The sequence below is a fragment of the Equus przewalskii genome, chromosome 24 (assembly GCF_037783145.1).
Source record: "Equus przewalskii isolate Varuska chromosome 24, EquPr2, whole genome shotgun sequence".
Lineage (NCBI taxonomy): Eukaryota > Metazoa > Chordata > Mammalia > Perissodactyla > Equidae > Equus > Equus przewalskii.
Genome location: NC_091854.1, coordinates 34,847,334 through 34,950,000, shown reverse-complemented (window position 1 = coordinate 34,950,000; position 102,667 = coordinate 34,847,334). Strand labels below are relative to the sequence as shown.

At 42.3% G+C, this 102,667-nt stretch overlaps 1 protein-coding gene across 1 annotated transcript; it reads right to left on the bottom strand.

Annotated features, from left to right (window-relative positions):
• Positions 1–3,565: 3,565 nt before the first annotated feature.
• C24H1orf87 (chromosome 24 C1orf87 homolog) lies at positions 3,566–73,549 on the bottom strand. Its single transcript, XM_070592454.1, has 11 exons — positions 73,482–73,549; positions 56,898–57,132; positions 46,800–46,940; positions 45,903–46,166; positions 44,048–44,169; positions 40,420–40,609; positions 33,290–33,387; positions 20,012–20,076; positions 13,610–13,689; positions 10,256–10,352; positions 3,566–3,696 (listed from the first exon to the last, which is right to left on the bottom strand). Exons 1-10 carry the CDS (start codon positions 73,547–73,549, stop codon positions 10,281–10,283), a joined length of 1,335 nt encoding a protein of 444 aa, XP_070448555.1. The 3' UTR covers positions 3,566–3,696; positions 10,256–10,280.
• Between the last annotated feature and the right edge of the window lie 29,118 nt (positions 73,550–102,667).

Here is a 102,667-nt window from a genome sequence, read left to right as displayed (position 1 = left end):
TTCCAGCCCCCAGAAGGCATGATGAAGTTGGCAGAAGTACAAGTGGGCAAAAACCTGCTGGGTTTCTAAATGTTGACGTGGGGGCTCCATTCAACAGAGGTTTTCCAGGTGCCCGATGGGTGCTGAATCTGGGCTCTGTGCTGAGGATGGAGATGAGGAAGCCCTTGGCCCTGGCTTGGAGTGGCCTACAGACCTGCTGGGGAGGCAGACCACACATACTGAAGAGAATTGTGTGGGTCATTTTCTCTGGCTGTGACCTGCAGGGTACTGTTGGACTTGACATTGAGAACTAGATTCTAATGCTGGCTCAGTCACTTGCTAGCTATAAGGCCTCAGGCAAGTACCTTTACCACCCTGAGCCTCAGTTTCTCATCTGTACAACATGTGTAGTAATATCAACTTAGTAGGGTTACTGTGAGGAGAAAGAGCAGGTGAGAGAATGAAGAACAGAAATGTGGGGCACATGGCTTCTGCCCTCCAGCACCACACCACTGGTGAGCCAGCTGTTGGCTTGGAAGGTGTCTGTTCCTGGAATAGGCACTTAGCGATTTGGCCCATTGAATGGGGCAAGCCAAAACACATATAAGAATAAAGCAGTAAGCCAGTTTCCCCTTATGTAACATGTCTATGTGCCAGGTGTAGTGCTGGACAATTTGTAAGCATTATCTCCTTTAACATGAATGACTTTATGGGAAAGTAGTGAATTGCTCAGGGTCACACATCTGGGAAACTGTCTGCCTAGCTGGGGATCCAACCTGTGTCATGTCTTCAGTGTTTTTTCCATCTTTAGAGGCTGAGGCGTTTGGAGAGTTGGGGCCGACACAACTGACCGAGTCTCTCCAGGGCACACTGGAGGTTAACCAGTCACTGCACGCAGGGCCCCCTTCAGAAAGTTTCTACTAGAGAAAGCTAGTCAAGACGGCAGACAGCAAACTCTCTGCTCAGCGTTTATTACAAATTTGCAATGACACAGCCACCAGGAGTGTGCAGAACACCACTGATCTGAGAAAACAGAGAGAAAGGAAACAGATTTTCCACAAGCAAAGCATGGAGAAGTCCCAGCTTAGAGATCATAACAATATTTTGAAGCATAATGACCTCATAGCGTTTCCCTGTTTGTGTTCAGCAGTTTTCCTCACAGCCAGACATCATTTAACCCCTACTGTCACATTGTCACCTTGATATCTAAGCTTTCCTCTATGACTTAAGTTGAATTTTTCTTCTTTTAATATTCACTCAGAGAAAAACTAATGAGTATTTACTTCTGCAATGTGCAAGTCTTGCAAATGAACACACACACACATGCACACACGCACATACACAACTTGGGGTAAAGCAGTAGAAAATTCCAGACAGGACACGATCCAGGATCAATGGTCATTTGGCTCCAGAAGGCAGAGGTATTTAAAAATTATTCTTTGCTGTAGTGGTTGCCTTGCCTCCCTATGCCGTTTCACACAGACCGCATTCAAGCTTCCCGACACCCAGTGACAAAGAACGAGATGTGAGAAAGGTGCATCTCTGCTATGTGCAAGGAAGTGTCCACAAGGTATGGCTTTCAGTGTTTGTAGCGCTCATCTGAAGACGTGTGATTACTCTTGATTCACAGGTGAAGTAACTGAAGCTCAGGGGGATGACACAATTTTCCAAGGCTACTACCTACTAAGGGCCGGAGCTGAATAAGCTGGTTTCAATGCCTATTCTTTTTCTAGTCTCTGTTGAAGTGTGGGTGTGGTGGGTATGGTGGATCTGGCCAAGGCTGCCCCGCGTGTGGAAGCGTTCATTCCGCCCACACTACAGGAGGGAGGGTGTGCACAGCCTGTAGTCATGGAGCTCTGGGGCCTCCTTTCAGGCTGTGTTCCACATCAGTGGGGTCCCCTCCAGTGCGTGACCGGCGGATGCTGAGGCTATTGTCTATCAGGAGCTGTCCTAGATGTCGGACATAAAGAATTGGGAAGGTGAAGTCACTGCCCTGGGGACCTTACGAGAGGTAGTCTGATAGCCCCAGCTTCATGTTTAGAGTTTCCTTTCACCCCACTCCCTCCATTTCACCTCCCCACAGAGATGTGAGGTAGACCAGGGCGTTCTCAGCATCCTGTGACCAGTGGTTTCCAGAAGGCCCTACCACTCTGGCATTTATCAACAGGCACAGTCCAACAGTCTTCCTACCCGTCGCTTCTCTGAGCCTCTTTCCTCAGCTGTGAAATGAATCTTTGAAGCTGTGAAGCCTGCCTTATTGAACCGTCAGTGTTGGATGAAACAAGATACGTCGTTCCCAGCACACAGTAATTGCCAACACATATTGAATTATTTGATCTAATATTGTAATTTTCCTCATTCTGTGTTGTGACGACACGAAAAAGCCATGTTTGCTTACTTCTCTGACAAGGGTTCCAGAACATTAGGGAGGCGGTGAGTCCACCTCAACAGGCATTGCTCTCAGCAACTCAAGAATTACAAAAACTAAAGCATGTCAGACTAGAAGGCCCTTAGAGATCATTTATTTTAGTGCATCCAAAATACTTTGTTCTTAGTTTTGTCCATAAGATGTTACGAGATCCCCCACTATATAAAATGCTAAGAGGGGTACGCAGAGACCTTTCCATTGGATATTTTCCTTGACCTAACTCCTTCATCCCGTCTCCCACACAGATGTGAAAATCAGGATCCGGGACAGTCCTGGGAACACATCAGTCTCGAAGCCTGGGCCAGTGTTCCTTCAATGCACTCACGCTCCCTGTGTGGTGTGATGTGCGTGCAAGCGTGCACTGTGTGGGAGGTGCCAAGTCAGGGGATGTTCAGGACACAAGAGCCATGGAGACTGGTGGGAAGATTTCTTGAATTTCCTGCCGGGGGAGCAAAGAAGATGTGACCTACTTCCAGAATCCTTTGTCCCAGGAGCCCCTCCTCCTAACTTCTACCCAATACTCTGGGAAAATATCCCTGGAGACAGTGCAACCTCATCTGGTTTTGTGCTAGAGAAAATGCTGTACTTGGTCAGAAAACCTCACTTGGAATTCTGCTTATACTGCTTAGTAAAGATAATATATTGTTACTGCTTTTTGTTTTCTAACAATGTGCAAATCCTTCCCGGAACAGCGACTGGAGGAAGGGCGTACTTATCCAAAAATGGTGTATTTAGGTCTACTGTGTGACAGGCGTTGGTAGGAGTTGACAACATCTGACTTCTTTTTTTAACTATATGCAATTGCAAGGTTTACAAAATCACAGTTTCATCAGCAAGATAGGAAAAAATTATGTAATATTAACAAGGTGCTTTACTTAAACAGAAGGGATTTTAAGTAATTTGGTTCTTACCACATTAGCAGAGGAAACCTGGCTTTCTCCAATCACTTTCAGCAGCTTATGAGTGAGCATCATAGCCAGAAACCACATTCAAGTCCCAAGGTCTACACCAGCTTCACTGGCCTCCACTCTGACAGTGCCTATACCACTACACCCAACCAGGGAGAAACAGGAGTCTGGGTGCAAAGGGAGAAAAGGGCACACCTGTTTTCACAACGTGGGCCTATTGTCACAGCTCCTTTAAGTACCGAAGTGCTGGCTCCAAGAGCATATTTCCTGCAGAACAGAATCTCCGCGAGGCCTGGTCAATCTTCCGAGGGCTCAGGGCCAGGTCGTAAATGAGGTTGTAGTTGGGAATGAGGCGTCTGGCTCGTTCGTTCTCCAGGACCCCTGTCATTGGTGGACGGTGGAGGGAGGTTTTCAAAAGCGGACAGAGGCAACAAAAAAGAGAAAAAATGTATTAGAGCTTGAATGACTTTGGAGTGAACATAAAAGCTAACATTTTGAAACTTTAAGTTTTTAAAAATCAAGTGACACCTCAAAGAGATGATTAAAGTCCTGCACACGTGTTATAGACATCAGGAGGAAGTTGAGTGTGATTTGAGGGAAAGGAGATGAGGTCCAGCAAAATCGAGGGACAGACTCTACAGCAATTTAAACTTGTTCTTTGTAGCCATAAAGCTTTTAAGGCCAATTTTAGAAACAGGTGAGGTGCCTGCTAAAAACAATTCCTAATTGTTCTGGTTTATTTGTATCTTATTGAAGTGTTTAACTGACGTTTCTAAACATGCAGGGTTTAAACAGCTCCTTTTTATGCATTTCTGCAGATGTGTCTACTGTGACTCCCTCCAGCTTGCTGTGGTAAACTTGTGGCTCAGAGAGTAAGTCTGCGCAACAGAGGTGGCGGTCCTCATCGTCACAGGATGCACTCCAGTACCCACACCTCATCCACACCAACGCCAGCACCCCTGTGCTGTCCACGTTAAGGTCAGCTCCATTTGATAGCTGCAGAGAAGGGTTTAAGTGTAGAACACAGCATCAGCAAAGATCAGTGATTCATTCATAAGCCCCTGGTTGTGAGCTTATGGATGTCAGAACTGTGATTGCGCACATGGAGGATTTAGAGAAGGGGTCTGTTTTACCTCAGGAAGCTCTTGAACCAGTTGGGGCAATAAGATATGCAGAAAATTAACTAGAGCGCAACAACAACAATAATGATAGATACTTTAATGTAGACGTTGCCATGTTTCAGGCACCCTTGCAAGGACTTTACCAACATCAACTCATTGAATCCTACACGACAGAGGGAGAAACTGAGGCAGAGAGGTGGTAAGTCAGTCGCCCAGGGTTGCTTGAGTCCATGCATCAAATCACCACACTAACTTTCAGAATGTGGGGAAGAGATTATTGCAGGCTCACATTATTTCCTAGCTATGTTTCTTGAATTGAGAAGAGCTACCCTACAGGCACCAATGAAAGGCTTTAGGTATCTTTCATGGGGATAAAAGATACATGCTCTTCTACTGCCTTGTACTTGTGCAGCCGGCAATAATTATTCTAAAATCTTTCTCAGAGGATGATGTGGAAAGGCCCTGCCAGGCCATTAAGCCAGGATCTAGTGAACACCCATGGGCCCTGCTTCAGCTCCCAGTTCCGGGCGTATTTAAACGTGCAAGGACTGTTGAGCATGATGCCGCCCTCCGAAGAACTCAGCATGGGTGTTCGTAACAGCGCAGTCCTGGGATGATTTATTCCTTTTGGTTCTGTTCTGTTCCGTCTATCCCATCCCTCCCAACCCTCTCTTCCCATTCCAGTTTGCTTACTGCCTATTCTATTCAGGTTTGTTTATTGTCTCTCGCTCCTGTTAGAATGTCGGTCCTTTCCCCCACAGACATCTTCCTTTGAGGTGGCCAACTGCATCTGTGAAGTTCTCCGAATTGTGTGGCTGCTCTTGATCTGGCCTAGGTTGCAATCCTTACATTGGATTTGCTCAGACCCTGCCTCTGAAAATAGAAGTCACGGGCTTTGGAGTAAGCGTTTGACTGGGAAAAGGACTTTAACTTTTTAAGCCTCAGTTTCCTTAACTTTAAAATAGGGATAATTAAACTGCATGAAAACCAATAAAATAATAAGTTCTTAGAACAGTGTCCAGAATTAGTAAGCATTCATTAATACAGATATTATTTTAAGATAAATATAACAGTTATCAAGATTATTTAATGTATACATAAGGCATTTTAATAAGAATAAAGTATTAAAATATATATCATTTACTTTATATTGTAATTAAAAGTTAACAGTGATGTTAAAAAATACATGTAGGAATCATCACTGGTGCATTTGTGTATTTTCTACTGTCTCCTGAGCTTTACCACTGGGAGGAGAGTCCTCGTGTCAAACCTAAGTCATTCACTGAAATTTGTATCTGCCTAACTCACCGTCACTACGGGAGGCCCAGGACAGCTGCATAAAGTAGCCCTTACAATCCATCTCAGTGTTGGAAAGCCTGTCCTTGTCCCATCAGAGCCAAAAGAAAAGAAATAAGAAGAAGAACCTCTTTAACATCCATTTCATTTTACAGTTTACAAAGAATCTGCAAACCTCATTTGACCCTTTCGCAGATCCGGGAGGTATGTTTTAATATTATCAGTTCTATTTTATAGATGAGGAAACAGACTCAGAGAATATGAATGACTGGCTCTCAGGACTCAGCAATTGGTGAAGTCTGGACTTGAATCTAAGTCTTTTGGTAAAAACAAACAAAGAAATAAACCAACAAATCAACAAGCAAACCCTCATGCTCTTCCTGGTATGCTGTGGGAGTTTAGGACAGCAGGAAGTCTAATAGAACTGGGCTTGAATTATGGCTCAACTTCCCACTGGCTGCTATTTTATCACTTTGAGCTTAGCTTTCTCCTCTGTAAATAAAGACACTAATCCCTTCAGCATGTGGTCCATGTGAGGAGTTAGTGATGCAGTGTATGTAAAGTCCAGACCCATGCAGAGAATGTCTTTGAGAGCTCTCATTGCACTCTGCCTGTTTGAATTCTAAAATATTTTCTATCTAGCCTTTAGTTCACTGGGAAAATTGCAAAACTGCTATTCCCCCAAACATTTATCCCAACCACTCTTATTTTAGAAAACATGATCAGTTATTCATAGCCATTCCTTATTCCTTCCCCTCAAGGATATTTTCTTGACAATCTCCATTAGAGAATAAGCACAGAGTAGTTTCCAAGAAACACTAATTTGATGATGGATGGTCTGCCTTCAGCCTGGATGGTGAACGCCCTGGCCTACATATTTCCTCTCACATCATAAAGACAGTGATTCATCAGTGGGCACAGCAGGTATCATCTGCTCAGTGCCTAGAATGGGGCCATGGTGGTCTGCTAAATACTGTGGTTAATAAACCAACAAATTGACCTCAGTTATTCTCTTTCCTCATTAAAGATAGTTGTAGATGTTCCCAGATCTCACTGACACATTCCTTGGTGGTTGAGGAACTAACAAATTTCATAGAAACAGAGGAAACAGTCATAAATAGTGAAGAGGCCATGAGAAAGGCATTTAGAGTCTGCTAGAATCTGCCTCCAAAGTCAACAAAACTCTGTTTTTCCTTAGAACAGTTCAGAAGTATGAGAAAGGTCCTAGTCTTTGGGGAGTCTCTTAGCAACAAAGTTTATGATCCGTCATCCATCATCGCAACTCAGCATTTGTTTCTTTGGAAGTGTCTTTTCTCTCCACTCAACTTTTTGTTTTATTTCATTTTTGTTTGTAACACTATCGTCAACCTCATAGTCATGCTATTAATACCTAGAATCATGGTTATTTCAATAACCTTTTGATCTCCTTTTTTCTAGTATCTTCCCTGTATTATCCATCTCAGCTTTCATTGTGTCCTCTGGTTGAGCCTTTGGTGGACCCTGGGTAGAGAATTCATGCCCATCCTACCCCTCAGGATTCACAGAAGGGTCTCAACTTCACTGTCCGATCCAACATGAAGTCCAGTCCTGTCTTGCTCACTCTCTTCCCCCTCACACTCATTCGCGTCCTCTAACCTTTGCAGAAGATGGCTTCGAACTTGGAATGCCAAACCAGGTATCCAAAGTCTACCTCTCCTCAAGGCTCAGCTCCAGCTTTCTCTTCCATGGAGCCCTCTCTAAGCACCTAGCTCACACTAGATGATGAGCTTCTTTTCATCTATTCTCTCTTTCTTTTGGACTCTTTAACTCTCATTTGTGTCTTCAATTATAATACCTTACTACCTGCTGTTTTCAGTTTTTGTTTTTTTTTTTAACTGGTGTTGAATTATTGCCAGTCTTTGTATCTTATCTAAAATCTCCCTGGGGTCAAAGATCATGTTCCATCCTTCCTGGTTTCCCTCCTGGTCCAGCCTCTAGCACAGTCTGGGCTCATAGCAGATGCTTAATAAATAATTTTCTAATTCAGCTACATGAATTGTTCATTTGAAATTTTTATTTTTCTCCTCTCTTTGGTATAACTATTAGAAGTCCTTGGGTATTGTAATGTAGTTATACTTCATGTGCTCTAGAATTAAGCTGCTTTGGAAATTCAAAACAAACTGAAACAAAAACAAAAACATATGGAGAGAATGAAAAGACAAGCATTGTTACTGTTATATGATTACTTCTAGAGTGTACCGATATGCACATTAACTCCTTTTTAAATGAGATGTAATCAATATCTAACATCGCATAAGTTTAATGTGTACAATGTGATTTGGTACATGTATATGTTGTAAAATTTCCACCATAATAAGGTTAGTTAACATATCCTTTACCTCACATAATTACCATTTTGTTGTTGTCATTGTTATGGTGAGAACATTAAAGCTCTATTCTCATAGCAACTTTTGAGTACACAATACAGTATTGTTAACTAGAGTCACTGTGCTGTACATTAGATCCTCAGAACTTATTCATCTGATAACTGAAAGTTTGTCCCCTTTAAACAACATCTCCCCGTGTCCCCTGAAAACCACCACTCTAATCTCTGTTTCTACAAGTTTCATGTTTTCAGATCCACATACGGTACACTAAGTCTTCATGAACCACAGCGTGTGATTAAGTACAACAATTCCAGCCTATGTGCTTTTGTATGTGCTCCTCCCTTCTGCAGGCCTCTGACCTGGTTCTGGATTACATCCTCTCTCAGTTGGACACTCCGATAGCCTCCTTCCTCCTTTTCCTGCTTTCAATTTCTCCTTCATTCTGCACAGAAACACCAACTTTCTGGAGTACAACTTGGTCAACCACTCCGCTGCTTAGAAACCCTCACTACTACTCACTATCTGTGAATGAAATCTTGATTTCCTGGTCTATCATCTAAGATCTTCCTGGATCTGGTCCCATCCTTTATCATCTGATATTCTTCTTAATAGTCCTTACATTTTAGACAAAGCAAACTCCTTGCATTGGGCTTCATAAACAACACTTTGCTTGGATAACCTGCACCTTTGCCAGAAAGGGCGCTCTATTTCATTCCTTTGTATACAAACTGCCCTTGATCACTAATGATCAGTCCCACATTACCAGAGACTTCCTGATCACCTCATGGGAAGGAATCTCCTTTCTCTGAATGCCCACGTAGCACACCCTAATGGCATTTATCACCTCCTATCTTGGATTTAGTTATTTATGTACATTTATTTGTTTACTTATTGCCTCAAAAAAGGGTTGAACAGAATTGCTCAAGATGTCGGGGATAAAGAGGGAACATAGTCTACTGGTGAGATAGTAACAAGCTCTCAAATGAAAAATATACAATATATTAAATATGATACTGGATGTTAATCAACTCTAGGAAATCAGATAAAGGTGGGCCTAGGTCTGTCTGTGGAGTCTCAGAGGAGTGGAGCTTCAGTCCCAACATAAAATATGTTTAGGCATTAATTAGCCAGTTAGACAAGATGGGGAGTTGGCAGGGGGTGAGGTAGGTAGAGGAGAGGCAGACAGCTAAGATGGAGGACATGGCCACAGGAGAAATCACGTTTGAGGAAGGCACATTGTTCACTCTGATAGTCTAGGGTATGCTGAAAGAATAACAAGCGAAGGAGCAGAGACTGGTCAGGTATACAAGGACCAGGTTTTGCTTTGCTGTGAAATTTGGAGTTCCATCTGTTAGCAAGCATGCTGGAAATGTCAATCAGGAGAATTGCAAGATTGGACTGTGGGTTAGAACCAGGTGGTGGAGTGGATTCCTCCAGAGACACAGAGAAACTTTAAGCAACCTGGTGGAGGTTACACATCTGATCCATCTTTGTATTCCCTGATTGTGCTCAGCACAGTGCCAGGCACATGGTTTATATACAAATTGTATTTGTTAACAAGTGAAAGAAAATGAGATCTCCACTTTCAGACTAAAACACAAACAGAAGTATATTCGCTTTAAGCTTCACGCTTCACCTGTATTACTCAGATCACACAGGTAGAGGGCCTTTTCTAGCTTCCTGAACCTGTCGATCTATGTCTCCTCCTCTTCAGACCCGTTCTTCATCACTGGGCTCATGAAAGGCTGTGAGACTGGCCTGATCTTCAAAGAGCTCGGGGGATCTTTGGGGCTGAAGTCTCAGCAGGAGGGTTTTCTGGCTGCAGATCCTCTTCTGGAGTTTTCTACCAAAATAACACAACTATCTCACTGGCAACACGTTCACCACCTAGATCTTCTCCAGTCTCTTGGCCAAAGATGAGGCCGTACAACTAGCAATATTTATTGCAACGTCTGGCTTTGCAAAGCTGGGAGGATGGGTTTCAAGTCCTCAGTGCTGTAGGACTACATCTGTGAAGCCTTCTTGGATGTAAATTACTATGTTGAATGGTTTCTATCTTTTTAAGGGTGAAATCATGACTTTAATCAGTTTGCATTTCTGATTTGCACAAAGAAAAGGCTTTTGTAACCGGCTGAGGCTTTTCGTGATGTTACATACTCATGGGATCCTTGGAGGAGGGGCTTCAGGAAATGCTTCTAACTTCTCCGTGGGAAAACCTCTGGACAATGAGCCTGAGGTTCTTCACAAAGGGTGACTGAAAGAATAGTGACATTGTCTTAGGTTTGTGGGCTTATTATAATGGACCCTAAAGCACTTCTAGTTCTGTCTGTCCTGTTAATTTAACTAAGGAAACTGAGGCCCAGAGAGTGGAAGTGACTTACTGAGATCATGCAGTGAATGGAAGATGCAGAACTATAAGGAGGTGTAGAGGTTATGTCTAGCTCAGTTTGGTATCCTAATCTCATGTCTAGTGCAAAATAGAGATGCTTTTAGAATAACGAACAACTTAGTCCCGGCAGCCATGGCAGGCATTCTGTCACCTACCATGTACAGAGTGGCATCCATTGTTTTATCTTCACAACCTCACTTTTCCAGGAATTATGTCTCCTGCTGAGCCACATGGTTATTGAGAGAACAGCCATGCCTAAGTGTACAGTGCAGGACTGGGTGTCTAATGCAAACGGACTGGTACACCCATTGTCCAGTGATTTGGGAATGATTTGTGAGGGATGAAAACAGAGAGATATACAAACAGAGATCATTCTGTGTGAGAGGTAGGAATGCTCACAGGTTGTCTTCACTGTGTACTGGAAACAAGAAAAAGCTGGTCTGTCCAGAAAAATAGACAGAGACAGAGAGAGAAAGTATGAAGCTAACAGCAGAGAGAAGAGAAAATATATAGGAAATCATGATGAAGTTCAAGTCCCTGATTTTACTTCATTGTCACATGTTACATTTCCATGCTCAGGTAGCATAATATGCTTCCCTATACTTCCAATAAATTTAGCAGAGTTTGTTCTCTTAATTGCAATCCAAATAATCTTAACTAATTCACCATAGAATTATGCCTCTAACTTTTGAAAACCATCTGTGTTCCCCCAACTTTCAAATACCTGAATTTCTCCAATATAGGAGCTTTGTCTCAAACTTCTCACATAGAAAGTGTGAAAATCCCATAGCTCTAAAGAATAGTAATTGCAATTAGAAGCCAAGTTTTCAGTTGGTTAACAAACTTGGATTAACCTGCTGCTGGGGACTGTGGAGAATTGTTTTGTTTGAAATAATAGAATGGTATATGAAATGGTACCCACGTGGATGACCAGCAACCAGTAAATTTTAAGAGATTAATATAAAAGAATTCTACTTGGATAAAATCAACTTTGGGAAGGGCTGAAAGCTTTCATAAAGCAAATAGAGCAGTGATTCTTATACTTTTTAGAGTTTTGGATCATTTTAGAAATCCAATGAAACTTTAGATAGTCTACCCAGGCAAATGCACATTTGCATACAGGATGATTTTAGAGAGTTCAAAGAGATCCTTGGATCTGAGAAAGTGATTTTAATAATTTTCTATTTCTTCAGATAGATCAACATTCTCTTTGACCACTAAAGACAGGGAAAGGGGGAATTTGTATGAACCTGAATTAGGCTGAACTAAGTAAGTGAGTGAGTAACTAGCTAACTAACTAACACACTCTATACTTTTTTGGTCCCACTGTGTCAGGAGCAAGTCCACATTCCTTGATTGGCACGTAAGACCATTCAAGTTCTTGTTCTTGCCTGTCTTCTTACTCCTACATGTACATCTTTCTCTCCAGCCACATAAAACCAGAAAACACAAAGCTGTTTTGTGCCTTGTGCATGCTGCTCCCTCTGCTGTAAAAGCCCTTCTTGCCACTTATGCCTTGGATGGTTGGGGTCCTACTCATCCTTCAAGATTCAACTCATATTTCGCTTCTTGTGGGAAGCCTTCTCTTACAGACAAGCTGGCTGAGGGGTAATTCTTTGAGGCCCCTTTATCCACCTCAGCACTTATTGTGGATTGTTGTAATCATTTATTAGAATAACTCTCTCTTCTACCAGAGATCTGGAGGTGGGCCGGTGAGATAGTCATTCATGTATCCTCAAGGTCTGGTTAGTGACCAGGGCATAGCTGGTTCTCAAGACATGTTTACTGAATGAACAAGTGAATGCATGAATGATTTTCCCTGGGACAATAGGAAAGTTTCTTTACCACACTTCTGCTTCAATTCCCCTTTCTAAAAAGTGCGACAATGAATCCTACTTATGCAGGAATGTGACACAGATCAATTACTGCAGAGATGCCATAAAATCTTCAAAAAAGAGGCAAAATAAAAGAGCAAGGTGTATTTTCTATAATCTTATTCACATTCAATGAGAACAGACAACACTCAATGACAAAAGCATTTGCTGTTGTCTCTTGCATGGCAAGAGGCTTGCCAAAATGGATGCTATTTTCTAAAATATTTCAAAGTGTAAAGTGCATGAAGAGGTGTCCCGTCATTTTAAGATGAATTATGTTAAAATCCAGGCATTTAAAAAACGACAACGACAGAAAAACTCAGGCTGCTTTTCAATTCTGTCTGTATCTTTTCCTGGCTAAGTGCATGGAATATTAAAACAGAATTCAACTGCTTGCCAGATATTTTTTTAAGTCAAAGAGCACATTACATTTTAAAATGTGATGTCTGGGAAAAAGGTTGCCCTCAGTTTCTGGAAGCTGAATTTAAGATGTTGAAATAGGTCTCAGAACCACACTTTATTGTGATGGCAGTGGGAGGATTGGTCACAGGCTTCAGAACTAGTGCACATGCTACAGGTCCAACTTCTTGGGGCAGGTGCCAAGCCCATCACCAGGTGGTAGACAGACGTTTCTGCAGGCATATCAGCTCAGACAGGAACCAGCCCACACCTGAGGAGTTTTCTACCTCCCTTCTCTGCCAGAGGAGACTCTCAAAGTCAAAGACAGTGTGATGTCAAGGCAGTGGGTGGAAATAAAAAACCAAGAAGGGGAGTTAGCCCCATGGCTGAGTGGTTAGGTTCGTGCGCTAAACTTCAGCAGTCCAGGGTTTCGCTGGTTCAGATCCTGGGCACAGACCTAGCACCACTCATCAAGACATGCTGAGGCTGTGGCCCACATAGCAGAATTAGAAGGACCTACAACTAAAATACACAACTATGTACAACTACGTACTGGGGGGCTTTGGGGAGAAGGAGAAAAAAAAGACTGGCAACAGATATTAGCTCAGGGCCAATTTTGAAAAAGAAAGAAGGAAGGACAGAAAGAGAGAGAGAGGGAGGGAGGGAGAGGGAGGGAGGGAGAGAGAGGGAGGGAGGGAGAGGGAGGGAGGGAGGAAGGAAGGAAGGAAGGAAGGAACGTAGGAAGGAGGGAAGGACGGACCCAGAAGGAAGGACCCTACCCAGCATCAGAGAATAGAAGGCAAAGACAGGTGAAGCTCTTCCCCAAGCTCCACACACCCGGGTGCATACCATATGTTCAGTTGTGCCTTGAGGCATCTCAGGAATGTCAGGCTGCACTGGAGTGGCAGAGGTTTCCTTTCCTTTCTTTCCTGGGAAAGAAAGAAAAAATGGAAGGGTTAAGTTTGGTCTCTTCATTGTAACACTTACACCCAGGCAAATAAAATGTTGAGGCCCTTCTATGTGGTTGGCACTGTGTTAGGCGATGGAGATATGGAGGTGGATCAGAAAGATCTGGTTCCTGCCCTGATGGAGCTGACAAAGGGGAGGTAGGTGCTAAACAATTACTCAAAATTATTATTTAATTACACGCTACCATAAACACAACAAAAGAAGACGTGAAAATATTTTGTTTTAGGCTAGGGGTGGCAGCGGTGGAGAACCAGAGAAGGCTTCTTGGAGGAAGTGACACTTAAACTGTGGATCCAAAGGATGAATAGAAATTTCCAGGCAAAGGCGATGGTGGGTGTTCACAAGGAGCAGAGAGTTCCTGATCAGCCGAGACAAGAGCCTGTAGAACTGCCCTGAATCAGGAGGACTTGCACAGTTTGGGGAGTGGGCAGCGGCTTCTTCCCATGGCCCCACCTCTTAACAGAAAACCAGGCATTTCTTCCCCATCTCTCCACACAGGTGTATGCCTCAAAGATCAGGCAAAACCTCTCTCTTCTACCTTCCCTCTCCTTTCAATTGTCAGAGGTTCTGAATGGGATGACGTCTGAACAGCACCCCTCACCCAGGGATTCTAGTGCCCAGATCCTTCTTGCTCAGGCTGCTGTCTTCACAAACAGAAGAATTTCCTTAGGATGTGGGAAAAAGACTTGAAGACTTTCTGCTGAAATCCTGTAAGGCTTATTGTGGGCATCATTCATTCACCACTCAGGATCTTCATCAGACTTGGCAACTGTATTTTACAAATCCGTGTGACAACCACACAGCACAGATTTCTGTGAGCATCAATATTTAGTGCATAATTCAAATATGCCACTAACAAATACATACTGTTTCTGAGTAGGGACAATGTGATTTCATAATCTTCTCTGAAGCCCCAGTCCCAGCATTAGAATAAGTGCTCAATGTATGCTTGTTGACTGAGTGAATGACCATGTGCCCTAATTTGGAGTTTAGAAAATAAAAACACTGAACATATAGTTCTGTTTCTCCAATTCCTTTTTAGGCCCTTGGAGAGGAGAGATTTTCCTCTGCATTTCTTTATCTTCCCACACCTAACCCACATGCTATATAGAGTAAAACTTAATAGATGCTTAAGGAGGATCATGATGGCAGCCAGGTAGGGCAGCCCTTCTGAGGCAGATCTGATTTAGTCCACTGAAAATTTAAGTTGTCTTGGGGATGGATCATCACCGAGTAGCACTGGTCTCTGCTTTTTCATTCAGTATGTGAAGGAAAAGCTTCCTGTTTACTGCAGGTGAGAAAGGTTCAAGCTATTCTGAGTCATAGAGTTCGAGAGTTAAGGGGATTCTAGAAACAGTATATAGTATACAGGCAGGAAGATGAACTTTGGTGTCAGCCCTGAATGCTAATCTTGAGTCTTCCCTTTCCCAGCTGCAAGCTTTCAGCTCCTAATTTTGCCAGTTGTGAAAGGGGAGAAAACCAGTGATTTACAGTAATGTTGTGGAGATAAAAAAAATTGCGTACCTGAAATACTTAACACAGGGAGGATGCTCAAAAAAGGATTCATTGTTTGTTGTTGTGTCATTATTATAACACCTTAGGCAAGTCTAGTTTGCTTAATTGAACACTAATTACGATGGGCCAGGAATTGTTCTGGGCACTGTTCACATGCATCATCCCTGTTAGTATAAGATCTAGATCCTAGACGTTGTCCCAGGCCAGTTTCTCTGCACTTTTAAAAGTTTCTTTAGAAGAAAATACACACTAGTCTCCCTGGTCTCCTTTTGGCTTCCCTTTCTCCCCCTAACATCTACAAGCATGGAAACAGGTCATGGTTTGCACACGTAAAAATCGTTTGAAAAATCTGAGGCAGAGCTGATTTTTTTTTTTCTTTCTAGCACAGCAGGAAGGATAAATAATAACCATCTGTGTAGTCTGCCAGTTGAAGGTTTGTACTGGAGGAAATAAGCCAAGCTGGCTTCTAGAGATTTCCAGGTGTTGGAAGGGCCAGGTTTTACAATGCTTCCATGAGTCTGATGGTTACACAGCCAGCCCTACCATAAGCCCACTAATGACTGGAAATTAGTGGTCTTGAGTGCTGGCTGCATATCAGACCCACCTGGGGAGCTTTAAAAATTGCCAATGCTTGGGTGTCACACCAGGACAATTAAATCAGAAACTCTGGAGGTGAGAACTGAGCTCAGTGAGTGTGAATAATTCCCTAGGTAATCCTAAGGTAAAGCCAGGGTCCACAACAACTGATTCAAATAAAGGCTTCTGGCCTCATTGGGCCCACTGAATGAAGCTTCATGAGGAAACTAATATATATCAAATATCTATACATGCCAGACATTTCCCACAAGTTTTCTTACTTGAAGAATAATGCTCTATGGTAGAAAGCATTTCCATTTGACAGATGAGGTAACAGAGGCAATAAAGGCTTCAGTTTCCTGCTTAAGACTAGAATGGTGGGGTTAGGTCTCGGATTCTAACTCATTCATTCATTCAACAAACATTTGTTACGTGCTTACTACATGCTGGGCACTGTTTTAGGCACCATGATACAACAATGAGCAAGAGAGAAACTTCTCATGGAGAGTACATTCCAGTGGTGAGAGCAAACAGAGACATAAAATGATGTCAAATAGGGACAAATGCTATAAACACAACCAAAGCCAATTATGGGGGTAGATAGAAATGCAGTTGCTATTTTTGATAGGGAATTCACCAAAGGCCTCTCTGAAGTGACATTTAAATAGAGTCATGAATAGAGAAACAAGGGAGAAAGCCATGCAAATGTCTGGGGAAAGAGCATTCCAGGATAAAGCTCTGGGGAGAGCAAAGGCCTCAAAGAAGGGGTGTTTGGTGCATTCAAGCAACAGCTGAGAAGAGAGTTGAGCTGACCCAGGATGAAAAGGGAAGAGAAGCGGGTCAATTGCCATGCCATGTGATCTCAGTTGGTTTTTTTTTTCTGGCTTCTAGCATTTGTTCCTCCTCTGGTGATTACCCACTTCTACTGTTAGCAACTATATTTTGCTTTGTGGGGACCACTCCTCCCCCATCCCAGTGCTGTGGTTTGGTAAATCTCTTCATTGTCTGTACCAGCTGAGTTGGGTTTTCTGTCCCTTTGTATATGTATTTCTAAGTAGGAATTACTATAGGTATTAAAAGGGAAGCCAAATTCTTAGCCATTTTTCTGTGACATCTTGAGGTATAGATCTTCAAGAAATGTTTGAGGGGATCAGTGAACCTCTGAGGCTACCTTCATTCCCTCCTAATTATCCCCCATCAGCAGCCATGCTATAGCCCTGCTCCATGATTGCTGCTTCTTCCTCTCCCTCACTCACAGGCCCCACAGTGAAGAGATGCAAAGTTGGGCCCACACTTCATTATTGTGAAATAACACTTTAGAACTTAGACCATACCACGTTTGGTGGGCTCTAAGCTGTTTTTTATTTGTCTTAATGGGAATTCATAGCATTTCTCAGATCTGTGGCTTGAACTCTTTCACCACTTTCAGAAATTTCTCAGCTGTAATTGTTTAAGATAGTGCTTCAGCTCCATTCTCTTCCTCCTGTCCTTCTGCGACTTCAGTTACATGTGTGCTGGGTATTGTCAGCATTTCCTACATGTCTCTTGTACACATTTTTTGTATATTTCATCCTCTTTTCTCATTCATGCTTCAATCAGATATTTTCTACTGAACTATATTCCAGTTCATTAATCCTCTCTTCAGCTATGCCCAATCTTCTGTTATACCCATCTATTGAGTTTTAAAAATTTAGTTTATATTTTTTAGTTCTAGATATTCCATTTGATTCCTTTTATAGATCCAAATAATCTTCTGAAAAGTCTCCATCTTGTCATCCATTTTCTTGAATGTATTAATTATAGTTATTTGAAAATCCATGTCCTGTTTTGCATTATTCATGGCCATTTCTAATTGAATGCTGGGAATTTTCTATAAAAAAATTCTAGAGATTTTGTATGATGTTATCTTCTTCTACAGAGGATTTTCCCCTCCCTCCTGTCTGATAGTTTGATTTGAATTCCAAATAACAGGCCTCAAAGAAATGTTATTCTGCATTTTATCTATTCTTCTAGTTGTTCTTGTCAGGAAGTTTTGCCTGCTGTAAACAAGTCCATTCTAGTCATTAGTCTAAGTCACAGACATTAAGTGTTTATGTGATAATCAAACGTGCATTAACAAAGAAGTTCATAGGATTTTCCTGATTCCAAATGAGATAAAGTTTACAATATAAGGCAGTACAAATGAAAATGAGTCATTTTAATCAAGTCATCATAGAATCTTTGAGCGAGAATGGACCCCAGGGATGAGAAAATTCACAATTCTACCCACACATAATGAGTGGTTTTCTTTAGTTTCTCTATGATGCACCTTCTTTCGTTTTATAACATTTACCTGTTGGGCTTGAGAACAGGCAAATTAAATGGCTCACTCATTGCCTAAGAGCAGGCAATCATCATAGCTCCAGCAACAGGAGACACTTGTAAGGAGATAGAACTACACTCTTATGGTTTTCGGAGTTTGTCAGTGTCTGTCCAGCAGTAGGGAAGAGCTACTACTATAAGGCTTTTCAATATTGTCAGCACTAGCCATGCATGAAAACTCAGAAGTCAAATGAACAGCCACAGGACACTCCTTCAGCTGTGGCAGCATTGACCACATGGTGCTCTGTCAGAGATGCAAGTACCAGCCACCTTTGTGACTGAAGGACTGAGCCTCAAACTGTGTGGTGTTCCCAAAAGCAGTCACATGGCCTCCAACACCATATCTCCAGCTGCTTGTCATGTTCCTGGAGATCCTAGAACTAGCTGTGTGGTAGCACTAGCTCCTCGATTCTGCTAATACTATGCCTTTCTTTATGTCCTCTTAGCCCTAAAGACAATGGATGCTTCCTACAGCTACTGATCTCTGAGTTACCTCTCTGTTGGGGGTTGAACTGTGACCCCCCCCCCCCGCCACCACAGGTACCAATAGTACCTGTCGATGTGACCTTATTTGGAAACAAGGTCTTTTTATTTGTTATCAAGTTAAGATGATGCCATTCTGGATTAGGGTGGCCTTAAGTCCAATGAAGGGTAGTGTCTTTATAACCAAAAGGAGAGGGAGATTTGGATGCAGAGACACGAAGGAGGCTCAGAGGAAGGAAGACCATGTGAACAGAGGCAGGGTTTGGAGTTACAGGGACACAGGCCAAAGAATGCTGGGGGCACCCAAAGCTGGAAGAGGAAGGAAGGACTTTTTCTAGAGCCTTCAGAGGGATTGTGGCCCTGCTGATCTGACTGATTTCAGACTTCGAGTCTCCAGAACTATCAGAGAATAAATACCTATTACTTTAAGCCACCAAGTTTGTGCTAATTTGCTGCAGCAGCCTTAGGGAAATGAACACCCTCACTATCAGTCGTCCAATCCGGCATAACCAACCGTCAACCCCCTGTTGTAAAGTCCCTGTGTTTGAAATACCTTGTAAGGTTTCTCTTTTTCTGCTGGAATACAAACTAATATACCAACCCCCAACCCCAAACTCTCAGAACCTTGTATTTTGATCCCAATGGGAATCAGTGAACAGTTGATGAGTGTAGTAAATAAACTGCAACAGCAGATTAAGACCAATGCATATTTTTTCACCTGTCACATTTACAACTTGCTAATTGCTAAATATTTTGCCCAATTTATCCTTATAATTTCACTTAATAATATGTCTTGGAAATATTCCTGTATCAGGCCAACCATATTATTTTACAGCTGCATAGTTTTATCAATTGAATAGACTGTAATTTAATTAAATGGCCCCTGAAGGATCTTTTTACTATTTTCATTTTTTAAAACATTTAGCAAAAAGAAATTCCTGCACTAAACGTGTATATAAATCTGGGAGAATTTTTTTGTGAGATATCAGTAAGATAAGTACCTAGCTGTGGGATTCCTAGACCTAAGGGACTATGTGACTGAAATTCTAATAAATAATACCAACTTCTTCTATAAGTGTATATATCAAAGGGCTATCACCAGAGAATGCTTCATGATATAATAATATTTGGAGAATTATGCCTTTTATGATCCAACTTGCCTAAAAGAACAGCCATTAAGGCAATCATCACTTGTAGTTTTTCTTCGCTGGTGAGGTATTTACATTTCTGGGAGTGACGAGACGAAACCCAACAAGGAAACCGCTGAAGCAAAGCGGCGTAGTCAACAACAGTTCTGGATAACAGGGGTTCTCTCAGGGAACAAAATGACAAATTAACTGAACTCACCTGTAGGCAAATCAGAGGACAAGTCAGAGGAAGCTCTGCTCAGCAACTCAACAAAACTCTGCCATCTGTGCAAGGAAAGGAGACATAAGAGTGTCAATCAACATCATTGTGCTGAAAGAATGTGCAATAAAGCTTGAAGTTAAATTGATAGCAATATTGAAGGAGTTTTTAATGCCTGTATCATTCAGGGTGCATGCAGGAAACAGAAACTGCTTTAAGTATCTCCACTAGAAAGGACTTTAATATAGGAAATTAGACGTCCACAGAATTATTGCAAGGGCTAGTAGAATGGAGGTTGGTGTTGGCTGCTAGGCTCAGGGTCAGCCCTCAGCAGATGTAGTCCAGAGATGAGGGAACTGCAGGAAATTCTGGCTGATGTCTCAGTGCCCCTGACTATGAGGTTGGTGACTAGGCAGTGCAAAGTGCATTCTGGCCACTGGAAAGATTAATGCCTGCCAGGGCCTGCCGTTGCTACTAATGCAGGAAAAATAAATAACTATATGAAATGTCCCTGCCGCCCTTCACCACCCCTTCTGCCTTTCAAATCTCATGAAACTGCATCTCACTGATGGAACTTAAATCAGTTCTAGAACCATAGTGTCAAGGGAGTTTTGGAAATGTTCTTTTTAGCCCTCACAAGTATGGGGAGTACTGCAACACAGGAAAGAATGTAGAAGGTGATAGAAATGGGTGTTGAGTGCAAATAGATGACATTTAGTGAAGTCCCCAAGCAGGAATTGCATTGAGCACTACTTGTGCATGTGACAATCAGGGAGTCATTTACTGCTTATGAGTACTTTAGGAATGCTTTGTTAGTGAAAATCACTTATCCTTGTTTGTCCAGTAACCGTTTTCCATTTATATATAAATACATTCTTCTCTGGGATCATGGACTACTGTCAATCTCCCATCCCCTCCCTTAGCCTATGCTGTGGCCACCTTGTCTAATTAACTCTATCACTTTCTCCACCCATCCTTCCCTCCCTTCTTCCCTTCCTCCCACTCTCTGTCTCTGTAACTCTCATTAATTTTTGGTTCTGGTTCTTCCTGAAGTTCTATTTTACCTCAATTTTATATGTCATTCCATATCCTTTCAAAAATATTTCTTTTGCTTATGTTAACAAAAGGAAGTTTCTGTTTCTAGCAACCAAACTGCTACTGGTAAGAATTTCTATCTCCTTTTTACCTATCAAAAGTCAAGCAAGTTGTGAGATATATGTCTTGGGTTTTCCAGAGGCGTTCTAATGTCATGTGATCTTATTCTCTTCAAATAAAAATGATTCATTAGATTTTTAACTAGTTTGCTTTGTTTATACCTCATAAAACTTTTCCTAAAGATGATATCACAAATCAGAAAATATGGCCTCCTGAGCTTCATGTCACTTTGGACACATGAATAGGTAAGGCATAGGTATGCAGGGCCACAAGCTGGGTAGCGGATGACCATATCAGCTGCTGAAGGCCTAGGCAGGGAAGAGAAACTGATGAAGTAGCACTCTCAAGAAACATTAATAATCATATGAAGATCTGATATTAGCTCGGATCTGGAAATGAGCTAAAGTAGAAGTAGCTCCTGCCTTCTACACTTTCTGTAATTTCTTTCCAGGCCCTCTTAGGAGAGACAGGCTTATAACACTTTCTGACCCTCTGAGAAATGACAACAATGCAGTAACAAAATCCCAGATCCATTGATATTTCCACATTCATAACATTTATTTTTCAGAGCTGCTAGGAGTTACCAAATATGACATAAAGCCTCTGAACAAAATGGCACTAGAAACCCTCTTTCCCCTTCTTGACTGTATGCTGATAGTAGGGGAAGGAGACGGTGGGAAAATTTTCTGAGTGTTGAACTTGGACATTGACCAATTTAAATGGTAAATGGTGTATATAACCAATGAAATCCTTCAGATCCTCTGAAAAAGATATTTTCTTTCTTCCATATTCTTTACATTAGCCTAGGGCCTTCAAAAAGCCATTAACAGCTTCAATGTGAGAATGGGTTCCGGTAGTGGTAACAGGCCCTGTGATTATAATCACAGAAGCAGGTGCCAAACTCCCAGCATTGAGTCAGAGAGGTCAGGACTGGAGGACGGGGTGTGCAAGCCTGATTCCAGATTCAGGCAGATCTGAGTTCAAATTCCAACTTCAACTGAATTTATCAAATCAAAACAGCCTCTAGCGAGTGTTCAGAGCACTTTGTGTGCATTCTCTCATTTAATTGAGACAACCCTCCTATGACGACACAGTGATCAATGGGGTAGCCAGGATTTAAATCCTGGCTGGCTGACTCCAAGATCCTGGGCCCTTAACCTTTGTACTGTAGGCCTTACACCAGAATGTAATCAACTTGGCTCTGGCTATATTTTTCCCTTTGAAATTCCATGAACAGAGCTCCATTGTCTGACATTTATTAATGCAGAAGTTTGAATTCAGTCTGATTTTGTTCATTTATAATTAATTTTTCCCCTTTATTTCCTTTCATTTAGTTTTGTTATTGGCCTGGATCCTTAAATAAATTTCTTTGTCTTTGTAATACAAAAGTTTTGTCAGAATACACATGGATCTGTTTTTTCTTTTTTCTTTTTTGGAGGAAGATCAGCCCTGAGCTAACATCTGCTGCCAATCCTCCTCTTTTTGCTGAGGAAGACTGGCCCTGAGCTAACAACTGTGCCCATCTTCCTCTACTTTATATGTGGGACGCCTGTCACAGCATGGCTTGCCAAGCGATGCCATGTCCGCACCCAGGATCCCAACCAGTGGACCCCGGTCCACAGAAGTGGAACGTGCGAACCCAACTGCTGCGCCACCAGGCCAGCCCTGAATCCTTTTTTTCGTATTTTTTTTTAAAGATTTTATGTTTCCTTTTTCTCCCCAAAGGCCTCCGGTACATAGTTCTGCATTAGTAGTGGGTCCTTCTAGTTGTGGCATGTGGGATGCCACCTCAGCATGGCCTGGTGAGTGGTGCCATGTCTTCACCCAGGACTCGAACTGGCGAAATCCTGGGCCACGGAAGCGGAGAGTGCGAACTTAACCACTTGGCCACTGGGCCGGCCCCTCATTTTTTCTTAATTTAGCTTTGACCGCAGTGAATTCTCTCAATCTCTACACGGAGGATATTTTCTTTTTTCCCATCTCCACAAAGTGTCTTCAGCTGTGATTTTTGTTTTTCCATCTTGTCCAATTTTTCTAGTTTCTTATTCCACAATGCTAAGTTCTTATAGTTTCAATCTCTATTTTCCTTCTTCTGTATCTCCCATCCTCTATCCTTTTCTTCTCTTTTTCTCTAGATTTTGTAGAAGCCTGTCAAGGTTCACATTTTCTCTAGTGTTAATTTTGCTTTTTATTGATTCCTGGTTATTTCTTTTTCTGTAAATAATATTTTATTGGAACCAAGCCACTTGTTATATGTTGTTTTGGCTACTTTCAGGTTACAATGACATAGTTGAATAGCTGCAACAGACTCTAGACTCACGAAGCCTAAAACGTTTACCGTCTGGCCCCTTATAGGAAAGGTCTGCTGACCTAAACATTTAACATGAATGTCTTAATATCACCAAACATCTAGCAATATTCATCTTTCCTTGATATTCTCATTTTTTATTGAGATATAATTGACATATAACATTCTATTAGTTTCAAGTTGTACGACATAAAGGTTTGATATACATATAAACTGCAAAATGATCCCCACCACAGGTCTGGTTAACACCCATCGTCACATACACTTACAGTCCTGGTCACCTCTTAATTCTGGGGTAGAAATTTCAGTTTCCTTGAACTATCCATATTTCACCAAGTTATTTCTAATTTATTCCATTCACTTTTTGTGCTTTTAAAATTTTATTTCTTACAGCCTTTAGTCTCATTATGCTTATTACTTTCCAAATAATTTCAATAGAGGCTTCTTATATCCTATGGAGAACAATGGCAGTTTTCTAAAGGTTTTCTACTTTCTAGAGTAAATTATTTTCAAAAGCTTGTTGGTATTTGGAGTCTGAAAGATTGTGATTCCCTCTCAATGTTCTGAGGTATTTTTAAACATCAGGGCTCGCACGCTGAGGTTTTCTTTCTGTTCAGCATCAAATGAAGAACTGATCCCGTTCAGCACAACCCAACAGACGACTGGCACAGATTTCCCTCAGCCCTGCTCCCTGCTCAGTAGGGTGAGTGATAATGGACGCTGATGTCTGGTACCCCTCGGTTGGCACTCCGCTTTCAGGAATCACACTTCACCAGATGCACCACCACAGCCAGGTTGTCCCCTTCCTGACTTCCTGCTCTGTCATTCTTGGGAGTCGTGCTCTCTGCACAGGCACAGGAAAGCAGTGTGTAGGTAAGTGTACGTGTGTGTATCCTTGGGCATGGAGGGGAAGAAGGGAAACCACATTCAGGAGCCCACGGAAGGCAGCACCTATGTCATTTTCTAATCCGTTAAGATGCGAGGCCTCCAAATCAAGGAGAAGGCTGTGGTAACGGGACAAAATGTCTTTTGTCTTCTGTACTTCTCACAGGCAGCAGGGCAATGCTCAGGGCCAACAAATCATGGATTTTCCCAGATTCCATTTATTCATAGCTAGTGCAGATTCCTTCTAGATTCTGACACTAGAGTAACTATTAGTTTTTGCTACTGGTGTGTTTTTTGCCTCTTTATTTGTTCATAGAAATGCTAACCATTGGTTGTTAAGCAGATGACATTTTATACAAAATGTCTTACGTATAAACACGAAACAAAACAAAAGCCTGAACACACTAAACACAAAATGTGGGCAATTTTATAGAAGCACCCTTGTGATCTTGATGAAGTTCTTACAGGGAACGTGTTTTGCAGTGCTTTGTACAAGCTTGAATCAGGGGTGTGCTGGTGTTTATTTTCCAAACCCATCACCCTTCTCCACCTCATGAGACACTTGCTCCAGCCATAAAGAACGGTTTGTACTTCTCCGAACTCATTATGCTTTTGCTTGCTCTTCTGCCTTAGTATACACTGCCTCTTCTGTCTCTGACATGCCCCTCCCATCTCTCATCTGGTTGGTTCCTCCAAGTCCCCCTCGCTCAGCTGAGACGCAGTATACAAAGTGCTGAAGAGCAGACTGTTCCGACTGCTAGAACTGTAAATTATGTCCCAAGATTGGAAGATGTTAACTGCTGGAGCCATTCCCTTGAGATTCCTGCAAGCTTCTGCTCCAGCTGAGAGGGCGTAAACATACTAGAGGGAGGAGACGATGGAGGGGACCATGAGCCTTTAGGGACTGTATTAGTTTGCTTGAGCTGCCATGACAAAATAGCACACTGGGTGGCTTAAACAACAGAAATCTATTTTCTCACAGTTCTGGAAGCTAGAATTCCGAGATCAAGGTGTTGCCAGGTTTGGCTTCTTCTGAAGCCTCTGTCCTTGACTTGTAGATGGCCACCTTCTCACTGTCCTCACATGTTCTTCCCTCTGTGTGTGCACATCCCTGGTGTCTCCCTGTGATTCCAAATTTCCTCCTCTTATAAGAACCCCAGTCAGACTGGATTAGGGCTCCACCCTAATGGCCTCATTTTAACTTAATCACCTCTTTAAAGTCCTTGTCTCCAAATATGATCACCTTCTGAGGTGCTAAGGGTTAGGGCTTCAACATATGAATTTTGGGGGGATGAAAGTAAACCCATAACAGGAACAAGGATTCAAAGAAGCCCGACTTTTGGGACAGTTTACTTAAGGTCTCTGAACCTCAGTTTATTCACCTGTGAAGTGAGTATAGAACAACACAACTCCTGGGGCTACTGGGAGAATGAAATGGGATGAGCCATGTAGAACGTCTAGCCTGTGCCTGGGACATGTGAGGTGTGTTTGAATCAAAACCTTATGCCCCTGAGTCAGGCAGTCATTTTGGTTACTGTTTAAGTCAGCTGCTGAGATGCTCATTCAACAGCACCACCTTCCTCTGATTTTACCTTCTTGATCATGAAGCCTAAGTTGTTTCTTCTCCCCTTCCAGGGAACTGTGAGAAGTACAGTTCTTCCTTGACATATAGGCAGTAAACTCTCAAATCCAGACAAAAGAATTCTTTTTCTATTTCACAGATGGAAAATTAATGTTAAGAGAAATTATTTACTTGTTCAAGTTCACAAAGTCAATGCATTTCAGAGCCAGGATTTCCATCTATGCCTGTGTGATTCCAGGCTCCTGCTGCCTTTCTGCATGGATGGGGGCTAAAGGGGTAGTGCAGGTGCTAAACTGGTGAGGAGAGGTTTCCTGCAGGCCCTGAGATTCTTTGGATACAACCTGCCCCTAGAACTTAAAAGCCTCCCCATATTTGCATCTGTATCCCACACCTATACTGGGTCCTAGAGGAGAGGGCAGGAGATATTGAGCTTCTCAAATCCAGGACTGTGTTCAGTACCAAGCCAAGGGTGGAGCTAGCCATGGAACTCAGCAGTTTGCCTAAAGCCCCTGTGCCTCACCACCATCGTACAAGCTTCTGAGTTTCATAGGACTTGTAGGAGCATTGGGATAGTGTATCAAGAGCCAAGACTCCGAAGGCAGAGAGCCTGCATTTTACTCAGCCTTACTGATGAATTCATTTATCAGTTACATATTGGTTTTAGCCTCTCTCTGGTGCCTCAGTTTCCTCATTTGAAAGAAATAATACCTACCTCACAGGGCACTTGCAAGGATTAAAAGAGTTAATATTTACAAAGCACTTAGAAGATTGCCTGGAATATAGTAAGCACTATATAATTGTTAGCTATTAATAATAAAAATAACTTTATTAGCAATATTATTATTCTCACTCCATATGAATTCTCACCCAATGTGAATTATGGGCTTCTGGAGGAGAAAGTTAGAATTAATAAAATCTTAAAAACCAGGTCTGGTTTCCAAGACCTAAGCAATGGGCAGATCCACACCATGGCTCCAATAGGTCACTGCCTAACAATTTTCCTATTCCCATTAAAAAGCAATTGCTGAATCAGAGACCTCATGTTTCCTTTATCTCCTAAAATCCTCTGGTTGTTCCTGGGATTATCAACCAGCCCTTTTCAATCTAATTGCACTCTCATTAATGTGCCAGATGTGTCTGAGAAGTCCTACTTGTGGCTGTGTCAACTGTTCCACTCTGTTCAGGAAGCCTCTCTAGCAGCTCCATTATTTATCCCCTCCCCCAACACAACTTGGCTTGTGTGCCTGTGTTTTAAACTGAGTGTGAAGCATTTAATTTTGCCAATACAATTTTAGAGTATTAGTGTGCCTCCTGTTCTCTCTCTGCCCTCGTTAATTACTATTTATTGCAAAGTCACAGAGAAACATTAAATGCTAGTTCTGACTTACTTGTTCCTAGTAAAGAACAGGATAATAATTTCCATCCAACACAACCTGAACTCATTTTACATGAGAGTGATTCAGGATGGAGATTTTAAACCGTAATCAAGTCTTTGTCAAAATCGTCTTACCCTGGCAGTCATTCCCCAATATCTCTGTTAATTGGTAGGCAAACAGCAAAAAAAAAAATCTCACTATTAAAAAAAGCGTACCAAAAAAACAACTTTGCAACAGCAACTGAGAAATTGCTTCTCTCATCAGCTCTTGCAACGTGACAGTTTAAGAAGGGAACACACTCATTTATTTGGTTCGATGGGGCTAATCCCACATCACCATAATCTCTCCTAACGTTTTACTGATTCTAAAGGACATTTAATCAGGAAACAGCTCAGCACCAGAATCCTGCTAATTAGCATGCAGCCAAATTCCAAACAGTTTCCCAAATGAACAGTAGATTAATGGACAATATGTACTAAAATAATGATTCGTGCATTCAGCTCCTAAAATGTGTGTCTAAATTGCATCTTTAATCTCTTAAAGATATAGATTTGCATAGAAAGCCCTTAATGGAATGGATTTAATTCCACAGAAGAAATTTTAGCCTATGGCTGTTTAAAGAGGAAACAAGTTTATCACTTATAAATGCAGTTCTTCATTGGTTCTCATGGTTTTGATGTCTCTGAATATCCAAAGGCCAAAGACAGGTAAATAAAGAAATTGATGTGCTTCTCTGAGGTCACATAAAGCACTGGGAAATTGAGAATATTGATATAATTATAAGTGGCCTAAGCTCTTTTGCTCCCCATTCACTCTGATCCTCACATCTCCGATTCCTGGAATCCTGGTTCTGGATGCCAACTTCTTTTAATCAAGTACATCATGTACCAAGTCCAATGTGAGCTTTCATCCTTGCATTTTCTCCCTTTATATCAGTGCATTTTGGGACTCCCAACTGGCTTGTTTTCTACTCAACTCTTAGCCCACCTTTCTGCTTTTGCCGCTTAACCACCTCTCTCACCCTCACCCAACCACCCCCAAAGCTTTAGAGAAAGGACATCTCTTGTCCAAAGCGGGTCTAGTGGAAATCTGTTGGCTAGACTCAACTTCCTAACACAATTTATTTATCAATTGATGTTCCCTCTAACCTTTATGCTTCTTTGTTTTTCTTCTCACCACGTGATATGTCACTTATTCTAGCTTATTTGTTGTTTCTCTTCCCCATTGGAATACAAGCTCTGTGAGGGAAGGGGCTTTGTTATATTCGTATCTATATTCCCAGTGATTTGACCACTGCTCGGTATACAATAGGTACTCAATATGTTTGATGAATGAATAAATGAGTTCATCAAATATTTGCTGCATACCTATGATGTGCAGAGTATTGGATCACAAGATGCTGGGAATATAATGTGAGGGAATCAGTCGTGTCCCTTGCCAGCATGGAGGTCATTATTTAGACATTAACTAACAAATCACACAAATAAATATATAACTACAAATAGTGATAAGTGCTAGGAAAGAAACTGACTGCGTAATAAGAGAGAGTGTAGCACAAGGAACCTGATTTTGATGAGGTGGTCATGGAAGGTCTTCTTCAGTTTGATCATGAGCTAAGACTAGGTAGAATGTATGTGTCTGCATCCCTGAGAGTTTGAGACTCTATTCCTTCCAGTTCAGTTAAATTCCATAAATGTATATTGAATACCTACTATGTGCCTGGCAATGCTCTAGACACTTGGGATACCTTATTGATTAAAACAAAGATCCTGCCTGTCCTATGGCACTACAGTCTATAGTCTATCAGAGATTGACAGATGACAACAATAAACATTATACATCAGCAAAACCCAATACTTTAGAAGTTGATAATTATATAGAAGAAAGAAAGAGGAAAGCAAGTCAAGGGGAAGAAGGGGTGCGGGCTACAACTTTAAATAGGATGGTTGGTGTGGGCCTCATTGACAAAGTAACATCTGAGAAAAACATGCTGAGAAACCTCAGCATGATGCTATCTGGGAAAGCATTCTAGATGGAAGGAGCGTGCGGAGGACAGGGGTTACAGTGTTTGTGTGCCTGGAGTGTTTGAGGAAGACGAGGAGCACAGCATGACTGGAGCAGAATGAGCAAAGGAAGTTGTAGATGAAGCTCAAGAAGCAATGGGGAAGAAGATCATACAGAACAGTTTATGAGGACTTTGGGTTTTTTACTGAGTGAAATAAGGTGCTCTTGCAGGGTTAGGAACAGAGTGATGACATGATTTGTTTTAGGTTTTCATAGATCACTGTAGCTGCTGCATTGAAGATAATCTAGGGACAAGGGAGAAACAGAGTTCAGTTATGTGGCTATTATAATAATCCAGGAGAAAGATAATGATGGCTTGGATGGGGTGTAGTTAAGTAAAAATAGACATGGTGAGAAGTGACTGGATTCTGGACATATTCTGAAAACAGAGTTGATTTACTAAGAGATTACTGATGGACTGGATATGAAATGTGAGAAAAAGAGTAAAGCTAAGGATTATTGGTATGTTGTGTTTTCATTTTAATTAAGTTCAAAATATTTTCTAAGTTCCCTGTGATTTATTCTCTGACCATAAATTCTTCAGAAATGTATTATTTAGTTACATAATGTTTGGAAATTTCCAGGATTTTTTTTATTTCTAATTTAATTCTGTTGTCATCAGAGAATATATTTTATATGATTTCATCCTTTCAAATTTACTGAGACTTGTGTTATGGCTCAGAATGTAGCCTATCCTTTAAATATTTCATGTACACTTGGATTTGTATTCTGCTGTCATGTGGAATGTTCTATAATTGCCACTTACATCGTTAGCTGATAATATACACCAATTCTTCTATATTCTTACTGATTTTCGGTCTACTTGTTCTATCAATTATTGACAGACAGGTGTTGAGTTCTCCAACTCTAATTGTGAATTTGCCTATTTCTTCTTTCAGTTCCATGTTTTCACTTCATGTAACTTGCAGCTGTGTTATTAAGGGCATGAACATTTTGATTTGCTATGGCCTCTTGTTGACTTGATTTTCTGGCAATATCCCTTGCTTTGGAATGTACTTTGACATTAATGTAACCACTCCAGCTTTGTATTCATTAGAGTTATTACAGTACATGATTTTCCATCCTTTTACTTTTAGTGTTTCTATGTCTTTATATCTTAAACGAGTACATTATAGACAGCATTCAGTTGGGTCTTGCTTTTTAAATAAAATCTCATAATCACTGCCTTTTAATTGGTTCATTTGGATCACTAATACTTACCATAATTATTGATATGGTTGGTATCTTGGTATTTAATTTCTATTTGTCTTATCTGTTTCTTGTTTCCTTTTCCTTCTTTTTTTGGTCTTTTCTTAGAATTTAAATGTGCTTATGCTTCCATTTTATCTTCTTTATTAGCATTTTTAACTCATTACATTCTTTCTTCAAACAAAATTATACTACTTAACTTGTACTATAAGAACCTTATCATCATACACTTTCATTACCCCATCTCAGCCTTGTAGTTATTGTCAAATGTTGCACTTTTTTATGTTATAAACCCCACATGCGCTGTTCTTATTTTTGCTTTAAATAATCAATTATCTTTTAAAAAGCTTTTTAAAATCAGGAAAATATATTTTTATTCATCCACATATTTACTATTTCTAATACTTTCACTCCTTTGTGTAGATCCAAAGTGATCGTTTTCCTTCTGCCTGAGGGCTTCTTTTAAAATTTCTTGTAGTACTATTCTGCTGGTTATGAATTCTCTCATCTCTTGTGTGTGTGAAAAAAAGTCTTTGTTTCTCACTAGTTTTTGAAAGATAGTTTTGCTGGACGTAGAATTCTAGATTGACAGTTTTCTTCTTCCAATATCTTAAAGATGTTGTCCCACTGTTTTACGGCTCACATTGTTTCTAATGAGAAGTCTGTTGTGGTTCTTATCTTTGTTGCTCTGCATGTAAGTCATCTTTTTTTATTGTGTTTTTAAGGGTTTTTCTTTACCACCAGTTTAAGCAGTTTGATTATAATGAGCCTTGATACGTTTTACTTCAAATTTATTATACTTAAGGTTCATTAAGCTTCTTGGGTCCATGCCTTTATAGTTTTCTCGAAATTTGGCAAAAAGGCAGCCACTATTTTTTAACTATTCTTTTCTTTCCCCTTTTTTCTCTCTTCCCCTTCTAAGACTCCAATTTCCCAAGCATTAGGTTGCTGATGTGATCACAAAGCAAATGTGATACTCTGTTAATTTTTCTTTCATTTTTTTTTTTTTGCACTGAATTTTATTTTGGATAGTGTTTATTTCTATGTCTTCTGGTTCACTTATTTTTAATTCTGCAATGTCTAATATGCTGTTACTCTCATCAATGGTATTTTTCTTTTAGACATTTTATTTTTAACATAAGCCTTAATTTTAGAATAGTTTTAGATCTACAGAAAAAATTTAAAGATAATATTAAGAATTCTCATATACCCTACACCTAATTTCCCCTTTTATCAGTATCTTATATTAGTGTGGTACCTTTATTACAAGTAATGAACCAATGTTGATACATTATTATTAACTAAAGTCTCATAGCCTTACCCTTATTCCAATATCTTTAGATTTTACCTAACATCCATTTTTGTTCCAGATTCCATCCAGGCTACCACATTACAGTTAGTCTTTATCTCCTTAGGTTCTTCTTGACTGCTTCTCAGAGTTTCCTTATTTTTAATAGTTTTCACAGTTTTGAGCAGTACTGGTCAGGTATTTTGTAGAACATCTGTCTATTGTGATTTGTCTAAACTTTTCCTCATTATTAGACAGGGGTTATTGGTTTTGGGGGAAGATAGTGTATTTTTCACTTCTAGAAATTTTATTTGGGTCTTTTCTTATGTCTTCCATATCTCTCATCATGTTCATGACTTCCTATACCATCTTGAACATGTGAAATGATTTATAATTGCTCTTTTAATGTGCTTATTTTCTACTTCTATCATCTGTATTGTTTATGAATCTCCTTCTATTTATTGGTTTTTCTCCTAATAGTAGATTATATTTTTCCTGCTTCTTTTCATGTCTGGTAATTTTCGTATGTATACCAGAAATTGTGAATTTTATGTTTTTGATTGTTGAGATTTTTTATTCCTTTTGAAATTTGGGGGCTTTGTTTTTGGATGTAGTTAAATGACTTGTAAACAGTTTGATAACTTTTAAGCTTTATTAGGGCTTTTAAGGTTTGTCTAGTTTTTCTAGGGTAATTTGGCCCCACTACAGCACAATACCCTTCTGAGGACTCTACTCATTGCCACGTTTGTTCCTTTCTGATATTGGTGAAATTATAAACTATTCCCAGTTCTATGTGAGATGCAAGAATTTTTCCACCTTTCTTTTGGTATTTCTTTCTCTGACCTTGAGTACTTTCCACAAACATGCACATTAGCCAGTACTCTCATGAAGACTTGAGGGCAACTCTTTGGAAATCTCCAGAAAGAACTCTGAGAATCTCTCCTCTCTGCTACTCTGTACTGTGCATTCTAGTTTCCTTGGCCTTGCTGAACTTCAAACTCTATCTCTTTAGCTCAAGGAGAATGCTGGGCTCAGTTTGTATACCCCCTTCTTGTTCAGTAACCTGAGCTTACCTCACATATTTTCCTTCTCTCAAGAATCATTTTTCTTTGCTGCCTGATATCCAAAGTCTGAAAACCATTGCTTCATATCTTTTGTCCTATTTTTAGTTGTTTAAGGTGGAATGGTAAATCAGATTCTTGATAGTATATAATGGCTGGAAGTGGAAGTTTACTGCTTTTGTGTTTCTATGGCCAAGAAGACCCTTTGGTCTTAATATAAGCAAACATTCCTTAATTCTGTCTTTAAGTGATGAAAGTGATTGTTTCATGCATAAAACTTCTAGTCTAAAGACACGTCTCTGTGTTTGGTATCCCAGTTGGAGGGCTCCATGAATAAAAAATCAACTTACTTTATTTCATCTTTGTAACCCAAATCTTGGTGGTTAAGCAATGTTTCCAGGAGGCTCAAAGTCAGATATAATCCATGTTTCCGGCATATAGCCCTGACCTGAAAATAAGAAAGGATTTGAAGTTTCACTATAATGAAATTAAGATTTGAATTTCCCTCCCATAATTAGAACCTATATGATTTTGACAGTTAATACTCAGGAGTGCATTGTAGCATTAAGATATCATTCAGAACAAGAATATTCAACTGAATGCTTATCAACAGCAAATTTTTATTTAGTTAACACAGAGGTATAGTTCATTACTCTGAAGCCATTGAACTTTGAAATGCTGATCTTACATTTTTGTCAGCCATGCAATAGATGGTCAAGGACTAGAAAGTATATTCACTTTATTACATAGATAAGTTGCAAAATATTTTTATACATCCACTTTGATTTACAAAATAAGCTTGTTTTTTAGCAGGGTTAATATTAGTATCTATATTTTATATATGATGAAACCAAGACTTAGAGAGATTAAGTGACTTCCTGAATGTCATCTAGTTAATAAATGATGGAACTTAGTTGAGAAACCAGATGCATAATAAATATTTGTTGGAGGAATGGATGAAGTGTCATTGAAGTTTACCAAGTACTTAATATTTTCTGAGTCCAGCTGACAAACCAGTCCAGTTCTCAGGTTGGTGATTAAGTGATATATAGAGTCAAACATGTAAAATTTTTAGTGGAGTGACAGTGTGTCTTGTGTGTTTAGCATAATGGTTAAATGCATAGACCAGAATGAAACAAGACTTATTTTGAACACCAGATATGCTGCCTATGATCTGTGTGGCCTCAGGAAGTTACTTAACCTTTCTATACTCAATTACTTCATCTACTAAATAAGACTAGTATTTTCTACCTCCTACAATTCTGTGAAGATTATGTGAGAAAATAAGCAGTTAGAACAGTGCCTGGCTCTTAGTAGGCATTTGATGAATACTTAGTAGGCATTTGTTGAAATGAAGAATAGAAGGAAGAGAGGGGAGAGGAAACAGAAGGGAGAAAGGGGAAAGACAGAAGAGAGTAAAGGAGAGGAAAAGAGAGAAGGGGGAGAGAAGGGAGTGAGGAAGGGAGGAGGAAAGAAGGAAACAAGACTAAGGAAGGAAGGAAAGAAAGAAAGAAAGAAGGGAAAAAGAAAGAAAGGAAAAAAGAAAGAAGGAAGGAAGGAAGGGGAAGGAAGGGGCAAAGAAAGAAGAAAAGAAATGTCTAATTTCATGTTTGGACTAAATAGTAGCTACTATGATTATTTTGTGAGAAAGTTCAGGATAGTGACTGTATTAAGCATAGCTTTTTATTCTGATGCTTTGACCTAATGGAGAGACTGCCCCTCCTAGGGCTATGGATTCCTAAAGTCAGTGAAGAACTGGCTTGAAGATGTGCCTTTCATATGCAAACCAACCCCCCCTGTTATTGGGGTTCTCACCCTTGGTCTACTATTTCCCTGCCCTAATCACCCCATGGCCAAGTACCAGGCAACAAAGGACAATCCCTATACATCAGAGCCCAATGAAATCATTCAAACTAGCCAATCCTAGGCCTGCTCACCTGCCTCGGCAGCACCACAGCTCCTGCTCACACCTCCCCTAATCCCATCTTCCCCCTGGCCTACCTGGTGCTCCCCACATGGCCTATCGGGTGTCCCATGCCCCTTCTCTTGGGAACTGTGAGTAAAAAACTCTTTTTTCAGTGGAAATCATCTCCTGACCTGTATATCTGACTATACCTAAACAATAATAAAATCCACATTTTAAAACACTGATAAAAAGCTCATCTTCATTTGTCTTCATGGAAGGAAACAAATCTGGGTTCGAAACTTGCATATGTTACTTACTAGATATAGAGGAGTAACATCAGGAAAGCTTAAAAGAGGAAAAAATGTTGATTTGAAAAATGAAAAAATGATAAGAGTTTGCCAGAGAATAAGGGTTGGGGAAAATTCCACACAGAAGAAAATCATGTACAAATAACGAGTGAGAAAGAACCTGTGCCTGTACTTTGAGATTATCAGCTCCACCACAGCTTTATATCTCTTCCAGGCTGAGCAGTAATTATCGGCACCTTAGAGGTTCTCTACAAGACAGTGGCTCCCTGAGGGCTGGGATTAGGTTTCATCCATTCTCCTGAAACCGTTGCCTAGCACAGTGTTAAAAATAAAGAATCAATAATTACTGAATAAATGAATACATGGATGAACAAGAAAGTAAATGAACGAGTTGAAGACACTGAAAAGTGGAGTGTGTTTGGGCAGAGGTTGAAATAAATAAAAAAATAAATTTAGAAAGCTAGAAATTAGTCACATTATGCCATTTTACTCCATTAATAAGAAGTGAATTATCCTCATGATTAGAGCATATTAATGTATTTTTAACATTGATATTGTGTTTATTCTAAAAACAGTTCATTTACTTCCGGCAACACTGCGTTTTTCTCTAGGCTAAAATGAACAGCAGACTAGAAATATTAACATCAGGGTTCCTAGAAGCAGACTGATTGATAGCTGCTGAGAACTGACTGCTAACCGCTGTAGAGGAGCAACAGAAACGTCTACCAGAAAATCCTGGCCATTTAGTGGGACTCAGGATTACTATTGAAATCCTTTAAAATATGAATATTCATAATTGTGACCATTGTTAATAAAAAAGTTTTGATTATGTGTAGTTTCTTCTGTTTAATAAGGAATTTTTAAGTTAAATGTAAATAAAATATCTATGTTATTTAGAAAATGACATATGAAATAAATATTCATTTCCCCAAAATTCTCCTTGAAAGAGGGGTGCGCAGATGCTGTCTCAACTTCCTCTCTCCCCATTTATGGCTCTATTTGCATCTTACTCCATCACTCTACCTAAACTGTGTTTTCCGAGTAGCTAGTAACCTCCACGGTTTCAAACAATGGACGCATTTCAGTCCTAATTATGGAGGGTCTCTTTGCAGCACACGAGGTGGTTGATCACCATCCTTCTATAAAGCTCTCCTATTGGCTTTCTTGACCACTCCCCTGCCACCTTTGATTATTTTGAGTCTCCTTTGTTGGCTTCTCTTTGTCTACCTGCTCCTTAACAATGAGCACCCTCTTCAACTTTCCCTCTCACTTTCCATCATGTCTTTGGGTAATCCTAAATACTCCCATGGCTTCAGCTCCATACTGAAGACTCTTAAATGATCATTTAGCTTTAGTCTCTCAACCCAGAGCAACATGTTCAAAACTGAACTCATCATCCCTTCCTCTTCCCCTCCAACTTGTCATCCACCAAGTTGGCGAAGCCAGAACCTTGGGAGTCGTTTTTCATTCTTCCTAAGTCAAGGCCCACATCCAGTTAGTCACCAAGACCTACTTTTCTACCTCCTTAACATCTCTGTCTCTTCTGTTATTGCCCTAGTGTCAACTCTCACAATGCCTCGCTTGAATTATTGTAACAGCCTGCTGAAGGGCCTCCTGCTCTAATTCTCCACATTCTATTAGAATGCTCTTTTCAAATTTCAGATTGGATCATATCATTCACTTATTTAATATCCTTCAATGATTCCTTTGGGCCTTCATAGTCCTTAGAAAGACCCTTCATAGATTAGCTCCTACTTTCCATTCTAACATCAGCTCGAGCAGTGTCTCCCACCATCCCCAGCCACCGTATGTTCACTATGTTCTGCCTGTATGAATGACTTGCAGTTCCTTGAATTAGCCATACTCTCTCTCATTTCAGCGCCATTCCACACTGTTCCTTTTACCTAGAACACTTTTCTCATCCCTTCCTCTGCCCCTCTCCCTAACTCTTTGTCAAATTCACCTGTCCTCTAAGATTCAGTATTTGCATCATCTCCTCTGGAGACTTTTCAGACTTTTTGAGCTAGGCTAGTTTGGTTTCCTTCTCTGTGTTCAAAGTTACTGCTATCGATGTATTTGTCACAGAATTGTGACAACATGTTTATAATGTTGCCCTTTTCCTGAGCTCCTGGAGAGCTCAGGAATTGAAATCACAACAGTATCTTGTCCTCAGTGCCTTATCACAGACCTCAGAACACATCGAGTGGTTAATATGTTGAATGGAAGAATAGATTAAACATACCAAATCGTATTGGAAGAAGGGATTGATTTAAAGTTAGTAGAAATAATTTTATAGTTTTAGGGCAGAGTATACTGATATAGAAACAACCAAACACCAAAAAGGAGCCTTTCAAACTGCAGTCCTTGTCACTAGTCCAGAGCCATAGCTGGAGACTTGCCACAAGAAGGAACTTCATATTCACAAACCCTGGTCCCTCATTAATGGGACTCGCCCTGGATGATAAGGAGGAAGTTACATGGAAATGAAGCAAAGAGTAATTAGAAGCAGAGCAACCTGTGTTCTAGCTAGTCCATCCTGGGAGGAAGGTCTGGGGGGTTTGGAAGGGGCTGGTGACGTAGAGGAGAAAGAGGACGAGTTCAAGACATGAAGAATACAGATCATGTCGAAAAATGTTAAACTGAGCCTACAGACTTGGGAATTTCTTAGGTTCTACAAACCTACTGAATCGATGCCGACTTGGGTAATGGTCAGGGTGGTTAATAAATAAATGTATATGGATCCACGTTGCCTCAGGAGTTCTGCCTGAGGCTGTCATTGCATCAAAGATGTGCTAGAAGAAGAGGATGAGTGAGTCCACAGAATGGGGATGATAGATAATTGAAATGTCTTTATACTGTCCCTTGAGAGTGGTAAAAATTCCATCGATTTGAGTGACAACACGTGTAGATTATCCTTCAGGACTGCATTTATGTATCTGAGAACTTACGATGATCTGTGAACCTCTGAAATGCTGGCAATGAGGACATGCTTTGCCCTCGGGCACAGAATGTGTGGATTTCATGAGAAACTTAAAGAAGCCTGTGATTCTCTCCCTATACCCCCAAGGAGATTAAGAACTACTGATCAAAAAGAAAACCCTCCCAACTCAGACAGCCTTTCCCAGCCACCCTGAAGGCCTGCATCCAGGAGCAAGGATGCTGGGGTGCAACTGCGGTGGCTTTCCGTATCCAGTGTCCCTTGGGCCTCAATGTGCCTCATGTTCCAGGGAAACAGAATTCTATTTTGCATGCCTCCCAGAACTGCAATATACTTTGAGTGAGTTCCAGATGTCTTAAGAGATGCCAGATGGCTCACAAGAGGCAGACCAGCTTCAAGGAAAATGTGCCCCGTTTCCTTGGCTATGAACCACAGACTTAAGCTTTTATGGCCAGCTGTGAGGGGAAGAAGGCTCAAGGTCTGCTCTCGTAGCCAGTGCTTGATGTGGCCATCACTCGACCCTGGGAGAGAGCTCCTTCCTCAGGCTGTTTTGAAGTGCTAATTTCACCAAACCCTAATTCTTTCATAGACGGTAGGGAAACTAGTATTTACGGAGTGACTCATATATCAAACAGCGTGCTAAGTGCCTTCACGTAATTATTCTGTTTAATCCTCACCATAGACACAGGAGGCAGATATTTGGAACCCAGTTTTTCCAGACAAAAAACCTGAGACTCAAGAGTTTAACAAATTTATTTTGATTTCCAAGTCATTTATGTTCCAATCTACGAGTATCTCCTGACAACTTCTGACTAAGCTTCACTGATGCTGTTATGTAGTTTCCAATCTAACAAAGAATCACTGCTTCTTAGTCTATTTCTACTGATCTTCTTGTGAACATAATGGAGGTCATTTCTGATGTGTGTGATCTCCTCCAGTGTTCCTCTCTTTCTAGTGAAACATGTGCAAATGTAATATTCACAGATACACACGCACACATGTACCCACTATCACAAGCTGTGCCTCTGCATGTTTAGTTGACTGTATAAATGAAAGAATAGGGAGAGCTGTCAGGGTATTGTGTCCTTCTTCCTCAGCAAACATTGCTTGTTCTTTCAAATTCTCTGACTCTCTCAATTCTAACTCCTGCTTCCCCAGATAAAAGGCATGTTCTAATCTTTCCTACAGGACTTTTTTTTTTTTTGAGGACGATTAGCCCTGAGCTAACATACATGCCAACCTTTACCTATTTTATAGTGGGAAGCCTGCCACAGCATGATTTGATAAGCAGTGCATAGGTCTGCACCCAGGATCCAAGCTGGCGAACCCGGGCTGCCCAAGTGGAAAGCACGAACTTAACCGCTATGCCACCGGGCCAGCCCGCTCTTTTTTTTTTTTTTTTTTTCCTACCTATAATTTCCAATCCCTTATACTCCTTTGAAATTCTAACTCTTGTATCCTGGTATCAACGGAAACTTCCAGATATCTTCTGCTTAATGGAGTTCCAATACTGGCTCTCAATTTCCAGTACTCTCCTGTACTTTGAATCCTGGCTCTGCCACTTGCTAGCTGTGGCCCTTGGGTGATTCAACTGGCCTCTCTGAGAATCAGTTTTTTTCATTTATTAAATGTGTATTATAAGATCTACCTGGATTTTATTGTTATTTGTAGGTGTTAAGTGGGAGAACATAAGTAAAGTATCTAGGGCAGTGCTTGGTGCTTAGTAAGAATCAATAAAGCTTGGTGGTGACAAGTTGTTGTTAATGGAATTGTGGTAATGGGGGCAATTACTATTTCACCTGCATCCAAGGTAGCCCCGCGGCTGGGGTTTGTTTGGCTAAAGACAACATGTGAGTTAACATGGTTCCGGACCCTCTTCCATGAAACACATCTGCACGGTTAATTAATGCTCCAAAACAGCCTCCCAATCTCTATTAGGAGTAAGTCGCAACAGTCCCTAAAATTTGGTGTTCTAAGGAACGGGATATCACAAGCTGACCACCCTGGAATCTGATATCGGGTGTGAGAAATGAACATTTTGCCTTGGAACAATATTTCTTTTCCATTGTCAAATATTATTTGAGTATTGTCATATTCTCTGTTCTTAACATAAAACATAGGCCAGTGTAAGTAATTCCTGGACCAATTCCTCACATTTCACAATTCCTTTTCTATTTGGTTTTTCTCTTCTCGGTCACAGAAAACAAACAATTGTGTAATGTAATTCACAGGCAGATCACAGATCGTAACTGTGACTTCTTACTATAGACCCAGTGCCCCAAGGTGGCTTTTTAGAGATGAACAAGTCTGAAATCTAACTGTGATTACCTTGTGGGGGGGCAGGTAGCCAGAGAATGAGTGATCTTCTTTTCGAAAACTCAGGTTGAGGTTCTCTATGTTGAGTTTGCCATTGGTTGTCCTTCGTGCCATCTCCAAGACATCCAACAGGCTCCTGTTCCCTTCTGACTGCGAGCTGGGTTCTCGAGGGGCAGTACTGCTCGGCAGGGCAGGGGACAGGCTGTGAAAAGAAGATCCACTCAAAGCCGCTGTGTGTTTTCATACCACGTCTCTCATCCCTGATATACACTGTGGAACCAGAGTACCCACCCAGCGAGGCTTCCAAACCTCAGTAACCTGGTCATGGAACTGCATGTGGAGATTTCATAGATTAACTCAAATCCATTCCATTCTAGTGAGCACTACTGTCCCTTCTCCACGAGGCATCAACCAATTCAATCAGAACATAGACCAAGATTGGTAACCCACTCTCTAACTCTTTTTTCCTGGTTGAGAGAAAAAATTACAAGTGACCATAGTAGTTTACTTTACCTGCTTGATCTTATTTTTCCTAAGCCCAGATACTTATCGATGGTAAATCAAATTCCCAAACTCTCCATTGCCATAAGCAAAGCAAAGCAGATCCTGTCAGATCCTATAACCAGGGAACCTATACAGGAGGAAATCCTGAACCAGGTGAACTTCCTGCATTACCCTTGACTCTGCTCTTTGTACCTGGAAAACCCAGAAAAGGTGTGGGTGTAAGTATTCATTTACCATCTGGCATGCAGACGTATGTAATTATGAAGATGGTTTATCTGACTATTCTAACTTTAAATAATAGGTGAAAAACAACAGGGTGACAAAGTGTCACGGTCATTTATTTTACCAACTAGTCTGAGATGTTTATTCATTCCACATTCAGATGTGTGTGTCCTTCCAGGTCCAGATGAACTATCTTCACCTCATTTCCACTGTCTCAACTTAAGGGCCACTTTCCTAGAGGGACATTCTGCGACATCCCCCAAAATCCACTCGTGTGAATCAGTTTCCTGTCAGGGGTGTGCTGGTAAATTTTTAACAACTGAGGTGCCAAAATAAGCCCCCTTTTGTAGCATTACTGATCCTCACGGTGTAGACACGCCCACCATGGCCGATTTCAGGCTATGGGCATGATGTCGCTGAATGAGGAGGAGTTGGGAACTGATGCTCACAGCCGGCCCTTGTGGTGCCCGCACCTCCCTCCTTGATAAACTCACAATGTCTTGTTCTTTTCCTTAACAAGTCTCCCCCAAGGTGCAGTTGCATCTTCATTTCCCGAGTTACTGATTCGTGTCTGCCTTCCCTAGTAGACTGCTCCTAAGATGTAGATGGAGTCTGTTTTGTGACTTATTCTTTCTTGGGGGTCTTGTACAGTACTTGCAATTGGTTATTTTTATATGTATTTAACTTTCCTTAAAGGTCATATTGTATCTCCTTTTTTCCCTCTGACTCTTACTCCAGGTTTGGTCCAAAACTATACTATTCTGAACTACTTGACAATAGCTGATATTTTCCAAGAGCTTGGCACAGGAAAGGAGGAGTGGCTATTTGTCTTTGTTCTGGTCACCTGGCATCTGCACCATTCTTCCCTTGTCCAGGGATTCCCCAGATCAGGAGTCCACCTCTCACTCCAGCAGAAGGAAATGCCAGTGATTTGCTTTTCCAGCCTCTCTTTGCTGCTCGGGCATCTGACCCAGGCCTTGCCAAGCAGATGGATCTGTCCCAGATTTGAATCAGAAGTTTTCCTTTCCCTTCCTTTTTCCTCTTCTTGCCACACCAGCTCCTGGGGGTAGGAATTCCTGAGGCCTGGCCAGTGGCTCAGTGCACAGAGTGCTGGGTGGGCAGGTGTTGTGTGGAACTCACTTCCTGCAGCTGGTGGGGTTTCCTAGAAAGCCTGCCGCAGTAGTTTATCTCATCTAGTCCAGCTCAGGCGATGAGAGCTGCTGCCACTGGTGACACTGGAGGCTCTTTAAACATCACAGAGCTGCCCCATTAAAGGTTCTGCCTGACAGAACACGGGAGGACACTTTCCTGAGAGCACATAATTCACAAAGAGATTGGGTTCACTACAGGCCGTCAGTCCCACACTTCCACAAACACACTGTGGGAAGCAGCACCTTCTCTGACGAGTTCAAAATGATCTCTTCATGTACCTTTTTATAGAGCAGACACCCAGATGTCCCCGCGAGTGAAGAGACGCGGGAGGTGCCAGTTACATTCAGTATATATTTGTTGAGCATCTGTCACGTGCCAGGAACTATGCTAGAACTATGCCAGACACGGAGTCGGCTGGGACAGGCACTCTTGCTAGTCTCAAGTATCACAGGAGTAATTACACGTACAACGACGTTATGAAGGGACAGGACTAGATATAACTGGTCCAGGGTGCAGGGGAGGCTCCCTGTCTAGGACTCAGGACCCATATCTGCCACCTGGCCGTGTGCCCAGTGAGCAGCTTATGACCTCTCAGGGCCCGGACCTCATGATGTGAATTACGTGGAGTATGATTGATGATTATTATAAACGCCTAGGGCTTCACGGCTCTCAGTGGGGCACTTGCTCCCAGAGTGAGATCTGACTGGCGCACCCACATGGCAGTGTCACTTGCTTGGGGCCGTGAGCCTTTGATGGAGAGACTGGGCCTCTCCAACCTCTGAATTCACTGAGCCCAGCAAAGTGTGCCTGGCAAGCAGCTGGTATCAAACCAACGTTTGTCCAATGAAGTGTTTCAGTCAAAAGGGCATCCTACAGAAGGAATCAAGTCTAAGCCTTGGCCCAGGACACCTTTACAGGAAACCCCACCTTTCCCAAGAGTGAAGCGCTAAACCCCATGCCATGGCTCTTAACCACCGTGCCGCGTTGTTTGTACGTGGAGTGTCTTCTGGTAGGATAGTTCAAATAGTAACAAAAACTCGTACGGCACTTACAACGTACCAAGCACTGTTTTTAAGAACTTTGCCTTAATTAACTCAGTTACTCTTACAAATGTAGGAAGTGAAATGAATCTATTATTGCTCCCACTTTACAGTTGGAGAACGGAAGCACAGAGAGGGTGAGTGACTAGCCCAGGCTCACAGATCCATTGAGTGGCAGAGATAAGGGCTGAGCCCAGGCTTCTGGCATGGATGCTCTGCTCCTCACTGCCACACGTCAGCATTTTTCTCAGAGAACACAGAGAGTGTCAGGTCTATCGTGCCTCCCCTCTGATGACACACCTCACAGGCTATTTTGACTCTGAGTCATTTCTGTCCCTGAGACTAAGCGGAAGGGTCACTGATTCCTGTCCCTCAAACCTTTCCTGATGGCGCCTGTGACCCAGGGGTTCACTGACCGAACGTACTTCTGCAATCACACTTCTGGATCAGCTCGACACCAGGACACGTAGTGAGGGTTTCCATTTTCACAAGGTGACCTCATACAAAAGGCACGTGCTTGACGTTAGGTAACATGGGCAATTGCTGCAAATAGCTTTCCACGCTGCCTGGGACGAGAGAGAGAGAGAGAGCTATAAGCACAAGCAAGGCGCTGACGCAGAGCAAAGCGGTTCTGCCTCAGGTGCTCTCTGCGGGAACAGCCATCAAGACCCCTGATGGCCCCAGAAGTCCAGGGACAACCTGCCACAAAAAGGAGGTGGCACCTTTGGCTGTGAGGGCGACCACCCTGAGTTCTCCTTGGGCTCCTGTCCACGACTCTCTTGCTTTGCTGTGGGTCATCTGAAGCTGCAACTTTTAAAAACCAGAGGAGTTTTCCATAATTCACCTGAAAATTAAACACAAAACAGAACATCCTCATTCACGTGTAAGGGAAAGAGGCCTGCTGAGATAAAATGTATTTGGAAGGTTGTTACTAGTGAAAGTTTTTAAAACAGCTTTAAACATATAGTATCATAATTATGAGTGCTTTTTACCAAAAATTCCTATTACCTTTTGGACAAGTGGTACAATCATACTTCCTGGTTGCCTAGGGGTTGGGTAGGGCCGTGGGACCAGCTCTGGTCACAATCATGAGTTGTGAGCAGAAGAGACATGTGCTCCTTCTGGGCTGAGGATTAAAGAGCTGACACGAGACTTCCAGAGCTCTCTTTTTGCCCCTCTGCCATCACGCCCAAGAATGTCCCAGAGAGGCTGCCTCGTCAGCCTGGGTTGGAGCTGAGACAGCACAGGAAAGAGCCTGCGGCTGACTCACTGTGGAAATGAAACATGAATGAAAAATAAACTGCCATCGTTTCAAGCCACTGAGACTCTGGGGCTATCCGTTACTCTAGCATGACTGAGCCTCTGCTCTCTCTCTTTCTCTCACACTTTGCTTATATATTTACCATATATAATAAATGCTTATATTCAGCAGATATATTCAGATTATTTGAGGACAAGGCCTTATTATGCTAAGTGAAAAATCTGAAGACCTTTTTCTTATATGGGAAAGGACTGAAGGAAGTTCATTCATTTCCATTGCTGGGCTGGGTGGCATCCTAGGGACTTGGTGGGCAAAAAACTCCAGGGAAGTGGAGGAGATGCCATGGGGGAGGGGAACTAAACAAGGTCCTAATAGAAACTAGGTTTCAGGCCACAGACTGATCAGACTGAAGATTCACAGAGGTTGTACTAATAAGTTGACATTGTATTGCTATTTACTTCTCATAAACACACCAGTAATTCTATTTCTGCAGGTCAGAGATGGGCAGGAGAGAGAGCTGACAGTTATCTGAGCACCTGCTCCCTCCTAGCATAGGACCAGGCAACCACGTCTGTCGGATTACTAAACCCTGGGCCCACCCTTTGGGGTTGGCTTTGCCCTGGTCTCCTGTGGCTGCACGCCACTAACGATTTGCCCACTGTTGTCACTTCTTCCTGTCTGAGGATATTTTCCGCTAGTCCCTGAATTCGGCTACACTTGGGCCACACTTGACAGTCACCCACAAGGTTGAGCTTGGCCAGTGCAGTGCTCCGAGATCCGGCCTGTCGCTGGGGAAACGTATCTCTGCCCTGGGTCTGCTGTTAACTCTCCGGTGCCCTGAGCAAGTTCCTGGACCTCTCTGGACCCGTTTCCTAATCCGTATGGTGGCGGTGAGTTATAGTTCAAAGGTACCTCCCACCTCTAACTCCCCAGGGACTGTCGTGACAGATAGGAAATCTTAGCCAAGTTCTCAGTTCTTTCCTCAGGGGCTACCGAGTCATCAGCCTACAAAGGGACTCCAGTGGGAGTCTTGTATCTGTGACCATCCCAAAAGTGTTAAGAGCAGACAATGGAAGTTAGGACAGGAAAACCATTTAGAGAAATTAAAGAGGGCTAAAAGGCATAAATCTTTTTTCTATTCTAGTCTATTCTGACTGGAAATTTCTACATAAGAATATAAATAAGGCTTTTCTCTTAGGGGCCAAGAGTAAAGGTTATTTTCAAGAAAGAAACTAATCTTTTAATTCTATTACTCTGGTGGTTACAAGTAAAATAAACAAAAGCAATCCACACTTGAAAGAGCAGGATGTCCATACCATTTCAGGAGAGCCCTTCCCGGAAAATCTCTGGCAGAGGATCTTGATGGTGGGTAACTGGAGAGGGACTTCATGCCTCAAGAAGAGGCGGCTCAGCTGAGACTGGAGAAGAAATCCTGAAGAGATAGGGTCCAGGATCTTCAGATCTTTCTGAAGCTTGTCTAACAATCCAGAACTCAGAGGTCGTGGCTGGAGTTCTCTTCTGACCAGGGCTAGAAGGAAAGTGTTGTCTCTCCTTGGTCCACTTGGCCTCTGGCCAATATGCTGACACAACAATAAAAAATATATAAATGAGCATGGCTCTAAAATAAGACTGCTGAAGCCAAAGCAAGGAAGCAGAAGCAGTGGGGCTAGAAGCAGAGCACCCACTTTCAGGCCTAGCCATGAACAGGACAAGTCGGTAACACTTGAAGGTAAGTATTTAATCTGGGTGTCTTCATTAAATTATAATGTTTCAGGACCTTTTCCTTCAGGAGAAGAAAGGAAGCAATTATTTCAGAGTGCATAGAAGCCTCCTTATCAGTATCTTCTACAAAATCATGTTTTCAATTATATAAGAATTTAGAATAACAAATCTTAGAGATCTACTGGGTTTGGGAGTTCAGTGCTGGGCAGAGCAGACCGAGGATGGTGCCCAGACCCTGAGTTAAGCGGGTGTGTGGTGGCCCTGCCCGAGCTCAGGGACTCTTGAAAAGGAGACCGGAGGGAAGAAGAAGGGAGTCCAAGGTTTGCCTCTGTGCTTCCAGGGAAGCTTCCCGGAAAGCTGCCTGGACGTGTGGAGTCTGATGTCCGTCAGTCCATCCTCAGACTGTCTTATCATCTGCTCCACATCAAAATACACAGTCAACAAATAACACCCCTTCGTCCACAATAGAAAACAACTCTTACCATACACACCTCAGGCTGGCCAGAGCTGCCCTTTGCCATCTGTTCCAAGGCCCAGTCTCGAAGGTTTCTCCTGGGGAGGCCATGGATACAGGACAGGGACTGGTCTCCAGTCAGCACGGAGCTGCAGTGGATACTTGCCTGGTTGGGAATCTTAAAAGAACAAAGACAAATGGTAGTGAGAGGCAGAAGCAGGGAGGGGAAGAGAAAGAGGAAAGCAGGGAGAACATGAGTGAGCCCACCAATTTCTTAAAAACATTCCCAGGTCCTAATGAACTCCAGCCCATGGAGTCGTTGAGTCACTGAGCCCCAGAGAGGAAAGCTTCTCTCCACCACAGTCCTAGCATTGTGCAATTAACATGTGTTCCACAAATACTTAACAATTAGATACTGTTTCATTTGTGCCAGAAAGAAGGATCTGTGACAGACAAAGGAAAAATAGGTAGCAGTATGGTGTTTATAGGCAAATATGGGGTTCTTAGAGATAAGGGTATCCACAGGCTGTTTAATGAGCAGGTTCAGGAAAGGCAGCTAAGAAAGTTGTGAGCTTTGTCAAGAATGGAACACAAGAGGGGCGGACCTGGTGGAGTAGTGGTTAAGTTTGTGCACTCCGCCTCAGCAGCCGGGGTTCGCAGGTTCAGATCCCAGGCATGGACATACACACAGCTCATCAAGCCACTCTGTGGTGGCATTCCATATACAAAATAGAGGAGGATTGGCACTAATGTTACCTCAGGGCCAATCTTCCTCACGGAAAATAAATAAATAAAGAATGGAATAGAAGAGATTAAAAAGCCCAGAATATTACATCCCAAGAGCAACGCTATTAAAGGTGTCAACGAAAATAATCCATAACCAATCTATAAATGAAAATTTGGGTGAGTTTATTCTGAGCTTAAATTTTAGGATTATAACCCGGGAGAGTCTTTCCACAAAGGAACAGAGCACTCCAAAGAAGTGGGGGTACATAGGGTGGTTATATACCCTCAAAGAGTATGTTTCACATATGATTGAAATGTCCCTTTTACAATAGTCACGAGGCTGCTCTGTCAGCACAGCGATTGGTGGAAACAGCAGATAGGTCTGCTGTCTTAGTGAATGCTGCAGGGTGGCAGGTGTGTTGCCCCGGGCTGGGGGGGGGGGGGTCACAGATGAGCGCTGCAATTGGTTCCCAGCCTAAAGAAAGATGCTTAATCTTCAAGGAGATGCCAACATTGGGAGGGGGAGAGAAGTTGCACCTTTATCTCAAAGGCCTTTTGCTCTTGCCAGAGGGAATCTCTAAAGCAGATATACAATGCATGCTCAATGGCCTCAGTCAGGCCCTTTTGGAAAGACAAGGTCAGGCCGAATTAGGTTTATACCAGATGTCTTCCTCATATATTCCAATATATCCTATTACTTGCCATTTTTATTTGTCAAGGTTACAATAGAATAAATGATGGAGCAAGCATCAATGATAAAATCCCATTCCCTTTTGCCATGGATTATGGTGTAGTAATCATGTTTTTATATTTTCTGTATTTTATGATGGTTTGACATCCTGGTGGGTCTTGCTGACTGGAGGAGACTAACCTTAATTCCTAGAGATGGAACACAGCTTGCCTGCTGGCTCACCTGTCATATGCAAACCATGAGATCCGGGTCCACACCCTAAGCCACCTCCCTCGCTTGACTCTCACTCCAAGCCAATACTCCCCCTAATCAACCCAGGTCCAGATGCCAGACAACTCAGGACAGCCCGTGCCCAAAGCCCGCTGGGACTTTCAAATTAGCGAGTGCTAAGCTGTGCACCCTGCCCTGCCCTGCCTTTCCCGTGGAAACTCCCGTAAAGTCTGTGCCCTGTGCTTTCCCCTCACTCTTCCTGCCTCCTGACTGATCTTGGTGCTTCCCCGGGTAGCCCAGTGTGGTGTGGCATTCCCCCTTTTCCTGGGAAACTTAAGTAATAAACTCTGCTTTCTTTCTTTTTTTTGGCGAGGAAGATTGTTGCTGAGCTAACATCTGTGCCAATCCTCTTATACTTTGTATATGGGACGCTGCCACAGCCTGGCTTAATGAAGTCCAAACCTGTGAACCCCGGACGCCAAAGTGGAGCATGCAAACTTAACCACTATGCCACTGGGCTGGCCCCTAAACTCTGCTTTTAAAGCCATTTGTCTCTATCACCTTACCACACCTCATTGAAATAAACTGAGACACTTTGTTTTTTTGAGGAGGATTAGCCCCCTGAGGTAACATCTGCTGCTAATCCTCCTCTTTTTACTGAGGAAGGCTGGCCCTGAGCTAACATCCATGCCCATCTTCCTCTGCTTTATATGTAGGACGCCTGCCACAGCATGGCTTGCCAAGCAGTACCATGTCCGCACTCAGGATCCGAACCGGTGAACCCCAGGCCACCGAAGTGGAATGTGTGAACTTAATCGCTGCACCACCAGGCCAGCCCCTACATGGTTCTTTTTAATATCAGGTCATCGACAGGAGACATTGTCACAAGGACTCACTGAAAACTGAGTGTCCGTACTCAGTGGATAATCGTTGCATAACCTATCGGTGTGGAGAGGAACCTACAGATGCTTTATGGTCAGGAAGCATTTTAAGAAAAATCAAGAGGGTCTTTAGAGTGGGCAGAGTGAGCAAGAGCGGCAGAGAATTCTAGAACAGGCATAGAAATGACAAGACAGTTGTTGGGCACATCCTCTGTCAAGGCACCACATAGGTCATTCAGTTTAATCCTTAAACAGCCCTGTAACGGAGGTTGTACTAGCACGGTTTTGTATTTGGAAAGCTGAGTCTTGCAGAAGTTAAGTAACTTTGTTCTTCATTTAAGAAATATTTATGCCTTGCCTAGTCTGGGCCAGATGCTGTGATAGGCCCTATAGTGAGCAGAACAGATTTGACCCCTGCTCTCACAGACCTTGCAGACCGTGAGAGGCACAGCAAGCAACTGCAACTGTACAAGACAGGGTGGCAAGGGCCACTGTCGGAGCAGCCTACAGGTCCACCTGACCCGGACTCGGTGGTGCAGGTCTGAGGCGATGACATTTAAGTCTAGGCTTGGAAGACGACATAGATTTGGGTTTCAGCCAGCTGAAGAGTGGAGAGGGAGGAGGAGAAGAGAAGAAGGAAGAGTACAGATGCAGATAAACTCGAAGGAATGCACGTGTGCAGAGAGCGGGGCTGTTCCAGAGCACAGTGTAAGGTTTGGAACAGGCCAAGGGAAGACAGGAGGGGGAGGCAGGGCACAGGCGGCAGAGAGCCTCATGTCTTTTTTTTTTTTAAAGATTGGCACCTAGGCTAACAACTATTGCCAATCTTTTTTTTTTTCCCCAAACCGCCCCCCACCCCCAGATACATAGTTGTATATCTTAGTTGCAGGTCCTTCTAGTTGTGGGACGTAGGACACCGCCTCACCGTGGCCTGACAAGTGGTGCCATGTCCACGCCCAGGATCTGAACCCTGGGCTGCCACAGCGGAGCGCGCGAACCTAACTACTCGCCCACAGAGCTGGCCCCGAGCCTCATGTCTTGTTAGTGTCTGTGCTTTATTCTGAGGATGATGGAGAGCAGGGAAATGTTTTCAGTGGAGCTATGACTAGATCAGACTTGCCCGAAATTTGCTCCCTAGCAAATGGTGTGGATAAGACTTGAACTCTACTTTTTACCTCTATCCTAGGATGAGAGAGTCCGCGTTCAGCTCACAGAGCAGTTTCTCTCTATAAAATGTTTGGTTAGGTATTTGAGACATATTGTTCTCAAAACAATATGTTTCTTTGGGAATTACTTGAAATATAAACTATTTCCATTTTCGGTCACTTGTAAATATTTCTCTGCCTCTGAGAGTTGATGCACTTCTCTGCTACAGCATCTAGAGAAGCATTGGTCAATACTTCATCACCCCACGAGCTGAGCTGTGCGTTAGTCCCCTTTACTCCCATTTTAACACGAAAATTCATTGCGTGCCTTTATCTTTAGCATGATAGGCACAGGTGAACACGGCAGGTGTGATTGCTGTCTGCAGAGATCTTTTGTCCCAGGCATCACAGACTACATTTTATGGCCTTACCCATGGAAAGAGGAAAATACATTGTGCTCCCAGAAATGCTGTGAAGAATGAGTGTATGCATTTCAAATATTTTGTAAATTCTAAAACTATCTTATGCATTGTTTGTTATTTTTTGTGTGTCTCCCTCCAGTTGCGTGTAGACTTCACCTGCCCGGGACAGTCTTGTCCTGCTGACTCGCGGCACCAAGAACAAACAGAGAAGCAGCATCTGAGCGCAGACGGTGTCTTGTTCAGGCCAAGGACTCAGAGGGCTCCAGGTCTCTCCCTTCACCGCTATAAATCATCCTGGGCTGCTGTTCTTCACAAGAAAAAGTGTCCCCAAAGTGTCAAAGAAGATAAATGGGGCATTTTCATCAAGAATCCCATGTTTCTGACTTCAGGAGTCGCCAGAGGGCCTACAAAGTCTCTGACACCCCAGGCTTCTCTCATTTGCTTTATTATGGATCACAACGGACTGCTTGGGGACGACACAGAACCTGAAACAACTGCAAGCAACACTAGTTTTGTGATCTTTACCTAAAAGAACTGGTACAAATAAAGCACAGAAATTTAACACAAATTTAGTAACTTTTCTTGGGGTGTTGCAACTTGCAAGTGTTGGAAGTGTAAGCAAGTCTTTTTTAAACCTGGCTTAAAAAAACTATTTTAAGGTAGCTATATAGTGGACATCGTAAACACTCTCCTCCAAGACAAGTGAACACAGTAAACTGGCTTGATGCTGTGTAATGCATAGCTGTGACTTGAGAGAAAATTTGCAGAGACGGCATCAAATGCAGATTTGAAAAGTTCTGCTTCGTAAACAACTTAGACCAAGGTCTTGATGTGTCCTAGAAAGTTGTTAAATAGCTCAAAAACTGACACTAGTGATAGGGAATACAACCATGAGAAAGATGCATGTGAAAAGTTTAATAGGACTTTTTAAGAAATGTAGAATTGAAAAAAAGTAATATTTCCAAATGTATATACATAAAATGTTATTTCGATATATGCTTTAAATAAACTAATACAATAAATATTAGAATTAATAACGACTATTATATTTATATTTGTAAAAGTTTATATTTTATTTGAAATTTAACTTTTAGTTACAGAAAACTTCAAATGTAGGCACATGTAGCAAGAATAGTAGAATGAAACTCCATATACGCATCACTGAGCTGCAGGACCAGCTGACGTTCTTACTTTATTTACACCCAAATGACCCACCACCGGAAATGAAGTGAGCCCCAGACAGTGTACCATTTCATCCACATTTGTTCAGCATTTATCTGTAAAGCAGTAGTTTTCAAAGTGTGGTGCTTGGGCCAAAACCCTCACATCACCTGGAAACTTGTTAGAAATGTGAATTTTTCAGACCCACCCAGACATACTGAATGAGAATCTCTGGGGTCGGGGCCCAAGAGTCTGTGTTTTACTAACCCGTCCAGTACTTCTGATGTCCACTAAAGTTTCAGAACCACTGCCCCAAGGACAAGGACTCTTTTTAAACGTAACCACAAAAACACTATCACACTTCAAAAGTTCTTTATTCTTCACATTAATTCCTTAATATCATCAAATATCCAGGCAGTGTTCAAAATCCCCCAATTATCTAATATTATTTTTATAATTTATTTATTCACAAAGGAACCAAATAAGATCCATATATTGCGATTAGTTGATCTTTGTTACACCTTTTAACACTTCTAGTTCTTCCCACACCCTTTCTTTTTGCAGTTTTTTCCCTCACAATTTATTTGTTGATGAAACTGTTGTGCGTCCTATAGTTTTCCAAAGTCTGGATGTTGTTGCTTGCATCCCTTGCAGGTTTAACAAACCTGACATATATTTCATGTAAAACAATGGTTAGATCTAGAATTTTGATCACGTTCAACTTCAATCGATTTCGAGAGGATTTTTTCATCCGTGGTGGCCTTTTCCATGGAAACAACCACTGCTGGGCTGTCTTTCTTTTTATGACACTCACAGGCACTGATATTCATTGCTTTAGCCCATTGCTCTTTCTTTGGGGTCTGGAAAACGATAATATTCTTATCCTATCATTACTTCTTCTTTATTAACAGGAATACTTCTCTAAAGAGAAACTGACTCCCATGTTATCTAAGATACAGCTTGTGTAGAAAGGCAGACTGAATGAATGCTGCCTTCCTTTACTCACCAGTTTAAAAATAGTTTGTTCCCTAACCTTCCACAGCAGTGACCAAAGAGTTTGTTTTATAAAGAATCACTATAAATGTATGAATTTAAATATATTTAATGCATGTAAATGTATTACAATTATTTTTTTTATTCATACTTAAAATGTCTCACTTTTTACTAGTGGGAGCCTTAAACTTATTGTTTTCATAGGAACTATTTTAAATGATATCATGAGTCTTTCTTTGACAAGACTTGGGAGGTCTTGGTATCTTCGTTGCTTTTGGTGTAACTGGACGCTCCAGGCTTAAAGTTAGAATCAGCGTTTGGAATTTACTGAACACAATGCAGGTGCCAGAGTCAAATCTACAGTCTTGAGCCAAGCCTAGGGAAGTCCAAGTGAAATGAGTAAATGCTGTCTTGGCTCACACTTGCAGATGTGAGTATAAATGATTACTGATACCAACCACTCAGTGCTGGGGTGATTTGTCACACAGCAGTATCATTACAATAGCTGACCAATACAGAGAGGGAAGCAGAGAAAAGGAAAGCCAGCTCTAAGATAATTAAAATCTCCCTGCTGAGGTATAATGGTGGTCTGAATAATATTACGGCAGAGCAAACAGAAGTAAGAGGTCATTTTTGAAGGACATAGAAGAGGTAGAATTCAAAGGTCTCAGTGGTGAGTTGTATATCACAGTTGGGGAGAGAGAGGAGGAAAGCACGGTGGCACAGCTGGGAGAGTTGTGGGACCGTTCTGCGAGGCACAGAGCACAGGAGGAGGAGCAGGAGCAAAGATTCTGCCTCCAATAGGTTGGATCTGAGCTGCCAATGCACAGCCCAGTCAAAATGTCCTTGACATCTGCCTTCATCTATAAATGAGGGTAGCATCACATGCCCTACCTACCTCATGGGGGGTCGTGGAGAGCAAGCAAGATAAAACACACAAAAGGGCTTTGAAAAGAGCATACTACCAATCAACTGTGGTGGTTATTAGAATTAAGGCACTGACACTTTCATTTTCACGCTGCCAGATGTAAAAAGCACACTATAATTTTGTTTTTGAAACTGTGCTGCTGAGTTTGTTGCTAGTCGCACATTCTTCTCCATTTTCTGAGAGAAGACAGAGCTGATGCTTCTGAGGAACAACATAAACAACAGACATATTTTTCAAAGACACGCAAGGAGCAGAATTTGGAGACAAGGGACCCTAGGCAGGCAGCACCTGTGAGGCTCTGGACTGTCATGTAAGCTTTCTGGGCCTCTCAGTCTTCATGCGTGAAATGAAGGTTTGTATTTGTTGATTTCTAAGGTAGTTTACTGTTCTCACATACATGAAACGATGGGTTCTCTCAACATTTTCAGCTTTACCTACCTCCTGCAACAATACTCTTCAAACCTGATCTGTAGTTTAGCAAAGCGCCTCCCACTTGCCCCTCCTCAGTCTTCATCAGCAGCTTCTCTTTTGCAGCAAGATCAGCTGGTCCAAATTGCCTGTTAGGTCCCACCAGGAAAGCTTATTTCCATCCATGTGTGAGGGGTGAGAATCTCGAAGGAGTTCGGGTTGCCACTCTTGCTGCGGCAGGATTCCATTTACCGCTTAGTCAAGGCGGTAATGAGAGTCTCGGTACCAGGCAACCGTAGCTGCCATCTGGCAGGCCAGCACCATACATTCGGCAGACAGAACCAATTAGTCAGGCCCCACACCTTCCACGAGGCCCTGCTGTGTTGGTGGCTGGGTGTCAGCCCTGCTGAGCTTCCCACAAGAAAGCTCATTGAGTTCTGGGAGGGAGGCGCAAGTCATCTCCCTCTGGCACCACAGAGCTAGCAAAGAATTCAGCTCACGGAGGTCCAAGAACAGCTTACCAGTGAACATTCTGCCCACTACATCAGCTGATGGAGAATCTACGCCAGGAACGGGCAGCTTGATGTGGTCAGGGGAATGTCAAGGAACAAATTTCCGTTTATAGGAGAAAAACTAGAAAAGACTTAAATGCCGTCAATAAGGGATTAGTTAAATGAGTCATGTTATATCCGTATAAGGAAAGAATATAGTTTGGTGACTAAGGACCTAGAACCTGGGCTTCAATTGTGGTTCTGCCACTTCTCAGCTTTATGACCTAGGTAAGGACTTAATGTCTTTGCTTTTTATTCTTCCCTGTATGAACTGAAGACAGTAACAATTCCTACTTCGCTGGGTGCTTGGGAGGAATCAGTTAGTTAACATGTATACAGAACTTAGAGTAGTGCCTGGCACATAGTAATGCCATCACGTGTCAGTTCTGAGTGTGACTCTCACAGCCATTAAAGATGAGCTTAGGACGAACTTTCTGAAGCCCTGGGAGAATTCTTGATGTGAAGTGAATTGAGTAGGATAACAAAGAGAATATACATAATGACTCTCATTCTATATGTATGCATGGAGGAAAGAAGAGAAAAAAATATACCACTATTTTTCCTTGGTTGAGTTTTATTTTCTTTGTATTTATAGTCTCTTCCATTTCCCAAAATTTTTACATGAATATGTAATATTTTACAATTAAAAAGATCAATACAAATTTTAAGAAGAAAACCTGGGTAAACATCTTGTCTTGCACACCTGTGAGTCACTTTAACTTTTCTGAGCCTCAGTTTTATTGTCTACTCCATAGTGATAGAAATAATGCTGGCGCCTACCTCACAGGGTTAGTCCAAAGGAGCAAATGACAACATTTACCTGGAAGCCATCAGTGAATAATAAAGCGTTTTACACCTATTGTTATTACCAAGATGTTATTACCAAGATCATCCTTGGGGAGTAACAACAAAAAATAAGTTAATGCCAGAGTCAAAATTGGGTCAAAACTCAGAGGTCTTTAGGAGTTCATAATAGATTATTTCATCCTTGCAGATGCACTAAGTCCTGTTCCAACCAGGCCCTAAATTCAAGGTCTCGTTACGGAAAAGCTGAAAGAACACACATTAACTGGGGATCAGGAAAGGCTGTGCCACAGACACTTGGGGAAGTCACTTTTCTTCTGGACCCTAGTGTTCAAATGAAACCTGCAGAATGGCCTGAGGTCTGTTAACCACCCAAATTATGATCTTTGCAGAGTTCTTACAAGCAAAGACCACAATCCATAGGCTTTTATTTTCTCATAGAAGTAAAGACTAGGTAGTATCTGAGTGATTTTGAAATGGCTACTAAAATTGTAAACTAAAAATAATTATGCTGGTGTTTACTGCAGAATCTAATTCAGTATTCCTCTAAAATATCTGTCTGTCACTTAATGCTTGGCAGCACTGCAAAATTCCTATGCTATGTATCTGTTTAACTGCAATTTCAGCAAATTCTGGAAATGGCACTTTGTTATCAAAGAATCATTAGTTTTGTCTTGATTTGGATCCAGTTTTCAATTGCTGCTATTCTTGCTTTTTAATTAAAAATTACTAATCATTTAGATTCATCATAATCAAGTTAGCTTGTTGTGGGTTGTTTGGTCGTTTCTTGACAGAGCGCAGTGATACATATTTCTGTCAAGGTAGTTTCGGGCTGATAATTTTTTGATATCTAGATATGGCGGCATTGTACTTTGAAAATAAATGATCTCCTCCTGTAATGTTAAAGCAGACAGACCCTCCACGTCGCACATACCCCATGTTTGCACGTACGGCAACACATCACTGTGTGACTGTGACTAAGTGAGCCACAGACAGAGCAGGTCGACCAACTCGATCGGTGGTCAGCAAAGACGCAACATACAAAAGACCTCAAAGTTTATTTTCAGATTGAAAAATAATTGATTCTAATTCTATCTTATGCATAATATATTAATTACCAACAGCACAAGTGTATGTTGGTGTGAATCTGTGTTTCCAACCTAACTGAATTTTCCTAGTCAATTCCCAAGAAAAATTCAGGTATTTGTCACTCACTTTGCCATCCAGAAATCTGCCACTGAGTGCTCCTGTCAGGAGTTTCTGGTTGTTCTCTGGTTTCTGGTTCTTCTCCGAGTGCTTGCTCTCTTCCACATCAGCTGGGTTGTGATCAGCCTGATGATCAGTGGGATTAGTAGAAGCTGAGGGGTCTCTGCTCACCTGCCCTGCATCACGAGTCACGGACTTCTGGAGCGCTGTTTGAGTTGCTGCCTTCAAGTTCTCATACTCCTCACTGTGAAGACAGAGTTTCACACGTTGTTACTCCCAGTGCTGACTCTGCATGCAGTATGCTGGCCTAAGAAACGGAAGGTATTTGTCTGGCAGCGTGCACAGCAGTAACTCCGCGTGGTGGATGGAGACACAAACGTTGATTATTTACCTACCGGTCGTTTACTGTAGAGAGACCATGTTATCATCTTCTCAGGCTTTATCATCCTGACCCTCTTCCTCATCCTCATATAGGTCATCTATTTGTCTGCTCCAAACCCTCAGTGTAAGCAACAGCAGAGTCAGAAGTCGACCCGGAAGCTTATCGCACGCCTTACTTACAAGTCTAACAGCTACTGCAGTGTTTGCAACCAGAAAAGGGAGAAAGTCAACACGGCTGGCCAGCTCCAGCTCTGCCCTCGTCTCCTCAACTGCCCCCCTGCAGACTTTCTGTCCTCTCAGTAGTCCCTCATTTAAGTTTAATATTAAACAGGGAAAAGAAAATGAGAAAAAACTGTGGAAGTCATTCAAAGAAATGCAAACAATAAACAAAACTCTAAAAATTATTCAACCTTATTTAATAAGTGAAGACTTACAAGTCAAAACAATTACAAGGTACCATTTTAAATGTGGAAAACTTTATTGAAAATAGGAAACAAATGCTAATGGCCACATAAAAGGATATAATTAATATCGTGGGTGGCCTGACGAAACATATTGAGTCAGGAAGTTGAAACACTTTAAGCTAGCAAATCAATTTTTAAGAATGTCTATTATGGGGAAAAGTGCAGAAAATGAAAAATTAAAAACTCTAAATATTTAATAATAAGTGGATATGTTGAATATTTCATTTTATGTTCATAAGATAGAATGTATAGAGCCATTAAAATAGGAATAATTTCAATGACACAAGAAAATGTCCAGTTATACAAATAAGTGAGAACATAATCGCATGCATGTAATACATGTGTTTGCATGTGAGAGTCACGGTGTATCTAGAAGGAAACATACAGAAATGAACAGTAAGCACCTCTGGGGAGTAGAACTCAGGATACTATATTATATTATATCATGTTATATTTTGTAAAACTGTTATTCAAAAATATTTATATGAGAAAATATTATTTTATAATTAGGGAAAAAAATTCAAAATAACTATGCTTGGTGCCTAGAAGGCATTCTATAAATTCTAGCTGTTACTATTGATACAGTGGAAAGGATTAATTTTAAAGCACGTCATATTATCTGAGAATAAATCAATTGCTCTAATAATTATTGATTTGAAGAAGGCCAAACCATAGGCAAAGATTTGAATGTATATATACTTTTTACAGTAAGCCTCTTGGTCGTGGTAGCATGAGAAGGAAGGAAGGCCTAGGAAAGACTCTGAGGAACGCCTACATTTACAGAGGAAAGAAGAGCCCTGAAAAGATATTTGGAAGAAATTCTCAGTAAGGCAGAAGGGAAATCAGGATTGTGGGGTTTTGGCAGCAAAGTGAAGGGTTATTTCCAGAGAGAGGGCGTAGTCAATGGCATTAGGTCCTCCTGAGAAAGGTAAGCTCTTAAAAGCACCCACTGAGTTAAGCCATGAGGATGTCATCAGGAATCTGGATGAAGGGAGCTTCAGTAGGGTAATAGAGGCAGATGCCAGACTGAAGGGAGTTGAGGAAAGAGAGGGGGCAAGAAGATGAAGGCAAGTATGAAGACCTCTGTGAAGAAGTTTGGCTACAAGAGGTGAGAGAGATGGGGTGGTGGCTGGAGTGAGAGGTGGGCTGTGCTGTCATCACGTGGAAAGAGAGTCTGAGCTTTAACACACTTAAATGCCAATGGAGAGGAACTACTGAACCAGAGAAGAGGAGAGGGTGTCGCTGACAACACGAGACGAACCTGGACGAAGTGAGACAGGGTGTCGTTGAGAGGACAGAGGCAGAGACGAAGCCTCAGGGTAGTGTAGCAGGGAGACGGGTGAGGATGTAGGCAAATTTATCTGTACACTTGGTGACAGGGTATTGATCAACTCGCTGACAGCTTGGATTTTCTCTGATGTTACAGGGTACGGTTACCTGTTGGTTCTCAAGGGGCAAGTGATGGGGAAGAAAGTCTGAATTAAGGGCAGATGGTTTGAAATAGCTGCCACGAAAAGTGGAAGAGAGCTAACCAGAGAAAGAAGGAAGGCTGGCTGAGCGTAACTGACTGGCCAGTGAAGGCTGGAGACCACGATTTTGTGGCATCAGTCTGAGAGGGTGCCTGCTCTCCTCTACGATTGCCCAGTGGCCCTTGTGGAGATGCAGAGAAGCAGGCAGTGGGGCTCATCCAGGGTTGGGGCTTTGCCAGACAGGTGCAGCCGAATGACAATGGAGCAAGATGGGAATATTAGAAGAAGAATGTCTATTTAACAAGTAGTTCCTGCAATGAGAGAAGACACACAACACAGGGTCCTTGACCTCAAGAAATTTCATTTCATTTGGCTGTCCAAAAGTAACACAAATAATAAAGTTAACAACTGGTACATACTTGCTTCTAGAAGTCAGACAGCTAGCTTTTGGATAGTGGTTACCTTCTAGGGGAGGCCCAGAAGGGAATGCCAAGGGGCTTCGGGGATGTCCGTACTATTTTGTTTTTTGATCTTGGTGTTTTTTGCATGGGTATATCATGTTTGCGAAAACTCAGAGAAAGTATACTTAAGACGTGCACTTTTATGTATGTATATACATAGATAGATAGATTTCTATAAAGTTTTCATAGAAATTGGTGTAAAATTTACATAAATTATATGAAACATACCTAATTAGCATATAAATAAACGTCAAGTGAATATTGAAAAGAATAGAGCTATTTGAAGTTCATAAGAAAGAGAAATAACTATAGTCTGCAATGGTTGCAAAAATAATGGTACTACCGAGCTTTTAACTACATGACAGTCATATTATAGCCATTTACATACAGTGGTTTATTTAATATTCAGATTAACCCTATAGGGAGATGCTTAAATTATTCTTATTTTAGGATGAAAGAATTAAGGCTCAGAGAGTGCATGTGTTTTGTCCAATTCTACACAGCTTTTCAGTTGTGGAGCCAGAATTTAAACCCAAGTCTACCTGCTTGCACCTGTGTTCCTTGTGCCAGGAGTCAGGAAAGGATCTGTGGAAGCTGGGATTGTGAGAGGAATGGAAAGTCAAGGAGCAGGCAACCCAAGCAGGAGGTGTGGGATTTGAAGGGAAAATGGACAGAGAGTCAACTCCTCTGGATGAAGGCAAGGAGACGCACCCTCCTTGCTTTCAGCACCTTCAAGACACTTTTGTGGGCAGTCTCAGGGCAGAATCACCCAAGAAATATGAACTGTATCTACCCGTCCGCTAAAACAGCCGCAGTAGATATAAAACCAAAAATAACCTGTTAAATCTGTTCAAAGTAAAAGCTGCTTTTTTAAAAAGACGTACATAGCACTTTAAAATTATCATGGAAATGACTGCCCAGCTGAGAAATGGTGTGTGTCTGTTGCCAGCACAGACAATTCATCAACACAGGTAGGTGGTTATGCTGTCCACAGGCTCGTGGTTCTTTCCTCCATCCTGTGTGCTATCTACCTGCAGTACTGAAAATAGAAAGCTGTCATTTCCAAAGAAGGAAAAAAATGCCATCAACACCACGTTGGAAGCAAGACACAGCAAGCTTCCTGGCACATGCGCCTGCCCTCGGCCGCTGCTCGCAGGGGCGCTGTGACGAGTCTAGTGTCATCCAGGAGCCACCGGATTAGGAAGGTTCCTGTGTTTCTGGCTGACAAATAGACGAGGACAAAACTGTCCAGTGTTCCCTCTCTCGCACTGGGCTCTTCCTGCAGACCAGCCCTTCAGTGCCACCCTTCACGAGAGCGCAGAGTCTCAGGGTCGGAAAGGAATATTGTGAGGGCATCTAGTAGCATACTAGGCCCAGAGCAAAGTAGCGCTCCCCCGCTGGCCCCACCTCCACTTAACTCCAGCTCCCCAGACCTCACACTTGATTTGGATTCCACCCCTGCCTGGAACATCAACTCTCAGATGGAGACCCAGGATACTTAGCAAAAAGGTCACCAGATGCCATCTTAAAGGTCTGCCAGCCTTGGCAGCGGCTCGATGCCACCAATTTCCAACTGTGCACCACCTAACAGGCCCCAAACACTCTGGGGAAGACAGCCCAGAGTGTGCCAGTGCAGTGAACGGGGATCTAATTTCAGTAAATGGAAGCGTGCTCTTGTTTGGAAGTAATAACAGATGATCAACACAACCAGTCTTTTCTTTTTAAAAAAGACAACAACAAAATAAAAAATAAAATGAGGAGGAGAGCGCAGCTGAAAATCTCACCAAAACCCATGGGGAGCTGAGATGAAGCCTGTGCTAATGTGACATGTATTACTGTGCTGAAGTGTGAGGGTTTTCTTCTTTTCCTTTTATGCCATGGAGTCATATAAACCAATAACACCATGAGTTATTATAATAAAAATTTAGTCTTCAGAAAGATGTTAAAAGTACCTTAACTCCCAGACCTATGTTCGAATCATTTCTTTGTCATTGAGATTATACAAGCTAATGTTCTAAATGCTTATGTGTCAGCTACCCCATATAAATCCTTTCATGTTATCCTAATAATCCTGAAAAGTAGGCATTATTATCACCATTGTTCAGATGATGAAACGGATGCTCAGAGAGGCTGAGTAAATCGCCCAAGGTCACTTTGTTAGTAAGTGGAGGTCCAGGACTCACACAGGATCTGTATGGCTCACAGCATATGCTCCTTTCTCTACATTACTCCTCAGTTTTACCCCGTAATATACAAACTGTCTATCTTAAACAACAGAATTTTGATTCTCTTTTAAAATGTTAATAAAAAATACCATATGTAAAGGCATCTAGTCCGTCTTCTCACCTAGACATGAAGTCCTTCTGCAGAACACCTATGTGGCCACCATTCAGCTTTGGTTTGTAAACTTCCCAGGGACAAGGAATCATTGCATTCCCAAAGTTGATCCCAAGGTATCCCATTTCTTCCTTTATAACATTGAGCCACATTTTGACATCAATGAAAATAATCAGTTTATTTTTCATAACATTTACACTACACTATGTCACAGAATAAAAATAATTTCTCAAATTAGGGACATTTGTCTACAAAATTAGCAACCAATTCCATCAGCAATTGTTCTTTGGCAGGACGTACTTTTAACGTATGGGAATGATACCCCAACAGACCTGCTCTTCTGCAACCTGCTTCTCTTAGACGCAGCTCTGCAGCAGTAGATGCATTCACACCATGGATGTTTTCTTCTATCTGACGTGTCTCTGAGCTCTGCATCACCACCTTCCTAGCTGAGGTCTTAGTGGGCACCAATCTACTCATGTCTTCAGACTGTGTTGTCTCCAGTTCGTAAAAATAATGTGAGGGCCAGCCCCACAGCCTAGTGATTCAGTTTGGTGTGCTCTGCTTCAGAGGCCCAGGTTCAGTTCCTGGGCACAGACCTACACCACTTGTCAATGGCCATGCTGTGGCAGTGACCCACACACAAAATAGAGGAAGATTGGCTCAGATGTTAACTCAGGGCAAATCTTCATCAGCGAAAAAACAAAAAGTGTGATAACTGAAAAGACAGAGTATGTAAAAAGAGATATGGGACCATAGAGGAATTTCACACCAAATCTGCTTAAGGTGGGTGGAAATGGCTCCATGAAGGAATTGAAATACAAAGTGGAGTTGAAAGAGAAAATAAGAGGTGGAAAAATATTCCGGAAAGGATGAAGGGCTTCTTCTTGAAGAAGATGACAGTGATTTCTAAACTTTGATCCTCAGACCACCTAAGGGGGGTCATAATCATGCAGGGTCTGGATCATAAAACAGATACTGGGATCACTCTGAACTCATTTAACTAGAATTTCTGAAAACAGGACAAGAAAATTTGTATTCTTAGCAAACATTTCAGGCGATTCCCATGTACACTAAAGTTTGAGAAACAATAACATAGCAAATGAAAAAGGAAGTTTTTTTCCCATAATTGTGCAGAATTCACCCATAATTTCAGGCATCAGTATAGTGGTTAAGGACATGGACCACCTGTTCCTCAGGCCTGATTTTGAACCCTAGCCCCCAACACAACTTGCTGTTTGACTTTGGTAAGTTACTTCACATCTCTGACTTTCATTTCTCATCCATGAGATTAGAAAAATAATACTTATCAAGATAGGTGTATAGAATATTTAGCACTGAGCCTGGTTGTCAGTCAGCCCTTGACAGACGTAATTCCGTGTCAGTCACAAGGTAAAGCGCTGTCTCCCTCATCATGCAAGGACAGCCTGGATGCTCTTTGCTTTTGACCCCAAACCTGTCTTTATTGATAGGCAAAACTAAAGCTCAAAAGATCAAAGTTTTGTAGCACACAGGAACTGAAAAAAATCTATTTAAATAGGTAAAAAGAGAGATGGTTAACATAACCCATCCCACAACATTGTTATTTACTAAAAACAGTAAATCTAAGTTCTAGAAATCACCCACTTTGAAAAACAAAGTAGATTAATTAGTATTAAAAATCTGCTGTGATAAAGCACAATTGTTTGGAATCACTTTCCTTAATTTTACAGAAAGAAACAAAACATTTTTGCATCACAATGTCCTCAGGCAGGTCACACCCAGGAGCTCTGGGTGTGATTTCCAATCTCTGCACCAGCCTTCACAGGCTGAGTTCAAGGCCCTTTGCGCTTGCACTCTCTCCTGCGTTGCTTTCACAAGTGGAAGCAAAATGATTGTGCAACTGCCTGGCCCTTCGCCAGTTATCTCAGTGCTTTAAGGCACAGTTTCTAAGCCAGGTCTCCTGTCCACACTGAGACAAGGCAGCTCAAACAGTCCTCTTCTCTCTGTGCCCCCCAGGGTACATCCACATGATCTATGGGAGTGGGGAGCAATAATTATCGCTATGCTATTTTGTTTAATTATGTTGAGTTAAATCGAGAGTATATACAATAAAGAGATCATGGATTTTAAAAGTGTATTATCAAAAGGAGGGAGGGATGAACAGACGAAGCACAGAAGATTTTTAGGGCTGTGAAACCACCCTGTATGACACTATAATGATTGACACATGTCATTATACATTTGTCCAAACTCATAGAACACACACCATCAAGAGTGAAGCCTAATGTGAACTATGGACTCTGGGTGATAATGCCATGTCCCCGTAGGGTCATCAGTTGTAACAAACTCACCACTCTAGTAGGGATGTTGATAACGGGGGAGGCTGTGCATGTGGGGAAAGGAGGTATATGTGAAATATCTGTGCCTTCCTCTCAACTTTGCTGTGAACCTAAAACTGCTCTAAAAAAAAGTCCTAAAAAAAATGTGCTATACAAACACAAATCTGTGCTTTCTCAAAATTGTAAGTCGTTAAACTAAATGTGGCAAGGCATTATATTATCTCTTTATAGAAATTTTTCATATATATATATATATATATACACATATATACACACAGGAACTTATGTTTTGTTTTGCTTTTAAACCAAACTAGGATTATACAGTTTCATAATCTTTTAAAAATTTTCCAGTCGACAATATAATGTGGATATCTCTACACATCAATACTTATGTCTCTGCAAGAACATTTTAATATCTAAACAGTATTTCATCATATAAATATGAGAGCTTATTTAACTATATTATATTTAACTATATTATAATAATGTATTATATTACTTTATTTATATAATTATATAATTAATTTATATTTTATTTATATTATTTTATTATAATTTATTATATTATTTATTATCATTATATATACTTAACTACATTACAGTACTATATTGTTGGACATTTATTGTTCCCAAATTTTTACTAATTTAAATATTGCTGTTCTGCTGGGCGTGTTTCTTTGCTCCTAGCTCCTTGCCTCCACCTCCATCCCAGGAAGCTGACCTGTGTGCGCTGGTCAGCTGGTCAGCTCTCATGTCCTCTTATTCCAGCTGGCTCTGGCCAACGAGTAGCCCTGCCAGTTGGTGACTCTCTGCCTGCAAGGTTATCTAAGCTATTTGTGTCTCTTGCCCAAAGATCACTACTTCTCTCAAGGCAGCCTGAGCTACCGAAGGCTCCCTCCTCGGTGACATTCCCCACCTCTCACCTCTGCAGACTGAGGGCTGGTGACCCTCGCAGCTGCAGCCCGTGATTCCTGCACTATGCCTCGCAGGTCTCCTGTTCCTGTACCAAATCCTCCTCGAGGTATCCTAATCAGAGTTATGTAATCTGGTTCCTATTGACCCCAGACTTTTATATTCTTGTATAAATTTTTGAAACCAAACCATTATATCCACCCATAATTATTTCCACAGACTTGATCCATAGATGGAGATTTTATGCCACAGCACGTGCCCTTCTTTTTCTTTTTTTCTTAGAGGGGAAGATTCGCCCTAAGCTAACATCTGTTGCCAACCTTCCTCCGTTTTTTCTTCCTTTCACCCTGGCAAAGCCCCAGTACATAGTTGTATGTAGCTGTAAGTTCTTCTGTGTGAGCCACGGTCACAGCACAGCTACTGACAGACGAGTGGTGTGGTTCCGTGCCCAGGAACCGAACCCGGGCTGCTGAAGCGGAGCATGCTGGACTGTAACCACTAGGCCATCAGGGCTGGCTCAGCACATGCACTTTTAGGGCTTTTGATAAGTATACTTAAAATCATTGCATATGAATTCTCTTTTTTTCTAAATCCTCCTCACCCCTGTTATTTCCATTATAAAACATTTCCAATTTGGTAGAAAAGACTCTCTTATTGCTGTTTAAATTGCTTTCATTACCACTGAGGTTGAACTCCCCATCCCCACATAGCCAGTGTTCATTTCTATTTCTTCTCTCATGAATTGCCTGTCTAGATCTTTTGTCAATTTTTGAAACTGGGCTGCTCATCTTTTTACTATTGATTTATAAGAGCTCTTTATACATTAAGAGGATTAATTTTTTCCCTGTCGTATAAATTGTAAATAGTGTTTTGTTTTCTGCCTTTTACTTTTTATTATATTTTTTGAAAGACAGAATTGTGAGTGGTAAAGTAAAAACATTTACCTCCTGGTCTCAATATTTAGGACCAGCGGGCACCCATTTTTAGAGCATCAGTCTGGAGCTCGCTCACATGATGCCACGCTCTCTTCCTTAAAGCTTCATGCCACATCTTGTGCTACAGGCATGTGTGCAGAACAGTGTTTCATGGTTCTTTATACTCCTCACAGTGCCTGTCATCATCATATCAATAAACCCACTGTCCAAGATTAATAAAGGAACAACCTAATGCAGTGGAAAGGGCGTGATGCTAGCGCATTACTTCATCACTTTGAACCTGTGAAAATGGAGATAATAGTTGTTTTCCAGCATCATTCTGTTTTAAGGAGAGGTTGAGTTCATGGATATTAAGATATTATGTAGATTATATAGCAAGAAAAGCAATAAACAAGATAAAGTATTATGATTAGTTATTTTTTAAAAAAATGGATAAGTAGGGCAGTTGAATTTTTAAATCATGGTTAATCTGGGTTTAAAATAGGGACTATCACTGGTCATTGCTATCGCCTCCTGCCCAGATCACCATTATGACTCCCTAACAGTCTCTCTCTTTTCACTCATGTCTTTCCAAGTCTATCCTCCACACAGTGGCCAGAATCATCTTTCAGAAAGCATAAATTTGATTATACCCCCTGCTGCTCTCAATTTTCCAGCAGCTTCCATTCTACGTAGAACAAACCCAAAGTTGCTACCATGGCCAACACAGCCTGAAATTGGAGCCTGCTGGCCTCTCTGACCCCATTTCTCCCCTTTGTTCACGCAGCTTCACCAATGCCAGCTTCCTCGCTCCTCCTTCAACACACCAAGAGGCTTTACATCGGCTGTTCCCTCCGCCCAGAGTGCTTTCCTCAGATGTTCACACAGTTTACTCTCTGTGGAGGCACAAGGATGGCACACTTGTGGTCGCTTGGTGTAGGCTGGACCTCATGGACAGGAAGCACCAGCTACACAGCTGCCCTCATCTCTGGGCACTGTGCTCCCAGAACGGGATGCTGTCCCACTTTTTACGAAACAAGCATGAGGTTGTACAAAAAGATCTGCTTGGGCTCCAGGTGGTTGGCTTAGGTGCCTTCTGTTTGTAGCAGTTGCTGGGAAAGTCAGAAGCCCAGTATCTGGAGAACTCGGGCCCACTGGAAGGTGCGGCTCTTCTTCTGGGGCAGGAGAGGGAGGAAGAAACTACTAGCTTTACAGACAGTTGAAATCTGGTGACCAGGTCCCCCGGGATGGAGTCTGAGCCAGTCTTGGCCGGCTCACTGCTAGCTAACCATGCACAGTTCTGGCTACTTGTCTCCAAGCATTCTTAGCCCAAACATCACGTGCTCAGAGAGGCCTTCTGGGGACACCCCTTGTGACTCGATGTAACCTTATCACCCTCCTCTCTGTTTGATCCTTGCACTATCCTCACTTGAACGTCCTCGTTTATCTGTTTGTCGTGTGTCTCCCATCACCAGAATGTTAGGTGCACTGGTGTAGCCCCGAGGCTTGGCACTCAGTAGGCGCTCAATTACTGTTTATGGAAAGGATTTTGATGGAATTTCAGATTTGTGTTAATTTCTAAAACTGTTGATATTAACAGTTTAAAAAAGTTCTAAGACAAGTCAACAAGAATGTATTAATATGAAAGGCTTTGAGGAATTAATAAATGACAGAATATGGGCTGCAGGAAAGTCACACGGGAAAATGTTAGAACTTTATATTTCTTGGCTATAAATGTCAATGTACATTATTACAAATATTTGCTACCCTTTCCCATAAAAACTCGCAGTCAGTGTCCCTTGAGCTTAAAAATGCTGTTCCACCAGTGATGTAACCATGGAAGAAGTGCTTTGGGTCAGTGATTCTCAGAATTGAAAGCAACTATAGAGGCCAACTTTGTTCACAAGAAGCACCTCTACTCATAGGAGTTTCTTGAAATGGACTCAATTCTTCTTCTATTTAATAACTCAATCCCTGGATTCTACAAATGTTCCCCTAGGCCACATTTCACAGCTTGGATCTTCTTTATAGCCATACTTTTAGTGCCCAAACCTTTATTGTGCCAGGACGTCTCCTAAAATGTGGCACCCAGAGTGCAGCTCAGTGCTGCCTAGGTGACATGTCCAGTTCTGAGGACAGTGGGCCTCCCATGTCTCTTTATCTGGACTCCCTGGGCTCATGTGGAGCTCAGACACAAGTGTAAGAGGAAACATTCCTTTTCATCTTGTACTTTAATCTCTACTACCACCACACACCGGCCACCAAATGTGGGGGTGTTTCTCTCCACCAAGCAATTCTCCAACACCACCTGGGTGTCCAACAATTCAATTCAGTTCTGACGCTATCTACCTGGAGTTAGCACAACCCCACAGGTTAAGGGCTCAGTCCCATAAGACTGCCTCACTCCCTTCAGGTGTGAAAGTTCAGGTTATCTGTGCTTCTGGACCAGCTGGCTATAAGTCAACGTTCCATGGCCCCTCATTGGGTTTGAGTAATTTGCTAGAGCAGCTCACAGAATTCAGGAAAACAGTTTACTTAATAGGTTACTCATTTATTATAAAAGGATATAGCTCAGGAACAGCCAAATGGAAGAGATGTGTAGGAAAGCTATGTGGGAAGGGCACAGAGCTTCCTTGCCCTCTCTGGGTGCACCATCCTCCCAGCATACAGACATGTTCATCAACCTGGAAGCTCTCTGAACCCCTTACTTTTGAGATTTTTATGGAGGTTTCACATAGGCATTCTCATCACTAACTCAATCTCCAACCCATATTCCCTTCCCTGAGGATGGGGGTGGGGCTGAAAACTCTAAGCCTTTAATCATGGCTTGGTCTTTCTGGTGACCAGTGTCCAGCCTGAAGCCATCCAGGAGCCCACTGAGAGTGTCCTCCTTGAGACAAATGACATCCCATCACCCAGGAAATTCCAAGGACTTGGGAGCTCTGTGCCAGGAAAGGGCTCAGAGGCTCACATTAGAACAAAAGATGCTCCCAGTGCTCTTATCTCTCAGGAAACTGCAGGGGTGTCAGGAGCTCCACGCAGGTACTGGGAGCAGACAACAATATATATAGATATATTTTCAATCATTTCGTAACAAGTAAAACCTAAACATTTATTCCATATAGTCATTCATTTATAGTCCTATCTAAAGAAAGACTCTGCATATCCCTCTGCTGATTCCATTTGTTGGTTTTAGTTCATTTTCCTGCCAAGGCTCCCCAATCTACTACCTAGATGTTCACTGAAGGGATTTGTCTGTCTTCCTTCAGTTATGGATTAAAACACGTTGACTGAGAACAGGGTTACACACAAATCCTCTCAACTCCACACCTCCAACACATGTTTACATCCACTGCTCAGTCACCACCACGTTGGTACATGACCCATCCTAATACCATTCAGTCCAGAATTCTCTGCCTCGTTTCAAGACTTCATGAGAAAAATGTGCCTAATGACTTATTGAAACCAACAAACAATATGTCTTCGTCATTCCCTTTACTTCGACGGCAGTTACCTCACTAATAGAGAAATGGGACCAGTTTGGCATTATTTGTTTTTAGTTAACATGTACCAACCCTTAGTGACCATCATTTCTGCTTTTTGTTTCACAACTAATATATTTAATTCTTTGGCCTTCAATTTTGCCAGAGTTGTTGACAAGCATCAAGTTCTGTGGTTTTATTACCCATTTTTTTCTCCCTTTAGAAAATGAGAATATTTGTCTCCTGTCACTTGTCATATCTTCTTCTCAATGAGCTATTGAGAATCCCTCAGGAGGGTTCCATAGGAACATCTGCACGGTTTTTCAGCAAAAGGCACCTTGAGACTTAGGTTTAAAGTAAATATTTTCTAGATCCTTACTTTCTCTGCATCAATGCTGCTCTAATTAATTTATTAGGCTTTCAACACGTGCAAGACTTCGTACTCAATGCTGAGGGTACAATGTTGCACCTAGAATTTACAGTGAAATGGGGAGACAGGAATGCATAGGAAGTCTTCGTAGAGTGCGGCAATCCCTAAGGGTGCTGTGGGAACCCATGGGGGCACAGGCAGACCTGGGGCTGGTGGTGGCGGCACCTGGTTCAATTTGCACTTTAGAAAGATGACGCTGCCCGTACGTGAGAATTGGATTTCTCAAACTGTAAGGTGGCATAGGAACCAGATAACGTGCAGATTCTGACTCAATATGCCTGGAGACGGGCCTGAAGTTCTGCATTTCCGACAAGCTCCAGGTGGTCCAGGACTACACTTTGAGGAGCAAGGCTTTAGAGAGTGGACTGGAGAACACAAGGCTCAGAGGCGGGGAGCGGGGTTGGGAGGCTGGTGCAGTGACAAGAAGGAAGGTGATGGCAGCACAAACTGGGGCACTAGCTTCCCTCTCTGAGTCTGCAAACAGATCTCTTTCCTGAAAAATACGCATATTCCATAGGTATTGAGTATTCTCCCTTCATCTGTCGATAACTGTATAGGCTGAGTTAGGGGAAGAGGAGGGAGCTTGACCCAGTCTTGGTTCTTAATAACTGGCCTCCTTTAAGCCCACACAGGCCTCAGTTGTCTCATCTCATGCATAAGATAGCAGGCTGGCTGTTATGGCTGAATTGTGTCCCCCTGAACTTAGCATGTTGAAGTCCTAACCCCCAGCACCTCAGAATGCGACGTTATTTGGAAATAGGGTGACTGCACATATAATTAGTTAAGATGAGGTCATGCTGAGTAGGATGGACCCCTGATCTAATTGTCTGGTGTCCTTATAAAAAGGGGGATTTGCACACGGACACCCATGCAGGGACACTGCCATGCAAAGCTTAACTTTATGCTGCCACAAACAAGGAACTGCCAGAAGGAAGGAGGGAGAGCGGGAGAGAAAGACCCTTCGCGGGCACCTTCTGAGGAGGGAGCACAGGTCTCGATCTCCAACTTCCAGCCTCCAGAACTGTGAGGCAAGGAATTGCTATTGGTCCAATCGTCCAGTTTGCTGTTCTTTGAGACAGTGGCCCTAGCAAACTAACATACCAGTTTATCCCGAAGATCACTCTCCAGTCTGACACACTATTCAATCTTCTCCACACACCCCACAGGAAGTCCGAGCTGAATGTCGTTACACAGCAAGATTCCTCTTTTTCCAACCATTATCCATTAATTTGTGATTTTTATTTTTAATTCAGATCTTCCTTTTAGAGATTTCTTCCTTTTTTGGCTTTTACTTATATTTCTTATGCCTATTTACCAGTAAATGGGCTCAATGGATTCAATCCAAAGAAAATACCTTCTTGAGAACCCAGCTGACAGGCGTAGACAAGGAGCTGACTGAAACGCTCTGGGGCCAGATTGTCGGGCATGCATGGCAGGACAGTGCTGAGTCTGTGGCCACCTCAGCAGAAGAAGCCTTTGAGAATTATTTATGTTTGAACCATACAGGAGCATTTTGGCAAAGCATGGTAGTTGCCCTGTGTCATTCAAGCAACAGTAACCTCAAGCCCATAGAAAACAGAAGCAACCTGCCAACATAAAACAGTTGTTTTTTCACAGTGTCATAGGAAAAACAAAGCTGTGTCTTTTATTTCATAATTCATGTGACTGATTTAATGTCTTCTTTTATTTCCTGGATTCTGAGGTTTAAAGAGTAAAGAGGGGAAAAAGGCACCTCCTTACAAGACACAGGAAACTTTTCCCTCCTTAAAAGCACAGGATGCTTCCCCTACACACTTTTTTAGGAACTTTTAGACTCTGATTTCCCTGGCAAAAGGAAGGGGTTGGGATATAAGGGACTGAGCAACACGCTCAGAGAGGAGTGGAATTAGTCGGAGAGACACATCGTCTTCCTGGGAAAAGGAGAACTAGGCGGAGTTTCCCAACGGATCTTAGTGGCTGCTCATGACAGTGACCAGGGCCTGACATGGGATCTCGCAATAGTCGCTTATCACAGCATCTTAGCTCCTCATCTACAAAACACAGACAACCTACCTCCTGGCATAGAAGGTAAAAGGATCAGCAAGTATTCCATGGAAAGGGATTTGACTTTCCAACAACGTCCTGTATTCGTGGAAAGATGCACTCTAACAGCAGCAGAGCTATTTGAGAAGCACGTTGAGTGTCCTACCAGGCACGGGAAAGGTGTTTTGCCTACTGCTTCTCCTTTGATCCTCACAACAACCCCGTTAGATGCATGTCTTTTATGCCCACCTGATAGATGTGGAATCTGAGGCCAGAGATGTTAATAAACTTTCTCAGTGTCAAAAGACCAGGAAGGCACAGAGCCAGGATTCAAACTCACATCTCTCAGCCATGTAGGGATCCCAAATGAGTGACCCAGGGTCTGCAAAGCCCAGCTCCTGTGTGGCAGCCAATGTCACTGGCTGGTTGTAGCGCTCACTTTGGAACCTCCTGGGGCCGACACTACTGATGGCCAGGAGGTCAAAGTGATTTGCCCATAGAAGGCTGTGCTCCAGAACCTGGTCCTGATGGCCTCACCTTCAGAGATCCTGATTTAATAGGTCTTGGGTTAGACCGCAAATCTTTCCTTTTAAGGACCCTCCAGGTGGCATCCACTGCTTTCTGCCCTCATGTCCAGTGTGGCCTGATCTCCTTTGTCTGTCTACCTGGGCTGTGTGTTTCTGAAATATAGGAAAGCACCTAGGAAATCATTTTAAGAGGGAAAGGCAAATATCAACTCGTTGCTAGTTACGGGATGTCTACTAGATGAAAAGCAGCTCTAGTACCTTCTTTTTCTCTCGTGAACCACCTCAACTCTGGAAGGGAGAGCCTGTCACACCCTCCTGTGACACACATTAGTGAATTTTAGAGATATATGAATGTCCTCCCCTGAATGTGACTGATGAGCTTAGGGAAGGAAGAAAGATCTGCAGTCCCGCTCTGAGAAGCCTCTGACTGGAGGAGCACCGGATAAGAACGAAGTAGGTAAGAATCTTAGCTATGATCAGTCACCAGTCCTACTCCTTTAATTCACAACAAATTGTCTAACAACCTTCCTTCCTCCCTCTCCAAAAGTTCCGCCACGTGGTAGATTACAAACCCGACGAGGAGAAGCAGCAACACTCCACTAAGGCTTATAAACGTCGCAATGCTTACTTTTCCCGTCTATTTGGGAAATCAGCCCAAGTTATTAAAGAGAGAATGGGGAACTGTAAAGATGAAAAATATCAGGAAAACAGTGCATATGGAAGTTATCAAGACCCTTTTACTTCTACTGTTACATCTTAATGACTTAATTTTCCACGGATGACATTTTCAAAATGTAAATTTCTAGATTAAAAAAACCCCAAAACTTCATTATCATCCAAGCAAAATAGATATTTTTCAAATAGCGAAGTTACGTCTTTGGCTTCTCCGCAAGGTATCGAAAGTGTTTACTTCCGATGATTTTCACCACCACCTCAGGCATTGCGTCTGGCACACGGGGTGTCTTCCAAACTGAATACACGATTCTCCTCAAAGCTTCTTCAAACCTTGAGGGGGACAAGAAGGAGGCCTCTCCTCTCAGTGGGCAGCTGCAGCATCCTTGCCAACAGCAACAACGACAATATGGCAAGACCAGGCACTTTCCTACAGTGCGGCTCCCTGAACAGCCACTGCAGCGGAGCGACGGCTCCATCGCCGCCTTCGTCTTACATTGAGGGAGCAGGCATAACGTAGCTGAGCAACCTACTCCATTCCACACAACCGGAAACTTACTCCATTCCACACAACCAGAAACTGGCGGCTCTGGAGTCCCACCTAAGAAGTCTGCAAGCTGGTCTACTGAGCCACTTAGTGACTGGACTATCCTGACATCAGATGGCATTCTTGTGAGGTCAGAAAGGAAATTAGAACTTAGTAGGACATTTGAGGATGTTATAGTCAGCTCTGATGCTCAGTTTCCCCTTTCATGAAAGCGGAATCATTCTGGTTCTGCTCTTGGGGACTTGGGGTGAATCCAATGAGATAATGCATCTGAAGGAGCGTTGCACTTAGGAAAGAGGAATTCTTGTTATCACTGATCTGTTTCTGCAACAGGCCAATGAGTCTAAACTTGAGATCCAGCGCTAGGTAAGCCCTGGGTGTTTAAACAGGTCTGATGCCAAGGGGAATTCAGAAGTTCTGTAAACCTGGCCCCAGGCTGACCACTCCTTTTCAGAGCCTCTCAGAGCTGGAAAGCCTTTTAGAAATCATTCTAATCCAAATGCTCGCTTTACAGATTGGGACACTGAGGCCCAGAGAGGGTGTGTTACTTGATGAAGGTCACATGGAACTTAAAGAATGGATAGCAGGCTGACACAGTGAGGAAATGGAAAGGTATTGAAGACAAAAGGAACAGAATGAACAAAGGCAGAAAAGTGACCTGTTTCCAGTAAGGTCTGAGAGCTACCCCAGGATTCTTTCCAAGGCCCCAGCTCCACTCAGACCCCTGGGCAGATAACCCCATCCAGCTGGACCTGCAACCTCTTTGAAAGCGTCTGGAAACTTCAAAGACCAGAATCTGTGACTGTGGGGGCCCCTCTCTGCCCTGCCCAGCAGCTGTGCACCAGCCCTTCCCAGAGGAGAACAAGGGGAGGTCTTACCACAGAGGAGGCGTTTCCCACCGGGCAGCTCAGGGCACGTCAGTGCTCTTTCCACGAACGACCACAGGCCTGCGGGACCCAAGCCAGGAGGGGATGGGAGCAGAGCAGTCGTGACAGTGATCGACTCCTGGTCACCAAGGATGCAGAGGGTGGTTGCTGGGCGGGACCAGGTTTCCTGGGAGGCGCCCTGGTGTGGCAGGCCGCCAGGGGGCTGAGTGTTTTCTGGAATCTGTGCTCTGGAGCTTCCTCAGAGATCTGGGAGCGTCTTTTCTGAGGTGGATCTTGCTTCCCTGTGTGGTCCTGCTTGCCCTGCCTTCTCCCCTAAGCATCATTCTCTTTATGAGATGCACGTGGTTGGGAATCATACACCTGTGTCTCAAATCCAGCCTCCCCCACTGGTTGGCTTTGGACAGATCCCTTCTTTTCCCTGAGATTCAGTTTCTTCATCTGTAAAATGTGGAAAAATAATAGCATGGACTCGAAGGTAAGTTGGCTACAAAATTAAATAAGAATATTAAAAAGATAATAATTTTGAGAGCTATCCATATGCAGATCCCTTATTTGAGCCAGATCACTATTACCTTATAAGTTAGCAATAACCAATAAAATAATTTTGTTTCTATTTTAAAGATTAAGAAAAACAAGGCTTGGGTGTTGAGAAATTACCCAAGACTCCACAGAGGCAACTGATAGAGCCAAGATGTGAATATACATATCCCAAATATCCAGGCACTATTTATTATGCTGAAAGATTTCAGCAGATATGGGTAAAGGTACTTCAAATCGACTCCAAAATGGGGTTACTATTCCCAGTAGCAGCAGCAGCCCCAGTGTCCACACGCCTTGCCTCCTGGGGGAACCAGAGGGGCGGGAGATGGAGTGGCTGGGCTGGCAAGGAGGCTGCTCCTGGTAGCCAAGGACGCAGATGGCGGTTGCTGGGTGGGACCAGGGGCCTCCAGGTGGACTTGAGTCACCTCCTGGCACCTGCAGCCAGAGAGGGATGATGGCTCAACTCCCTCCAGGCTCCCCCTGTAGTTCTACAGTACAGAGTGCCCTGGGCTCAGGGGAGAGAGGGCATCTCCCTTCTCACTGCTCCAGCCCAGCCTCCCAGATCAGTCTTCCCAAGGGACAGCTCTGTGAAGCCACCTCCTGCAGGCACGTGTCTCCCAGGGCCCCCAGCAGCCGTGGAGGTCAGGGTCCATAGTCTTCTCTGATCTCCAGCTTGTTCTCTCACCACTTCTCCCTGGCTTGCTATACTCTGTCCAACCCAGTCTACTCACTGGCCTGAACCCACCTTTCACTTTACTGCCTTTGTTCATTCTGTTCCTTTTGTCACCAATACCTTTCCGTTTCTTCACTTGTGTCAGCCTGCCATCCATTCTTTAAGTTCCATGTTAAATGGTCAAGAGTATGTACCTTAGAATCAGATACCTTGGGTTTGAATCTTGGTTCTGCTAGTTCCATGTGGTCTTGGGCAAGTCACTTAACATCTTCGTGTCTTAGTTTTCACTTCTACGAAATGAGGACGACTTTTGTGAAGATTGAGTGAGTATGTAAGGAAGGCACTTAGAACAATTCTTGACACATAATGAGCAACATCATCATTATTATAATTATCTGTCAAGAAGCCAGACCAGATCCCCAGTGGTTTCTCTTTCCTCCGTATAATTTGTGGCTTCTTGCTTATGAATGTGTCTTTCTCTGCCTGATAGTATGACTGATTGAGCCGGATGCCATACCCTCCTGGGCCATGCTTGTGGTGGGCTGAATAACGGCCCCTGAAATGTCCACGTCCTAACCCTGGAACCTGGGAACATGGCCTACTATAGCAAAAGGGACTTTGCAGGTGTGATTAAGGTAAGGATCTGGAGATGGAAGATCACCCCAGATTATCCAGGTAGGTCCTAAATGTGATCACAAGTGTCCCCAGGAGAGGGAGGCAGAGGGGGATTTGACTACAGAAGCGGAAGTAGGAGAGGTAACCGTGCGAGCAAGAGGTTAGAGTGACCTGAAGAAGGGGTCATGAGCCAAGGAGCGCAGGTGGCTCCAGAGCTAGAAGAGGCAAGGGGACAGATTCTTCTCAACAGCTTCCAGAGGGACCAGCCCTGCTAAGCAGACCCCCTGACCTTAGCCCAGAGAGTCTGATTTTGGCATCTGGCCTCCAAAACTGTAAGGGGATAAATCTGTGTTGTTATAAACCACCAAGTTTCTGATAATTTATTAGAGCAGCCATAGTAAACTAATGCAATGCTACTGAAGGATTCACTTCTTCACAGAACTGATCACACTCGGGCGTCAGTGGGCCAAGCAGAGTTCTTATAAACGACACATGTTCAGATTGGAGGAAAGGAGGTCTTCTATCTGTTGAGGTTACTAAACTGCCAGGATAAGGTGTTGAGGCTGTTGGCAGATATCTATATCCACACATACTGCCTTGTTTCAGCAGAAGGGGAGGAAGCCAGGGGAGAGCAGAAAGGGGATGAGATCAAAGAGCCTGGATCCAGCTATGCCCGAAGCTTAGGTTCTAGAATTTGCAAACACAGCAGTGATAAATTTCTCTTTTGCTTAAGATATTCAGACATGGGCTTTATTAATCATTACCAAGTATTCCTGACTAGTACAGAGACTCTTAAACTTCATGTTGCTAAAGTTCATATATGGGGTGCAGTTAATAGATGAAAAGGCATTTTAAGTTTCACTCCAAATTCTGTGATAAACTTGAAGGAGTAAATTGATTTTGATCAAGTCAGATATTCTACTTAAGATTGTCCTCTGAGCTTATCTTGACGTAAAGGTTTTATAAAAGCCAACGTGAAACATAAAGACATTGGAGGGAAGCATTGCCTGTGCAGCTCTTCTGTCAGTTTAAAGGCACTCAGTGAAATTTGACATGTTTTTTTCAGACCCAAGGGAACCTCTGCTTTGCTGTTTCCTAGCCAAGTGACCTTGAACAAGCAATTTAACTCTTTTATCTTTAAGGTGGAGACAAACAGTAATTACCCTGAAGATTGCTATCAGGATTAGAGATAACATTCTCAGAGCCCCCCATATGTAATAACTTCCAATAAATTGTATTTTGTTTATAACAATAGCTGTTAAGATTTAGTGAATATTCATTATGTGCGAGACACTGTGCTAAGAGCTTTTCGTTTACTGTCCCATTTAATCTTTGCAACAATCTCATGAAGTAAGGACTATGAGTGTCTCCCCTGTGAGATGAGGAACCTGAGGCTGAGAGGAGGTGACCTGCTCCAGGAGGAGTCGGAGCTGCACTGGTGCGCCTGACTCGGCCAATGCTCCACACTCCTCTATGGATGTCAATTAGCCATTGTCGTTTTGTTTTGTTTTGTTTTGAGGAAGATTAGCCCTGAGCTAACATCTGCTGCCAATCCCCTGAGCTAATATCCGTGCCCATCTTCCTCCACTTTATATGTGGGATGCCTGCCACAGCATGGCTTGCCAAGTGGTGTCTTTGTTTAACAGCCCAAACCGACTAAGACTCTTGGTGGTAAACAGCAGAAACTCCCCTAGAGCCGACTCCAGCAGAAGCGGCGTTTTCATAAAGCCCACGTGCAGGAGTGAGCTCAGGCCTCCGGACGAGTCAGGGATGTGGAGATGAATCTTCTTTTTCTGACCCTTGTCTCTGCTCCATTCTGTGCATCAGCCTCATTTGTGCCTTTCTCTGCCACACATTGGGGTTTTCTGAACCCTCAGACCACAGGAAAGAACATCACCCATCACAATTTGTGGGTTTACATCATTTCCCTTTAAGAGACCAGTAAACCTAGACTTTCCTAGTCACATTTACTAGGGAGAAGAATATGGTCAGCCTAGTTTGGTTGGGAGACATCTGAACCAGTTCATTGTTGCACTGGGGGAAGGGAGATGAGAGCAGAATCACGTACAAAATGGCTGGTAGGAGCCTCGGCTGTGGAGAGACTGTATCCAGAAGCTGTTAGGAGCAGGAGGCAGGTAGAGGTGAATCCGATGGGAGGTTGGATACCTGCCCAAGGTCGTGCAGCAAATGAGAGGAAGAGATGGTGCAGATCGACCCTGTCTGACTCTAAAGCGTTGCATCTTCTCTGGAAGAGTATGGTTTTAACCTCCGTCGTCTAACAAGAGAGGCCTGGAAAACGTGGCTGTAATGGAAGGTCCTGGAGAGTGGCTGCCGAGCAGAGGTTCTAAACCACAGAGATGGTCTGCTGGCCTCTGTCGCCAGCTCATCCTGCCCCAGTTGGTAGGAATCTCCCCTGCTTTTAAGTTTTAATGTCTGTAAATCACAGAATGTCAGGGTTCAAAGGAAGCTCACAAGTTATCTAACCGTTCCTCCACCAGCCAGGTGGGGCGTGGACAGCCTTCACTACGTTCTCTCCCAGTGGTTGGGATGCCCCAAAGAGGCTGTGTGGTGGGAAACTGAAAGCCTTGACTCTGGACCAAAGGCTTGGTTCATTCTCCACTCTGCCGCTGCTCACTCGCTTGTCCTTGCAAATGCCTCGGCATTAGTGCTTGAGCATCCTCATCTGAAATGCAGGATAATAACAATAACTACATGTCATTTCTTCAAAGAAATATTTATTGTGTCCGTATCACGACAGGACCTCTTCCAAGTGTCTTATGTTTATTTATCATCATAATAATTCCACGAGGCATGGGGTATTATTCTCAGTTAAGGAAAGTGAGGCAGAGGGAAGTTGAGTGCATTGTCTACGGTCACACAGCTAGCTAGCGGGGGCTGGGATTAAGCCCGCATTCTGGCTACAGAGCTTGTGCACCACCCACTGTGTCACACCACCTCCCCCTGCTCTTGCAAAGAACAAGTGAGAAAAAATCTGTGAAGCATGTAGCACAGGTCCTGGCACCTGACGTACTCAACAAATATCAATGCCATCACTGCTCTCCTCCTGGCTCTAGCCTTCTTACCACCAGCCACTGAGGCCGAGGACCGCACACCCCTCATTTCTTGCGGGCTGGTGGGAAAAGAGGGGAGCCTGCTCCGTGGCCTGGGAGAGGGACTTATGTGGACACAGGACTGTTCAACGCCCCGTGCCCCCACTGCTAACTTTGGACCAGTCAGGATAATGTTCCCTCTTTTTAGAGGGAAGTGAGAAAGTGGTTGATAGAAGGAACGCTTTTTGATAACATCCCTAAATGGCTTAAATTGATTTTCTGATAAAACTTACTATATTACTATCACTGATGTATCTATTAAATATTTATTGAGCATAATTTTAAGGCACAGGCTGAGTCGTTGAGGATACAGTGATGAATCAGATTTGAATGTCCCTCTCAAGATTACCAATAGGAGAGAAAAAATATGCTCATAAATAATCATAATGTAGGATATAAAGTAAGAAGAGCTAACAAGAAATAAATATGAAAATACAAAGGACAGAGAAATTACTGCAGAACAGTGAGATTAGGGAAGATTTCATGGGAGAGTTAGCAAAGGAGGTGGCCCTTGTAAAGACAGATGGTAATTTGACGTGTGAAAAGGGAAGAGCCAATAAGCTAAACAGAGAGAATAACATAAGTAGAGATTTTTTAAAAAGCAAGCAGTTGTGAGATGTGGTCAAGGAATAGTGTCTGGCTCCATCTGGAGAATGGTGGAAACAGCATTAGGAAGGCAAATTTGGGCCCGACTTAGAAGACCTTGGGTGTCAGTTTAGAATGCAAACGCTACTTTTGAGTAGGACAGAGACGTTTGCGGTCTTACAGGAGGAATGAAATCACCTCACCCACGGTGTCAGTCAGTAGAGTCCAGGTTTTGCTGTGGGAACAGACAGCACGTAAATCTCAGTGGTGTAAGAAAACAAGTCTATTTTAACTCGTGCAAATTCTGCCTTGGATTTGGGCAGTTCTACAGGACAATTATCCCCCATGTGTTGGCTCAGCAATCTGTTCTCTGTGGACCCTGAGGCACCTTCCTTTCAATGCGCTTCCATGATGGCTGCAGCAAGAGAAGAAGGTTCTGGAAGGTTACCCACCTGGAACTTAGCACTTTGTTTTAGAAGCCACACATGCTGCTTCTGCATATAGCTCATTGGCCAGACCAGTGGGCCAGGCCTGACCTGGTGAAAGAGGGGATGAGAAGTGTGGTCTCTGTGTTGCCTGGAGAAGCCCCAGCCGTGTCTCCTACACCCATGCTTCAGAAAAGTCACTACGATTCAGAACAAGATTGTATTCACAAACACAACAGAGATATGTAGGCTTTCTCATATACTATTAACAGAAATTTTCCCGTCTGATGCATTTCCCACTTTCAGATGAAAGAAATGTTGTTTATTGTTTATCCACCCACAGCACATAATGACAGAGACATCTACTTATTTCTGTAGGCCTCTTACCTCTAGAGTAGCATGAACTGCTGTGCACTGTGTGGCGTAGGCTCTGCCCACACACAGCTGATGCCTCGTTTTGCTGCATTTAACTACGTAAACCACGGCTGCCAAGGGAACACCTCCCAGCAGAACATGATGAGAGAAACCCACACTTGAAGAAGGAAGAACATCCACATAACGTGGATACAGTCTCCCATGTGTGACATTAACACATCATGTGTCTCAAAGTGTCTTTTACATAGAGTAGAACTAGCGCAGTTTAATCAGAAGTGCCTGAGCTCTGGAGTCAGAGAGACAGGTTAGCATCCTAACTCTACGAACAATTGCTCTGTGACTTTGGGCTTCAGTTTCTTCATTTTTAAATGGAATTGATAACAAGAGAATTGTCGAAAAATGTATTTCTGATAATACCTAAAGTTAAGTGAGACCCTGGTATGTGTCAAGCATTGTACATGTGATATTCTGTCATATGTCCGTCTGTCTCTCTGTTCACCTATATCTGTTTATCTATGGCCTGTCTATCTCTGTGTCTGTCTATCTATGTATCATCTGTCTATCATAGACATAAGTAAGGACATTGATTCAGTTCGTATGTAGTGGGAGGGGGTGTTCCAGCTCAAGTCTACACTGGGATTTCAATGTATCTGATGAACTAAACAGGTGACTAAGGCCTCAGCTAGTGGTTTGCAGGAGCGATATTTCCAGGGGTGGAGAGGAGCTGCTGAAGGACAGTAATGACATGGTTTTATGTGGGTATCTAGGACTGAGCCTGAGAAAGGGTGGGCATCATAGTGTTTGTCTAAATTTAGGTATCCCACCCTTGTACCCAAGTCTGTACTTAGCTAGAAGCAAGTGACAAGAGAGGTGGTGTGGGGAGACCCTGACACACAGCAATACAGCAGCATCTGCTGGTAAGCAGGTGACAAAGTGTGACACAGAGGAGAAAAGAGACAGCGTGTCCCTCCACTTGGTGTGAGCACTGTGAGACCAACGTGGGCTGCCAGAGGCCCTTAGGGTGTGGTCCTTGGAGCCCTCTGGCCCACAGCATCCTTGGCAGATGGTCGACACCCTCCTGGAGGGCACCCTCATCTGTATCCTCAAGTGGCTTCCTGATCTATTACCATATCCTCAAGGGATAAAAAGAAAGCCCACAAGGACAGTGTGTTGGTCAGAATGCGTGGACTACCTCTGGGATCTTTTGAAATTTATGGGAGGCCTTGTCTTTAGTATCAGACCCATAGGTTCTAACCCAAGTTCTGACAAGGAGGTGCTCAGAAAATGCTTTATCAAAGAGAGAAAGAAGGAATGAAGAATTGTCCTAGCCCTCAAGTGAACGCCATCTTTCTTGGCAGGAGAGTATTGGCCTTCTGGATGGAATGTTCTCGACTGTGCGGACGGTCCAGAACCTTGCAGGACACTTAGCAGCGTAGGCCCTGAGCACTCGGTTTCAGGACTGCACTCCATTTACTGCGGCAATCAAAACATACGCCCCCGGTTCAAACGCCCACTGTGGGGATGCTGCTCGCTGGGGTTGAAATCCCCAGGTCTAGTGGGCCTCAACACTACTGTGCAGCCTTAGAGCCAGTGTTCCTGCAGGACCCATGGAGCCTCTGCAGGGCGGGGATTCCTCCTTCTCTGTGGCTCAGCACCTCGTGGCTGGGGTTTTCTCTTGCTTCCTTTGCCCACTGCTCCCGGAGTCTCCTAGAAAGGAGCTCCGCTTGACGTCCCCGTGTGCGTGTCCAGGGCCGTGAGTTGGCCAGGGCAGCCCAGTTTCCCCTGAGGAACCAATCCAGGCTCCTCAATGCTACCCACTTCTCGGTCTCTGTTGTCAGAAGACTAGAAGCTTCTCTGTATTGCATTCAAACTGCTGGAGGTTGTGAAAAGAGGAGTCAAATGGGGGTCGAAATACCAGCTTTGTTAACGGTCTGGTAGATCAGGGCTCTTTGGCAAAAGTAGACTGGGGACGTTTTCTCCCTCAGAGGACATAATCCATGCTAGAGCCCTACAGATTCTGTCTGGAACAGCACGTATGTGCGCGCGTTGGGGCGGGGGGGTGGCGTGGGAGGAAGATGCCCATCAGGATCGTTTGCTGCCTCATATTCTTAAACGTCATTCTGCCTCCTGAAACTCCCCCACAAACCTGCCAGTGCTAATGAGCCCGCTAGGTGGCAGTAAAGCAGAAACGTCTGCGAGGGGAGTAGAAATCCCTTCAGAATTAGGATGTTTGTATGGACCACAACAACTGCAGCTGTAAAACATTATGTGTATCAGTTGGCATATTTACTGATCAAATCTTTACAAGGTTCAAATAGGCTCATAAATACTCAGTTCTCTAGTTTGGCCTATTCGTCCTTCTTCTGTTTAAGACATTTTGAAGGGTTGCAAATCCAGCAAATGGTTGAAATATCAAAGCAATATGCCTCTGACAATTTGTTTTCCTGTGATTGAGGGAAAATATATATGCCTTGATTAGAAGCACTCCCCAAACAAGCCAAGTCTGCTGCATTCAAAGATGAGCTCATTTCTCACTCAAAGCACAGCACAGGCTGGAGCGAAACAACAGCTAAGTCGTTCTGCTACTCGAGTTTTGTGAGTTCCAATTCCCTTTCCACTCCCACAAGAGTCTCATTTGCAGGGATGTTTACATTTTTTTCTAAGTGGTTACTGACTGATGACAAAACCAGGCTGCAAAATCACAGGGTAGGGGTGGTACCAAAACACCCTTTCACTGGAGTTGGTCTCACGTGGGTGGTTGAAAAGAGGAGTGAGCTGATTTATGACTGCCTTGGGGAAATTGAGACCTGGGAGTCGGTGACCTGCCTGAAGACCTGTGACTGGTGAGTGACCCAGCCAGACAGTGAAACAGATTTCCCACAGGGCGCTGGATGGGCTGTGAAGCTGGTTACCTGCAGACCCACTCAAGAATTTTTGGTTGCCAAAGCAAGTTGAGCAGCTAAACCTCTCTCTGCTTTGTTTTTTGAAGATGTGCACACTGATCATTTTAGAAAAAAGGGTAAAATTCCCCGGGAAGATGGACCTTCATCATATGGTGGCTACTTATCTTACGTTATTAGATAGGGATCTTGTTTCTGGCCAATCTATTCTCACCAATTCTGCCTTAAGGAACTTCTGTCAGCTTCTTGCTCAAAGCTCATGCACACACGCCCTTTGCTCTGTCTGGAAGCCTTGGCTCTGTTCTCCCCTGCTGAGCTCTGTTGGGCTGAGTTGGGTGGCTCTTTGATATGTTCCCCAGATACCCTCCCTCACTTTCCCCAGGGAGGAGCAACCCTTTGTTATAATTGCCTGAACTCCTTTAAGTACAGGGCAGAGACCACATCTGTTTTGCTAGTAGTTATCGCATGGAAGTGCTTGGCACACAAGATGTCCTTCAACACTTACTGCACAAAAGAGCAGTGGTCCTACCCCTGGCTTTTGCACAATGCTACTGTTTTTGAGGAGGAAATATTATTCAAGAATTTTAAATAATACAGAGGATAAAATGTTTAATGTATATCGCACGTTACATATTACATATGTTTATAATCATTTGTGTATCTGTTTTAATTTTATCACTGTAATTGTATATACATATATTATAATTATATATATAATATCATCTATCTACCTATGTGTATATCTACATATCCATCAAGTATATAGGGACTTAATTATCTGTTTTGCTCTAGAGAAAGAGAAATTAATAATTATTGATCCCTGCTGTGTACCAGGCACTGTATTAGGTCTTTGAAAGTATTGATGCTGTTTAATCTTCAAAAATAAGCAGCTCAAGTGAGAACATTAGAGCTCAGAAAACTAGATAACTTGTCATGCACTCAGAATGCAGGAAAGCTGGATTCACACCCATGCCTGCCTTCCTCCCGAGTTCCTGGTATTTCCACTCCTAGGCCTGAAAGGGGCTCAGCGGGCAGGTGTGGCTTTGCTGACTCCAGGCAGCCCTGGGAGGCAGAGCTGAGTGGCGGGATCTGGGACTTCCAACCTTTACCTGGAGGAGCACTCTCCTTTCTGCACCAGACTTTCCACTCCCTACAACGAGAAAAGAAGGTAAGAACTCCTTGTCATGCAGCTGGAGTCATTTGGCAGATTCCAAGGTTTCATGAGGCCCAGACTTCCTGTCGGTTCTGCTTACGCTGGCAAATGCATTATTTGGCAACTGCCTGGGGCCTGCATGAACAGCTGCTAACTTATAGCATTAGCTAATTCACAGATTCCTTGGTCCTCCAGCCTAGAGCTTCTCAGAAGTTCAGGATTGGGAAATGTAGGGGAAGACAACATTTCCTCTACCCTCTCTGGGTTCGTCTGGCCGGAGAACGAATTAAGTTCACATGAGACAGAATAGCAAGAGAAAATTAAACAAAGCTTTATAACATGTATACATGGGAGAGGCTCAGGAAAGCTGGGCAACTCACCAAAATGGCTGAAGCCACCACCTTAAATATCATCTTCAGCTAAAGACAAAGGAGGATGTTGGCGGTGGGTGGAATCAGTTACAGGAGGTTACCAGACAAGCATAATAAACAGGAATAAGATTATTATGCAGATTTAAGTCCTTGCATTCTGTATTGATAGGAGTTTCTAGAGATAAGGTCATCTCCCTTCTTCCTGGTACAGAGAGGGAGACACCTTTACAGATGGAGATTTCCCTTACAAATGTAAATGTCTCTCAACAAAATGGTAAGTAAATTCCACTTTTCAGTTGCTTTCCTGTCTGCAGTGTATTAAAAGTAACCAGCCCCAAATAATTCTCATGCAAAAGAGACATATCTTGGGGTGGCCAATTCCAGGCCCCCACAGAAACAAATTTTGTAATCTATTTGTTTGCAAGTAAAAATGCATTTTCCAGCTCTCCCACTCCTTATGATGTGGGATCAGTGAGCCGGAGTCGAACGAAAGATTTCTTGGACTCTCAAGTTCTGGTAGTAGTGCTCTTTTATTTAGAGAATAGTGTGGAATAGCATGGGGACAGGACCCATGGGCAGTCAGAGCTGCTACCACAAACATGGGTTGAGAGTAGGGCTAAATTTAAGGCATAGGTATGTGAGTTATCTCTTTACAAGACAAAGGAAAGAATATGTAAAAAAAAGTTGTTAAAATGCTATCAGTGCTGGTAGGGTCTGGTTATTGGGTGGTCCTATAACTTTTAGATAAAAGTCAAACTGGATTAAGTAAATGGCAGAAGCCACCACCTTAAATATTATCTTCAGCTAACGACAAAGGAGGATGTTGGGGTGGGCAGTCAGTTACATGAGGTTACCAGACAGTAAACAACTTAAGTCCTTGCCTTCCCCATTAAGAGTTTCTAGAGATAAGGCCATCTCCCCTTCCTGCTGGTGCAGAGAGGGAGACACCCCCCACAGATGGAGATTTCCTTCACAAATGCAAATATCTCTCATCAGAGGGCAAGCAAATTCCACTCCTCAAAGCCTCCTTCTCATCTGCAGTTTTTAACAGTAACCAGCCTAAAATAATCCTCATCACTTAGTGATTCTTTTCCTAAGCTATGTTGCTGTACATTCATCAAGGAAATTTGCCATTTTCAATTTGGAGACTACAATTCAAGTCAGGGAAAGCCAAGCACCAGAATTCATTGGAAAAAAAAAAAAATAGAAGCAATTTTAAAAAGGCAATGGCTGTATTTGCTCTGTAATAAGCAGAACATTAAAAAAAAATCAATAATAAGAACAACAGCTGATGGTGATAACATCTTCCCTGACTCATAGGGATATTTAAGAGTAAAATGATGTAATTGATGGGAAATACTTTGAAAAATAAAGCACCGTGCAGCACAAAACATTATGATTATTATACAATTGTCCTTAAGCACAGCTAAAAGTGAGCCTTAGCTCCCTCAGGACCAGGTGTCATCAGCAATAAATCGTTTATATGATTCCCTGAGTGCCAGCAATGTCTGCAGGGCTGCAGGCTCCTGTGCTTGTTCTTATGGCCTCTCCATTGGGTGTCAACAGATGGGCCGAGGCCAAGCTGCAACCTCTCTGGGTCTTTTTTCCCTTTCTTCTGGGTCTTTGAGATGGGGATTAATATTATTACTAACGGCTACCATCTACAGAGCAATTCTGTGTCTAAGGTACAAAGCACCTTGGGTTCGCTATCTCATTGAATGCTTCCAATGTCCCTATGAAGAGCCTTATTTTATAGCTGAGGAAAACAAAGCGCAGAGCAGTAATAGCTAGGCCTGGATCACACAGCTAGAGTATGATGAGGTGTCTGTGGGATCCACAGACCTGAGAATCTGTGGAGCAGACTGTGTAGACCTGACTCTCCAAACGCTTCCTCTAGCCCTCTTCTTTGGAGACTCTCCTCTCCCCCAGAACATGTTCCGCGGTATTCTAACAGGGCTGCTGATCTTGTGTACCCTTCCATGTCACCACAAGGTAAAAGTGTGACCAGGTCTAGCCCATCACAATTCCCTGACTCTACTCCCATTAATTCTGGTCAATCAGAGTCCCTGGGATTTATCTATACAAAGTGGAGAGAGAGATTTACTCTCTCTCCTGTGGGATTGCCAGTCAGGATGAAGTAAGACTCAACAAGACTGTAGTGTGAAAAAATCGAGTCAACAGAGTGCCAAAGGCAAGAGGAGAGCATTCAGACCACGTCCTTTAAGCCCTTGGGTCCAGCAGTCACTGGGTGAGACCCACCCTGCCCTTTCCAGTCTTTGGTAAATACCAATTTTTAAAAAAAGAACATTATTTTTTTTTAGAGCAGTTTTAGGTTCACAACAAAATTGAGAGGAAGGTACAGAGATTTCCCATATGCTCCTGGCCCCATACATGTGGGGTCACCTCCATTGTCCCCCACCAGAGCGCTCATTTGTTACGACCGATGACGCTACATTGACACATTATCACCCAAAGTCCACAGTTCACTCCTGGTGTTGCACGTTCTGTGGGTTTGGACAAATGTATAATGACATGTATCCATCGTTATAGTATCATATGGAGCATTTTCACTGCCCTAAAATCCTCTGTGCTCCACTTGCTCACCTTGCCCTCCAGACCTTGGCAACCATTGACCTTTTTACTGTCTCTGCAGTTGTGCCTTTGCCAGAATGTTCTCTAGTTAGAATCATCCAGTGTGTGACCTTTTCAGACTTGCTTCTTTCACTCAGTAATATGCACTTAAGTTTCCTCCATGTCTTTTCATGAGTTAATAGCTCATTTCTTTTTAGTGGTGAATGATATTCCGTTGTTGGGATATACAGTTTATTTATCCATTCACCCTCTGAAAGACATCTTGGTTGCTTCCAGGTTTTGGAAACAATGAATAAAGCTGTGGGAAACATCCATGTGCAGGTGTTTGTGTGGATATGAGTTTTCAGTAAATATCGATTTTAAAGCTAATTTGAGTTATATTTTTGAGACTTGCAACCAAAGTTTCCAATTAATATAATGTCTAACAAAGTATTGTGATACTGGTTATTATCCTTGGTTCTCACAGCAACCCTGTGCCCAGTATTCTTATAAATGACTTTTTCTAATGGAGATAAAATAAAAAACTAAAAAATATAGTGACACACTTGATATTTACATTCAGTGTCTGTGCCTCCAAGGACCTGGCTCTTTCCACAGGACCCTGTAGACACCGAAGGTGAATCCAGACCTGAAAGCTCATGCTAATGAGCTTCAATTTTACTGTAAAACAAAGGCAGATAATCAAGTATATTAGAATAACATCTCATTTATTCTGCATCATCCAAAAAAAGTATTCTTAACAAATATTTTTCTAGTTACTAAGGCACATACATATAAGAGCGCCAAACTTATTTTAATAACATCTTGATTTAAACCTAAAATATATTGTACAGTTTCCTGCCTTCCTGAAAACAGCTCTATCATGATTGTATTTTCCACTTGATGATCTGGGTCATGACAGACAACACGGTTTATTGTGTTGCCAATTTAATTGTTTGTCTTTCCCATTAGATGGTAAGGTCGTTGAGGGAGGTTAGCATGCCATTGTCATCATAGAAGTAATCTCGTCTGAATTTCCAGTTCTGGCTCAGTATCTGGCATCTAATGTTAACTAAGGTCTGACTGGTGAATGCATGCGTAAGTGGACCTGAATAGTTGTAAAATGAACCTGAATAATTGTAGCATAATTCAGTTACAGTTTTAGCGGCTTACTGAAATATGCAGGAATGGCCCTTCCCTTAGTCCCAGCTGTGAAGGTTTTCCTGATTCTGTCTGCTTTTCAGTGTCTCACGTTCCTTCTCGTTTTCAAGATTTCAGCTGTCATACCAGCCTCTGACTCTGGGCCCTACCAGGCAGAGTGTAGAGAAGAAAGACAATCTCCAGAATCTGATCAGCCTGCCTCCGCCCCTTTGCATTTGTGTGACCCGCCCCTGAACATACTTGACTTTCAATCTCCTCTGCAAGGTGGGAAGCCAGTAAGCCACCCCAAAGATGCGTGGTGAGGGTTAATTGAGATAAGGTGTAGCAATCACCAGGAGCTGAACAGCAAACATTTTCCATGAGGTTTCCAGAAGAGAAGGCAACAATGCCCAAGTAGTAAATGAGGCGAGGGAAAGCTTGAGCATGGCCTCCACAGAGCCCGGGTGTGGGTGAGGCTGCCTCACAGAAGGGTGTCCACTGTGGCCTTGACACGACGGCGTCAGCTCAGCCTGGGGCCAAGGCCAGGTTGAGAACAAGGAAGTCTTTCTGAATGATGGGAGGAAAACTGTTTGTTTTGAGAGTGAAAGAACATTTTTCAATGAGTAATGAAATGAGTGCACGTGTGTAGACACTTCTTCAGAGCCCACTGTCCTCCCCTGTGCGTGCAGACTCTGCAGACACCTGTGGGGCCCAGATCCAGACAGCTGTGTCTTACAGCTGGTCCTTTCCTGAGTAACCTCTTCCCCACTCATCAAAGATGGAGAAAGACAAACATCAGAAACAGTCTGGGGAGTGGGAGGCCCTCAGCGCTTGTTACTAGCTTAGCCTGTCAGCACACGCACCTAACCAGAAATCCTCTGACCATGCTGTTAGGGTAGAGGGTGGCAGTTAAGAATACGGTCAGCGCTAGATCTGGGACGTTGCACAATTACTGACTCTGAGCCTCGTTCTACTTACCTGTGTAATGTGAATAAACATACCTAATTGGCACTATTGCACCCAGAGCTCGGTACGTAGAGTCATTCAACTGCTGTGGGTGTGAATATTTGGGGTGATTTCAGGTTGTCAGGGAATAAGAGGGCTGGCGGAACAGAGTCGCCCAGGTGTGACAGACTTGGCATGTTGAGGTCCTGGCCCCTCCCTCTCTCTCCTTGCCTTTCCACCCGGCTTTCGCCTGCCTTGTATAAATCTTTCTCATTTTCTATCTGTCTTTACTAAACATCTTTTGAGCATCTACTGCGTTCCTACAACTGAGTCATCAAAGCTTGTTTACAAAATACTTTCATTTTACTTTTACATATTTTTCATTTCACAAAGTACATTAATACATTATGTATTATGTAAGTACATTATGTATTTTGTTTTATTTCAACACATTTTATTTTTCTATGACATATAATCAGAAAAACGCAAAAATCGCAAGTGATCAACGAATTTTTACAAAGTACATTCCCCTGTGTCACCAGTACTGAAATCAAGGACAAGAACATTTCCTGTGTCTTAGAAATCCCCCCACTGCCTCTTCTTAGTCAAGGGTAACTGCTACTGTGTCTTGCAACATCTTAGATTAGTTTTCTCTGGTTTTGAAGTTTATTAAATGGAATCGTATGTTACGTACCTTTTTATGAATGGTTTATTTCTCTCAATTATGCTTGTGATATTCACCCTTGTTGCACGTGGCAGTAGTTTATTCTTTCTTGTTGCTGTACAGTATTTTTTTAAATCCATTTCCTGCCAATGAGTATTTGCATTGTTTCCAGTTTGGGGATGCTATGAGTTCTTGTGTTTATCTTTTGACACACAGGTAAAACAAAAACACATTTCTGTTGAATATAAACCTAGAAGCTGAATTGCCAGGTCGTAAGTATGAATCTTTAGCTTTATTAGATATTACCTAAAGGTTTTCCAGAGCAATTCAGCCAATTTATTCTCCCACTAGCAGAGAGTGAGAGTTATGGCATCTCCACATACGCACCGACAATTATTATTGTCAGAACTTTTATTTATCCCCATTCTGTTGGTTGTGTAGTGGCATTGCTTCTGTTATTTCAGTTTGCATTTCTCTAATGCCTAATGGAGGGAGTACCTTTTCATATACCTATTGGCCATTTGGATATCTTCTTTGTGAAATGCCTAAACAGGTGTTCTGCTTTGTCTTCTTGATTTGTAGGCTTCTTTTTATTTTTTTAAATTCTGGATGTTCATTCTTTGCTTTATTAATTCTCCTACGCTGCGGTTTGATTTTCACTCTCTAAATGCTATCTTTTTGCATATAAAAGTCCTTAATTTTTATATAATCTGATTTATAATTTTTATGTTGTTGATTTTGCATTGTGCTTAGTAAATCTTGACTTACTCTAAAGTCATAAAGATATTTTCTTTTGTTTTCTTCTATAAGCTTTAATGTTCACTTTTCACATTTAGATCTGCCTTTCGGTGGGAATTGGTTTTTATTTGTTGTGTCAATGCAAATAACCCATAATCAACTTATAAATCAAAATTGGGGTGAGTTTATTATGAGCCAGGTTTGAGGACTATAGCTCAGGGCCTTCCTTCCCCAAGGAAGGAAGGGCACCAAAGAAGTGGGGTGTACAGAGTTATATACCATCTTGGAACAAAGAGCATACCTCACATATGACAGGAATATCTTTTTTACTACAGTCACCAGATTCTTAGCTGGCACAGCAGGTGGGTGCTCAACAGGTCAGTGGTCACAAGGTGAGCACAGCAGGTCAGTAATTAATCCTTAGTTTCTAGGAAAAGATGCTTATCCTTAAAGAAATGCTGATATGAGGGACGATACATTCTTGTCTTTGGGACATTGTAAATGTTTAAAGCAGATGTACAATGCATGCTCAACAGGCCACATCAGGCCCTTTTGGAAAAACAAGGACAGGCTGAATTAGTTTTAAACCAATTGGCTTCCTCATATACTCCAATATATCCCATTGGTTTTCCTTTATTTATCCGTTATTAAGAAGGGATCAATGTTCACTTTTTTCCATAATTTCCAAATGACCCAGTACCATTTATTGCAAAGTTCGTTATTTCCTGACTGCTCTGCAGAGAAATATCTGTCAGAACAAGTGATCACATATGTACAGGTTTGTTTTTGAGGTCTCTCTTTTCTTCTGTTGATGATTTGTTTGTCCAAGCACCAGATCCACAGTGCCTTAGTTAATGTAGGTTGAACAACTCTGGCTATCAGGTGGCTGAATCTTCCAGTATTGTCTTTTCCCTGATGATGTTGGCTATTGTTAGTGTTTTGAATTTCCATGTGAATTTTCGAATCAACTGTTCATTTTTCACAAAACCAAATAAATAATTCTGCTGAGGATGTTGAACGGGATGGTACTGAATCCATAGAACCATTTTGGAGAAAAGCGAAATTTTTGTAGTATGAGTTTTCCAGTTCGTGAGCACCATCTACCCTCTATTTATTTTGGTTTTCTTAAATTTCTCTCAGCAATGCTGACCAATTGAGAGTGTAGATGTCTTGTGCATCTTTCATTAAAATCTTTCCTATGTATTTCATGTCTTTGATGCTATTGTAAATGGTATTATTTTTTAAAATTTATTTTCTATTTGTTATTACTACATAAAAACATCATTACTTTTATATTAACTTTGCTAATTTCACTTATTAGTTCTAATTGTGTATTCTTTTAGATTGTCTGTTGCATATAATCATGTCATCTGCGAATAAGGATATTTTAATTTCTTCCATAGCAGCTCTTTTACTTTTAATATTTTTCTTCCCTTTTTGTACCTGCCAAGTCCCCAGGCCACTGTCTAATGGAAATGGAGGTGTCAGGCATTCTTTTCTCATCCTCACTTCCAGGGAGAAAGTTTTCAATATTCACTACTAAGTACAATATTTGATGGAAGTTTTTAAAAGATAGTATTTATCCAATTAAGAGCGTTCACTCTATTCAAAGTTTGCTAGAGATTTTTAGAATGGAGGATACTGGATTCTGTCAAATGTTTTCATCTATTGAGATTATCATAGGATTTTATTCTTTATTCTGTGAATGTGCTGAATCACGTGGATTGAACTTGGAGCACAAACCCAACTGGGAATTTTTATTTCTGGAACAAATCCTAACTGGCCTTGTGTACTGTCATTTTTACATGATGCTGGATTGGACTTGTTAATATTTTATACAGGATTTTTACATATTGTTTAGAGAGATTTCTCTGACATTTTTCTTTTTTATAACATCCTTGCCTGATGATTGAATCAAGGGTATGCTGGTGAGGTCCCCTTTTCTATTATCTGGAAAAATCTGTGCAAGATTGATGATGTTTCCTCCTTAAATACATGGAAGAATTAAGCAGTGAGGCTGAGCGACACGTCTACATTTGGAATGTGTTTAACTGGAGAGTTAACTCTTTAAATAGGTACAGCTCAGGTTTTCTATTTTTTTTTGCATCAGTTTAGGCAGGTTTTTCCTTTTTAGAAATTTGGAAATTTAATGTAAATTTTTTAATTTATTGGCATAAAGTTATTCATAAAAACCTTACCCCCGTCTTCTTTCTTTCTGCCTCTCCATAGGACATATGGGGAGATGCTCTTTGTCATCCCTGGTTGTCATCGCCCACTCTTCTTACTCAGTCTGGCTGGCATGTATTCATTTTCTCACTCTAAAGATCACTTTTGCCTTGTTCATTTCCTCTATTGTATTTATACAAGTGGAAATTTTATTATTTTCTGCTCTTTTTTTCTTTCCTTCTACTCTTTGAATTAATTACTTAAGACTTTGGTTTTTGGTCTTTTACAATTTATTTTGTAACACATGCCTTTAAGGCTGCACACGTCCTTTAGGCCTACACTCCAGCAGCATCCTGAAAGTTTTGATATGTTATGATTTTAGTATAACTTGCTACAAAATATTTTCTAATTTCAATTGTAATTTATTCTTTGTCTCAAAGGCTATTTAGAAATATTTTGCATAATCTTTAGTTTTAGGGATTTTCTATTTAGCTTTTTGTTATTGATTTTTAGCTGTGAACCACTGTGTTCAGAGGGCATATTCTGTGTGACTTCAATTATTTGCAAGTTGTTGAGACTTGCTTTATGGTCTAGCATACGACTGATTTTGTTAAATGGCCTATGTATGATTGGAAATGTGTGTTCTGTCGCTGTTGCATTCACTTGCAGTGTTCTATATCTGTCAGTTCCAGAGTGTTTTGGTGTTATTCAGATTTTCTTTTGTTTCTTCTTCTTCTTTTTTTTGGTGAGGAAGATTGTTGCTGTGCTAACATCTGCGCCCGTCTTCCTCTGTTTTATGTGAGTCGCTGCCACAGCGTGGCTTGACAAACTGTGCTAGGTCTGCACCCAGGATCCGAACCTGCGAACCCTGGGCCATCGAAGCAGAGTGCGTGAACTTCACTATGCCATGGGGCCAGACCTCAGATTTTCTTTTTTCTTACTGATATGTTTGTCAGTGTATATACCCGTTATTGAGAGAGTCATGCTAACATTTCTGACTATGACAGTAGATTTACTTTTTCTTATATCAATTTATATTTTATATTTTGTGAAGCTATGCAATTGAGTTAATACTAATTACGTGATAAATCTTACTGTTATCCTATGAAATATTTTTTTTTTTTACCTCTACTAATATGTCCTGCCTTAAAGCCTGCATTGTCTGATGTTAGTGTGGCTGTGCTAGTTTTTTCGTATTAGTGTTTACATGGTATATATTTTTTCATTTGTGGTAGGAGCTATTGATGCTCTGCTCATATCTCCTCAGAGCTCACCTCCAGGACACACCAAGCATCCTACTGAGTCCTTCTGAGGGCACCTCTGACTCTGCCTGACAGTTTTATCTTGACCAGCTTATGCGACAGGCTGGAAGTCCACCACAGCTCTCATTTGGTTTTTTCCCCTATATTAACTTGCTAGTTATACACTCTTTTACCACACTTTTAGTGGGTATCCTAGAAATTATAATAATCCTTATATAAATACTCCTTATTATTTATTTATATTTATTATAATAACTATATAATATACTAATTTATATTTATTATAAAAATATAAATAATCCTTAACTAATTACAGTCTAATACGTTCACAAGATGTTACTGTGATTGTTTTGCACAGGCAATTTTCATTTAGGTTTATATACTTATGTACCTTTACCAACTACTCTCAATTCTTTCCTGATTTTATTGTTTAGGATATTTTCTTACTGTCTAAAGAACTATTTTTAGCACTTCTTTTAGTGTGATTCTGTTGACAACAAATTTTCTCCAGTTTTTTGTTTGCTCATATGGAAATATTTTTATTTTATTTACTCTTTGCTTTTTTCTTCTTTATATAAGTTACATTGTTTTATTGAGGAATAACTTACCTACAGTCAAAAGTAAAAATCTTAAAAATGTTCATCTTGATAGATGTTTACATGTACCACCCAAGTCAAGGTTTTCACCATATAAAGCATAGCAGAACGCTCTCACATCCTCCCCCACAGACAATACTCTTTCTACAGAAGTAACTATAATTCTCTGTTCTCCAACCATGAGTTAGTTTTGCCTGTTCTTGAACTTCATATAAATGGAATCATATAATATGTGCTTTTGTTTCTGACTTCTTTTACTCAGTGTTAGGTCCGTGGAATGATCCATCCTTTATGTATAATTTTCTGGTGTCATTTTCCTCCAGAGTGAGTTCACCACATGCTCAAGATGGTAAATAGAGGACAGATCCTGTTAACACAGTCTGAAACTGAGATGATTTGACGCTGGGTTGCACTTTAGTAAGGTTCCGTTTGCTGTGGTTTGTCCTATAGCTAGAGTGGAGCCCTCCACAGGCATTATTTATTTGATCCTTATATTGTATCAGGTAGAATTCCTTTGGCTGCTGCAAGTAAAAAAGTAACTTAAACACAATAAGTTCATCGTCTTACATAATGAGAAGTCCAGAGATATGGTGATTTTTTGGCTGTTAATTCATAAACACATCCTGTCATTGACCTAGTTGGCTCTCTAAAACCCTCTTGGCTTTGTTCTCCTGTTCCTCATAGCTGCTGCAGTTGCAGGAGTCACATGGAGCTGACGCTATCCTGAGGGAGGAAATGAGGTTTACCTTTATGGCGCTCTGTGCAAGAATGAATAACCCATTTTCTAGAGGCCTCCTTCCCCCAATGCCTTCCTCTCATGTCTCTTTGGCCAGAATCTTGTCAAATGCCTATGCCTGAACAAGATTTTGTCGGAGGCAATGGAATGAACATGTTTGACTTCGACTGGTCAAGATTAACAGCTTAGCCTTCTTTCTGAGCAAATAGCCAGGGGGAGTATGAATACCTAAGTAAAACTGTAAGAAACAAAGAAGAAGAGAATCATCTGTATCTGTCACATGAAAGGTAGCTGTCTGTCACATGCAGCAATCCAATCAGAGGCATATTGTTGTCATCCATCCAGTTCAATCCTGAGATTTCTGTGATTCAGAGTGTAAATGCCCAGCACAAGGTCAAGCATTTAGTGACAGAGTCTCTATTCAACAAATATCCTCTGATTCCGGATTCTGTGCTCTTTTCAATCCCTTGCAGTCTTCTGAGAGGGATGTAAGTTTCCTTTCTTACAACCATTCCTACAAGATGTTCATATATACAAACTGAGGTGGACAACACCTTTTTTCCCCTGTCTTTTCATACTTTAGCAGAGCATCACAAATGGTCAATTAGGATGAGAATACTGTGTGGGCAGTGCTCATCACCTATAGATCTAAGATGGCCTACAACTTTAATTCATATATGTATGTGGCCATTCCTCAATAAGTAACGGACATAAGCCATCCAGAGCCTAAGCCTTATAAGGTGTTGCTATTCAAGCTAAAACCACAAGGGACGAATTAGATTTTTCACTTCCATTAGCAAATATCATTTGTGTCCACTCCCCACTGCCAGTCATAATTTTGAATTCCACTTTACTTAAAATGTTCCCTCTCAGCTTCAGCTGAATGATTTTCATGAGAATCCATCTCTTTGAAACGTACCCTCAAAGTGATGGATTAGCGGTCCCAACAGTGTTTGCTAATTTGGGAGCAAATTAACTGTTTCCATTTCTCTCCTCCAGAGTGGGGGTGGGGGCCCAAGAAGGTCTGCCTTCAGAAGAGCTGGAGAATAGATGGCCTCATGACAAAGCAGCTGGAACAACCACAACTGCAGCCCTTGAGAGCAGCTCACGCCACGGGGTCAGAGGAGCAGCATTTTATGTTCCTTTGTAGAATAAACTGAATATTTTTATAAGAAACAAATCTTCCATCTATGATCCTGTTCCCATTAGAGGGTCAAGGCAAGAGCAAATCAGAGAGGCTTATTTTACTCAGGCGACATTCAGTGTAAATACTGTATTCCCTTGTGTGATGTTCTTGTTCTGTTTGCCTTAATGCAAACAGAGATGACCTACTCAAAGTTCTGATGTGCCCAAAGACCATCCTGCTTAAGACGTGGTGTTCCTTTTAGGCTGGGTGACAAGAAGACCCAGAACGTCTACATCAACACAACATGTATTTTCCCTCCACTAAACTACTATACAATCTGTACTTGCTAACCCCACAAGTTTGAAAGTTTACCTTAACATTTGTGGGAAGCAGATGCTTTCCATACTCTGCCAACCTGTTGTTACCAAGGCATTTTCCAAGAATTGTTTTCCAACCACAGTTACTAGCATGATTAACCTTTCTGTGGATTGAATAAACAAGAAAGCGATCACCAGTCTGCATGAAAGCCAAAGGCACCGTTCAAGAATTGCCTCAGATCAAGCTGGGGGACACACATGAAACCACACGCATGTGACAAACGCTCCACTCCTGGTGTGTTTGCTGGGGGCTGCCACTCTTTCCCAGTCTCCTCCTCCATTCCAGTGTGCACCCTCTTTCTCGTCCGGTTACCTATTTCTATCTGCAGCCGTTCATCTGGCTGGGTCCTGAGATATTTTTCTTAATGGAGCAGTAACCAAGTAAGAAGTTTTGGGGCTGTAAGAGAAGGTGGCCTCGGATTGGAGGCCGTAGAACTAGTGCTCACAGGTGTTGGCTTCCCTGCCGGCTTCATCCAGCCCTTGTTAGTGTCTGTGGGTTTCCTGCCCTCTTCCTGGTCTGTCTTGTTTTCTGCTATTAGTGTCTTGCTGACTTCTCTCTATATATATTTGGTTTATATTCTACTGTTTTACCTGACTTTTTTTTGAAAGACTTTTTATTTTGGAAACAATTACAGATTCACAGGAATTTGGGGAAAAAAATGTACAGGGAGGTCCAGTGTGTCTTTTTCTAGTTTTCCCCAATGGTTACATCTTACGTAACTGCAGTACAATAAGCAAGCCAGGAAACTGACATGGTACAGCCCACAGAGCTGTTCAGCTTTTACCAGTTTTAGATGCACCCATTTGCGCATGTGCGTGTATGTTTTCTGAGTTTTAAAGAGGAAACCTCTTCAGTTGTCTGTCTGACTTTAGAAAGGCTCAGAGTCAGATTCAATAAGCATTCGTTAAGGGTGTGTATGAGATAGTGTCAGATAGTTCACTTGAGCTCGTTCAGTAGATCTTCACATAAATACTTTGAAGGGAAGATTATATTGTTCATTTTATCCATGAAGAATTCAAGAAAACATCAAAGAAATTAAATGACATTCCCAAGGGCATCCAAGTAAGAGCTTGACTCCAAGTCCAGAGATCACCATGCTGTTTTTGGCTGATCCTTCAGCCTCTGTATAGACCATGACTTCTGTTTTCATGCGCTCTATTCAATTCTCAGTCTGAAATGGACCTCAACTTTGTAGGGCTCCTCCCTTTAGCCTCCCGGACTGCTAATCCATAGCTTGGACTCACTCCTGAACTGCATGCTCTTGGCTCTTCTGTTCTGACATCTGATTGGGGTTCAGAGTGTCCAGTGACCCCAGGCAGTTTCTGTTCTTGTGCCTCAGATACTGACAGCAGCTTGTGAAACTCTTCCACAAGCAGAGTTTGTTGACACCCCAGGATTTAGGTAGGTATTACTATTCCATTTTACAGATTAGGTCATTGAGACACAAATGATAAAGTTAGAAAATCAAAAGTCAAAAAGCCAGAAGTGGAATCCAGAATAAAACTCAGGCCTTCTGAGTCCTGGTGGAAGGTCACCATTTTCCTCTCTGTGATGAGTACACTTGACTGAGCATCTACTGTGTGTCATGAGCTGTGCTAGGCTCCCTACGCACTTTGCCTTGTTTTGTTTCACAGCAGTCCTGTGAGGTGGCTTTTATTATTATCCTCACTTACAGACGAGAACACAGGTCAGAGAGCATACGTGAAGGAGCATCGGGCACAGAATTAGCAAGGGCAAAACTGGGGCTGGAGCCTTAGGCTGTCTGACCCCAACCTGAGCTTGTAACTCAGACTTCTTGCCTTGAAGGAAACAAACAATTGCCTCATCTCCTCCAGACACAAAAACAAGACAGAAACGTTTCAAATTCTTTTGAATTTGGTGGGGTGGAGTAGGCAAACTGTGCACTAAAATTTTGAATTATTTACTAATAATCAAAAAGTGGGAGATTTCAAAAAAAGCCCGGATTTCTAGATTTTTGTGGTATAGTCACACAACTGGCAGTAGATTCTTGGCCCTGAGTCCATCCTTTGCCCTGTTCCCTGCTGCCTCTTTCCTCTGTGGCTGCCCAGCCCTCAGGCTGTGAGTGGTAGTGGCTCCTCAGACAGTGCGTCAAGGGCACGAGATTCGGTCAGAGTCCTGGGGTTGTAATCATAGTTCCAGTATTTCCTGTGAGCCTGTGGCAGTCTGGCAACATAACCACAGGTCCTTTGACATTTTCTCCCATCCGGCAATGGAGTTTGTGCTTTCTTCTCTTGAATTAGTGTGAGCATGACTGCTTTGGCCAAGAGAATCTGCAAGAAGCGACTATGTGACTTTCAAAATTAGGTTGTAAATGTCATGCAGGTTCCTCCTTGTTCACTGGACACTCTCTTTTTCAACTAGTCTGAGACCATCGTACTGGAGAGGCGTTGTAGGATCTCTGGTCAGAAGTCTCCTGACGTTGGCAATCATTCCACAGCGTATATGTGTATCAAATCCTCACACTGTACCCTTTAAATACGTAAGACTTTATTTGCCAATTACTCCTCAAGAAAGTTAAAAAAAAAGCCCCAGGTGAGTCCAGCCTTCCAGCTCTCCCTGTCAGGTCACCAGACTAAAGAGTGAAGCCATCTCAGTCCTCTGAACTAGCCCATCTGCAGGTGAACGCCACCGAGCGCTACCACACCAAGTGCAGGAGAAGCATTGTGCTGCTCAAACACGTGACTGGAGGATCTGAAATAAAATAGATTTTGTTTTAAGCTTTGGGTTAGTGGGCTTATTTTTCAGCAATAAATTAGACAGAGTACCTAAAGCTCTGTGCCCCAGTTTTATCAGGTATAAAATAGAATTCAGAATAGTATATGTCCCATATATGAAATAGGGTAGGAATAGTATAGGAAAGTGGGAGAGGCAAATGAAAGAATGGATTTAACGACAAATCGTAAACTACCAAGTGCCACTCAACCAGGGTCTCATGATGCTTGTGAAGGGCTGTTGGTTCATGATGATCTTTCACGGGGGATGAAAAGGCTGCAACGCAAAAAGTAAGAGCCAGCAGGTTGGATTCTTTATCAGATCTTGTGCTGGGCGTCAGTCGGTTGCGTGTCCTGTGATGTGCTCCCGCAGCTCCATGGCCTTTTCAGTACAAGGGACCCACCAAATGGCCTTTTTATGTCGGCAGTAATGGGGGACAGAGGGACAGGACTCGAATGAAACTTTGCAACTGTCAGCTACATCGGGACATTAAAATAACCAGGATGAGGGTTTGATGGAAAGTCAGCCTAGCAGATTTTACGGGACAGTATTGGGAAGAGAAATCAGATCGCTGTAGGACTGAGTGCAGAGAAAAGTGAGCAGGACACTTTTAACCAATTGACCAACCGCAGATCCAGGGGCAATTCTATTTTCTTTTTATTTTTGTGCAACAAATTTCTGTGGAGCACTTTTGGGTATGACAAATGGCAGTAACATGGCGCCAGGACTTGCTGAGGCCTTTGCCTCTGCCTCCTCCTCACAGTGGCTTTCCCACAAGTTGTTATTTAGCTTGGGGAATCGATGGGCCTTTACACTAGTAGAGACCTGTAAATCAACAATTTTACCAGATTCTAAAAGATGAAACCAGTAGACAAAAAGAGTCATGCCTAGGGGCCGGCCCCATGGCCTAGTGGTTAAGTTCAGCATGCTCTGCCTCAGCGGTCCGGGTTTGGTTCCTGGGTATGGACCAATGCCACTTGTCAGCCATGCTGTGGCAGCAACTCACATACAAAATACAGAAGATGGGCACAGATATTGGCTCAGTGCAAATCTTCCTCAAGCAAAAAGAGGAAGATTGGCAACAGATGTTAGCTCAGGCAGAATCTTCCTCAGAAAAATAAAGAGTCATGCTATAGATAGGCCTAAGTAAACTATTTAGAAAATCTATTTATACTCCATCCTTTGTGTTAGTCTAGTTTTGTTCAATTAGTTCCTTTATGTCTATGGTCCCAAGTTAAAGCTAAAGGATCCTATTCAACTGTGAGAGTAGAAACATTAAAAACAAAATCCAATTGCATATATATGAGCCTGAATTTGGTGCCTTGGCAGAAAAAGATGAGATAATGTCTTTCATAACAGCAACAACAAAAAAGAGCATTTGCTCTTTTTTTTAATTTTTTCGATCTTTTCTCTGCCCTGTATTAAGAGTGCTCTTTGACTGGACAGTTCACTTCCCTGAGCCTCAGTTTCTTTATCTTCCTAATAGAGATATCAGTAGCTATTGCTGGGTCTGCTTAAGTGTTCAGCACGAAATTAGCTCACTTTCCTTTACTTCTTTTTATCTCCTCCTAGTTAGCAAGTGTCTTCTCCATTGGGCATTCCATCCTTGGATATTCTTTGACTGATGTTTGTAATCTCCAATCTCTCCCTTTTTCCCACCAAAATTTAGTAACCCTTGTTTCTGTTTACTCCAGGTCCTTCTAAAAGGTATGGTGGGGTTGGGGCGAATGGCGTACTCGCTCTTTCAGAAGCAGACATTGTAATAAGTTGAGGACAAGTCTGACCAAGAATTTGGTACTTGCATAATTTCATGAGTGCCTCTCCCATCCAGACAACTTCAGATCAAGCCGGTGTGTCAGAACACTCTTCATGAAAGGAAGCGCAGTGGGCCAGCAATGGAAATGAAACGGCTTTCTGTCTGTGACTCTAAGTCAGGTTAACTTGTCTAGCTCAGGAGAAGGACACTGCTTTGACCTATTCAATATATGGCTCCTGGTATGTATTCCAAAAGGTCTCATTCCGATGTTTCTGATTTCCTGGTTGTGGTATGACCATTTGGTACCTTGCTCTGAGGTGGTCAGTAATTTTCTTAGGGACAGATAGTTTCCTACCTTCACACTGAAAATAGTTTGGCAAAAATGACATTCAGTA

Excerpts from the sequence above, each read along its gene's own strand:
- C24H1orf87 (XM_070592454.1), bottom strand. The coding sequence starts at position 73,549 with ATGCCTGAGGTGGTGGTGAAAATCATCGGAAGTAAACACTTTCGATAC. Across the intron at positions 46,167-46,799 it reads GCAGCTCTGGCCAGCCTGAG|CATATTGGCCAGAGGCCAAG; the intron begins GTGTGTATGGTA and ends TTGTTGTGTCAG. Across the intron at positions 33,388-40,419 it reads GCTACCTGCCCCCCCACAAG|GTCAGGGCTATATGCCGGAA; the intron begins GTAATCACAGTT and ends TCTTATTTTCAG.